The 117175-nt window shown below is 43.3% G+C and overlaps 1 protein-coding gene across 6 annotated transcripts; it reads left to right on the top strand.

Annotated features, from left to right (window-relative positions):
- The first annotated feature begins 17506 nt into the window (after positions 1-17506).
- Positions 17507-71649, top strand: OCRL (OCRL inositol polyphosphate-5-phosphatase). Of its 6 annotated transcripts, none has more exons than XM_074392041.1 (24): positions 17636-17755; positions 18023-18093; positions 23324-23403; positions 27374-27412; positions 37028-37138; positions 37560-37649; positions 38321-38441; positions 38524-38685; positions 41136-41237; positions 41773-41887; positions 43019-43135; positions 43234-43421; positions 45572-45683; positions 47049-47158; positions 48680-48815; positions 54439-54549; positions 55195-55360; positions 55613-55848; positions 65249-65272; positions 68201-68317; positions 69370-69454; positions 70069-70196; positions 71025-71136; positions 71336-71649. In XM_074392041.1, exons 1-24 carry the CDS (start codon positions 17717-17719, stop codon positions 71458-71460), a joined length of 2697 nt encoding a protein of 898 aa, XP_074248142.1. In that variant the 5' UTR covers positions 17636-17716; the 3' UTR covers positions 71461-71649. The 6 variants fall into 6 exon arrangements, with proteins under 6 accessions (XP_074248145.1, XP_074248142.1, XP_039320019.1 ...); XM_039464085.2 differs by having other exon boundaries at positions 18014-18093; positions 37584-37649; XM_074392040.1 differs by having other exon boundaries at positions 18014-18093.
- The last annotated feature ends 45526 nt before the right edge of the window (positions 71650-117175 follow it).

Here is a 117175-nt window from a genome sequence, read left to right as displayed (position 1 = left end):
TCTCAGGTGGCCAATGTGCAGGAACCCTTCTCTTGCCTTCACCACTAAATTTTTAAATTCCTAGGGGACAAGGTCAAGATCCCCCACAGAACCTGGGGCAACATGTGGTAGGCACGCAATATTAGTAATTGAAATGAATTACTGTGATTTTTTTGGCCCAGGTTCTATTTGCACCTCCATTATTATTTGGTAGTAATACAACACTGATGCTGTGAATGATCACGGATATAAAAGCATTTCATGATACGGAATCAATCAGCATCCATCAGCAGATGAAGGGTTAAGGAAAATGTGGTTTGTATACACAATGGAATACTATGTAGCCATAAAAAAACAATGAAATGTTATATGCAGAAACAGAAACTGAAGGACATTATGTTGCATTAAATAATCCAGGCACAGAAAGACAGATACCACATGTTCTCACTCATATGTGGGAGCTAAAAAGTTGATCTCGTAGAGGTAGAGAGTAGAATGATAGGTACCAGAAGTCTGGGGAGGATGTGTGGGGTTGCTGCGGATTGATGAAGAGAGGTTGGTTAATGAATATAAATATACAGTTAGATGGAAGTGGTAAATTCCAACGTTCAGAGTAGAGTAAGGTGACCCTCGTGAACAATTCAATGTATATTTCAAAATAGCTACAAGAGAGGACTTGAAATGTTCCCAACACATAGAAATGATAAATACTTGAGGCGATGTACGCTCTAAATACCCTGAATTGAGAAGCACCCTTAAGGACAGCAAGAGTGGAGGATTTCTTTTTCACCAAATTGCAGCTATGGGAAGATAGAATTCCTCTTTTGTTGCATGAGGCTGCAAAGGAGAAGAGCTCAAGAAATGTTTATCGTGTATTGGTGTGTTCCTGCTTTCAAGTCAGCTTTGTTCCACTGTATTTCTCATTGCCAGTGTACATTATTTCAGTTACATTGTGGGTTAAATGCACTTTGGCGAGGAAATCTGGAAAACTCACATCCCTTTATAACACCTTTTTTTGGTGGGGACATGTGTTCCAAGTTCCAAAAAAAAGAATTTAGAAATGTATTTGGGGGCAGAACATATTTGTACGTTGGCAATTTTCCATGCATGTATAATACAATGCTTCCTTTTTCAGATGGCGCGGCTGAAAGTGCTACCAAGTATATGAATTTGGCTGGAAAGGTCGATGCTTGGTCAACAGACCTTGCCACAGGATTCATGTAAATATTGCCCTTTGGCTTGTGGCAACAGCTGCTATTTACAGAGCATGTGCTATCCTTATTTGTAAATCTGCCTAAAATTCATGATCTGTAGACTTTGTTCAACAAGAGTCATCTCATTTCTGAGCCTACTCAACACCTTGCTCTATCTGCTACTACTATCCCCAATTATGTCTTTTCATTTGAAATGATCTTGGATTGCTCTATTCCATTGGGGTTGGAGAACAGACCAAACGTTTATAAATAACTGGGAACCTCAGAACTAATCCCAGTCTACTGGTCAATATGTCCATTTTGGTAGATTATAGAAGTGGTTCAACAATCGAATAGCCAATCTTGTTTAGCAGCTGCTAGAACATGACGTGCCCACTGGTGATATTAAATGTTTTATAAAGTTCATAAAGGCAAAGCTAAAGCCTTCGTATTCCTTCTCTTATTTTGTATCTGAAATTTGTGAATGGAACCACAGTATGACTTAAAAGCACATCGTGATCCCACTGATTAATGTTCTTTAGAAACTAGCACAAAAGATTCTAGACACGCTCTCTTGCTTACAGCTACAGCAACCATTCTGTTCATATCAGTAAGCTTTCTCACTATTTTTCTTAAAGACATTTATGATAGTGGCATTTTTGAAAATGTGGTATTTCCTTGGTGCTCTGTATTTTAAGGAAAACGTCATGGTAATAACTAGTATACGTCTTCCATTTCTTGACCATCCATTATTGTATTAGGCATGGTGCTAGATTCTTTATGTATGGTATTGCTAATCCTCCCAATAATCCTATGAAATAAATATTATTATCCCTATTTTACGGTGAGAAAATAGAGATTTAGGCTAAATAACTTATCTAAGGTTCCACAGCTACTAAGTGACAGTAGATAGATTCAAAACCCAGACTGTCTAGTCCAAACCTCATCTTTCCGCTTCATCTTTATTAAGTTATCTGGTCTTCACAGGGCTTCCTCCTTGAAAGTAGAAATCATATTGAGAAAATGACTGAAAAATATTTCCGCTGTCTGTCTCCATGGTGTTCCCTCTAAAGCAGCCATGTCCAACCCTCTGAATGTGAGAACTTTTCTGCCTATCTGTGGTGGCGGATATCATGAAAATGAAAATTATGCATGGACTTTTTTTTTTTTTTTTTTTGCTTATCAGCTATCATTAGCATTAGTATTTTATGTGTGGCCCCAGACAATTCTTCTTCCAGTATGGCGCAGGGAAGCCAATATGTCCAAAAGATTGGACACCTGGGCCAGGCACGGTGGCTCACACCTGTAATCCCAGCACTTTGGCAGACCGAGACGGGCAGATTACCTGAGATCAGGAGTTCGAGACCATCCTGACCAACATGAAGAAACACCGTCTCTACTAAAAACACAAAATTAGCCAGGCGTGGTACTCATGCCTGTAATCCCAGCTACTCGAGAGACTGAGGCAGGAGAATTGCTTGAACCCTCGAGGCAGGGGGTGCAGTGAGCTGAGATCACGCCACTGCACTCCAGCCTGGGCAACAAGAGTGAGACTCCATCTAAAAAAAAAAAAGGTTGGACACCCATGCTCTAAAGTAAAGTAAACTCTTAAAACAGTAATGGGACTCAGGACAGTTAGTGCAAAAAGAGGGAGAGCCTAATACAAACAACTGAGATGTCCAAGAAGAAAGGATTGGCAAAACATTTGTATAGTACATTAATAAATGGAATGCTATGCAAGCATTAAGAGTGATTATGTAGGGCTGGGTGCAGTGGCTCCTACCTGTAATCCCAGCACTTTGGGAGGCCTAGGCGGACAGATCACGAGGTCAAGAGATTGACACCAGCCTGGCCAGCATGATGAAACTCTGTCTTTATTAACAATACAAAAAATTAGCCAGGCATGGTGGCCTGCACCTGTAGTCCCAGCTACTCAGGAGGCTAAGGCAGGAGAATCGCTTGAACCTGGCAGACAGAAGTTGCAGTGAGCCGAGATTGCACCACTGCACTCCAGCCTGGGCGACACAGCAAGACTCCGTCTCACACATGCACACAAAAAGAATGATTATGTAAACAGGTATCTGTTGACATGAAAATATGTTCTTGTATACTGTTAAGTGAAAAAAATAGAGGCAAGCCGGGCGCGGTGGCTCAAGCCTGTAATCCCAGCACTTTGGGAGGCCGAGGCGGGTGGATCACGAGGTCAAGAGATCGAGACCATCCTGGTCAACATGGTGAAACCCCGTCTCTACTAAAAATACAAAAAATTGACTGGGCATGGTGGCGCGTGCCTGTAATCCCAGCTACTTGGGAGGCTGAGGCAGGAGAATTGCCTGAACCCAGGAGGCGGAGGTTGTGGTGAGCCGAGATCGCGCCATTGCACTCCAGCCTGGGTAACAAGAGTGAAACTCCATCTCAAAAAAAAAAAAAAAAAATAGAGGCAAAAAGATAGAATGATCCCATTTTTGCCACCCCACACACACACATAACACTATTTACCTAAATGTATTTCCACAAAGGAAAAACCCTGGAAGGTTCTACTCCAAATATTAAACCAGTGTTTGTAGCAAGGTGGTGAGATTGTGGGGGATTTTTTTTCTTATTTTAGTTTTGTATAATAATTTTCCTCAATGAACGTGTTTCCTTATATAATAAATACCATTTCATAGATGAATCAAAACATTACTCAAAACTGGACAAGTTGAAATTAATCCTTAACAGAAGAAATATGAGCTAGTAGATAGGGTGAGTCAAAAAAAGAACAGAAAGATCGGGTGCGGTGGCTCATGCCTGTAATCCCAGCACTTTGGGAGGCCCAGGCGGGTGGATCACGAGGTCAAGAGATCGAGACCATCCTGGTCAACATGGTGAAACCCCGTCTCTACTAAAAAAATACAAAAAATTAGCTGGGCATGGTGGCGCATGCCTGTAATCCCAGCTACTCGGGAGGCTGAAGCAGGAGAATTGCCTGAACCCAGAAGGCAGAGGTTGCGGTGAGCCGAGATCGCGCCATTGCACTCCAGCCTGGGTAAGAAGAGCGAAACTCCGTCTCAAAAAAAAGAAAAAAAAAAAAAAGAACAATAATTTCACACAGAAGAGACAAGGCAGTAGTAATGTGTAATCTAACAGAAACAATGTGATTATTATACTGTTCACAATAACATTACTTGATTGGGCCGGGCGTGGTGGCTCACGCCTGTAATCCAAGCACTTTGGAGGCCAAGGTGGGCGGATCACCTGAGGTCGGGAGTTCAAGACCAGCCTGACCAACATGGTGAAACCCCGTCTAAAAAAAAAAAAAGCCGGGCACGGTGGCTCAAGCCTGTAATCCCAGCACTTTGGGAGGCCGAGGCAGGTGGATCACGAGGCCGAGAGATCGAGACCATCCTGGTCAACATGGTGAAACCCCGTCTCTACTAAAAATACAAAAAATTAGCTGGGCATGGTGGCGCGTGCCTGTAATCCCAGCTACTCAGGAGGCTGAGGCAGGAGAATTGCCTGAACCCGGGAGGTGGAGGTTGCGGTGAGCCGAGATAGCGCCATTGCACTCCAGCCTGGGCAACAAGAGCGAAACTCTGTCTAAAAAAAAAAAAAACATTACTTGATTGAGGAATGATTTTTGACGTTGTTTTAAGCATTATATAAAATGATTTTTCTACTTTTAAACAGTTTTGCAAAACTAGCTCAGGAGAAAAATGAAATAAATTTTCTTTTTCTTTTTTTTTCTTTTCTTTTTTTTTTTTTTTTTTTTTTTTGAGACAGAGTCTCACTCCATTGCCAGGCGCCAGGCTGGAGTGCAATGGCGCTATCTCGGCTCACCGCAACCCCCACCTCCCAGGTTCAAGCAGTTCTTCTGCTTCAGGCTACCTAGTAGCTGGGACTACAGGCGCACACCACCACGCCCAGCTAATTTTTGTATTTTTAGTAGAGATGGGGTTTCACCACGTTGACCAGGATGGTCTCAATCTCTTGACCTCGTGATCCACCCGCCTCGGCCTCCCCAAGTACTGGGATTACAGGCGTGAGCCACCGGGTCCAGCCAAAGAGATTTTCTTAAATGCTCCCAACCTTGAAATTCTACCCACCGATATATGCCCTAACACATGAAACACATGCTCAATAATCTAAATTGGGTTTGCTAAAGGCACAATGTTTTTTTCACTATTTAATAAATTTTATTTCCATTTAAATAAGTCAGAGTTAGTTTCTTTTTTTTTTTTTTTTTTTTTTGAGACGGAGTTTTGCTCTTCTGACCCAGGCCGGAGTGCAATGGTGTGATCTCGGCTCACCGCAACCTCCGCCTTCTGGGTTCAGGCAATTCTCCTGCTTCAGCCTCCTGAGTAGCTGGGATTACAGGCACGCGCCACCACGCCCAGCTAATTTTTTGTATTTTTAGTAGAGACGGGGTTTCACCATGTTGACCAGGATGGTCTCGATCTCTTGACCTCGTGATCCACCCGCCTCGGCCTCCCAAAGTGCTGGGATTACAGGCTTGCGCCACCGCGCCCAGCCTCAGAGTTAGTTTCTATTACATGCAAGTAAAAATTCTGTTGGGTGCACAGGATACCATTGATTTCCGCGTATTTACTATGTAGGTAAAGGCACAATATTATCCATGGCGATATTATTAGAGGCAGAATAGTACAATTATTACCAGCTTTGGCTGTATAGTCAGAAAGACTTGGAGTTCAGATTCTACCGAATTGTTTAACCTTTCTATCCTCCGATTTGCATCTGTAAAATGGGTATAATAATACCTAATTCAACGTGATTTTATGAGGATTTAATTATATATATCATTATTAAATCCTCTAAATCCTCATAAAATCACGTTGAATATATATATATATATGCATTCAACCCACATAGATATATATATCTATATAGGTATGTCTATATAGATATAGATATCATTTGACATGGTCCCAGCATATAACAGATACTCAGTGGATGGTAGTTAACAAAAAGAAAAAGGCAGCGTGATGCTTTGAGCTTTACACCGAGGCAAGGAAAACACCAGAATATGAGAAAGTAAGTCTGAAAGTCAGTGCTAAAATAAAATAGGAATAAGGCGGAAGTGCTGTTTCCCAAATTCATTTTCTCTGTTCATTATCATTTATCAGGGTCAGCAATTTGCTGTAGTTATACTTCCCCAAAGGTAAGTTCCGAAGAAAGGCAGTAATGAGGGAAAAGAGGGCTAGGCTACTTCCCTCTTTAGACTGTGACTTCCTTGAGGACAGGAGCCATACTGTATTCATCTTTGTCTAAAAGGCAGTAGGAGGGAAGGCAGTTCAGGGACCTGCTCCCTAGCTACATGGTGCCCTCCCCACTCCACACATACCGTTCAGCTTCTATGTTGCCATCTTGTGGTTTCTCCCATTTTTCTTCCTTCAATCTTGCCCTGCATGTCCATTCCTGCCAGATTTCACGTGCATAATAATACATTTATGTAGCATTTTTCAGGGCTCTCCCCCAGCTTACTCGCTGCGTGTAGAACAAGATACCAAGAGACAAGGATGACTCCACAAAAAAAAAAAAAAAAAAAAAAAAAAAAAAAAAAAAGGATTCGGTCCTTGTCCTGGGCCTAGACCAGTGGTTTTCAAACTTTAGCACATCAGCATCATCTGGAGGGATTGTTAAAGCACAGATGGGGCCGGGCGCGGTGGCTCACACCTGTAAATCCCACCTCTTTGGGAGGCTGAGGCAGGCAGATCACTTGAGGTCAGGAGTTCAAGACCAGCCTGGCCAACATGGTGAAACCCCGTCTCTACTAAGGATACAAAAATTAGCCAGGTGTGGTGGCGCATGCCTGTAGTCCCAGCTACTCAGGAGGCTGAGGCACAAGAATCACTCGAACCTGGGAGGTGGAGGCTGCAGCAAGCCGAGATCACACCACTGCACTCCAGCCTGGGCAACAGAGAAAGGCTCTGTCTCAAAAAATAAATTAATTACTTAAATAAAATAAGCAGAGATGGTTGGTCCCCCTCCCAGAGTTTTTGAGTTGGTAAATTTGGAGTGGGACTAAGAATTTGTCTATCTCACAAGTTCCCTACTGATGCTGATGCTGATGCCATTGGTCCAGGGACCACACTTTGAGAACTAGTGACCTAGAACAGGGACCAGCAAACTTTTTCTTTAAAGGGCCAGGTAGGAAGTATTTGAGGCTTTACAGATTGTAAGGACTTTGTCACAACCACTAAACTCTGCTGTTGTAATATGAAAGCAGCCATAGACTATAGGTAACCACATGAGCATGGCTGGGTTCCAATAAAACTGTTTTCAGGCCAGGCGCGGTGGCTCAAGCCTGTAATCCCAGCACTTTGGGAGGCCGAGGCGGGTGGATCATGAGGTCGAGAGATCGAGACCATCCTGGTCAACATGGTGAAACCTCGTCTCTACTAAAAATACAAAAAATTAGCTGGGCATGGTGGCGCGTGCCTGTAATCCCAGCTACTCAGGAGGCTGAGGCAGGAGAATTGCTTGAACCCAGGAAGCGGAGGTTGCGGTGAGCCGAGATCACGCCATTGCACTCCAGCCTGGGTAACAAGAGTGAAACTCCGCCTCAAAACAAACAAACAAACAAACAAAAAAAAAACTGTTTTCATGGACACTGGAATTTGAATTTCTTTTTTTTTTTTTTTTTTTTTTTTTTTTTGAGATAAGAGTTTCGCTCTTGTTACCCAGGCTGGAGTGCAATGGCGCGATCTCGGCTCACCGCAACCTCCGCCTCCTGGGTTCAAGCAATTCTCCTGCCTCAGCCTCCTGAGTAGCTGGGATTACAGGCACGCGCCACCATGCCCAGCTAATTTTTTGTATTTTTAGTAGAGACGGGGTTTCACCATGTTGACGAGGATGTTCTCCATCTCTCGACCTCGTGATCCGCCCACCTCGGCCTCCCAAAGTGCTGGGATTACAGGCTTGAGCCACCGCGCCCGGCTGGAGGTTGAATTTCTTATAATTAAATTTTTTTTTTTTTTTTGAGACAGAGTCTTACTGTGTCACCCAGGCTGGAGTGCAGTGGTGCGATCTCGGTTCACTGCATCTTCTGCCTCCTGGGTTCAAGCAATTCTCCTGCCTCAGCCTCCCGAGTAGCTGGAACTACAGGCACGCACCACCACACTCAGCTAATTTTTGTATTTTTAGTAGAGACAGGGTTTCACCACGTTAACCAGGATGGTCTGGATCTCTTGACCTTGTGAGCCACCCACCTCGGCTTCCCAAAGTGCTGGGATTACAGGCGTGAGCCACCGCGCCCGGCTAATAGTATTCTTCTTCTTCTTCTTTTTTTTTTTTTAACCTCATAATCTCACTTTAATCTCACTTACTTGTAGAATTTTTAAAAGTTGAACTCATAGACATGTAGAGAGTAGAATTGTGGTTATCAGGAGCTAGGCAGCAGTGATGGTGTGGATGTTTGAGAAATGTTATTAAAAAGATACACAATTTCAGTTAGACAGGAGGAATATGTTCAAGAGATCATTCTCAGCAAACTGACACAACAGTATTATTCTTTTTAACAATCTAAAATGTAAAAACATTCTTAGTTCAAGGACCACACAAAAATGGGCTTCAGGCTGTGTTTGCTGAGCCTTGCCTGAAAGAGACTCATTCTCTGTGGAAGACAAACACAAGTGGGCTAAAGAAGACTTAACAAAGCAATTAATATATGAGAATGTGTTTAAACTCAATAGTCATCAGAGAAATGCAAATTAAAACCACAATGAGGCTGGGCATGGTGGCTCACGCCTGTATCCCCAGCACTTTGGGAGGCCAAGGCGAGTGTATTGCTTGAGTCCTGGAGTTCGAGACCAGCGTAGGCAACATGGCAAAATCCTGTCTCTACAAAAATAAAAAATAAATTACTCTGCATTGGTGGCATGCACCTCTAATCCCAGCTACTCAGGAGTCTGAGCCAGGAGGATCACAAAACCCTGGGAGGTTGAGGCTACAGTGATTCATGGTCATGCCACTGCACTCCAGCCTGGGGTGACAGAGCGAGACCCTGTCTCAAAACGAAAAACAATGAGCTACTGCTGCACATCCATTAGAATGGCTAGAAAATTTTTAAGACTGACGATAGCAAGAGTTTCTGAGGATGGGGAATATTATATAGTGCAAGTGAAAATGTAAATTATACAACCACTTTGGAAACCAGTTTGGCAGTATTCACTAGAGTTGAACTCATGTGTACCCTTTTGTGATAGCAATATGGAGATGTGCCACCTAGCTTCTGCTTCAAGGAAGAGCATTCTACCCAGGTATGCAGGGGAGGTACAGTCAGCAGATAGTCTCCAGCTTTCAGCTCCTTGAGACTCTGCCTTAGCTGCAGAGGGCCACTTCGCCCGAGGTCATACTCTTTCTAAGGTGACCATTTCAGCCTGTCACGGAACACACTAATGGGCTCTACTTGTTCCAAAGCTCAGTGCCAAGTTAGCTCAAGCTTTGTCAGCCTTGTATCATAGTTCATCTCTCCTGCCCAATACTACTACTGCCTCTACCTTCCTTCCACTGGTTTTGATCCCTAATAAGCATCTTGCACCCAACATTCCATCTGAGCTTTTGTTTCTAGAGAGCCCAACCTGTGACATCTTTCACCCAGTAATGACACTAGGATAATACACCCCAGAGGTAATCATTCATATGTGCTCCAAAAACCATGTACAAGAATGTTCTAGGCGGATGAAGTGGCTCAAGCCTGTAATCCTAGCACTCTGGGAAGCCAAGGTGGGTGGATCACCTGAGGTCAGGAGTTTGAGACCAGCCTGACCAACATGGTGAAAACCTGTCTCTGCCAAAAATACAAAAATTAGCTGAGTGTGAGGGCGCACGCCTATACTCTTAACTACTCAGGAGGCTGAGGCAGGAGAATTGCTTGAACCTGGGAGGCAGAGGTTGCAGTGAGCCGAGATTGAGCCAGTGCACTCCAGCCTGGGTGACAGAGGGAGACTTTGTCTCAAAAAAAAAAAAAAAAAGAATGCTCTTATCATCTTTTGTTTTTAATAGCCAAATGCTGGAAACCACCTAATGTTCATGAACAACAGAGTGAATGAATTCTTATATAGTTGCACAATAGAATATTGTACATCAGTGAAACCAAAGAGTGTCTATATATGACCACAAGCATGACATATTATTGTGTGAAATAAGCAAGATGTAAAGAGTACATACCATACAATGCCCATTCATATAAAGTTCAAAAGCAGGCAAACATTTTAATGACTGTATTCATAAATGATAAAACTATAAAGAAAAGCAAGGAAATGATTATCACAGAACTCAAGATAGTGGTTATGTCCAGGGATGACCTTCAAAAATTTTAATGACTACTATGGCATGGACTTTGACCACTTGAAACAGACAGAACCTTTTATACCTTGCCAGGGAATGCTGGCTCAATACTACCCTTGGTTTAATTCAGGGTGAAAGAATGAATGATCAGAGAAAGGGACCTGTTTTGGGTGCCCAGCCCAGAAGTGAATTTGGAAGCTGGAGTCCTGCATTGTTCGCACTTTCAAAGTGCTAACAATGTTCAATTTTTTAACCTGGGTAGAGATTACATGGACATTGACTTTATAATTATTTGTTAAACTGTGCATATATACTTTATGCACATTAAAATAAGAAAAATTAGACGCACCACAGAAAAACATAAAGAAGTACTTTATAAATGTTTCTTTCAAAACATGTGACTATAAAGCACTGAGGAGATGGTGCTGAGTAGCGATAAGAATGATCAGAGTTCATCATGTGCTTGTTCATTCTGTAACAATATTGCACAAAACAGACCTTGAAAAGTTTCAAGAACTTCCCTAAGACGTACAGAGACACTGTTATTCAGAAGACGGAGCATTCCTTTCCAGCTGAGAGGTAATGGGAAAAAAGCTTCAAAGGAGAAGGAAAAGCTTCATTTGAGGTGAGCATTGAAGAATAGAGGATTCCAGCAGGTACAGTTGCAGAGGAGGTTGGGGAAGAGTTGTAGCATTTAGCACTGAGATGGAGTGAAGAACAAGTGGCATGCGATCGAGAAATTAAATAGTTAAACTGGTTAGAGCAAAACTTTCCAATTTGTTTTGCTGCTTAGCACACTTAGGATAATTCTAAATCACTCATTATTTTCTGCAGGGGCCGGATACCTATCGAAATGCTACTTTGCTAAGTACTAGGTGCTAGGTATAGAGTCATAAGCAAGACAGACAAGGTTCTGAAGCTTACGCTGCTTATGTCTGGATTTAATGCCTTTCTAGAAGCATCATTCTTTCTGACAGCAGAAAACAATCCTCCACTTCAACTCAGTCAATTAATATTTAAACTCAATCAGATTTAGGATTCACCCCCTCCCTCCTTGACGGCCCACATGTTGATTTTGAACTCCAGAGTTTATGCAAGACTGAAATAACAGTGGTGGTGGGTAGGTGGAATCCATTTCTCCGGTTCTTGGTATATTCTGCACTGGCCTTCCCCGAGATGTGCAGTTATCCTGTCTTCCATCCCTGCTGCCATCCATTAAGGTAGCCAACTGCCCATCAGGCCTCTAATGACTTCGTCTCTACTTCTCCCAGTGGGGCTTCTTCTCATTATGACCACAAGATTCCAGCTTCCATATTCTCTTCTGGGCTGGGCGTGATGGCTGATACCTGTAATCCCAGCACTTTGGGAGGCCAAGGGAGGGTGGATCACTTGAGCCCAGAAGTTCAAGACTAGCCTGAGCAACATGGCAAGACTCTGTCTATTAATTTTTTTTTTAGTTAGCTAGACGTGGTGGTGCACATCGGTAGTACCAGCTACTCGGGAGGCTGAGGCAGGAGGATCACTTGAGCTCAGGAGTTCAAGGCTGCAGTGAGCTATGATTATGCTACTGCCTTCCAGCCTGGGCAACAAAGTGAGACTGCCTCTAAATAAACAAAAGCATTATCTTACTTTCCTGCTCTACTCCTTTCTCAGTTCTGAGGCTCTTGTCACCTCAGTTCTCAGGTGGAGGCATGGGTTGAGGAACGTAACACATCTTTCTCAACAGAGACTCTTTCCAAATCTTCCTGCCTTGCACCCTGGAATGAGACTTAAAATGATAACCTAAAAACCAAGGCTGTATTCTCCCCTTCCTTTGTGACACCTGTATTGGAGATGAGACCAGCCTCATGTCTCCCTGTCTGCATCCAGAAGGGTCACATGATTGAGAGTATCAGGGAGCTCAAGCGGTCTTCAGCAATCATCCCACTGTGCCCATCACAGTATGGTTAAATGTTACTAGGCCTTGCAGCATTCACAAATAGACAAAAACCCTTTTCAAGACCTGAAATTGAAATTATTGAATTTCGTGCTTTAAAAAATATCGACCTGCTTACTTTAATAATTTTTGCGTTTAGTTTCTAAATAATAATATTAAGAGATCTTGTCATTTCACTTTGCAGATGTGGATAATTTTTATTCCCAATAAGTGAGAAAACAAATTGAATTTAGCCATAACTCAATTTTCTTTTTAAGGATTTCTGGAGTGCTTGAGAAATTTTTATGAGCTATATAAGAATTTTGATCAGATAAATGCAGCTTATGGGTCTGATGAGTGCCATCTTGGGAATTTTTGGAATTGTAATCATTTTTATGCTCTGCATTTCAACATTAGCATCTCGTTGATGCTTTATGGATATATATTAAACAGCTTATGGATCATATTTTATAATTTAACACTCTATAAAGGTCAAGACCAAGATGGCATGCTAGCAGTGTTCAGCTAGATGATCGACTGAGTATTTGAGGCACGGACATCCATTTGATTGCCACCAACTGCTGCACATGTTCAAATCTGAAGGGAAATGATGAGCAGAGCATAAAGTTTATAAAGAGTTTTCTTGGGAGATAACTCTGGAATGACGCATTCAGGACAGATCCTTGGAGGTTTAATGCCAGGCTGACGCCATATTCTTTCATTTCAGCATCTCTAATTTCTGAGAGGAAGAGGCAAGCAGGCCTGGGCAATGCCAACCTGCCTCTGGGATTCACTAAGCAGAAACGAGAGCTTAGCCTTGGAGAATGAGATAGGGGTGAAGAATGAAGAGAATTAAGAAACTAGCCAGGATAGGAATAAAGTAGCAAAGGGAAAGTGGGATTTAAAGGGAAAGAAAGGCCTGGAGGGCATTGTGTGCCAAAGGAAGCCAGTTTCTCCTGCTTGCTGTGCCTGTCACCATCTCATCAAGAGTGTAGGTGATAGACTGTGGCCCCAAGTAATGAGCCTTTCTCACCCTAAACTCTGTAAGAAATGAAAATAGACATAAATACTGTAGAAATGCAAAACAGAAATATGTAAACAAAAATGAACGCTTTATGTTGCTCTGTATGGAAAGTCATACCCATAGCGGATTTGTGTATATGGAAAGGGAGGTTTTTCAACTAGTGTTGATTTAAAAATCAATGAATCATTTATGCCTCCACTGGGCCTGCCTTCCAGCCTCTGGCTGCTGACTCACCTATGCAAAATCTCCCTTCCCAGCCTCATCTATGTTAGGCAGGCCTGTTTTCGCCTTTGCAGGCCCTAAACACTGTCACTTGTGGAGGTTTTAGCCAGCATCATAATAAACATATTAAAATGCATCCACATCCTGCATTAAACATTTGTATTTTCACTATCAATTTTGAAAATGCTTTGGTTATTTTGCTTTTGAAATTATTTGTTTGTGTGTAACTAATTTAATTTACATGGTGGTGATTTCTTCTTCATAAGAATTATATGGCCGGGCGCGGTGGCTCAAGCCTGTAATCCCAGCACTTTGGGAGGCCGAGGCCGGTGGATCACAAGGTCAAGAGATCGAGACCATCCTGGTCAACATGGTGAAACCCCATCTCTACTAAAAATACAAAAAATTAGCTGGGCATGGTGGTGCGTGCCTGTAATCCCAGCTACTCAGGAGGCTGAGGCAGGAGAATTGCCAGAATCCAGGAGGCGGAGGTTGCGGTGAGCCGAGATCGCGCCATTGCACTCCAGCCTGGGTAACAAGAGCGAAACTCCGTCTCAAAAAAAAAAAAAAAAAAAGTCCTCCTCTTTGTTGGTTCCTTCCTCTTTGCTTTAAAGTGGCTTCAGACTTTGTCTGCAACCTCTGACCCTTCTAACTAATTTAATTAAAATTGTACTCTGCTCCTTTTTATTTCCAAACCTCTTCAATCTGTGGTGTCTTGTCTCCATTTTCTCACAATATAGCCTCTCCTCAATTCCCCATAATCTTGTTTCCATCCTCACCACTTAATGAAACCAAACAATTATTGGTCTCCAGTGAACTCCTTGACACATCCAAAGAAAGTTTCTTTGGTCCTCATTTTCTTGTCCTATTTTCAGCATTCGATACTGCTAACCCTCCCCTGCATATTCCTTCTTTATCTCTCATTTTCATTCACTGCAAATGATTTTCAGTGCAGGAAAGTAGATGGAATTACAGGACCAACATATGTACCCACCACCCAGTTCTATCAAATTTTGCAACATCACTTTTCAGATTCTGTTTTCAGAAATAAATATTACAGATATATTTGATATTCTCCATATGCCCCTCCCCAGTGTCAATCTTCTCCCTCCCTTAATTTGGTGATCATGCCCTTTCACGTTTTACATACTATTACAGTACTACTCATCTATGTAGCCATAAGCAATAGATGATATTTTCAGACTTTATATACAGAGTATACTATACCTGTTTTGCAATTTGCTTTTTGCTCAACATTATTATGTTTTTGAAATTTACCTGTAACTAACCGTAGCTCAGATTCACTCATCAAGAACACTATTATTTATTCATCCACCTGCTGACATTTACTCAGCTTTCATTGTCTGAGATTACAAATAATACTGCAAGTAACATTATTTTATATGTCTCTACACTGGTAGAGTTTTGCCAGTGTCTATACCTAGAAATAGAATTTCTAGATTGAGGGGTATTACCTTTATTAGATATCATCAAATTGTTCTTCACAGCAGTTCTACCAACTTAAACTCCTTCTAGCCATAAATCAGAGTTCTACTGCTAGAACCTCAACAACACTGGGGTTGTCTGATTTTTTAAATTTTCATAAAACTGATGGTTGTGAAATGGTATTTCATGGTTTTACTTTTCAATTTCCCTGAATAGTAATAAAGTTAGGCATCCTTTCATATCTTTATTGGCCATCTGGATTTCCTTGACTATGAATTACTTACTCACATATTTTGTCAATTTTTCTATTAGATTTCTTTATTTCTTATTTATAGGAGTTCTTATATATCCTGGATACTAAGTCATTCATTCATTTAATCAATATTTTTCTAGCATCTACTTTGCTCCAAGAATGGTTCTAAGCACTGAGAATGCAGCTATGAGCAAAACAGACAAAAAATCCTTGCACTCATGGAACTCAACATTCTAGTGGGTGAAGGTAAATGATCAATAATATGGATAAATAAAACAGAAATGGTGGAGAGTGATACATAAGCAGGGAAGAGGGATAGGGAACATGTATGTATAACAATGAAGAAGGGGATCGTTGAATTACGATTTTCAATAAAGTGGTCTAGGAAGGCTTCCGTGAGAAAGTAACATTTGATCAAAGACCTGAGGGAGGTGAGAGTGCAGGCAGAGTGAACAGCAGGTGCAAAGGCTCTGAGGCAAGAGTGTGCCTGGGAAGTCCTAGGAACAGCAAGGAGTCAGTGTGACTAAGCAAAGCTAGAGAGAGTGGTGGGAAATGATGGGAAGAGAAAAAGTCAGAAAGGTGATGACAGCTTGTCCTGTTTGTTTTTTGAGACAAGGTCTTGGTCTGTCACCCTGGCTGGAGCGCAGTGGCGCCATCACGGCTTACTACAGCCATGATCTTCCTGACTCAAAGGGAGGCTCCCACCTCAGCCTCTAGAGTAGTTGGGATTGCAGGCGCTTGCCACCAAACCTGGCTAATTTTTATATTTTTTGTAGAGCTACAGTTTTGCCATGTTGCCCAGGCTGGTCTTGAACTCCAGGGCTCAAGTAATCCCCCTGCCTCGGCCTCCCATAGTACTGGGATTACAGGCATGAACCACGGTGCAGACCAGTCTGTCTTTTAACTTGTTTATATTGCCTTGAGGTACAAATATTTTGAAATTTTATGTAGCTAAATATCTTATTCTTTGTAGCTATTTTATTTATGTAGCTATTTTATTTGGCTACATAAAATTAAATATCTCATTTCATATTCTAAGCTCATAAAGATACTGTTTTTTTCTGAAAGTTATAATTTTGCTTTTCACATTTAGATCTTTTTTTTTTTAAATTAAAAAAAATTTTATTTTTTATTTTTTAAAGGTAGGGTTTCACCATTATGGCCAGGCTGGTCTTGAACTCCTGACCTCAGGTAATCCACCCACCTCAGGCTCCCAAAGTGCTAGAATTACAGGCGTGAGCCACCGCGCCCAGCTCACATTTAGATCTTTTATCCACCTAGAATTGATTTTTCTTTTATGGTCTGAGGGAGGGGTCTAATTTTATAATTTTTCATATGGGTAAGCAGTAGTCTTAGTGGCACTTAGTGGCTAATCCATTCTTCCCCACTGATTTGAAATGTCACACACACTGCATATCAACTTTCCATATATGTGTGTGTCTGTTTGGGGGCTTTATATTCTGTTTCACTGGTTGTCTATCTCCACAGTATACTTTTAATTACTATAGACTTACAGTCTTGATATCTAGTTTATTTTTATAGATTCTGGAGCAAATGAATAACACAATTCAAAAATTACTTCGGGAAAATATTTTCATGGCTGTCAACAGAGTAAACAGGTCAAAGTAGAGAGTAAAGTCAACAGGATTTATCTAGAGCAAAATGCAATAACCTAGATAGGCTATCACAAGGGCTTCAATAAAGTTATGGCAGTTTAAATGGAGAGAAAATAAAGAATCTAAAAGCAATTCCAAGTAAAATATCAACAGGGTGTGTTGACTGATTGGATATAGAGATTAGGAGGGGGAAAAAATATATGGCTTTGAAGTGAAATGATAATGAGTTAGTTTTGTCACACAATGATGTGTTAATAATGGACTCTATTTGGTAAGAAGTCTGGGCCAGGGATATATATTTGGACATTGCCTAGTTAGAGGTGACCATGTAAATATACTGAATGATGTGGGTCGTACTGGACACAACACGTTTGAGATTCCCCCATAGGTATGGCTGTGTTTTGTTTCTGTGGCCATCTTCAAAGTCCTCAGAACAATTCTGATGTCACAGGTGGCATTTAGAACCCATTCCTTGCTGGACGTGGTAGAGAAGCCCCCAGTCCGTCGGGTCTCTCGCTGCAGTTCCGCAGGTTGGCCGCCGGGGGCGGAATCTGCGGCGGCCTGGAAAACTGGCGGGGGCGCGAGGCGCCGCTCTCTCTCGGGTCAGATTCTCAGCTCCCAGCTCCCCGCTCCCGGCTCCCGGCTCCGGCGCCCGGCGCCTGGCGCGGAGCTGTTCCTCAAACGACACGCAGCCGAGGCGGGTGGGTTTGGGGACGCGGGAGCCAGTGTCGTCGGATCCGCCCGCAGTCCGCAGTCCGGCTGAGCCCGGAGGCCGCCTGGATGGATCCACCGCTCCCGGTCGGAGCCCAGCCCCTTGCCGTATCCGCCGGAGAGAAGGGGGAGGGGAGGCCGCGCAGGGCCGGGGGTGGGGGTCGGGAGCCCTGCAGAACTTGGCGGGCCGGGGCTGCCAGGAGGCCCAGAGGCCGAGCAGAGCGGGGGAGGGGACCGGCGCTGGAGGTGCAGCAGGGCGGGGGAGGGCGGCCGGGGGGCGGGGCGGAAGATCCCCCCCGTCAGCCCCGCAGCTCACCACCCCTCCCCACCACGCTTCCAAAGGAGACCCTTGACTAGCGCCCGCATACTGTCGAGGGTATGGAGATGAAGGGTCCTCACCGGAAGCCCTGCGCCCTGACCCTAGCACAGAGGAACGGGCAATATGAGTAAGTAACCACCTGATTCCCACAGAGGAGGAGAGCCATACCTCTCAACCCCAAACTGCGACGGGTCACCCAGTCTCCTCGTACTGAGGCCACGAGGGCAACAGGTTCAGGTCCAGGTGTGAAATGCCAGTGCTCTCTAACCTCGGGGCTTCGTCCCCAACTTCCAAGCCTCTGGATTGTGCTTGGTAGTGTGGCTCGGTGGAAGGACTGAATGGGCGGGGAAGCAGGAGGCCTGGCTTTTTAGTTCCTGCCCCTGCAACTGACATGTGTTGTGTAATATCAGTCAAGTCAATAAAGCTTTCTGGGCCAAAGTTAACTCATCAGTTGAATAAAAATATTAACTGCCTTGCCTTATAAAGCCTTTGGAGTTTTAACTGGGGGAAAAATAAATGCGAGAGTGGTTTACAAAAAGTAAAACTGCTATGGAAACGCATCATTGTTAACATTACAGACTTGTCCGAACCCTATTCAGCTGGTTTCTCCAGTCTCCCCACCCTCTTATCCCACTTGCTTGAAGGCATATTCATTAGTTCACTAATGGTTTAGTGTCGGCCAGAAACTTCCTCACTTATTGACTTGACTGTTAGAAAGAAAAGGTGATGAAATGTGTAGAAACAGAAATGACAGTTGGTATTTTATCAGTGTGTCACCTTCTACTCTGTCTTAGACATAGGAGCTCAGTAAATACTGTTGACTGATTGATCAAAAGATTATTTTGATAAGCTATCACCATAGCTGCTAATTTCACTCTGTTGTGACTAATGCCTCATCTCAAAAGTATCCATGGTGACCATTACATATCATAGGCTCCTATCCTTGTGTGCCCAAGACACCTCCCTTGGTTATTCACTGGCTTCTTGACATCATGTTACTTCCCAGTTTACAGCTTGTTCACTTAAATCTTGCCATCTCCCAACATTGGGTTCTGCCTAAAACCAATTTTCTCAGTCCCCACTTTTAGATTCTCTATGTCTATGCTGTCTGATTTACGAGGAAGAAATTCCCACTGGCCAGACCTGCTCTTTACTGAGGCTATTGGTGCCATACTAACTGGATGTCAACTAGTTCTATGAAGTAGCTCTTTACTGGGTCCTGCTTAGTCAGCTCTATTGGGAAGTTCGTCAAACCCATATTGCATCAAACCCTGGAAGACTAGTTTAATGAAACTAAACTAAATTCAGCAGAAAAGTGAAATACCACTAACACTTCCAAAGGCTAGAATGGGGTAAAGAGGTGTGACCTTGGCAAACCAATAGAACTTTTGTGCCTTGGTCTCCTCTAATGTAGAAACAAAATTATGAAGACTGACTGGAATGGCTACATTGTTGAGATGACCACAGCCCAGGATCTGGTCCCTCGTATTAGCAGAGTTGGAATTCTATTGAGCTAATAAGGAAGTCTTGTGTTCCAATTCTGTATAAGTTATGGGGGTATAGTTGGTGGTAAATGTGGGGGCATGGGGGTATAGTTGTTGTATATAACTAACTAACACTCAGTAGCTGCTTATGTGCCAGTTACTGTTCTAAGCACTTTTCATTAATTAGTTCATTTAGTCCACATGTGAGGATTACTATAAAAGAGTGATATCATCACCCCCCTTTTGTAGATACAGAATTTGAGGCACTGACAGGTTAAGTCACTTGTTCACAATTAGGAAGTAGAATACCTGAGATCTGAACCTATGTAACATGTCTCAGATTTACACTGAAAAGTTCCTCCTGAAATCATTTACTGGCAATACCTAATACTGTAATACCATCTATAATCCTCATATTCTTTTTTTTTTTTTTTTTTGAGACGGAGTTTCGCTCTTGTTCACCAGGCTGGAGTGCAATGGCGCGATCTCGGCTCACCGCAACCTCCGCCTCCTGGGTTCAGGCAATTCTCCTGCCTCAGCCTCCTGAGTAGCTCGGATTACAGGCATGTGCCACCACGCCCAGCTACTTTTTTGTATTTTTAGTAGAGACGGGGTTTCACCATATTGACCAGGATGGTCTCGATCTCTTGACCTCGTGATCCACCCGCCTCGGCCTCCCAAAGTGCTGGGATTACAGGCTTGAGCCACCGTGCCCGGCCTTATAATCCTCATATTCTTATCTCTCTGGTGCCTTCTCTGATTTGAGTGTCCAGAACTTTTTACTTTTGGCCTTTGTGTTCTAGAACTAACTTTAACCCTGTCTTAAATCTTTAGGTCTATGGTTCCTATTCTCAACCATAGGAGATTTACTTGAAAGAACAAAATTACAATTAAAAATCAGGTTTTTTTTTTTTGGAAACGGAATCAAACACTAAGATTCATCTTTTTTTCAAGGATAATAGATTATGACAAAACCTGTTTGACCTTTAACCTTCCTTTGACAAATCAGTGTTTCCTAGGGATAAGGCAGAGTTGGCAGTCAGGATTTGTCACTCTTTTCTGTTTGATGTTTGACAACTACCAAATTCTGAATTCCATTGTTTTGCTGTATACCGATTATTTTTCTTTTTATTCTGAAATGAATAATTAAACTCAGGTCGAATATTTATGCTTATTCTTAGCCCCACTCTTTTGTTATAATTTAGTGACTAGCACTATTTAATTTAGTAAATAGTCAATAAATGTTGTGGAATTCACTTAAATGCTCAGTTTATTTCTGTTTTATAATGGTTTTTAACAGTCCAGTCCAGATCAAGCTTTATTGCTAATATTCAACACCCTTTCTTCTTTACATATTTTAGCATTCATTGTGATTTGTGTTTATCTTCCTGAAAGTAAGATCTTCCTCCATAACACCTTGATTTCTCAGCCTTTTATCTGGTTTCTGGTTTCCATCTGGGCTTATAGGACTCTCCACTCAACTCATGAACTTTCCATATTGAAAGGGGCCTAGGGCCGGGCACGGTGGCTCAAGCCTGTAATCCCAGCACTTTGGGAGGCCGAGGCGGGTGAATCACGAGGTCAAGAGATCGAGACCATCCCGGTCAACATGGTGAAACCCCGTCTCTACTAAAAATACAAAAAGTTAGCTGGGCATGGTGGCGCGTGCCTGTAATCCCAGCTACTCAGGAGGCTGAGACAGGAGAATTGCCTGAACCCAGGAGGCGGAGGTTGCGGTGAGCCGAGATCGCGCCATTGCACTCCAGCCTGGGTAACAGGAGCGAAACTCCGTCTCAAAAAAAAAAAAAAGAAAGAAAGAAAGGGGCCTGCCCCATATTCCTATAATCATCTTAAAATACAGACCCCTGCAAATTAGGCAAGAAGGATCAGAGCAGAAAAATAGCATTAATACTTTTATTTCCCTTAGTTCTTTTTTTTTTTTTTTTTTTTCTGAGACGGAGTTTCGCTCTTGTTGCCCAGGCTGGAGTGCAATGGCGTGATCTCGGCTCACCGCAACCTCCGCCTCCTGGGTTCGGGCAATTCTCCTGCCTCAGCCTCCTGAGTAGCTGGAATTACAGGCACGTGCCACCATGCCCAGCTAATTTTTTGTATTTTTGGTAGAGACGGGGTTTCACCAGGTTGACCAGGATGGTCTCGATCTCTTGACCTCGTGATCCACCCGCCTCGGCCTCCCAAAGTGCTGGGATTACAGGCTTGAGCCACCGCGCCCGGCCTTATTTCCCTTAGTTCTATCTAAGTAATTACTTATCCCAGGTTATCCTCTTCAAAGTTAACACATTTGAAAATGCAAAAAGCAAAAACGACAAGCACCCCAAAAAAGACAATAAAACAGAAATAAAACCCTTCAAAGCAATGACATTTTAATGTCCGAAGCTAAACAGTTACATTTTGAAATTCACCTCTGCTTATGGCGTAATTAAGCTACGTAATGTATTCAACCAGTATTTGTGGAGCATCTTTTAGGCTCCAGACAAAACAATATGATATGGTCCTTGCTTTCAAGGAGCTCAAATCAGTAAGGAGAAATAAATATAACCATATGGAGTGTATAAGTTCTCTGTTAGAGGGGCAAACAAAGGCAGTAAGGCTGCTGGTTTTGCTTGGGAGTATTGAGGAAGGCTTCATGGAGGAGGTGTTATTTGAGATGAAACTTGGAAAGAAACAGAGTGTTCCTGGCAAAAACAAAACTAAAAACAACACCTGAAGAGTGTTTGACTTTGGGAATGCTAGTTGACGTTCAGAATAGTTGTTTACCAATAGGTTGTACCTTGATTCTGGGCCATTAAGGATAAATAATAAATGAAAAATTAATATTTCAGAAGTACATATGGATTTAGAAGTATGGATTTCATACTGGGGAGCCAGGTTTACTCGTGTTTATGTAGAAATACCAGCATAAACTTGGAAACCAGAGGAAAAACACAAGGGATGTGAAGGCAGTCTGGTTGTGATATCTGGCACCTTGTTGGTCACTGATACTTTGGCTGATCCAGCTGGCTGGGTACCCCCTCTTACTCCTTTATGAATCTGCATGCTTGTTTGAAGAGATTGAACCATTCTTTGGTAAAAAGCCATGGGAATATAATTGGAAAGTTAATTTATAAATTTTCTTTTTTTTTTTTTTTTTTTTTGAGACGGAGTTTCGCTCTTCTTACCCAGGCTGGAGTGCAATGGCGCGATCTCGGCTCACCGTAACCTCCACCTCCTGGGTTCAAGCAATTCTCCTGCCTCAGCCTCCTGAGTAGCTGGAATTACAGGCACGCGCCACCATGCCCAGCTAATTTTTTGTATTTTTAGTAGAGACGGGGTTTCACCATGTTGACCAGGATGGTCTCGATCTCTTGACCTCATGATCCACCCGCCTCGGCCTCCCAAAGTGCTGCGATTACAGGCTTGAGCCACCGCGCCCGGCCAATTTATAAATTTTCTAATTCATTGATTCCACACACATGAGCAACTGCTGTGTGCCAGGCTCCATGCTAGGTACTAAAAATTCCATGGTGTAAAAACAGCTGTGGTCTCTGCCCTCATGGACTTCACATCTAGCTGTCATTTATTCACTCTGGTATGCATACTCTGAAGCTATAGACTCTGTAATTCATGCTCTTTAACTTGTACGCTGTTTTTAGGATGTATGGCATGGAGAACAGTGTGGGTATTCAGATATTGATCACCACTAGCATCCTTTTAAGCCTCAAGTAATATTTAGCTGTTCTGATGCCCAGATCCAGGGAACTAGATGCAGCAAGTCTAATAAATACAGACTAGATTTGTATAACAAGACAGCAAAGTATTTTGTTGCTAAATGAGTTTTTCAGTGGCTATTCTTTGATGCGTTCTTCTGTTTCCTAGGTTAATAATCCAGTTGCATGAAAAGGCACAGCATGTTCAAGATATCATTCCTATAAATAGCCACTTCAGATGTGTTCAAGGTACTAGCTTTAATTGCTTAGCAAGTTTTATGTTTTCTCGTGGTCATTACTGCATTATGTAATACCATACATATTTAAATTTGTCACTGCACGTAAAATGAAGTGTATTCCTCTTTGCATAAAAACGATGACATTGAGGAGATGATACTTTGTCTAAGTATGCTGAAGGGTTATATTGAAATATATTTGTATATATGTATGTGTATATAGTCTCGTCTGTTTCCTTGGCTTGAGTTAGAAATGTATGTAGATTGTTACCTGTGTAGGTAGTTTGTATGCTGACTGACCTATATACGGATTTAAATAACGTTCTTGGGCTTAACTGACACAGTGCTCATTGTAAGGTACCAAGGTCACTTGGATTCACACATATTTGGCACTTTCTCCATATGGTATTTGAAATGAAGACAATTGGCAACATACCTTGCCAGATTGTAATATCTTACACTCAGTTGTGCTGATTCTCAAACCTTGACTTTGGTGAATTGTAAGAAATTTGACTCTGGGGAGGAAATATTTGGCCTCTTGTCATCAAATTTGGGGACTGAGCACAGAAAATCTGTTGTTTCATCTGCTACGATGAAACTTAAAAATTGGGAGGTTTGTGTAGGAGGTGTTGCTTCTGTCATCTCACATTGCTCTGGAAAGGAAATTGATACTAGAGAACAAATGCATTCTGTTTCCAGTAGGACCAGTGGCTTTATCAGGCAGAAGCATTCTATATCAATTGTAGCTTCTTGGAAAACTTGTTTTTTTCCAAGACAAGGTCATTTCCCAAGCTCAAAAGATTCTCCCAAGTAGCTGGGACTACAGGAGCACCACCCCCAGGCTAATTTTTTTTGTATTTTTTGTAGAGGTGGGGTTTCGCCACGTTGCCCAGGCTGGTTTCAAACTCCTGAATTCAAGCAATCTGCCCGTCTCAGCCTCCCAAAGTGCTGGGATTACAGGCATGAGCCAGCATGCCTGGCCTTTCTTGAAAAACTTAAATCTTACCTTGTATGAAATCTTTCTTAAACTACATTGAACTTTTTTTTTGTTTAATCACAAAGTGGCATGTACATAACATAATGTGTTTGGAAAGAACAGAAAAGTATAAAGAAAATAGGTCACTTAAATTCCCATCCTTCAGAGATAGACACCAGCATTTTCCTTTTTTCTACACATGCATTGTAGGGTGAGTCATACTCATCTTACACAATTTTTTGTCAGTTCTACATGCCATCATATTATGAGCACTTTTCCATGCCATTAATGGCTATATACCATTCCAGTTTATGAATGACCCGTAATGTGATTATTCCCCTATGTTGACACTTGGGTTATTTTTCACTAGTATAAATAGTAATATGATGAACATAGTTCATTCACTAGTATAAATCATATTACTGTTTATACTAGTGAAAAATAACCCAAGTGTCAACATAGGGGAATAAAATAGTAATATTATGAACATTTATATGCACATAATAAGATGTGCAGGCCGGGCGTGGTGGCTCAAGCCTGTAATCCCAGCACTTTGGGAGGCCGAGGCAGGTGGATCACGAGGTCAAGAGATCGAGACCATCCTGGTCAACCTGGTGAAACCCTGTCTCTACTAAAAAAATACAAAAAATTAGCTGGGCATGATGGCACGTGCCTGTAATCCCAGCTACTCAGGAGGCTGAGGCAAGAAAATTACCTGAACCCAGGAGGCGAAGGTTGTGGTGAGCCGAAATCACGCCATTGCACTCCAGCCTGGGTAACAAGAGCGGAACTCCGTCTCAAAAAAAAAAATAAATAAATAAGATGTGCATATAAATATACCTGCACATCTCTTATTTCCTCAGGATTTATTCCTTTAAGTGAAAATACTAAGCTAGTGGGTATGGCTTTTTAAGAATGCATGTGTTAAGAATTAAAAATAGCTTCAATGAATAGTGCCCATATTGTATAGAAGAATTAAGTGACAGCTATTTAACCTGCCCCATGTGAGAGAGACGTACTAAACAAGGTAGCTGTGTGCCATAGTGTTACTGTGGTCACCTCAGTTTTCAAGGTGTGGCCCTTTACAGAGGGGAAGAGCCAAAGAACATGACTTTAAATTAATATCCTGTGAGCTTTGTACCTTTTTATTGTACCTCTAGGATCTCTTTTACCCTGTTTCTGATTGTTAGATCATAGTGCTGCTTCTTAGGATCTGGGAAAATATGTGCACACATGTGACGTATTTCCCCATGACTGAAGGAAGACTTATGTATGATTTTCATCTTTCTATTTCCTGACCTCTTCATTTATTTTGTAAACTGTGGCCAGGCACAGTGCATACCTGTAATCCCAGCATTTTGGGAAGCTGAGGCAGGAGTATTGCTTGAGCCCAGGAGTTCAGTACCAGCCTGGGCAACATAGCAAGACCCCATCTCTACAAAAATAAAATTTTAAAAACAACATTTGCCAAATGTGGTGGCACATACCTGTAGTCCCAGCTACTTGGGAGGCTGAAGCAGGAGGATTGCTTGAGCCCAGTAGTTTGAGGCTGCAGTGAGCTGTGATTGCGCCACTGCATGCTAACCTGGGTGAGAGAGTAAGGCCATTTCTAAAGAAAAAGAAAACCATCTGTGAACACTCAGGTTTTACAGAACTAAAAGTTAATGAAGATCAGTAGTAAACGTACAATATCTATGTTTTGATGCCCTAATTCCCCTTGTTTAATCATCTTTTTTTTTTTTTTTGAGACGGAGTTTCGCTCTTGTTACCCAGGCTGGAGTGCAATGGCGCTATCTAGGCTCACCGCAACCTCCGCCTCCTGGGTTCAGGCAATTCTCCTGTCTCAGCCTCCTGAGTAGCTGGGATTACAGGCACGCGCCACCATGCCCAGCTAATTTCTTGTATTTTTAGTAGAGACGGGGTTTCACCATGTTGACTAGGATGGTCTCGATCTCTTGACCTTGTGATCCACCCGCCTCGGCTTCCCAAAGTGCTGGGATTACAGGCTTGAGCCACCGCGCCCGGCCCTGAATCATCTTAATAATAATATCGAGACTGCTTTCTAGTATTAAGTGATGTCCTAATTCCCCTTGTTTAATCATCCTAATAATAATACCGAGATTGCTTTCTAGTATTAAATGACTTAGTTCCTTGCCAGTTGCTTCTGTTGTACCTGAGTAATAGAGCCAGATAAACAATTCAGTCTTGGGAGAGAGGTGGAAAACGTGAGATGACTACATTTGACCAAGGTAGATCCAGCCTAATCCCAAGGAGTCAGTACCCAGAGTTCAATTAGCTAGTAGGGTCTGGCAGGTACAGTTGGTCAAATCCAGAGAAGTCAGAGGGAAAGAGATAGGTTGGGTCTAGACACTAGTTGTAAAGGAAAGAAGTCCAGAAGAACCATCAAGAAATAAGAGAACTCTAAATTTGCAGACTGCTTTGTACCCTGTTGGGGATGGAGGGCCTTGGGCCCACAGGTAATAATTGTAACCTGAAGGTATATTCTACCCTGTGTGGGGCAGGGGCAGAGGTAATGAGATCACTGGGAAATTTTCAGAGAATAGATCTGAGTTAAGAAAGTAATTCACCTCTGGGCTTTCAGGGTCACTTCCTTTGCCTTCTAGCATCTAAAGGAGTATCTAAAGGGCACAGAGTTAAATCAGTATGTTATAGTTAAGTGGAGTTCAACTTGCTTTCACTTGAATTAGCATGTTGTTGTGTTCTGTACTATTAATTTCTTGTTCCTTGATTTGCTTTGAAGAGTTCCGTTTGGTTACTTCTTCAGTTCATTTTTATTTTAGTTGATTTGCTCATAGTCTTTAGAACCTAGTGCTATTAAAATCCCTTTTTAAAAAATATTAAGCAAAAAAAGGATTTGAAAAAATGTGTTCTAAGACCTAGGAGTAGTGACTGAGAGAAGCAGTTATTTAGTTAGGCATGTATTCTTTTGGTTGTAATGAGTAGTTTTCTCTTCCCTGATCCTATTCTCTTTTTTTTCCACTCTCAGAAGCAGAAGAAACTCTATTGATTCACATAGCTTCTAACAGTGAGTATCTTTCCAAATGTGCTTGATTTTTATTCAACAAATATTTACTTGAACGCTTATTACATTTAAGACACCTTTTGCGGCACATTTTTAAATTTCACCATCTTTTCCTGTGGTCTCTTGTAGCAGGCATACAAATTAGCATTGTTTCCCAAAAAGATGTAGGCTATGCCTAAGAAAAAGCGGGTAGCTGGTAAGAATCTTTTTTTTTTTTTTTTTTTTTTTTGTGAGATGGAGTTTCGCTCTTGTTACCCAGGCTGGAGTGCAATGACGCGATCTTGGCTCACCGCAACCTCCGCCTCCTGGGTTCAGGCAATTCTCCTGCCTCAGCCTCCTGAGTAGCTGGGATTACAGGCACACGCCACCATGCCCAGCTAATTTTTTTGTATTTTTAGTAGAGACGGAGTTTCACCATGTTGACCAGGATGGTCTCGATCTCTTGACCTCGTGATCCACCCGCCTCAGCCTCCCAAAGTGCTGGGATTACAGGCTTGAGCCACCGAGCCCGGCAAGAATCTTTATAAAAATTAAAAATAATGATCTACCTTTCTAATGCTGAACTTCCTTGAGCTACCAGTATTGTTGCTGTCAGTTAAATCATTGCTGTAAAATTGATAATTGTAGGAAGGGCTAATAAAATGTTTACAGCACATAAGGTTTATTGGTTGGGGTTTTTTGTCGTTTTTTAACTGCTATTACATTTTTTTTTGTTTATTTATTTATTTATTTTTATTTTATTTATTTTTATTTATTTATTTATTTTTTTTTGAGACGGAGTTTCGCTCTTGTTACCCAGGCTGGAGTGCAATAGTGCGATCTCGGCTCACCGCAACCTCCGCCTCCTGGGTTCAGGCAGTTCTCCTGCCTCAGCCTCCTGAGTAGCTGGGATTACAGGCATGTGCCACCATGCCCAGCTAATTTTTTGTATTTTTAGTAGAGACGGGGTTTCACCATGTTGACCAGGTTGGTCTCGATCTCTCGACCTTGTAATCCACCCGCCTCGGCCTCCCAAAGTGCTGGGAACTGCTATTACATTTTAAGGTTTTTTTCCCCATCCTCTTTTTCAACTTTGTTTGTTAAGTCATAATATTTTCCTTTATTTGTTATATTTTTTTTGAAGTCTGAAGAGTCCCTTAAATTGCTTGTCCAGGCAGTCCTTTAAAAAAAAATGTTTGGTCTTTTATTTAAGCCCCATGCCCTCAAGGCATTTCTTTATTAGAGGAAACATGATTTTCTCTTCAATATTTCCATTCTCTCATTTTTATCTGTTTGAAGCAAATCATCTTTGACTTTCTGTGCAAGCTGTTCTTTGTTTATCATTTAATCATACTATTTTATAGGGTGGAGAAAATGGCCACTCGATGCTACTGTGAGGTTGCTATGGAAAAGAGTATCTAACCACATGAATCTAAATCAAATTGGTTGCCTTATCTCTTGGTTGAGTCCTTGGATGAGTGGGAACTGGCACGGAGCTTGGCACTATGGGTTTACATAACTTTGTTTAGATAGAGTCCCTGCCCTTGGCACCATTAATTTGTATCGAACAGTTTAAGTAAGCTTTTTTTCTGGCTTGAGTTTTCTTTTTCTTTTTTTTCTTTTTTGGTCGTGGATTTTAGAAGTCTTAAGGGCTGTGTCTGAAAGGCCAGATAAACCCAGCTGCAAGTATCCAAGAGATAAAATAACTTAATGTCTATGGTCTTACTGTGCCTAGAAAGGAGAAGGCAAAAACAACACTTAAAAAATCAAAATTGCCGGGCACGGTGGCTCAAGCCTGTAATCCCAGCACTTTGGGAGGCCGAGGCGGGTGGATCACAAGGTCGAGAGATCGAGACCATCCTGGTCAACATGGTGAAACCCCGTCTCTACTAAAGATACAAAAAATTAGCTGGGCATGGTGGCACGTGCCTGTAATCCCAGCTACTCAGGAGGCTGAGGCAGGAGAATTGCTTGAACCCAGGAGGCGGAGGTTGCGGTGAGCCGAGATCGTGCCATTGCACTCCAGCCTGGGTAACAAGGGCGAAACTCCGTCTCAAAAAAAAAAAAAAAAAAAAAAAAAAAAAAAAATCAAAATTAAGGCCGGGCACGGTGGCTCAAGCCTGTAATCCCAGCACTTTGGGAGGCCGAGGCGGGTGGATCACGAGGTGAAGAGATCGAGACCATCCTGGTCAACATGGTGAAACCCCGTCTCTACCAAAAATACAAAAAAAAATCAGCTGGACATGGTGGTGCGTGCCTGTAATCCCAGCTACTTGGGAGGCTGAGGCAGGAGAATTGCCTGAACCCAGGAGGCGGAGGTTGCGGTGAGCCGAGATCGCGCCATTGCACTCCAGCCTGGGTAACAAGAGCGGAACTCCGTCTCAAAAAAAAAAAAAATCAAAATTAGAACAAAGGCAGTTCTGTAACAACTGACATTGCTGCTGAAATAAGAGATGGAAATGTCCTGTATTTGATGTGGAGAGGCATTTGGTTCAAAACTGAAAAGTTAAACTGAGCTGTGCCTTTTTTTTTTTTTTTTTTTGAGACGGAGTTCCGCTCTTGTTACCCAGGCTGGAGTGCAATGGCGCGATCTCGGCTCACCGCAACCTCCGCCTCCTGGGTTCAGGCAATTCTCCTGCCTCAGCCTCCCAAGTAGCTGGGATTACAGGCACGCACCACCATGCCCAGCTAATTTTTTGTATTTTTAGTAGAGACGGGTTTTCACCATGTTGACCAGGATGGTCTTGATCTCTTGACCTCGTGATCCACCCGCCTCGGCCTCCCAAAGTGCTGGGATTACAGGCTTGAGCCACCGCGCCTGGCGCCTTTTCTTTTATAAACACCTAATTTTCAGCATTAGTTTTTTTTGTTTTTTTTTTTTTTGAGACGGAGTTTCACTCTTGTTACCCAGGCTGGAGTGCAATGGCGCGATCTCGGCTTACCGCAACCTCCGCCTCCTGGGTTCAGGCAATTCTCCTGCCTCAGCCTCCTGAGTAGCTGGGATTACAGGCACGTGCCACCATGCCCAGCTAATTTTTTGTATCTTTAGTAGAGACGGGGTTTCACCAGGTTGACCAGGATGGTCTCGATCTCTCGACCTCGTGATCCACCCGCCTCAGCCTCCCAAAGTGCTGGGATTACAGGCTTGAGCCACCGCGCCCGGCTCAGCATTAGTTTTGTTGTAACTTCTTTTACATTAGCCATGTGTTGCTATGTCCAGAGTTGTAGCTCATAGGGGGAAAATAGGTAAGTGACCACTTGACTAAAATTCTTTGTCATTTCTATGCATTTAGTAATACTTGCACTGAAACCACATTTTATCTTCATCATTGGGCTTCATACATAAACTACAGTACACAGCGTGTTGCAGGAAGGAGATCTTTGGTTCGTTAAGTAGACCTGATTTTAATGTAAATATGCATTTTCCTATTTTCTGAATATTGGTGTTAAATGCTTTGTAAATAATTTTTTCTCATTATAGAAGTAATACATCTTCGTCATATGCCATTTACAAATTCAGGAAAGTTTAAAGTATCAAATTAAGATTATTTTCCTGCAATCTAGAGATCACCACTGTGGTTAACATTTTGATGTATTTCCTTCCAGTCTTTTATTTATATTTTTACGTAATTGGAATCCTCATATATAGTTTTTATCCTGCATCTTCATATAACATTATATTCTCACATTTTCCTATGCCATTTACAATTGTTTTATAATATGCTTTTTAAAGACCAATATTTCACCATAGGTATGTGCCAAATTTTACTAAATTAACTTCTTTATGCAAGTAAATCATTGTCAAGGAACATGATAAATCTATTTTTTTTTTCAGGTCCTCTTTTATATCTTCCAGTAAAATTTTATCCTTTCTTCATATATATAGTTTTTAGGTTAAGTATTTTGTGGTGGATTTTATTTGCTGCTATTATGAGTGGAACTTTTTTCTATTTCTTTCTAATTGTTTATTACTAGTATACAGAATAGCTATAGAGTTATGGATATTTATCTTTTATCCAGTCGCTTCATTGAAATTTATTTTTAATCTTTTTTGCTTTTTGGTTTTTTTTCATTTTGGTAGATAACCTTAATCATCTATAAATAATAATTTTGTCTCTTTTCTAGTAGCTACTATTGTTGTACACTATACCAGTGAGAATTTTGGGACCGGTGGTAAATAATGATGATGTTTGGCTCCTGATTTCAGTGAGAATGCCTCAAGTGGTATTTCACTGTTAATGACATTATTGCTTGTTGCTTTGATAGTTTTTTTTTAAATTAAGAAACTGTTTATTTCAAGCTTGTGTTTTTTAAAATCATGAATGTATGCTGAATTTTAGCACATGTCTTTTTGGTATTTATGGTGATGATTTTATTGTTCTTCCTTATTTGACCAATTGGTACACTGTATTGTACTAATATCCTAATATTAAACTGTCCCTTGTTTATTCATTATTCAACAAATATTTGTTGAGTGCCTTCTATTTGTCAGGCACTTTTGTAAGTTCTGCAGAATCAGTACAGAATGACAAAGATAAAGTTGCTGCTCCTACTTTGGTTCTTGCTTCTGCGCAATTCAGTACTAGTGTCACACAGATACCTATAACTCATTCATTCATTCTTTAAAAATATGAGTGTCTTTTATGTGCCAAGAACTATGCTAGGCTCTAAGGATATAGCAGAAAGCAGTACAGTCATGATACTTTAAGGATTTTAATGTAGGAAACAGACATTAAACTGATAAAATACAGATAATCGTAGTTTTAATAAATGTTCTTTTGGAAAAGTGCTAAGAGTTTATGAGAGGAGTAAGTATATTAGGAAGGTGGTCAAGGAAAATCTCTTTGAAGAAGTGACATTTAAATTGAGACCAGAGGGGCTAAGTAAGAGGCAGGTGAAGATGGGAGAGAGAAGAGTTTACCAGGTAAAGGAAATCACAAGGCTCCAGGTTGGAAAGTAGCTTGACACTGTCTTTGAAATGAAAGGAGACCAGGGTGCCTAAAACAAACAGGTCTTGGGTACCAAGGTAAGAAAAACAGGCTAGGGGACAGATCTGGCAGGATCTTGTAAGCCTTGGTATTAAATCTGAATTTTGAGATTTTAAAAATGAGAAGAATATGAAGGATTTTATGCTGGAGTGTCACCATTTGCATGGAAGCAGAGAGACTAGTTAGGAGGCTGTTTCAGTAGTATAAGCTAGAGAGTGTTGTGGCAGTAGTAATGAAGATAAGCGGACAGACTTGATAGATGTTTTTGGAGATAAAATCAATAGGAATTGGTTTGGGTGTAGGGGGTGAGAGGAAGTGTCAAGGATGAATCTTGGGTTTCTGACATGACTGTGGATGTGGATGATGGTACAATTTGCAAAAATAAGAACATTACAGAAAGAATGAGTTTTCCTCAAGGCGGAGGAGGTCAGGAATTCAGTTTTGGTCATGTTAGTTTGAGATTTTTTTTTTTTTTTTGAGATGGAGTCTCGCTGTACTCCAGGCTAGAGTGCAGTGGCACGATCTCAGCTCACTACAACCTCCGCCTGCCGGGTCCAAGCTATTCTCCTGCCTCAGCCTCCCGGGTAGCTGGAATTACAGGCACCTGCTGCCATGTCCAGCTAATTTTTGTACTTTTAGTAAAGACAGGGTTTCGCCATGTTGGCCAGCCTGATCTTGAACTCCTGACCTCAGGTGATCCACCTGCTTTGGCCTCCCAAAGTGCTGAGATTACAGGTGCGAGCCACTGCACCTGACCGAGATTTTTTTTTGAAACACTTGAGTGTAAATGATAAATTGGTATGTGAATGTATGCATCTGAATCTCAGAAGAAAGGTCTGGGTCACTAGCACATAGATAATATTCAGAACCATAAGAGATGATGTGATTGTGTGTGGACTCTGCTATGTAATACAGTAGCCACTAGCTACATGTGCCTATTTAAAATAATTGGAACCAAAATGAGAAATTCAGTCCCTCAGTTGCAGTAGCCACATCACAGAAAGTCCCATCGGACAATACTGGTATAGAATGAGCAAAAGATCTATGTTTGAACTTGAGGAACTCCATGTTTTAGAGGTTGGATAGAGGAAGGGATACTTCAAAGGGCACTCAAAATTAGTGATGAGAGAGAGAGAAACTAGATGAGTATGGTATCGTAGAAACCTTTGGAAGAGATTATATCAAGCCCTGATTAACTTGATTTCTGCTAATAGGTCTAATAAGATGATTAAAGAATATTCATGGGATGGAGGTTATTGGTGAACTTAAAGCAATTTCAGATAAGTGGTGGGTATGGAGGTCATATTGGAGTGGATTCAAGTGAGAAATGGGAGTTGAGAAAGCAGTGACTGTGTCTTTTAAAGAAACATGACTGGAGGGGAATATAGAGATGGACTGGAGTTGGAGGGAAATCTGAGATCCAGGAAGATTTTTGTTTTTCAAATGAGAAGGACTTAGAACACAGTTATATGCTAATGTGGAGGAGCCAGTGAAAGGGAAAGTTTAAAGACATGGGGGTGTGTCTGCGGAATAGTTGTGAGTGTAAGATTACCAAGAGAATCCGAGGGATTGTAATTTGAAGTGAAGAAGCCTTGATAGGAGGAATCTTCTTCCTTGTTTCAGTAGGGAAAGGATGAGATGAGTACAAATGCAGATAACGTTCCATGTGATAGCTTTATTTTTTCTCTGAAGTATGAGCTGACGCATTCTGCCTAGAATAAGAGGCCTCAAGAAGATGGGGGATCCAAATTTTGAGGATAAATTGGTATGGAACAGTTGTTTGAGATAGTAGTAGGAGACTGATCGTCTGTGGGAAATTAGGTTGCTTCCATGATAGAGGGTCCAGTTGAGATTGGCAATCAGGAATTTATAATGATAGCCCTCTGGGTGTGGGTGTGCATATTTACCCCCTCTGGTTGTTCAGGTATAAATACAGAAAGGCAATTAGTTGGATTTCTGAGGGTTGGTATTTAGCCAGATAGGTGCCATGGAAGAACAGAGAGGTAAGGCAGTTCTGGGTTTTTGCAACAGAGTGTAATCATGGCATCTGTTTGATTAAAAAAGGAAGTGAGAGCAGGAAGGGACTGACAGATAGTAAGAAAATGGAAGAATTAATGGGCTGGAGGTTCCCATGAGGTTAAAAAAAAAAAAAAAGTTACAGTGGGGATAATGAGCAAGTAAGTTGGAAGGAATAACAGATCAGGGTAGGATATTTGAATTGGAGGTTTATGAAGTGGTAGTATTTTTATGATGACCAAATCCAGGGTATAACTGAGAGAGTCCCAGTAGCAACTGAGGGAGTGGTGGCTGAGATGGAGGGGGAGTGTCACTGGATGAGGAAGTTGAAGGTGTTGACTGGGTTTTCTGTGCTAATTTTAAAGGGACCCAAAGTCAATGGCAGGAGATTGAGTGGCAACAAAGTTTTATGAGCCAGGTATTGTATCTTGGATTCTGAAGTTTCCGGGAGGATGGTGGATGATGATGTAGAGGAAAGGGAGGAAATGGTGGAAATGGTAGGGCCCAATGGATGAGCCTCAAAGGAGAAAGGATTTTGCCTGAGGGAAGAGAAAGAATAGTCTGGTTGTGGTATTAGGACAAGTAAAGACACCAATACAAAATTACTTCAGGTGTGAGAGAATATAAACAGCCTCCATTAAGAGGGTTGTAACAGAAGTACTCCTAGGGACAAGCCAGTTTTGCAGTTGACTCTGAGTTTTAATGTGGATACAAGGTCAAATCACTCGGAAACTACCAGAGCCTGGGCTTCACCTCCAGAGATTCTATTTTAATTGTCCTGGAGTGGGGCCTGGGTTCAATATTGTTTTTAAAGTGCCTCCTGTAATGTTAATGCATGCACAGTTGAGAACTACTGAGAAACGCAGAGAATATTCAGATGAAGTTGAGGATGTAGGAGTGTTTGCGTATCACAGAGCTCCAGAGGGTTCTAGGCTGGACAAGAAGAGTAGAAAGTTGAGGCTTGAGGTAATTTGTTCTTTCCCAAGCAACATGGTAAGGGAGTATCCAGTGTTATTTTGTAAGCAATTTCTGGAATCTTCTGGCCCATTACATAGGTCAGTTATATATTTGGAAAAATATGTCTTTCAAGAATTGTGTGTTTATGCGTGTAACAGAGAGAGAATATGGGTTCTTGTTCTAAATTTATGTCAGATAGAAACTATTCTTCTATAACTACATTTAATATAAATTATCTGAGAAAGGAAGGACTTGTTAGGCCCTGAAGGAGTTTTCCCTGTATCTTCATGGCTACTGTAATTGACAGTTTATTCCTTCCCTCTCTTTTTTCCTCTCTACAGTGGCACCCTCATTAATTTTCTTATCTCTGGTCTATTTAGGTGCCTTCCTTCACATTTTTTCTCCATTTTTATATCTTTTCGTCTAGTTAATCATTTTATTTTTCTTTTTGTAACTCATTCTCCAGAGATAGAAATAAGAAATGCAGGGGACAAAAACCCAAAGGTTCAGAAGTGGATTTCCACCATAGAAATCTAGGATTTTCGTTTCATTTTCTCATGTATTTGTTCTTTACAAGTGTGAGAGACTCCAGTTCATCAGTCATTATTAAATACCTTCTGTCTTTGAAGTCTGATGTTACTGTCATCAGTAGAGTGACCAGGAAGCCTTGTTTGCTTGGGACTTTCCCAGTCTTAGCATTGAAGTCCTGAGTCCTAGGAATCCTCTCAGTCCCATACAGTGCTGGGACAGTTGGTCACTCTAGACTGCTGAAAGTGCTGGGCTCCCTGTATGTGCACCCTGCATGTGTACCCTGCCTCTTGCCCTGAAAGAGCTTGTAGTTTCCAGGGGCATGAGAAAACAACGTATGTAATAAATCAGTTACGATAAGAATAGAAACAAGTACATAGGTTTCCTGGATCACTGCATCCAAACAGATGATACAGATGATAACTATAGGGTATCAGAAAAGGGGAGACAATATGTTCTACACATAAGAAATTAAAGTCCTAGCTAACTTTGCTTCTAACTCTCCTAGTTTCCAATTGGCTATACTTGAACCAAACCACTTCTGAGCATAGGTCATAATATTGCTTTGTATGTTTATTCAAGACATACATTTTAAACTTGAGATAATGAGTTGTAGATGCTTCTTTTCAGAATACTTCAAACCAAATCACTATTTTAAAATTATTTGGTAAATTTAATCTGTACTTATGGACAAACCGTCCTACTACTTTTATTCCCTTCATGCTTCAGATACTCTGACAATACGATCTGGACCTGAAGTGGTAGGAATTTCCAGCTAAGGGATAGGAGGAGGGTGATTGAGGAATTTACATTTTGCTAGAATTTGAAGGTCCCTGCTTTGACTTCTGAGAGATAGATAAGAAAGCAGGAAAGTATGATTTTAGTATGTGTCATATCCCTAGATTGTGTTGCTCATTGACACAGTTCATCAACCCTAGGAGTTCTTACTTCCCTTGGGGTTCCCTCTCTGCATCACCCCCTCCACCACTGTCATACTGACTCTCTTGATCTTGTACACGTGCTTCCTATATTGGAAGTCTGAATATTTATGATCTGGACCTTCTGCTATTAACCTGATAAGTTAAGAATGTGATCCCAGTAAAACATTTTATCCCATAGCAGTCTATGTATGGATTTCAATTCTTTTTAGGTGGCTGCAAAATTCGGGTTCAGGGGAACTGGACCAGAGAGCGCCGCTTTGAAATCCCTGATGAGGAACACGGTTTGAAGTTCCTCTCAGAGGTCCTCCTTGCTCAGAAAGGTAACTCAAGACTCAGCAATTTTCTTTCTTCTATTTGAAGGGGAATGAAATTCTGACATGCTGATACAGAGGGAAATGGCCATTGGCAAAATACCTCACGCTTAAGCCCTGATAGCTGATTTTTTTTCTTCAGGAGTGAACACAGGGATAGGTTAGGGAACAAATCTGCCTGGCTGTAAGGACACCAAGCCACTTTCCAGAATCTTCAGTGTCATGGCAAGCATAGTTTACCATAGACTGTAATTCTCCTTCTGCCCCCTGATGACCCCAGAGCTGCCCTCATTTCCTTCGTTTCTTCTATATCCAAAAATGGTGCTGGCCCCTGCATGTAAGGAATGTTGAAAAGAATGGCTTTTCGCTATGGTAAATTCTATTCAATGAAAGACTTCCCAGCTTCTGACCATGAACCATATCTCTTCAGCTCAGTCACAACTTCTTGTTCCAGAGCAAAAGGATTCATCCAGCTGGTACCAGAAATTAGACACTAAGGACAAACCTTCTGTTTTTTCAGGTACTAAAAAGTTTCTGGTTCCCTGGTTGCTATGTTCATTGCAGAGTCAGTAGATTTTGTCAGGCCAAATATGATGATGTAGATTAAAGCCAGTGTTAGACACATTCTCCTGCTGAATAGTTTTATCGAGTCCAGGCCCACTGACCAGTGTTTACTCCTCATCCGTTCTGTAGCCTGGTGGCTTTTCAGGAGCCAGCTTAGCAGGGTGGTAGAAAGTACAAGCTCCAGAGCCAGGCGGCCTGGGTTTGAATCCCACCCAAGTCAAGGCCTTACTAGTTATACGACTTTCATCAAGTTACTGAATAACTCTGAACTTCCATTTTCTTTTCGGTAACATGGTAAGAAGTTTAATAGTACTTACCTCATAGAGTTTTTGTGATAATTAAGTGAGATAATGATATAATCACTTACTGTTCAACCAGGCATTGTACTAAGTCTTCAGTAAATGTTAGCTATTATTAGTCTGTAAACTATTGTTCTAGTTACTGTATCAGTGCTTCAGGGATGGGTGTGCTTCTTCGAACCCCAATCCAAGTAACTTCTACCCTTATGGTAGCTTTCTGTTTAATAATGCCACTGATCAAATTGTGATCAAATCAAAGCCCTGTTACCCTGGATATGTTGGATGTTAGCTTTTTTTCCCCTTTGACTCTGGGGTCTGTGTCTTTCAGGGATTCTTGGATTTGAAGACAATTTTTCTTCTATGAATTTGGACAAAAAAATAAATTCACAAAATCAGCCTACTGGGATTCATCGGGAACCCCCACCTCCACCCCCTTCAGTGAATAAAATGTAAGTCCTATGTGAAAACATATTTCCCCTATAGGAGAATTATAGTTTAAACAGTTTTACTTTTGAATCTTTTATTTGCTAGGCTTCCACGTGAAAAAGAAGCTTCTAACAAGGAGCAGCCCAAAGTGACCAATACTATGCGGAAGCTCTTTGTACCAAATACCCAATCTGGACAGCGGGAGGGTCTCATTAAACATATCCTGGCAAAGCGAGAGAAAGAATATGTCAACATTCAGACTTTCAGGTTAGTGTCTCTTTTGCTTCCTGAGTCCAAAAAGTAAGTAGGTATAACAGACAGTGGCCTGTTGATATTTAAGACATTAGCCTAATTAAGAATCAAAATATGATAAAAAGGAATGGTCACCTGTTTCAAGCTCCTGTCTCTATGCTGGCCAGTAACATGCATATCAGAAATAATGCAGATGCTACGGTTTTCCTTGGATTTTCTTTTTTTGTGTGTGAGTCAAGCTCTCTTTGTCAACCAAGCTGGAAAGCAGATCATGGCTCACTGTAGCCTTGACCTCCCAGTCCCAAGCAATCCTCCCACCTCAGCCCCCGCAAGTAGCTGGGACTACGGACGCATGCCACCACACCCAGCTAATTTTTTTTTTTTTTTTTTTTTTTTTTTTGAGACAGAGTTTCACTCTTGTTACCCAGGCTGGAGTGCAATGGCGCGATCTTGGCTCACTGCAACCTCCGCCTCCTGGGTTCAGGCAATTCTCCTGCCTCAGCCTCCTGAGTAGCTGGGATTACAGGCACGTGCCACCATGCCCAGCTAATTTTTTGTATCTTTAGTAGAGACGGGGTTTCACCATGTTGACCAGGATGGTCTCGATCTCTTGATCTCGTGATCCACCCGCCTCGGCCTCCCAAAGTGCTGGGATTACAGGCTTGAGTTTTTTTTTTTTTTTTTTTTTTTTTTTTTTTGAGATGGAGTTTTGCTCTTGTTACCCAGGCTGGAGTGCAATGGCGCGATCTCGGTTCACCGCAACCTCTGCCTCCCGGGTTCAGGCAATTCTCCTGCCTCAGCCTCCTGAGTAGCTGGGATTACAGGCATGCGCCACCATGCCCAGCTAATTTTTTGTATTTTTAGTAGAGACAGGGTTTCACCATGTTGACCAGGATGGTCTCGATCTCTTGACCTCGTGATCCACCTGCCTTGGCCTCCCAAAGTTCTGGGATTACAGGCGTGAGCCACTGCGCCTGGCCAATTTTTGTATTTTTTACAGAGACTGGGTTTCGCCATGTTGCCCAGGCTGGTCTCAAATTCCTGAGGTCAGGCAAAAAAGTGTTAGGATTATAGGTGTGAGCTACCATGGTGGGCCTTCCCTTGGATTTTCTAACTACTAATAATGCCATGTCTACTAATGTCTCTATTGAGTCTTTTTTTTTTTTTTTGGTTTGAGACAGAGTCTCACTCTGCTGCCAGGTGCCAGGCTGGAGTGCGGTGGCGCAATCTCGGCTCACTGCAATCTCAGCCTCCTGAGTTCAAGCAATTCTCCTGCCTCAGCCTCCGTAGTAGCTTAGACTGCAGGCGCATGCCACCACACCCAGCTATTTTTTGTATTTTTTTATTAGAGACGGGGTTTCACCATGTAGGCTAGGATGTTCTCAATCTCTTGACCTCCTGATCGCCTGCCTCGACCTCCCAAAGTGTGGGATTACAGGCGTGAGCCACTGCGCCTGGCCTCTATTGAGTCTTAAAGCATCAAATCAAGCTCACATCTACTAGAGAATTTTCCCCTAGCACATTCCATAAACAAGCCTGTTTATATATCTGGCCTGCTAAGTTTTTTTTTTTCCTCACCAATATCAGAAAATTAAAGTTCATCATTACCACTAGCTCTTAACTTACTTTGGTAGGTAAAGTAAGTTTCACCCAGTCCTCTTGATCAGGAGGTCTGTCTTGGATTCTTTCATCTGTATTATTTTTTGTTTCATCTTTACTTGTTGACATCTTCTTTTCTGGACCTGTGTTTTTGCTGCATGTGAGGTACCATGTGGTGTGTATCACCAATTCATGAAGCATCACCACCTTTCTTTGTTACTTATGAGCAGAATGTACCCTTCTAGTCCAAGATTCTGGTCCCATCTGCTATCCTGTCATGCCTCTTTTATTCTAATTCAATCATAACTATCTCCCTATGCTAAAACCTCCAGTTCCTGATATTCCCCACTATGCTTATGTTTGTGTGTAAACAGCTAACACAGTCATGAGTTTTCCCTTCTGCTTTCCCCCTTAATACTATGTCTGCCTCCTCAGAATTTGCTACACAGATGTCCTTGTAATCCTTCAGGAAGTGAGTTTCTGGAGTCAGCTACAGCCCTGTATAGAACATTTATCCATATTTGACTAGCTTACAGCATGAAGATACCTCTTTCCCATCCATAAGCTATGAGTTTAGATGGAGTTTAATTGAAAGGAAATGTGGTATAGCAATTACCTTTGCATTTTTTAAAAATAGAGACTTGGTTTCCTTCTGTAGTTTTACTTAATGTAAAATTTAGAGAAAATAAGCCCACTGCCTTTGTGTTCTAGGTGCAAAAGATTTTTCTTACATGTGTGGCAAAACATTTTGAGGAATTATGTTAGCATATTGTGAACATACCTTTGTATAGAAGTTAAAAGAAAAACCTTCTGTTGGTTTATACTTGATCTTTGTTTTCAAATTATCTTTTCATATTATGTATTAGATTTTTTGTTGGAACTTGGAATGTGAATGGCCAGTCTCCAGATAGCGAGTTAGGACCTTGGCTGAACTGTGATCCCAATCCTCCTGATATCTACTGCATTGGGTAAAGAACACTTCTGGAATTTCCTTTTGGCTATATGTTTGGTGTTAGTTTACATGATGTTTTGCCTTTAAAAAAAACTATTTGGTAAAACCTACTGTAGACTATATTCTTGAGTTAACTTGTGGGTCAAATTTGTGAGATCAGAAAGGAACAGATACCTAAAATGGTGCGAGGAAGCATCTAATTTTCTTGAAACCCGTAGGAATCTATGTATTCTGCATAGAAACTAAGACTCGAGGTCAGTTCTAACAGTGATAATTCCTAGGATATAAGAGCAAAGCTCTACTGTTATCCTCTGTGAGAGGATAACAGTTTATTGGTTTATTTTTTGCATAGTTTATGAATGTACTTGTGGGAATTCTTTAGAAAAGAAAGCTACTTGTCCTTACTGATAACCTGGGTGAACAGAGCAGCTCTGTAAAATTTATCTCTCTCCCATCTTTTTTTCATCTAAAGTTTCAACATATGGGACAGGAAGTAGCCAGAAATAATTATGGGATATGTATAGATCTCACATCATCCCTTTTTTCCTCAGATTCCAAGAACTGGACTTGAGCACAGAAGCCTTTTTCTACTTTGAATCTGTAAAGGAACAAGAATGGTCCATGGCTGTAGAGAGGGGTTTGCATTCCGAAGCCAAGTATAAGAAAGTAAGGCACATTTAATTATCTTTCTAAGTATATGACTAACGAGGGCTCACCGGGAGTTATTCCATTATCTACAACTTGTTCCAAAAGAATAGTTTAATTGAATTATTCTCTATGTGTAATACTGGGATAGGGCAGACTGATCATTTATCCTTACTTCCTAGAAAAAAAATTCCCTATGCTTTCTGATATTATATTTTCATTGCTTAGATAGCTTGTAAGGGAAAAACAGAATTTTATTATTCTTATATCAATAATTAGTTTGAAATAATTACGTATATAAAATTTCTGATTTGCGCAATGAAACTTGAAGATTGAGATTGCTCACTGACATGGTTGAACTGAATGCTTTCCAGAAAAGCAGTATAAAATGTGGGCACTTGGTGCATGTGTTGCAATCAGAGCAAGAACAGAAGTGGTGTGGAATTTGAATGAGTTCTAAACTTGCTTTTAAGTTAAGAAGAGAGTTGACTTTAGCAAGATGGGCCAATTTGGTTGTCTTTAGAAGGTATGTGGTAGAGGCATTGAGCTACCAGAAGAGTTATTTTAATTACAGGGCTATCATACCAAGTTCTCTAGAAGAAGTAATGTGAGTAATTTTTCTCTGCATCTTCTAACAGTTTATATAGATAATAAAATTCCTGGGGATGGTATTCCTCTTATATAGGTCCCTGACTAATGCATATCTCAGACTTATTTCTAGCTGGAGTTCACAAGTTAAAAATAAGTGAAGTAAAAAGGGTTGCTGTTTGGCTGATTTCAATTTCTTGGAAAATTAAACATCAGAAACTAGAAAGGAAAGGTGGAAGGAACAAGCTGGGATAGTGGCTTTATTATTTGAACTTTTAATTCTGCTTACTCCTGGTAGGCTAAGAAGTGATTAAAAGAATGGATCTAGAGCTGAATGTACTGATTGTCCCTTTAGGCTTTTAACTTTTATTGGCCAGAGCCAGATTAGGGCCTCCCCATAAAATATTGGTATCCACTTGGTGGGGTCCACTGAGAAATTAGAGAATATGTATTCAGATTTGGGCATCGGTATATCATCTTGATGGAAAATTAGTTGTGGGGAGTTAGATATGTGGCAAAGATTGGTGTTAACATTAACCTTTTGTAACTCCCTGGAACTCATAGGTTCAACTGGTGCGCCTTGTTGGGATGATGCTCCTTATATTTGCCAGAAAGGATCAGTGTCGATATATTCGTGATATTGCTACAGAAACAGTTGGAACTGGAATCATGGGGAAAATGGTGTGTTACTTTGGAAATGAGCTTGATTAGTATTTCTGTTCACGTGAAGTTCAATTGCTAGTTCTGTATACTAACTGAATAATTACTCTTGCTAACAGGGAAACAAAGGTGGGGTAGCTGTGAGATTTGTATTTCACAACACCACCTTTTGCATTGTCAATTCCCATCTGGCTGCCCATGTGGAGGACTTTGAGAGAAGGAATCAAGATTATAAGGACATTTGTGCAAGAATTAGTTTTGTGGTCCCAAACCAGACCCTCCCGCAACTGAACATCATGAAACATGAGTAAGTGGTTAACTCAACTGTAGCCTTTGAGTAGTGGCTACAGGAGAGTTTGGATAGTGAAGAGATTAAATGTGGTGAGATACTGTAGAGCTGTGAAGAGTGAAGATTGCTAGTGAGGGATTAGGGTCACAAAGAAAAGAGGGTTTTTGAGGAATAACAGATTCATTGAGGCAGAGAAATTAGACTTGATATCAGAGGAAAGGATAGTTCTATTAGTGGAGCATCTAGAATAATGCTGGAGGGTCTGTAGTTGGGGTCAGTTTTTTTTTTTTTTTTTCCCCCGAGACGGAGTTTTTGCTCTTGTTACCCAGGCTGGAGTGCAATGGCGCGATCTCGGCTCACCGCAACCTCCGCCTCCCGGGTTCAGGCAATTCTCCTGCCTCAGCCTCCTGAGTAGCTGGGATTACAGGCACGCGCCACCATGCCCAGCTGATTTTTTGTATTTTTAGTAGAGACGGGGTTTCACCATGTTGACCAGGCTGGTCTCGATCTCTTGACCTCGTGATCCACCCGCCTCGGCCTCCCAAAGTGCTGGGATTACAGGCTTGAGCCACCGCGCCCGGCGGGGTCAGTTTTTATTGTTTTTATGATAAAATAGAAGTATTCATTGTAAATGTAATAAAAGATAAAAGTAAAATTTCCTCATTTCTTATTCTCTACCTAGCCAGTCCCTCTCTCCAAAGGAAACTTCTTAATAGTTGGGTGTGTATCCCTTTAGATCTGTACTGTTCAATATGACAACCAGTAGCCATATAGAGCTGTTAGGTACTTGAAAGTGACTGGTCCAAATTAAGATTTGCTGAATGCATAAACCAGATATTGGATTTTAAAGACTTAGGAAAAAAATGTACAGTATCTTGATTTCTAAAATACTGATCACATGTTGAAATGATAATCTGGATATATTGAGTGAAATGAAATTTATTGATATTTTCATTTTTTTTTCTTTTTAAATGCAGCCACTAGAAAATTTTAAATTATATTGTGAGGTGCATTATGATTCTATTAAACGGCGCTATCCTAGCCTGTATTCACATACAAACATACATATGTACTTGGTGTATATGACTGTATTTGTCCTATTTATTATGGATCCCTTTCCAAGCCAGTATATATAGATCTACACTATTCTTTTTAATGGCTGTGCTTATTAAAAATAGGGGCAGCAGAAAGAAGTCAGTGAAGAATGGGATTTAATAAGCATAGAAGCAGAGATGTGTTGAGGAGTAGATATGGTGGTGGTAGAAAATGATTAGTTTTAAAGAAATGAATATGGGGAAAAGAGTAATTGGGAAAGAGTAGGATTCAGCTGTTTTCCATAATGTCTCAATAATTAGGAAATTAGGATCATGTGGAATTCTGTTTCACAGTGGTAAGGTCAAGACCTTAAAATTTGTGGTCATGAAGTTGCCATGAAATTCCATAAATAAATTTATTTCCCCAGATTCCGTAAAGTTCATGTTGCATTTGAGATTGTCAGAATGACCTGTTGGGAACTTGAGATCACTCAACAGGGGAATCCATTCTGACGTGGTAATTGCATTGTCTCCTTTTGCGGGGCTCTCAGCACATCTAAGGGCCTGTTGCTGTTATTGGGAGCTGAGGATCCCATGGAATGCCAGTCTCCTTTCTGCCTGTGACTTGGGCAATGGTAGACAGATTAGGCTACACTAGAGAGCCCTAGACCTACTTTTCTTAGTGGGTCCTGTCTGGGAGAGCTGTCACTCAAACCATTCAGACCTTAGTGGAGAGCCTACAGAACTTCAGGAGTCTGAGAGGCAGAAAATGTTCAAATTCTCTTCCCCTAAAGACCTGGCTAGCAGCCAGGCAAAATTTTGAAACTACTCCAGCAAATAAACTGCGTGCTTCTCAGTACATTAACTCCTTGGCTTCTGAATCCCATACATAAGATTTCCCATTTTCATTCTTCATGTATAGAGTGCCTGTTCTCCCACCTATTTGATAATGCATTGTCTCTCTCAGGTGTTGATAGTAGTTGCCCTCAAAGGATTAGTTACAACTTAAGCCCCTTGTAAGATAGTGGTGAGTGAGCCCTCACCAGTAATTTACCCATTTTTCTTCTCTCCTTCCTTCTCTGATTTTTTATGCTAATTGCTGCTACTTCTGTTCGTGTATTTTATGATCCTCAGTGTTGTCATATGGTTGGGAGATTTAAATTATAGACTCTGCTTGCCTGATGCCAGTGAGGTGAAAAGTCTTATTAATAAGAATGACCTTCAGAGACTCTTGAAATTTGACCAGGTAAGTAAAGTTTCATGTTATAGGAACTTTCCTAATGGGAGATGAGATTGCTGGTTATGGGAGGTGTATCTTACTCTTGGAAGGGATGCAAAGGTCTTACTGTCTTGTGAAAACAGTGTGACTGGTGATGCGTTGACCACATATGAGATTTGTAGTGCTTTTGTTAAACGCTTGGATGGGAGGAGGGAAGATAACATTAGGGATAAAAAGTAAGTATAACATTTATTTCAAACGTCTTTATCAAGAAGAGATTTCAGAGATGGTATAAATGAGTTGGTGAATGGGTGGGGTTAATTGGAGAACACTTCCTGGAGGAAGTGAGCCTTCAGCTATGTTGATGTGGTTTGGCAGATGGAACAGGGAAAACTGTTCTATGATTACTTGGCAGGCTGAGGAACAGCTTGGAGGTAAAAGAGGGAGGCCCCGTGAGGGCTTTGGGAAGCACAGCAAAGAAGTTTGTCTGGGATGAGCAGCATAGGCTATGGGCTTATGGGAACTAGATGATAAGTTGAAGCTAGCTGGTATTTAAAACCTGCAGAAAAAGCATTGATTCTGTAACATTTATATAAAACTTCATACTCAAGAACCTGGTTTCCATGTATTTGAGGCAGTAAATTTGACTCAGAACCTGGCATGTGACTTGAATTTTTACTTCAACATATGGATATTGGCTGCTAAAAGTGAATGCTGCTTATTGAGGGAAGAAAATGTTTTGACTTCATTCAAATGTCTAAATCTTTATGAGAGCCTTTTCAACCTTCAGGTGTAACCAACATTCAGGTGTTTTGCAGTAGAATGGTTTTTGTCATGAGCCATTCTTGTCTGTGTCTACCTTCACATTGTGGTTGGCTGGCTAATTTATTTGCATTTTCTTTCTCTATTCTGCCTCCAAAAGGGGTACATTTAGGATAAAGTCTGAGTTATATAACTCGGGTAAAAATATTTGAGTGAGGCTCTTTCCAAACAATTTGTAACTATTCACTGAATTTGGTTTGTGGAATTATTCATTCAACATTTTTATGCTTTTTCTTTACATTAAAATTGTGCTGGTTGGTTCCCGCCCAGCTCCAAGGAACTTACAATTATTCAGATTGCATTTTTCCATTTTACCCTTTGCTACTATTAGCAATAAAAGAATAGTGATATGCTGATAACAAGCATCCTATCTGTGGATGAGTTTAGATGCTGTGGTAATGCTGAGATTTAATTAATAAGTTACAGAAATTCCATTTGTGTACACTTACCACAGTTGTAAAGGCTGTGTAACTAGTTACTTAGAAATGGGAACAGTGGTTTATCAACCTGATTATCTCATATATTAAGATAGTGTTAACCTACTTATTTGATATTTCTTTCTACCTGTAGCTAAATATTCAGCGCACACAGAAAAAAGCTTTTGTTGACTTCAACGAAGGGGAAATCAAGTTCATCCCCACTTATAAGTACGACTCTAAAACAGACCAGTGGGATTCCAGGTAAAGTAATAAGAACCTTCTCACAGAAAAGGTTGAGGCTTGATTTATTTCTGATTCTCCATATTGGTAAGGGGCTAGGAATTTTTTAGACCATACCATAAGCAGATGTAAAAACCTAATGGCTCAGTGCCTCCATGCTATTGTAGAACAATAAGAGTATTTCTTTCATCTATACTCAAAGGTGAGCCTATCGTAGGGAAGTTATTACTTATATGTCAAGTTATTATTTACATGAGCTGCCTACAGTGTTTTATTTCTCTCACCTCAGCAGACTTGCTTAAATTTTTGCCTTCCTGATCTTGCCTTTATTTCTTACCTATTACCTATTCTGGCTCTTTTGTTTCCTAACTACTCAGCTATTTAACTCAGGATACCAGAAGGCAAAGAGCCTTGAAAGGTTCTTCTAGCACAGTAGCTCTTAATCCTTAAAAGACCTTAGAATCTCTTAGGGAACTTCAAAAAATATTGATACTTGGACCTAACATCTGCCACTGCTGGAGAACACTGAGAACCACTGTTTAGTAGACTCTTGATTTCCTAATCACCCTAGTAAAGTGCAGCCAGTAAGTTCTTAGTAACTATTTGTCCTCTACCTACTGTCTCTTTCTTTCTTATGGTTTCCTAGGTGGCTGAGCACAGAAACTTGAGAAAGAATCCACAGGCATGTTCAGCTGTTTCGAACTCTGAGAGTACTGGGGTGGGGAGGAGTTGATATTGCTATGCTCCTAGGGAACAGGCCAGCAAATGACACTGTTAGATCTTGTACAGTTTGCTCTGTTATCTTTCACTCACCTGACTTGAGAGTCAACTGAAGAGCTACTGATGAGAAATATCTGTGTCACTTTCTGGATCAGGTGTACAAGGTGTTGATTGTTTTAGTAGAATGATGAGTAGGTTCTTTTTCCCTACCCTTGGTATTCTGTGGACTGATACTTGCTCAGACTTGCATGGTTTGGTTTTATTTCTTCTCTATTAGAAGAAGCTAGACTTGTCCATAAATGTCTGAGTTTAAAGGAGAAATCAATACTGTTATCCCTCTCCAAATATTAAGCTCAGTCTAGGAAGAGAAGATTGGAGTTTTAGTCTTGATTAGCTATCTGTTGTGAAGTGTCGTTGATGCTCATAGAGTAAAGGAAAAGGAAGTGTTCAAAATATAATCTAAATCTTCTGAGGGTATTTTAAGAATGTGCTATTATATTTTCTCCTATGGTGATATTGTTGAAGATGTACTCCCAATCTGAACAGAACCATTCATTCATTAGATAGCTATACGTTGAGCAATGACTTTGCATCAGATACCATGGTAGGTTCTAAGATTTCAGTGGCAAACAAGCAAATACAGTCCCTTCACAGCTTGTAAAATAGTAGGGAGGATGATAGGTAGAGATCACTAGGGAAGGAGAAGTACACCTTTCTTTGGGAGCATATAACAAGAGAGCCTAACCCTGGTCTAAACCAGTATGGTAGGTATTATGTTCTTATGTGGTATACTTTCTTTATAACTCATTTCTTTACTTACAGTGGGAAATGCCGGGTTCCAGCCTGGTGTGACCGAATTCTTTGGAGAGGAACAAATGTTAATCAGCTTAATTATCGGAGTCACATGGAACTGAAAACCAGTGACCACAAGCCTGTTAGCGCCCTCTTCCATATTGGGGTAAACTCTTGTTCATACATTCATTTATTTGTGTGTTAAGTATCAATTACTTGAGGATTATTTAGACTCAGAACAGATCAGTAATTGAGTGAGCCATAAATGTTCCGTAATCAAATAACTATTTCCAGCATTGAGAGGTTAGTGCCCCCAACCCTTTCAAATGCTGTCTGTTTAGCTCTTAATGCGCCAGGCCTTTTAGTGACACAGATGTTTCTCATGCTATGTAGTGGTTAGGTGGTAACCTGAGCTTCCTAAAGTAAGTATGTATAATGAAGAGTTAACTAGGTTTTTTCAGACAGATAGGAAGGAAAACACCAGGAGAGAGATTCTGGGTGGAAGGGTAGTGACAGCAGGAGCAAAGGCACAGACTGATCAGAATACAACAAATCTGTATATTGCCTTAAGAGATGTAGTGTCATCCCTATTGTAGTGAGGTCGTCTTGTCCAGAAGCATAGGTTTTAATTTTTTCTTCGACTCTGTTCCATCCTGGGCTGCATTAATGGCCAGTTACTTAATTTTCTGTCTCTATTGCGAGTAAAATTTTTTTCCCATTGTATTTTTAAACTGTGTGTTATTGGCATGCAGGTTATATCTTGTAATCATGCTGATTTGTTACAGACAGTACATTTGGTTCTTTCTTGTGCATTTTCCGGCTCTACAGTCATATAATTTGTCAGAATGTATATAGTAGAGTGCTTAATAGAATGGACTTCGTAGTAGACTTCCAGGATTTGCATCCCAGTTCAACCACTTTCTAACTGTAACCACGGACAGTTTATGTAACGTATTTATGCCTCAGTTTCCTCCTCTATTAAGTGTGGTTAATGTTGGTACATACTCATGAAGATTAATGAGTAAAGAGCATAATGAGATAGATTTCTGTCCTCTGTGTGTGTGTTAATTTAGGGGGCGTCTGAGATAGATGTCACCAACCTGTTTTATCCTGCTCCTGTTTTAAGGAAGAAAGACTTTGGGGCTTTTCATTTACGATCAAAATTAGTTATTGATCTTAGAATAGATTTTAAATTTTATTAAGACAAACATCACTTTACTTTTGTCCATTTTGAAAGTTTAAAATAATAATCATCAATAATAGTAACTGTTCCTCAGATAGCAGCTAGTAGCTGTGTGCCACGGACTGTGAGGCAATTTGCACGCATCTCATTTACTCCTCACAACAACGCTTTAAATACAGTTGATCCTTGAACAACCTGGGTTTGAACTGCACAGATCCACTTATACCCAGATTTTTTTCAACCAAATGCAGATGGAAAATACAGTATTCACAGGATGTGAAACCCACGTATAAGGAGGGCCAACTGTGGGATGTGAGTATGCATGAATTTGGTTATACACAGGCAGTGCCAGAACCAATCTCCCACAGATATCAAGGGACAACTGACTGTATTTCCCATTTAACAGATAAGCAGATGGAGAACAGCAAGTTTAAATGATTTATCTAAGAGCATTCAACTAGGAGGAGAGCTGAGATTCCAATCTTAAGTCGGCTTAACTCCCAACTCTATGCTCTTTCTGCTACCCCACAATGCCTCTATAATTCTGTAGAACCTGATGAAATATACCTTTAGATAACTTCTTTTGGCCCATCTAATGTCTGGTTTGTACCTGAAGTCTGCCCCCTTATCTTCATTTGAATTCTGTTAATCCATTTTGAGAGGATATCTTTCCTTAGACACTAACCTCTTTGGTTTGATCAGCTATGCTTGGCTTTTTTGTTTGTATTTCTTTTCAAAACCTTGCGATGTTTTTAATGCTTCCTAGACATTAATGCAGAGTTTCTGGTGGGATATTTATATTTTTTTCAGGCTTCCTGTGTATTTTTGTGTATCTTAAATAAAGATCTGCCTTTTGACTTTTTAGTGATTTTTAAGTTGTAATTCAAGTGCTTTTAAAAAAAATTAAAAGGAAATTTAAGCGGAATTAACAGATAAATCAGAAGTTCTTCAATCCCTGTTCTGTCTCCTACTCCCAACTTTGCCTAACCCCCAATTCCCCAGCCAGGCCACTACTCTTATGAGTTTATGTCTTTCTAGACCAGTGCTGTCCAATAGAGCTTTCTGTGATGATGGAAATGTCCTGTATCTGTGCTGTCCAGTCCAGTGGCTACTAGCCGCAGAGGGCTATTGAGTACTTGAAATGTGGCTAGTGCAACTGAGAACTGAACTTTTTACTCTATTTAATTTGAAGTAATTTAAATTAAAATTCCCTATGTAGCTAATCACTGTTGTACTGGACAGTGCAGTTCTAGACCTTTGTATGTGCTTTTTTGTTCACCCATAGACAAAATACTGTTTTGTGTATAGGTGTCTGTATATCATAAGCGGTCTCATATGTATATATTGGTCTACAACTTGATTTTTTTAAATCAGCAGTGTGTCTTGGAGAGCTGTCCATCTTATTACATAAAGACCTAGCTCATTGTACTTTTTTTCAAATTCCTAATTTTGTCAGTAATTTCCTTTACTAAAATGGATGTATCAGGTTGTGAAATTCTTTGGGGTTCCCCCACCATTATCCTTGATTTGCCATTAAGTGCGGTGATCATGATAACCCGCTGAGAAAAGGTTTGATTTTACTGAGTGACCACTCAGTGTTTTGGATTCTTGGGCATGCTACGATTAGAGGCTTTAAAAACCACACAACATTTTCACCACCATTGGCACCAGTGACTTAACAAAGGAGCCAAGTGCACCTTGGCCAGTTAATTTCAGAAGACTTGATGTGGGCTGGCTGAGATAAAGCTGGGATAGGGTTCCACCCCTGTACTTGGTACTGTGATCTGTTGCATTGGTTCTCAGACTTCGGGGGATATAAAAATTCTTTAGCTTTAAAAAAAAGTGTGAATACGTGGGCCCCCACCCCTGGAGATTGTGATTAGTAGGTCCAGGCAGCTGTGCTTTTAAGACATACTCAAGTTGATTCTGTCACATATCTGGTATATTGGAAAGAGTCTTACACTAGTCCAGATGTCACCTTTGATATTAACTATGGCAGTGAGCAAATTTGTTGATCGTTTTGTATCTTAATGTTCTCAAGTATCAGAACAAAAATATTCCTTGCTTTGGTAGCCTTCCAGGTTGTGAAAGTAAAAAGGCATGTGCAAAATACTTTTGGAAATTAAAAGTTGCAAAGTTTTGTAAAAGTATAAAATTTATCAAAAAAAAATTTATCTTAACCTAATGCTATAATATGGACCCTGGTGATGGTAAAGTGGTTGTTATTGATCCTCAGTTCTCTAAGAGTTACAGTTCAAGTATGTGAAATAGCCGGGCGCGGTGGCTCAAGCCTGTAATCCCAGCACTTTGGGAGGCCGAGGCGGGTGGATCACGAGGTCAAGAGATCGAGACCATCCTGGTCAACATGGCGAAACCCCGTCTCTACTAAAAATACAAAAAATTAGCTGGGCGTGGTGGCGCGTGCCTGTAATCCCAGCTACTCAGGAGGCTGAGGCAGGAGAATTGCCTGAACCCGGGAGGCGGAGGTTGCAGTGAGCCGAGATCGCGCCATTGCACTCCAGCCTGGGTAACAAGAGCGAAACTCCGTCTCAAAAAAAAAAAAAAAAACCAAGTATGTGAAATAACTCCACATTCTGAGATATTTGACTCAGCTTTGATGTTCTTATTTCCCACATCTTTTTAAAATTTTTATTTTAAGTTCCAGGATACAAGTGCAGAACATAGGTTTCTTACATAGGTATATGTGTGCCATGGTGGTTGGCTGCACCCATCAACTCATCATCTAGGTTTTAAGTCCAGCATGCATTAGCTATTTGTCCTTACGCTCTCCCTCCCCTCACCCCGCTACCCACTGACTGGCCCTGTGTGTGTTGTTCCTCTCCCTGTGGCCATGTGTTCTCATTGTTCAGCTCCCACTTATGAGTGAGAACATGCAGTGTTTGGTTTTCTGTTCCTGTGTTAGTTTGCTGAGGATGATGGCTTCCAGCTGCATCCATGTCCCTGCAAAGGACATGATTTTTTATTTTTTATTTTTTGAGACAGAGTCTCGGTCTTTTGCCCAGGCTGGAGTGCACTGGCACAATTTTGGCTCACTTCAAACTCTGCCTCCCAGACTCAGGTGATTCTCCTGCCTCAGCCTCCTGAGTAGCTGGTATTTACAGGCACCCACCACCATGCCCAGCTAATTTTTTTGTATTTTTAGTGGAGACAGGGTTTCACCATGTTGGCCAGGTTGGTTTTGAACTCCTGACCTCAAGTGACCCACCCGCCTCAGCCTCCCATAGTGCTAGGATTACAGGCGTGAGCCACCGTGCCCAGCCGGATCTCATTCCTTTTTGTGGCTGCATAATATTCCATGCTATGTATATACCACATTTTCTTTATCCAGTCTATCATTAGTGGGCATTTGGGTTGGTTACACGTCTTTGCTATTGTAAGTAGTGCTGCAATAAACATAACGTGTGCACGTGTCTTTATAGTAGAATGATTTAGATTCCTTTGGGTATGTACCCAGTAATGGGATTGCTGGGTCAAATGGTATTTCTGGTTCTAGATCCTTGAGGAATTGCCACACTGTCTTTCACAATGGTTGAATTAATTTACACTCCTACCAACAGTGTAAAAACATTCCTATTTCCCAACAGTCTCACCAGCATCTCTTTTCACATCTTTTTAGAACCTTTGCTGCATGTATCACTTTTTTTGACATGGATTTTTGTGAAATGTCCTAGTCTAAAAAAGAAACCAATTTCTCAATTTAAAATCTGTGTTAATTAAATTAATTTTGGCATTGGTTTGGATGAAGCTTTAATATTTAGAAAAACACAGCTATATCAGGAAGCTGAAAGTGCTGTGTCAGGTGGGAAATTTTTTTATCTATCGGTCGAGATGTGTTTATCCGTTGTCATGGTTTTACTCTAGGACATTTTGTTTCAGCCGTTTTCTAAAATGGCTGTAGGTTCCATTTATTAATATATCTCTGCTATTACATAATCTGAGCAGTGATATTATAATTCTTGGTATTGTACATAGAATCTAATAGAATTAAAAGCTTTTTAATAATATTTTCTGCCACCTCGCTAAGTTAGGATTGTTAGAAACAGTAATTGCCGTGTTTTGACACTGTCATTTTCTACAGTGCAAGAAATCATTTTTACCATAATCATCACATTTTCTCCACTACCAAATAACAATGAAGCAAGAAAATATTCTTCCCAAGTATTTATTATTGCCAAGCTTCTTAACATAGGGGTTTAACTTTTACAAGAGGTTAGCCAGGTAATCTTACCTTTACCTTGAAGTGTGTGCTTCCATAATGCTTTGTTCAATTTATAATCTTACCTTTACCTTAAAGTGTGTGCTTCTGGAATGCTTTGTTGAATTTATGTTTGCTTTAGTGGCCTCTTAAAAATTGTTAGAGATGCTTGGAGATATAAAAATCGAGAGCAAATAAAACTAAAGCAAGATCTGTTTTCTTTCAGGTGAAAGTTGTGGGTGAAACAAGATACAGAAAGTGAGGATATTGTTTGCACCACAGTTTATTTTAAATGGTTGCTGTAATGACCAGTTTTAAATAGTGAGATAATCTCCAAGGGAGATGAGCTAGAAACATAAAAGACTGAAAACAGAATACATTTTCTTTCAGGTGAAGGTTGTAGATGAACGAAGGTACCGGAAAGTCTTTGAAGATATTGTACGCATCATGGACAGAATGGAAAATGACTTCCTTCCTTCCTTAGAACTCAGCAGGAGGGAGGTGAGCAAAAATACATGATCTCCCTATCTACTGCCCACTGTGGTTAGCACAGAAGAAACTGTTACTTAGAAAAGGCAACATAGCAAAGTGGTTAAGCCCATGTCGTGGCATCAAACTTTCTCCATTCCAGTCCTATCACTGCCATTTATTAGATGTATGACCTCAGGCAAGAGTCTTACCCGCTCAGAGCCACAGTTTCCTTTTCTGGATTAAGGGGTAGTTGTAAGGATTATATGAGTTAATACATGTGAAGCTCTCAGAAGAGCACCCAGCACGTAGTAAGTCCTCTGTTGTTAGCTGCTCTTGTTTAATGTTTCAGACTTGCTAGTTAATTCATATCTCAGAAACCAGGACTTGGTCACAGGATGAATGCTCTGAACCAAGGTTGGGTTACCCTCTTAGGATCCTAGGAATGATCAGAGTAGCCTGGAGAAGTAGCAAGAGCCACCTAACTCCTTCTCTGCTGGTGTGAGTATAATAATATATGCAAGTGGATGCTGTGAAATTGGTGCAGTTGGTGAATGTCTATGGCATCTGCACACCTGTTTAACAATTACCTTATTCCTCATATCCTCCATGGAATAATCCAACTGACTTACTTCCCCTACTAGTGATGCATGTTTGTGTCTGTCTGTTATTCCCCAGTTTGTGTTTGAAAATGTGAAGTTTCGGCAACTACAAAAGGAGAAGTTCCAGATCAGCAACAATGGACAGGTTCCCTGCCATTTTTCTTTCATCCCTAAGCTTAATGACAGCCAGTACTGCAAGCCATGGCTTCGGGCTGAACCCTTTGAGGGCTACTTGGAGCCAAGTGAGTTTTCCCTTTACCATTGTCTCTGCTTGATGTCCTCATGACTCCCATCCTTGGTATAACTTCCTGTTTTCTAACCACATGTCTCTTACCTTTACTGTCATATTGGTTGTACCTCTATTGTGTGTCCTATCTCTTCCCCATCATTGCTTAATGATTTTTTTAGAGGACACTTTTCTGTTGGTTCTTATACTCTTTTTGCTTTCCCACTGGAAGTTTTTCTATTACCATGTGTCATCTCTTACATTTCAGATGAGACAGTGGACATTTCTCTTGATGTGTATGTCAGCAAAGACTCTGTAACCATCTTGAACTCAGGGGAAGATAAGATTGAAGATATTCTTGTCCTTCACCTGGATCGAGGCAAAGATTACTTCTTGACAATCAGTGGAAATTACCTCCCAAGCTGTTTTGGTACATCTTTAGAGGCTTTGTGCCGCATGAAAAGACCAATCCGAGAAGTTCCTGTTACCAAACTCATAGACTTGGTAAGAACTGTCCCAAGACATACACCTCTTTTACATTTAATTTTCATAATACTTAAGTGATGTCTTCACTATCTTTGTGCTTGCTGTCTTCTTTTGGCTGTGGGGGATGTCAAATGATAAGAATGTCACTTTACTCTAGCACTGTTTTGATTAGGTTAAGCCTAAGGAAAGAGGGGGGACTAATCTGCAGTTGGCTCTTGTTGGGAGTACAATAGATAATACTAAGCTCACCAAATAAGATTAAAGAATCCCCTCTCAAAGACAGAATACTTATTTGTTAAGCTCTTCATACTCTTCAGTCACTTTTGTATAAATTAGCATGTACGTGAGGGATGCTAAGTGGGGCAGGCAGAATTATCCTCCTAGAGCATATGAGACAACTGAGGCACAGAGACATTGACTTGCTTAAAGTCGAATACCATCAGTTAGTAACAAATCCCAGATTTCCTGACTCCCAGTTTAGTATTCCTTACTAACACCACATTATATCTAATCAGAGTCAAACTTCGCTGCTTATGGAAGCATAGAACTCTACCGGAACCCTGGAGTACCTAAATCAGAATCCCTGGGGAGCTTATTACAGGCATCCTCATGTCTGGCAAGAGAATCAGAATCTCAGGATGTGGAGCTTACAAATCTGCATTTTATCCGCATTCCAGATACTTATATTGTACATTGAAATTTGATACTTATTTAATGTGACGTGCTTAAGAAAGGAAAGGAGGTTGATTTTCCCATCTCTCCCCAAGCCAAGCTGTAATATTAATAATTTTATGAAGGAAGTACTTAACTATCTTCAGTAACATAAATTGATTTAGCAATAAAGTTCACTGTGTTAAGAAATTTCCTTTTAAATGAAAATATTGTTGGATTGTATGCAGATCTCTTTGGGCTACAAAAATATATTCTTGGTCTTTTACCAAAGAAAATTAGGTGAGGTGACAGCATACGTTGTCCTTACTGTTAGTATTCACATGGCCTTTAGGCCAGAGCGAGTGATCGTATCTAGCACGGAGGTCTAGACCAGTGGGCAGGCTTCTCTGGCTTGTCTGAGTCCGATCTGTTCTGTTGCCATGGAATTGTTTCAGCTGTGACTCAGATAGCAGATTAAAACACTGAGTCCAGCCCTGGCATTCTTTCTTGGAATTATACTTATTTCCCCAGGGCCCTTGTGACTGAGTATATTACCTCTGTTTGAGAGAGAACCATTTTCTTCAGAAATTCATATCCTACCATTCTGCTGTTTTTCATAATTGTTTCTCTCCTAACATTATATTTCTGTCTTTCAAATTTTAGTATTTCACCTCTTAAAATACATTGTGGATGAAGTTACTTTTCCTTATTTCTCCTGCCCCCTTTCCTTCATCTCAAACATCATTTCCCAGCTTTCTTTGTCCCAGCTTTTTCTTAAGAAAAATGTCAAATGTGCAGAAAAATGGAAAGAACAGTACAACACACCCCCACATGCCTTCTGTACGTATATACACACAGATTTTTTTGCTGTGTCATGAAAATTAAGTGGTAATATGTCAGTTTACTACTAAATACTTCAGACTGCATCTCTTAACAGAAAGGAGAAACTTAAGCACAATACCATTATTATGTATAAGAAAACTAATAGTAATCCATAGTATCATTTAACATTCGGTCCATATTCAGATTTCTTCAGCTGTCCCAAGAATTTCTGTTACACCTTTTTTTAAACCAAAATCCAGTTGGGTTCATGTAGTATTTGGTGAGGTCTCTGAAGTCTCTATTGGAGTAGTACAGTTCCCACTTACTTTCTTTAGTGACATTGACTTTTTTAAGAGTCCAGTACAAATGTCCAGTCAAGGCTCCACCATGTCCTACATTCGTCTGGTTTCTTCTTTTTTTTCTTTTTAGACTTATCCCTTTTATACTCTCTTCTTCCCCCTTACCTCGTGTAAACTGGAACCTATCCTTATTTTTGGTCGAAGTCAGTGAAGGTATTAGAATATCTTTGCCATTAATATGAAAAACTTTGCAGTTTTTCATATTAATTCTGGGATTGGCCAGAAGAGGCTCAACCGGCATAAAGTTTTTATTTTATGTAAAGTATAGTATCAGGTAATTCTACCATGTTTGCCCATGAATAGAAAGTAACCAAAATCATTAAAGGAATGAATAGCTCTTTGGGAAGCCTTCTTTTTTTTTTTTTTTTTGAGATGGAGTGTCGCTCTGTCACCCAGGCTGGAGTGCAGTGGTGCGATCTCGGCTGACTGCAACCTCTGCCTCCCGGGTTCAAGTGATTCTCCTTCCTCAACCTCCCAAGTTGCTGAGATTACAGGTACCTGCCACCTTTCCGGGCTAATTTTTTTGTATTTTTAGTGAGGCGCGGTTTTGCCATCTTGGTCAGGCTGGTCTTAAACACCTGACCTCAGGTGATCCGCCTGCATCGGCCTCCCCTGGATCACAGGCATGAGCCACCACGCCCGGCGGGAAGCCTTTTTCCTTTTTGTGTACGAGTGATTCAGGGTTAAAATAATAGAACCCTGGTCATTTTTAATTACATAATTTCTGAGTTTTTATTAAATTGTATGTCATTTTTCCTTTAAAGCTTTTATTTTATAGGATTTAGGGTTCTGATTTCTTTTCACAGTCTGTTGCATTTCAGTGTTATTAATTCCTATATCTCATTGATGAGGAAATTATCTATACAGGTTGATTATCCATTATCCAAAATGCTTGGGACGAAAAGTGTTTCAGATTTCAATCTTTTTCAGATTTCAGATGTATGCATTATATACTTACCAGTTCAGCTTCCCTAATCTGGAAATCTGAAATGCTCCAATGAGCATTTCCTTTGATCATCATGACAGTATTCAAAAAGGTTAGAGTTTGGAGCATTTTGGATTTCCGGATTAGGGGTACTCAACCTGCATTAGTGTAGAAGAATAAGCAAGAAATCGAAAGTAATTAGTACCCCATCTTTAATACCTTCCCACTCTGTTGTGACTTGATTTTAACCTTCGGAAATGATTCCTCAGGTATAATTTTCATGTTTTTTCCCCTAAAACGCAATATCATATTTCAAATCTCGTGAGATGATGCTATCAGTAATGGTACCTGCCCTCTGTTGTATTTACTCGAAAATGTTGGTGAAGCCAGAAATGAGTTTAATGTATGTGTTGTCTATGTCCTGTTTTAGAAAGATCCTTTTCCCACCAAATGCAGAGTGAAATAACTGACATAATTATTTTTCATCCTTCCTGCCCTTTTCATGACAGTGACTTTGCCACTCCTAGAATAGTTGGGATTAGCAAAGGTAGGAAACAGATGAAAGTCTACCATTTGTAATCATCTTTATTCTTTTTCAGAATTAAGATAGATTTTTCTGTTGTGTTAACTAGAATATTAAGTAGCAAATAATCATCAATATTGATTCATTACACACTGGACACAAAGTATTATGGGGTTTATGTGAGTTCCTATAATTTAGTGGTGATGAAAGTATACTTGCATGTACAATATGGCTAAATTTTAAGTCATGGTTAACAGGGAGTTTGGTTAAAGATAATCTGAACGTTAACCACCTTTACTGGCTAATGTCTAGTGTGCTTGGTAAGTCAGTATTTTGGAAAGTCATTTAAAGTTAGTATTATGCAGGCTATAGTTTGTATTAACAATAGATTCCTTCCCTATGTTGTTTATTCAAGCCCTTATATGCTATAAAAGCTTACTGATGACCAGCTCATCCCTGTAGAGATGAGAATCAGCCTGTTTTCATTTTAATGAATATTTGATACATGTAACATTAACATGACTGAGAAATAAATTTAGCAAATAAGAATAAAGTGATCTAGGGAGGTGGTTTGGGATTAGTTACAGAATTATTTTCAGTCAAATCCAAGTACTTAGGAAACATGTTGTTTTTTTTTTTTTTTGAGATGGAGTTTCGCTCTTGTTACCCAAGCTGGAGTGCAATGGCGCAATCTCGGCTCACTGCAACCTCTGCCTCCTGGGTTCAGGCAGTTCTCCTGCCTCAGCCTCCTGAGTAGCTGGGATTACAGGCACGAGCCACTATGCCCAGCTAATGTTTTTTTTTGTATTTTTAGTAGAGACAGGGTTTCACCATGTTGACCAGGATGGTCTCGATCTCTCTACCTGGTGATCCACCCGCCTCGGCCTCCCAAAGTGCTGGGATTACAGGCTTGAGCCACCGCGCCCGGCGGAAACATGTTTTAATATATTGAGTGAGCAGGCTCTTCCAGGCATAAGGGACATCTTGAATAAAGGGTAGAAGGTGAAAGTGAAAAGACCATGTATGAAAAGTTGTAAGATTTCCCTGGGACAAGAGAAGAATAAGGATAAGAATGTATGAAGCTGGTTAGGGAGAATGGGGCAGGTGGTAGAGAGTCCTGAAGTCCTTAGGTAGCTTATACTTGAGCCAGAGGGTATCTAGAACCATCAGAAGAGTTTGCTGATTAGTATGAGGTTGCAAATTGATATAGTTGAAACAACATTCTGATGTTCCTTGTAGAATAGACTAATTGAAAAGAGACAAGATTTGAACTTGCCAGATCTGGCTAAGTTGTAAATACAGAGATGAAAAAAGTTGAAGGGTGGGTAGAGAAACTATATTTGCTTGGGGATATGTCTGTTGGGAGAACAGTACCAAAAATTTGAAATAACAGGAATAACTTGTTAATTTGTCCATAGTGTTTTTTTCACTATGTGTTTACTTTGTCTTACTGATCTGACCATCCATTTCTTACTCTGTTAAGTATATGGCTTGTGTTTCTTCTCTATTTCATATGATCTAATCCTTTTTAGAACTTCATTTTCCATTCAGTTTTCTGCTTTTTATTTTTAAATTTGGATCTTCCACCTCTAATTGACTCTTTTATTATATTTTAGCTGCATTTACCACAGAGAACATTTTTCTGAGGGTGAATGGTGGGGCGAAGAATGATTTGCATTACATTTGCTATGTGCCAGTGTTGTCCCACTGGGAAAATCTTGAACTAAGTTCCCCCTTTAAAAAAAAAAAAAAAAATATATATATATATATATATATATATATATATATATATATATATATATATTTTATTGCATTTTAGGTTTTGGGGTACATATGAAGAACATGCAAGATTGTTGCATAGGTACATACATGGCAATGTGGTTTACTGCCTTCCTCCTCATCACCTACATCTGACATTTCTCCCAATGTTATCCCTCCCCAACTCCCCACCCCCTGCTGTCCCTCCCCTATTTCCCCCCCGACAGACCCCAGTGTGTGATGCTCCCCTCCCTGCGTCCATGTGTTCTCATTGTTTGACACCTGCCTCAGTGAGAACATGTGGTGTTTGATTTTCTGTTCTTGTGTCAGTTTGCTGAGAATGATGGTTTCCAGGTTCATCCATGTCCCTACAAAGGACACAAATTCATCATTTTTTATGGCTGCATAGTATTCAGTGGTGTATATGTGCCACATTTTCCCTGTCCAGTCTATCATCGATGGGCATTTGGGTTGGTTCCAAGTCTTTGCTATTGTAAACAGTGCTGCAGTGAACATTCGTGTGCATGTGTCCTTATAATAGAAAGATTTATAATCCTTTGGATATATACCCAGTAATGGGATTGCTGGGTCAAATGGAATTTCTATTTCTAGTTCCTTGAGGAATCGCCACACTGTCTTCCCCAATGGTTGAACTAATTTTAAATGTAACCCTTGTATAGCCTTTTGCAGAGAGTGGACATCTCTGCTCTTTAAAATTGGTTGAACTAAGTGATTCATAGTAGAAACCTTAGGATTACCATAGGAGTAAGCTGTTTACTAATAAAGGTTAAGTGATATTTCTATTTTCAAAATTGAGACTAGGGTTGAATTCAATGTAATTTCTATGTTCTTTCTTTATGCTTATGCCTAGAGAAGTAAATCTCTTAACCCTCCATCAGTATTTAATCAAAGTCCTTTTGATTCTTCTTTCCGTTTTCTCTTGTATTCGTTCATTTGAATGAATATTATATTACATATAATATATATAATAAAAGGTATATACATATATACTTTGTAAGTATATTAAAGGTTATATGTAATACATATGATAACCTTTTATTATATGTATTATATATAATATAACCTTTAATATACTTACAAATTGTATATGTATATACTTACAAATTTTACGCATATACACACACAGACACACAGACACACAGACACACACACATTTTCCTTTATTAGTTGTTTACCTTCTTCTGCTTGCCCTACCTCGGTAGCCTTTGCATGATCCCTTTGTCTGTCTGTCTGTCTGTCTGTCTGTCTGTCTCTCTCTCTCTCTCTCTCTCTCCGTCCCTCCCTCCCCTCCTGCCCCCCCACCCCCTTCAATTTTTCCTATTCAGAGCTGTCAGATTGATCTTTGTGCACTACTGCTTTGGGGCCTATCCCTTCCTTGCTTAAAGGTAGTCAGTGGCTCCCCCATGCTTGCTGAATACAGTCCAAATTTCTTAATCTGTTATGCAAGGTCCCCCCAAGTCTGGCTTCAACATACCTTTTCAGATTTATTTCCCACTGTTTTTCTCGGCATTCTCCATGCCTCCCACAAAGAGATGACTAACTTCTTCCTAATCATAATTTGTGATTTACCATCTCTGTGCCTTTTGTTTATTTCTGCCTGTTCCACTTGTAATATTATCTCTCCATCTCTAAAATTCTGTGAGTCTTTTAAAGGGCTAGTAGTGATTTATTGAGAACTCATATTCATAAGTTATAACAATAGCAGTCTGTAAACTCTAGAACTCCTCAGCCCAACTCAGTTGCAAACCAGAGTCAGGGACAAACCAGGTCTTTCTCCTTTATGTATCCATTTCTCATGCCTTCCCCTGCAAAGGCATTTTAGCACAATGCCTTGTACCAGAGAATGGCTGCTGTGCAAAGAAAAGTGTTTTTGAGAGCCTAGTTTGATAGGTTAGTATACACAGTCTCTGTCTAGTTTTATTCATATCATGTATCACATATTCATGGGAGGAAAATATAAAGTGTGTCAGGTGGACTGTCTATTTGATAACAAGTCCTAAATTTTACAAGAGGTTCTAGTCCAAAATTGCATCAAATTGGACGTTTGGCACTCAGAATTAACTTGACATTAAAAGGTATTATAATCACAATACTATAAATACCTTATAAAGCACTTATTCTAATTACTTTATTTCATGTGATATTTAAGAGTCTGGGTAAACCCACCACGGCATGTTTAATTTGTAAAGTATCTACCTATACTGAAACACCTAATCACCATGGATAACATTAGTTTGAGGGAAATGCATTCAGTATTACCACTTGGAATCCCAAGGAGCACATACTTTTCCTCTTCCCCCTTCCTACTCCCAGCCCCCATGCATCTCAGACAGTAAGATTGGTATTTCTCCTTTTACCTATCAGAACTGAGACATGTAATTTAGACTTGAGTGCTTTAGTGATCCATGGTCAGATTGGAAACAATCCAGGTTGGGAGTCACTTGGGGGGTATGCGGAACTTTGAGGGCCTCAGACCTTCTGCTGGCCTACTGCCCCGTTGCTCCTTGTTTTATGCTGCTTCAAGGTAAATATCCCTGTTTTAGAGATGAAAAAACTGAGGCTCTATAAAGTTTGGTAACTTGGGTGAGGGCTACACAAAATTGCTAAGAGGTATAACAAAGACTTGTACCCAAGCCTATCTAACACCAGTGCCTATACTCTTTCCATTAGTCATGCTGTCTTTTAAGTGGGGTTTCTCCGCACTTAACTGTCCTTAGCCTGTTATGGAGAATATATTCTCACAGTTTTCCCCTACCTCTCTGTCCAGGAAGCATTCACATTGTCCTTTTTGAATTGTCTAAGGGAACATAGTGATAGTGACTGTCAAATTGGTCAGACCTGGGATCCAATCCTGATTTAGCCACTTACTACCTAATAGTAAGTGTGGCCTTGGACAAATAATTTAAGCTTTCAGAGCTTCTGTTTCTTCATCTGTAAGTTGGGAATAATACCTGCTTTGCACATGTGTACGGATTAAATGACTGTATATAAGCACTTTGCACAGTTCCTGGTATATGACAGATGCTCCGTAAGCAGTGGTGGTAGTTATCATTGCTGCTGTTATTATTCGATTATAATAACAGCATAAAAGACAGGAAGATTAGGGCTGGGCGGGGTGGCTCAAGCCTGTAATCCCAGCACTTTGGGAGGCCGAGGCGGGTGGATCACGAGGTCAAGAGATCGAGACCATCCTGGTCAACATGGTGAAACCCCGTCTCTACTAAAAATACAAAAAATTGGCTGGGCATGGTGGCGCGTGCCTGTAATCCCAGCTACTCAGGAGGCTGAGGCAGGAGAATTGCCTGAACCCAGGAGGCGGAGGTTGCGGTGAGCCGAGATCGTGCCATTGCACTCCAGCCTGGGTAACAAGAGTGAAACTCCATCTCAAAAAAAAAAAAAAAAGGAAGATTAAAAAGATAGGCTGCTGGGCGTGGTGGCTCACAGCTGTAATTACACCACTTTGGGAGGCCAAAGTGGGTAGATCACGAGGTCACAAGTTTAAGACCAGCCTGGCCACGCTGGTGAACCCTTGTCTCTACTCAAAGTACAAAAATTAGTCTGGTGTGATGGTGGGTTTCTGCAATCCCAGCTACTTGGGAGGCTGAGGCAGAGAATTGCTTGAACCTGGGAGGCAGAGGTAGCAGTGAACCGAGATCGGGCCACTGCACTCCAGCCTGGGAGACAGAGTGAGACTCTGTCTCAAAAAAAAAAAAAAGATACCTTCTTACCTATCCCCTGCTTCTCTTTTTTCTCTTATACCCAACAGGAAAATAAAAATAGGGGATAATGATGGATCTTTGGATCCACTAAGGTCTGAAGTGAAATTCATTTATAGTTCAGAAGAACCTTCAAATCTGGGCACTCTGGGGGCCTTTGAGGAGGGGAGTGGGTACGGGGATATAGAAAGGAATCTGGAATGGTGCTTAGGAGGCTGGCTGCGGTGAGAAGAATGAAAAAGGAAAGTAGAGTGATAACCACATTCTTCCATTGAGGTATATACCTCAATGCATCTGCCTCCAAGCAGCAGACAAATAACAAGAGACAAATAAGAGACATCAGGGGCATTTGGTTGGGTCAGTTGGTAGCTGCCAAAGTGCACAGAAGTCTAGAACTACACGTTTCTTGAGTGATATTCTCAATAAACTGCACAAAAATTTAAAATGTATTGTAGAGAATTTTGCATGTGAAGAATGTATTTCATTTTCAACAATCATAATTTATTTGAAGAATTCAAAGCTGTTTAAAGCATGTATATCTGGTAAGATAGTGAGTTCTAATACTGATCTGTTTCTAATTCTGTAAATTAATTCTAATCATATTCTGTCTGTCAATGGCTTTCTTTTCCTGCTCCGCTCTCAGGAAGAAGACAGCTTCCTAGAAAAGGTAATGCAATCCATTGGTGGTTATGAGAGTTTCCTTGTGCACTTAACTGTGTCCCTGGAATTTGTCCCTAGGCGTTCCCTTATCAGAGGCCTCTGACTTGGTGAGACTTCTCTAAAGTCATGCCAGCTGTATTTAAGTGTGTTTGAAGTACAGGAAAGGTATTTACTCTATGAGTCAAGTCAGTGAGACTCGGTACATAAAAGCAGTAGGACTCAAGATTCCAGATTTGTATTTTTGAATTGAGAACTACAGAGTCGTCTTGATGTATCTGAACATGAATTGGAGTAGGGTACCAGTTAGTTGTTCTCCATTTCCAGTGACAATAAAACCAGAAGAAGTAGCTTTCTGTTGCATTAAGAATGATTTGAAATGAATGATTATAGCAGTTAATTTCAGAAAAATACACAGATATGATCAAGAAAGCGAGCATAGCGTAGAATCGTAGACCTGATCAAGATCATCAAAGATCATCTGGTTCAGCCCTCTACCTTGAGACAGATATTTTCTCCATTCTAATAGATGAGATAACCAAGTCCCAGAAAGATTGAAAAACTTGCTGAGGTCATGTAACCTCCCCACTTGGTGGAATTTAATGCATTTTGATGATGGGGATGGTATACTGTTCATGCTTTAGTTATTAACAGTAAATAGCCGGGCACGGTGGCTCAAGCCTGTAATCCCAGCACTTTGGGAGGCTGAGACGGGGGATCACGAGGTCAAAAGATCGAGACCATCCTGGTCAACATGGTGAAACCCCGTCTCTACTAAAAAATACAAAAAATTAGCTGGGCATGGTGGCGCGTGCCTGTAATCCCAGCTACTCAGGAGGCTGAGGCAGGAGAATCGCCTGAACCCAGGAGGCGGAGGTTGCGGTGAGCCGAGATCACGCCATTGCACTCCAGCCTGGGTAACAAGAGTGAAACTCCATCTCAAAAAAAAAACAAAAAAACAGTAAATAAGGTGACGAGGTGTGTGCTTATCAGGCGCTGAATGTGTCTTCTTGAAAGAAGACAAAGTACCTTGGTTTTCCTTTGAAAATTTAGAGTTCAAGATAATTTGTGAACTTTTTCAAGTATTGTTTCTTGTGCACGATCTTTCTCTAGACTTCGGAGACACAACTGTGGCATTTCACATTATCATACAGGTATTTGAAAATGAATAGTAGATGCTGTATATAATCTACTGACATTTTATTAACCTTTTTAAACCACCAAGGTTTGAGACAGCTGTGCTTCCTAGCTCTTCCCTGTTAAGAGCAGTCCATGTTCTGTCTTTTTATCTTAGACGGTGCTTTGTGTTGCCTTAATGCCTTAGTACGGGATAAGCTCCAGTTGGATGTCAGACTTTTTAAAAAGTACATGAATCAGTGCAGCATAATTTCTATATGGCAAGTTTGGAGGTATCTGCTAAAGAGTCAGTACATGTGCTGCATTTGGTCCAGAGAGTTAGCAGAGTGTGTGATGGACAGTGTTTTGGCTCAAATATCATGTGGATGCTTGGATTTGATACTTGCAACTGGAAAGAAATAAATGGATGAGCCACTGATAGACGTTCTGGCAACTGTTAGGAACATGAATATCAAGTGATAGAATCCCAGGGAAAGAAAGGAAGCAAACTGAATGTGAAAAAAAAAAAAAAAAAGATTTTAAATGGTAACCAACTGTCACACTCCCTTCTCTTTCTTATTCCCTTAGAAAGACACAGCAGCTTTTAAAGGTCATCAGTGCTTGTTAAAGAACACAATGTTAAGAAGAGACCTCAGCTCGGCTGTAGTGCAATGTGGTCTCTGGGAAAGTAGTGACATGCTCGTTTTTTTTTTCTTTTGAAGCTGCGTGACTGGGGGTTGTGGATGGAATTTACAAGTTGCACAATGTTGAGCAAGAATTTCTTAGTTAAACATACAGAATATATATGACCTCTAGCCGGAGGCAGGGGAGGGAGGAGAATGCAAAAACATCGGTCAGGGTTCTCTCCACTGGGATTTTTCTGAAGGCTGCCTTCAGATGCCTTTACTATTTCAAACATTTTTTCGTGTAATTTATATTTGACTACATGAACATAAGATAACTGAGTTTATTTCCTGGCCATTTCCAATTCACATATAGCGATTGGTTTAATTTATGTCACTTCTTTTATGTCACTTCTGGGTTTTTCTCTTACATTCTTTCAGAAGAATGTAACAGATAGTAGAAAGATAGATTAAAGGAGTAAAAGCTCGTAGAATCTTTGCTGAGTTATTCCTAGAAACCGCAACTTCTGGACTCAGACCTTAGACTTTTCATGGTATTTCTGCCTCTTGGTTAGCTGTATTCAGTTTACTATTTTTGGACCTTAAGGCTTATGAGTTTTAGTGTCTGAAGATTAGAAGTTCCATCAAGCCTGAAGTATTCACATATGTGGGTCTAATGTTGGGGAGAGTTGTCTTTAATTCCTGAGGACCAAAGAAGCTCATTTAAATCAGCATTGAAAACAACAGTATCTGTGGTAAGACCCAAAGGAAGAGTAAGTTAGAAATCAACAAAAATCTAAGTGTAGACCCTGGTCTCTCAAAGTACTATATGGACAGTTGTAATGGTCCCCAAGTCACCAGTGCTGTATGGACTCCACTGTGACTGTATCACTGGAGCACTGGTTCTCAGTGTCACCTTCAAAGGGATTTAAACACAAGGCATCCATGTAATAAACATTATAAACTCAAATGAAATGCAGAACAATTAAGTGAAGCATTTAGGAAAGGAGATCCTTTAACTGTGGGACCCACTATCAAGTGCCTTCTGACCAGGGGTGTCCCCAGTGAAAAGAAATGGAAAATCTTAAGAGATGAAGATCACATTGTACCTGCATGACCAGAATTTGAAAGGCTTTAAGTTACACACCAAAGTCTTTATTCTGAGACCCCTTTGATTCTTATCCCTTTTCATCTATTAGGAGAAATCCCTTCTGCAAAAGGTTCCTTTGGATGAAGGTGCCAGCGAGAGACCCCTTCAGGTCCCCAAAGAGATCTGGCTTCTAGTAGATCACCTATTCAAATACGCCTGTCACCAGGTAAGTGAGAGTAGACCTTCCCTACAACTTCAGAAGGTGTGTAAATACTATAGGAAATTATAACACCTCACATCAGCATAGTGCTTTTAACTTTCCCAAGCTACCTGCACACAGTGGCACTGTCAAATCAGCTGGGGGAGTGGAAGTGTCCCTAATCACAGATGTCACAGCTGAAGCATGCAAAGCTAAGTTATTAACTAAGACCAAGGCCGAAGTTTAGTTATGGCAGAGCCAAGGCCAAATTAAGAGCACCTGTCTCTTGGCTGCTCTTTTTCCTTGGCAGCTGCACACCTGAGTCTATAATGTCTACTTTGGCTGTCATGTAGGCATTAGAGATCTTAAAATCCAAAGCAGGTTTTAAACCCATTTTCTTAATTTGGTCCTAATTTTTCTTTTAAATCCTATCTAAAATGCCACCCCAACTCACTTGCCACCAAAAGAGACAATTCTTGGGACTAAATTGAAAGGTAATGTTTTCTTAACCTACTGAAGAGTAATATAACTTGAAAGCAAGGTTTAGTATGAGCATGTGATTTCCTTCTTTCCCAGCATTCAGTAGTACTAGCATTTGAATGTGGTTATTCTGTTTGGACTCTGCCTTCTACTTCTTGTCAAGAGGCTCCAAGTAGGCCAGGCATGGTGGCTCATGCCTATAATCCCAGCACTTTGGGAGGCCGAGATGGGCGCATTGCTTGAGCTGAGGAGTTCAAGACTAGCCTGGGCAACATGGTGAAACCCCGCCTCTATAAAAAAATTTAAAAAGAGGCTAGAAGTAGAATACCTGGTTTCCTGATCTAGCCATATAGTCCCCTGCCTGATAAGGTATAGGCTACAACTTTTGAAATGATCATTTTCTTATTTGAAATAATGTTTCACATGGATTAGAGAGATGATATAGGAAAAATGTGCAATTTTCACACCCCCATTTGTAATTACTAACACACATACCACCCTTCCCTTTTGCTTCCTGCTGCTCTTCTGATCATTGGGTATAATCATAATCTCAGGAGTGATTACCATGCCTGTTCCCTTCATTCTGACTTCTTTGGTAGGAGGACCTGTTCCAGACCCCTGGAATGCAGGAGGAGCTCCAGCAGATCATTGATTGTCTGGATACCAGCATTCCTGAGACAATCCGTATCCTTTGCAACCAAAGCTGAAAAAGCTGGATGAGTACTTGGTCAAACTCTTCTTCACACCTACATTTGATTTTTGTGGTTCTATATTTACTGTCTTTGTAATTTATTATAAGATAACCACTGACTATCCAGTTGTTTCTCGTTTCCTTTCAGGAACTTTTGACCTCTTTCCATATCTAGCTCTTACTAAAAGGAAGCAAGGGGTAGATAACAGTGATTTTTAAAAAGCATGGGGCATAGAAGCCACAACACTGGTACTGTTCTCCTTGAGGTGATCAGTTACTCCTGCCACCACCCGTACTGTTGACAAGGCAGGGAGAGACATGGGAAACATGGGTAGCTGGTTTATAGGACTGGTCCAGTGTGAACTGTCATTCTGCAGGCTATATTCCCCTGACTCTGAAGCTGGGCCAGAGCTGCCAAGAGTCTTTGACCAATTCCATAACAACTCAGCAGCAGGGCGCTTGAACCAATGAAATATCAAACCCCCATTAGGATCCAGTGTGCCCTAAATAAGAGGAAGTCCCTGCAGGAGCTTGAGGAAAGGAGCCAGTTGGATCTCTGTGTGGCCTGTCTCCTGGAGCCCCTTTCCCTTGACTGAAGTTGATTCAGCTGGCAGCAACCACTCTGTGGCTGAAGCACTGCTCATTTTCTTGGAAGCCCTACCAGAGCCAGTCATCTGTTACGAACTGTATCAGCGATGCCTTGACTCTGCTCATGATCCCCGGATCTGCCGACAGGTGGGTTCTACTGATCTGAGGATACGTTTGACGCAGGTTCCCTCATAAAGAAGTCGTCAGTTTTACAGAGCCAGATAGGCAGCCAGCTGTCTGGTAGGATGGGTCTGGATTTGTTATTAATGGCAGGACACCAACATTGAGAGTTGCCACTTTTATATTATAGGTTATTTCCCATGATATTTGCCATCTTTTTTCCATTGGCCTATTTCTGTTTACAGAAACGATAGTGGGGTGGATCCCTCTACTCTGGGGTAAATTGGTGAAGCTAATTGTACATGGAATTCTGGCTGACATTACCAGGAAGGATGGGTGACACTTGGGAGCCTTTCTTCTTTGTCTCTTCTTGGTGTGTGTTTTTAATCCTGAAATAATTTTGATGCACAATAGCTGAGAGTACCTGCGAAATGGACTAGTGAGTATTGGGAGGAGTCCCCATCCATGCTAAGTGACATTGTCAAGAAAACCATTCAAAAAAAAGGAAAAGAAAACCAATCAGCTTGGTAGGTGCCATGGCTATACATGCCTGTGGAAATGGGAAAAGAGCAGATGAACACCAACCTGCTTGTGAAGCAGGGTGTGTGTGTGTGAATGTGTAGTGACCACATGGCCTGGTCATTGAGTGGCCGGGAATCAAACAGTACAGCCGTTCTTTCTTTGAAGTTATAATTTGGAAGGTATCGTGTTGGCCATGAGGAGACAACAGAAGTTTAGACAGATGAAATGGGTCCTGCAAGGGTTGCATTATAGACTATTATGGCAGCTGTAAATTCTTCTTACTCCCATCTTCCACCTGTTTTTCTCACGGCCTACCCCTGTTTTTTAAAACAGGTGATCTCCCAGCTTCCGAGATGCCATAGAAATGTTTTCCGTTACCTGATGGCATTCCTTCGAGAACTCTTAAAATTCTCTGAATACAATAGCGTCAATCCCAACATGATCGGTAAGAGTGCTTCACGCTGCATGGGGTGTTCGTTAAGAATACTCTGTGTGCATTGCATACAGTGTATACCTTACTGCATGTGCAGGCACATGGCAGTCACCTCCCAACTACAGTCCTTGTCCCCAGGCCCTCCAGCCATGAGGTTTTGCTTAGGTTATGTCTGACAAAAGTTTCCGCTTGTCTTTCTCTCGCCTTCTAGCTACTCTCTTCTCTAGTCTTCTCCTGAGGCCTCCACCCAACCTTATGGCAAGACAGGCTCCAAGTGACCGCAAGCGTGCTATTCAGTTCCTTCTGGGCTTTCTGCTTGGGAGCGAAGAAGACTAAGGCTTTTACTGTTCTCTGAGATTCTAGAAGCAGACGATATCGGGCTCCAAGTATTTCAGAATGATTTAAAAAGTCATGCCACGGGAAGGGTCTATTGCAGAATTTCAAGTTCTGTTTATAGTAAAAAGGAAGAGCATTTCCTAACCCCTCCTTTACCATATCCTGCATAGTAAAATACTTTTAGACTTATATTGCCAAGCCAAAGTTACCGTATTTTGGTGTTTTTGTGTTTTCTCTTTATAAGGCAAAAAGATCTGTAATTACACTCCTTTACTAGGGATGTGTTTGTTGCCCTCCTACCCAATTGTCACGATCGTCCTTAGTACCCTAGGCCTAGATTCTGAGATGTTCCCATTCTAGGCCTACAAGCACTACTTGCTGTAGCTGAGACTTGTCTAGAGTCCTTTGGATAATGCACTTTTGACCCACCCCTTCCCGGATCACTCCCTTGCACTCCACTCCCCTCGTTCTGTCACTTTGAACGAAGTCTGAGTGAGGCTAGTGACTCCTTGGGTGTCCTCAACAGTGAACTCACTGTCTGCGTGCAGATGTTCCATGCGTGTGTGCATTTCTACTACAATGGCGTCTTTATGTCTCTGTAATATTGGCCTTTTCTTGGCTCTGCACTGGGTGGAACCATATTCTCTTATCTCAGATCACACTTAGAAGCATAACTCTAGGAACTATTAGAGATGGCATCCCATCGATGTGAGAGAATCACAATCAGAATGGAAGCACTTTGAGTATCTGAAGAGTGAGAGCATTCATGTTTGATAGGTCCTGCTTCCCACTATCCTTTTCCCATTATTATTCAAATTTTACACAAGGACTAATCCTGGGTGTCTGTGAGACCCATATCCTGCCTAGACATCTATCTCCAGAGCAACACTGGCCCCATAGTAGAGGGAGTCTTGCATCTCAGCCAGGCCCATCTAGAGCTATTGTTCCTTCCCACAGCAAAGGTATTGCGGATGACCCTTAGAATTCATTCTCTGGTCTTCTGAAGTAGTAAGGGCAGATGTCACCTCCTCCCTTAGCAGGACTGACTCTGGGCTCCACAACCAGCTCCTGCACGTAAAAGGTTTAGAGATTCCTCTTGGCTCTCAGTCACCATATCCAGTGTTCTGTAAAGAGACTGGCCAACAGGACCAACCAGGCACCTTACCTCTCCCATCCAAGATGATTATCTGAGCTTGTCATTTATTCAAGCTCTGTGGTACAGCCTTTTAAAAAAAATTAATCTATTTTGGTTGACAAACAAGCCACCAACCACTGACTGCAAAACTGCCTGATGCAGTTGGCTTCCTCCTGGTTTTCTTTTGTTACAACCACCTTTGCCTGTTAACATTAAATGCAAGGAGCATAACCTACAGGCTCTCTGTGCGATCCTGGGCATTGACTCCGTGATGTTTTAGCATATCCAAGGCACCACCAGTGAATTATTTCCCCCACCTCTTCAAAGTCAAGTTTTGTAGCAAAAAAAAAAAAAAGGTACAGATTCTGCAATATGGCTAAACCCTTTCCTGATTGAGAGTTAAAGCAATAGGAGTCAAAGTACTGTTGCCACAGAGCTGGAGATACGATAGGTCAGGGGCTGGGTGTTGAACTTAGTTAATGGATGACTGAGAGCAGAACAGATTAGTCATCTCCGCAAGGCCAGAAAGTGATCCCAAAAAGAGGCAGATTATAGACACTGGGGTCAGGTCATACCCCAGGGAAATACCTTTCCTGGGCTTGTTTTCCAGCATATTGCTGACCTGGGATCTTTGGGTGATCAAGGGTGTGGTTAGTGGAGGCTCTGCTACACATGTGCAGTATCTGATCTGTTTCTCCATCAGGTCAAAACACTAAGTTGATGTACTGCCTCAGCGTTTTTTTCAGCTCATCCTGGAGCATATACAGGGTTGAGAGTTTTTGACAATCTCTAGGTAGAGGAGACAAGACACAGACCCAGACAGAAGAATCTGCATCCCTGCCATGCCTATTCCAGCACCCAACCTGTAATTCCCAAGTCCTCTAACGTATTAATTTGTAGCTGCTCTGAAGTAAGGATTTCAGATTCACCTGGTAGGGAAAAACTCTGCACCTGCTGTCTAGGGAAGAAACGGTTCAAATCCATGTGGTGACATTGCATTAGTTTCCCTTTCACTGTTTTCTTATTCTGTAATTGTTGTTATATTTCACAAAAACGTCTTGATCACTAAGCAAAGCTGCTAGTGGGATTCTATATTTCATGTCATCTTTTTTATTATAATTTATTGCAAATTTTTTTCTGAATAAATATATGTTGTGTGAAAAAGCGAAGTGTGATTTTGGTGAGGAAGCACTCAGGAGGGAGGGCTTATGTGTCACTGGGTTCCATTCGACTTGACTGCAGTCCCCATCATCTGTGCCTGTACTGTCATCACCTGTCTTACAGGGAAACACAATTTAGAAAGATTCTTGGTACATTCGCCCTCAGAGATAAGAAGAAACTATGCATTTTCAGAGGCTGCTAAAGGCGTCCTATACTTTCAGAGGCCAGCCAAGTACCCTTACTTTAACCCTATGGATTCAGACAACAAAACAACTCAATTAGAGGAAAGGATGTTGATTCTTAATGCATGTAAATGTCACACTAGGTGAGATCTGTGATCCCTCCAGCCCCAGAAACCTGACAAACCCTAACGTACCCTCACATACCCATTCGGGGAGAACCCAGCTACGCCTGCTCACATAGTCTCAGTGGTATAGACGTGCTCCCCTAAAGAGCCTGTTTTCACATAATCCCATCTTGCAGCTTTTGAAAACCAGTTTTGAACTTTTATGACCTCTTGGGGTAATGAAGTCCATAAACTTAGTACTTTTTTTGTTCTAATCTGAACTGTCTAACACTTTGGGAGGAAACCCCTGATTTGAGCATGGTGCCAGTGCTTACCTGCCAATCTCCATTATGAATTTGTGGGTTCTGATTCCATTCCCTTTGAGACTGAGGAGGCCTTAGCTGGAGGTTTCCTCTCTACTAAGGCCCTCTTCCAGTTCTCTCCAACTGTGAGCTTGACCCTGATGAATGTGCTGACTCAGTGTTGTCATCAACAACTTTCGGAGCCCCACCCAAAGCCTTGGCAGGAGAGGGTGTTTCTTTCTGAGAGTGATTTTCCCCCCAGCAGATGAAGACTGACACCAGAACTTTTTATATAGCAGCAGGCAATATGAATCGCAGGCATGGTGGTCAGTCTTTCCAGAGATTAGAGAGGAAAGGGTATCCCCAGCTGCTGGGCTTCTGTCATAGGACAACCAGTAGGGCCTTTCTGATTGCAGGACAAGTTGAACAACTGGCTCTTGGTGTAGCCTCATGATGTTAAAGCCACACACTGCAACAGTGGCATCACTAAATGTTAGGGAGAGAACCTTAGTGGTGATCTAATCCAATCCCAAAGTTTGGATAGAGGGGGCAATGACTAACCTAAGGTTACTTAGGTTAGTGACACCACATGGCATAGTGGCTTTTTTTTTTTTTTTCAAACAGTTCTTTTCTGTTTGCCTATTAATTCTTTTGGCAGCATCTTACCAATTTCCATGGCTGTAAATATCTGTAATCCCCCGATTCCAAATGTTAATGTCTCCACCTCATACCTCTCTTCCGAGTTTCTGCCCAGTATATCCAGTTAGTTAGCTGGCATCTCCCTTCAGATGTCTCACAGGCATGTCAGGCTTCACACATCCAAAGTGGAATTCTTTTACTTCTGGTTCTTTTACTACCACCCAACCTAGATCCTCTACCTGTCTTCCCTCAGCTCAGAGAATGTCAACACCATCCCCCTAGTTGCTGGGGCTAAGCATCTCAGAGTTAGCCTTGATTTCTCTCTTTCCTGCTGACCACCCCAACAACGTGCCCCACACATCTACTTTTCATCATCTCCACTGCCCATTTTATTGATCGAGGCCACCACCATCGTCCCTTCCTAGGGTGTCATGATGGCCTCCTGCCTGGTCTTCTTTTTCTCTCTTTTTTTTTCTTTTTTGAGATAGGGTCTGACTCTGTTGCCTGGGCTGGAGTGCCATGGCATGATCGGCTCACTGCAACCTGACTTCCCAGGTTCAAGTGATTCTCCCACCTCAGCCTCCAAGTAGCTGGGACTATAGGCACATGCTACCAAGCCTGGCTAATTTTTTAAAAAAAATTTTTGTAGAAGTGGGGTCTCCCTGTGTTGCCCAGGCTTGTCTCAAACTTCTGGGCCCAAGCAGTCCTCCCACCTTGGCTTCACAAAGTGCTGGGATTAGAGGCATGAGTCACTATGCCCTGTCTGGTCTTTTTTTTTTTTTTTTTTTTTTTTTTGAGACGGAGTTTCACTCTTGTTACTCAGGCTGGAGTGCAATGGCACGGTCTCGGCTCACTGCAACCTCCGCCTCCTGGGTTCAAGCAATTCTTCCTCAGCCTCCCGGGTTCAAGCAATTCTTCCTCAGCCTCCTGAGTAGCTGGGACTACAGGCACGCGCCACCATGCCCAGCTAATTTTTGTACTTTTAGTAGAGATGGGGTTTCACCATGTTGACCAACATGATCTCGATCTCTTGACCTCGTGATCCACCCGCCTTGGCCTCCCAAAGTGCTGGGATTATAGGCGTGAGCCACCGCACCTGGCCCCGGTCTTCTCTTTAACTTTGTTGCCCTCCAGTCCATTCTCCACACAGCAGGCAACATGACTTAATTACATCAGTCTCATCCTTCCCCTGTTGATAGCCCTTCAGTGACATTTACAATGAAACCTAAGCTTCCTCATAACCCACCAGGCTCTGCATCAGTGGGTCTCAAATCTTCATGTGCAGAAGAATCACCTGTAGACGTTGTTAAAAAGCAGATTCCTGGGCTCCAGAAATTCTGAGTCAGTTGGTCTCAGATGAGGCACAGGAGTCTACATTCTACTTTGGGGGACTCTTTTTTTTTTTTTTTTTTTTTTTTTTGAGACAGAGTTTCGCTCTTGTTACCCAGGCTGGAGTGCAATGGCGCGATCTCGGCTCACCGCAACCTCCGCCTCCTGGGCTCAGGCAATTCTCCTGCCTCAGCCTCCTGAGTAGCTGGGATTACAGGCACGTGCCACCATGCCCAGCTAATTTTTTGTATCTTTAGTAGAGACGGGGTTTCACCATGTTGACCGGGATGGTCTCGATCTCTCGACCTCGTGATCTACCCGCCTCGGCCTCCCAAAGTGCTGGGATTACAGGCTTGAGCCACCGCGCCCGGCTAGGAGTCTACATTCTAAATCAGCACTCAAGAGCCTTTGAGGCAGAGGTGCTTGGGCCACACTTTGAGGAATACCACCCTAAAGAATCTGACCTCTGCCTACCATAACCCTTCCCCACCCCATCACTATACTCTGATACTGTCTTTTTACTCCTCCCAGCCAACTAAACTCTTTCTAACCTCCAGGCGTTTGCATGTGCTGTTTACCCAGAAAACTCTTTCCTCTCTCTTTATTGCCTCAGTCCCCATCTTGGCTGTGCCTAACCCTAAATCATCCACCCTGTCCCATTGACTCTCTGCTCTCATTCCTGGGCTTCCTGGTACAGTATGCTGGCTGAAGTCCCCTGGGCTTGCCATGTCCTCTTCCACATCTTCCTCTTTCCCTCTTACTGACCTCACGTACCTGTTCCACGGGGCCTGTGGAGGCAGGAAACTATAGTTGTTCTTCACACAGGCTCCAATGACCAGACTGCCTGAGTTCAAATCCCAGCTCTGCCACTTCCTAGATGTGTGACCCAGATCAAAAGTTAATTGACCTCTATGTGCCTTGGTTTCTATGTCTTTTCTCCCCAGCTTGATTGTGTATAATTGAGAAGAAAAATTGTATGTATTGAAGGTGTATCCATATCTTTTTTTTTTTTTTTTTTTTTTTTTTGAGATGGAGTCTTGCTCTGTCGCCAGGCTGGAGTGCAGTGGCACGATCCCGGCTCACTGCAACCTCCTCCTCCTGGATTCAAGCAATTCCCCTGCCACAGCCTCCTAAGTAGCTCGGACTACAAGCGCATGCCACCACACCTGGCTAATTTTTTGTATTTTAGTAGAGATGGGGTTTCACCAGTTGGCCAGGATGGTCTCAGTCTCTTGACGTGATCTGTCTGCCTCAGCCTCCCAAAGTGCTGGGATTACAGGCGTGAGCCACCGCACCCGGCTAATATCCACATCTTAAAAGTAATGATAGAAAAAAAAAAGTAATGATAGCACCTTTCCTCATAGTATCTTCATGAGGATAAAAGCAATTACTACATCTCCAGGGCTTAGAACAGTGCCTGATGTCTAAGTGCTAAATAAATGGCAGCTAGTGCAGTTATTCCCAAGCCCTCCATTGACCTCTTGGCCCAGAACCCGCTTCTGCTGCCCTTCGGCTCTCGGCAGGTGACTGCACCCATGACTTTGTGAAAATCTCAAAACAGTCTTGCCCCCTCCACATCAAAACATCTCCAGCTTCACCTCATTCCTCCCTCTTCCCATCCATGTGATAAATAAGTGATCCTCCTCACCAAGACGAGCTCCTCCAACTGCGCTTTTGAGCCCTTCTCCGCCCTCTCTGGACTTTTCCCCTTCAACCGTCACCCCTCCTCTTGCATCTCAGTGTGGGTTATTCACTGGACAAGTATGTGTTGAGTGCCTCCTGTGTGACCTGTGTTGTTGATGGTGCTGGGGATCTGGAAGTAAACCAAATACAGTTGCCGATCTCATGGTGCTTTCATCAAGAGGGCAGGACAGGGATGAGGGTGGGCAGATGTAAAATTAACATTGCCCAAGGTCACTACAGATCCTGACAAGTACTGTGGAGAGTATCAAGCAGGGGAAGGCTCTCAAGGGTACAGCCAGGGGGGCCTTGGTCAGGAAAGGTTGCTTTGACAAGGTGATGTTTGAGCTGAGACTTAAACCTCAAGAAGCCAAGACACTATATCTTGATTTGAATACCCCCCCAAAAAAGCCACACATGCAAGATCTGGCAAAGGACATTCCAGGCAAAGGAAAAGACAAATGCAAAGGCCCCAAGGCAGCAAAACAGCTAGTCATGCTCAGGGGACAGCCAGGCAGAACTTCGAGAGGGACAGGACGTGCTGGACGACAGGTGAGCAGCGATGTGATCACAGAGGGCCTAAGGAACCCCAGGCAGGAGCTTGCATTTCCTTCGACGCCACAGGGAGCCATGGCTGGCTTTACTCAGGGAAGTGACGTGATGTGACAGTTCTCCTGTATACTCCTTCTCCTAACCTTAGGAATAGTAATAATAACTAATAACTCTAGCTGTCATTTATCCCAGGTACTAATACATTTCGCATGACTTTAGCTTTTACAATAGCCTAATAAAGTACTACATTATCCCGCTTTTATAGGCGGGAAAACAGGCTCAGAGAGACAAGGTAACTTGGTACTTGGCTAGTGGCTGACCAGAAAACGTGTGCCCTTAAACACAGCTGTTGTCTCCCCAGATGGAGTGGGCATGAAGATGAGTGTGCTCCTCAAAACCCCTATCCCTTCTAGCTACATCCCAAGATTTTATGTCAACTAGATTGCCTGCTGGCAGGTCAAATTCAACTTTTCTTTGACCCTGGCCAGCTTCTCCTGGCATCACCCAGGCATAAGCTTTTGGTTATTTTTGGCCCCCGCCCCACTTTCTAATCAGTTACCAATTGCAATTCAACCAATATTTATCCAGCACCTGCCAAGTGCAGGCTGCCACGCAAGGTTCTGAAGGAAACCAAAATGGGTGAGACTGATCATCAAAAGACAAGATAGACATGATAATTTTTTAAAAGAAGGAAAGAAACGAAAGTGGATGGAAGAAGGGCAGGAAGGAAGAAAGGGAGGAAGGATGAGAAAAAGGAAAGAAAGCAAGAAAGAAGGAGCGAGGAAGGAAGGACCTCCGTGGAAAAGGGGCCGAGATCAGCTCAACCGCAGTCTCCAGCCGGGCCCTCCTTTCCACCGCCCATTTCTCAGCCCCTCCCACCCCTGCTCCCCATCAAATTCAAACACTCATTGCCTCAGGCCTGGTGTATTGAACTCACTTCTAATTTCTCAGTGGCGAGTTTCTCACTGTACACATCACCACACTGTTTTGATGTCTCTCCCCTATTCTAGACCCCTCCTGGCCCCCCAGCCCACTTACCACGGAAGTTTCTTTCTTTCTTTCTTCCTTTTTTTTTTTTTTTTTTTTTTTTTAATAAGAAAAAGAATAAAGAAGAGGAAGAAAGAGAAAGAGGAAGAGAGAGAGAGGATGAGGGTATTGCTTTATTGCCCGGGCTAGAATGCAATCTAAATATGGGTATGCCTATAATTGTCCTTAATAATGGAGATATACCACGAAAGTTTCAATCCTCCCGCCTGGCATGCAATGCTCTCATTAGTCTCTTCCACCCACTTCTTGGGCCAAGTCTCCCACTCGACCTTCTCATGCCGTCCCCTTCCCTAAACTCATGCACTCTCTGCTGTGGCTCAGTCGGTACCAGCCACCTGGAACCTTCCAGCCCCTACCTCTCCACCTGCCCAAACCCCATCAAACTCAAATGTCACCTCCTCCAGGAAGCCTTTTTCCACAACCTCTGCCACCCCTGAATTCCTACAACCTGCCCTCTCTACCACTATTTTCACACACTACATACCAAAGGATGTTGTTGCCTTTTTGGGACTGGAAGCTTCAAGGGAGTAGGAACAAAGCTGGACGTATTTTGGGTTTCCCACAATGCCTTCCAGAGAGTAAGTGTTCAATGATATTTGTTTAATAAAGATTGTCCCTCAAAGCGTAAGTGTATCCAATAAGTGTTCCTGAACTGTATATACATTTAATTATTCATTCTGAGCTCTATTAGCTTTAGAGGAGTTCATGTGGTGGAGGGGGGGGCTTACTGAATTATATTAATGTAATCCAAGAAGATAATAGTTTTTAGCAATCATATATACCCTTATTTTCTATTGTTTTGTAGGCAACAAAATCAGCCTTGTTGAATTTGCTTTTAAAATTGATTCTGAAAGTTTCTAAAAAAAAAATTAGAAATAGAACTACCATATGATTCAACAGTCCCTCTTCTGGAGATATATCCAAAAGAATTGAAAGCGCGGTCTCAAAGATATATTTGCACACTTAATGTTCATAGCATCATTATTCACAATAGCCAAAAGATGGATGCACCCCAAATGTCCACGGATAGAAAAACAAAATGTGGTCTCTACATGCAATGGAATATGATTCAGCCTTGAGAAGGAAGGGATTCTGACACATGCTACTACATGGATGAACCTTGAGGACATTATGCTAAAATAAGCCAGTCCCAAAAAGCACATATACTGTATGATTCTACTTCTGTGAGGTTCCTAGAGTAGTCACATCCATAGAGAAAAGTGGCATGGTGTTACCAGGGGCTGGGGAGAGCGGACATGGGCAGTTGTTTAATGGGTATAGACTTTCAGCTTTGCAAGATGAAATGTTCTGGAGATTCACTGCACAGCATTGTGAATACTCCTAACACTACTGAACTTTACACTTAAATAAAGCTAAGATGATCAATTTTATGTTTTGTGTGTGTTTTTTTTTTTTTTTTTTTTTTTTTTTTTTTTTTTTTTTACCATGATTAACATTGTTTTAAATCTTAAGTGATTCTCCAAAGGCAAGTCTGATCACATCACCCCTCTCTGGGTCCCAGAATTATTACCCGGACCCGCAAGCCTTGGCTGGTCTGCTTGTCATGGACTCAAGCCTCCTCCCACATCCTGCCATCCCCCATTCATTCAGAGGAGATGGGGCGCATTCAGGGTGGTATGGCCGTAGGCCCATCCCCCATGCTTTCAGACTGGACTTCTGTCCTTGTCTGCTCCCTGCTTCCCTCTCACCACAGAGCCAACTCCTCCCAAGGCCTTAGTCTCTCCAGAAACATCGCTTTCTCTGAGGAGCTTTCCCTAGCCACCCCCTAGCCCAGACTGTATCGTGTCCTTGTGACATGCTCTCCTTGCACCCTCTCTCTCCTTCACTTTGTAATTACACATTTATTACTTGATCAAGCTCACTCTCTCCCACCGGCTCAGGAACGCTGCTGAGGCAGAGACCACATCTTTTCCTCACCTTGCTATCGTATCTCCAGCAGCTGGCCTCGTGCCTGGCATCCAGTAATCTTCATCATTGATTACTTCAGTGTTGGCAAGGCAAGGAAAAACAAACCCGCCTGCTGCTTGGACAAGAGTAAATGAGTGTCACCTTTCTAAAAGCAATGTGGCAACATGCATTAAGAGCATGGAAGCATTCACACCTATAATTTCACTTCTAGGAAATCACCTTAGAGGAGCGCAATGGCATAAGTTCACCACTGTTCATCTCAACATATTCATTAGCACAAAAAACTGGAAGCAATTTACATAACTTCTAACACCAGAAGATGGGTAAACACATTATAGATGCTTATGGATATAATGTTATGAGGCCTTTTCAAATGTTTTTGAGGAATTGTGACGAGGAAAGAGGCAGGATATGAGTAGGTATATACCTAATGTTCCTAAATTTAAAAAATTAGATATAAAGATAATACATAGGCACAAAACAGTGGAGGTCCATTCTCCAGACTGTTAATAGCAGTCACCCCTAGATGGTGCATCATAGGCAGTCATGGCTTCAGAATAATAGGAGGGTTTAGAAACCATTGAAAGGCAGGCTAGGGGATTTGTCCTGAAGCTGCAAGATGCGTTTGCATAGCAAGCATGGTTTTGCCTAACACTGCATCTAGATTCAGAGTGACTATTGACTATGAGGGTGCTGATGGAGATTAGGATAAAGTCCACAAGCCACTCTCCGGAGCCAACCTCAATGATTTTTTTTTCACTCTTTGTCTGGCTTTCCAAATGCTCTATAATGAAGATGTATGACTTTTGTAATCAGAAAAAGATTAAAGAAAACATTATTTCATGAAAGAAAGGAATTTCTGTGTGTTGGGATGAATGAACACAGTGTCCTGCTTAGGCACGTAGGCGACTGGACAGGACCTTGCCAGCACAGAGCCGGCCACTCGCTGTAATTCCCTCATGTCACAAGCCTGCCCTCTCCCTCACACCCGCAGGCATCTGTCCTCCAGCTGCTGACACGGCTGGCCAGCAAATCTTGACTGTGCACCACGGAGGCAGTGCCGTAGAGCATGGAGCTCTAAGGTATGTCTGTGGGCCAAACACACTTGCAAAGGCCATTTGACAACAATGGGCTATACCCCTTTACCTCTAACGATGGCCCTGGCTTTGAAGAGCAAGGATCATTTTCTGATTGCAGCTGTGGCCACTAGATGGCAGAGGAGAATGTCGGTCTCCAGTTGTATAATAAAACTGGTATTTAAAGCTGCAGTTACTTTTCTTATTTCATGATCATTTCTATTTTGGGAAATTCAGTTGACTTTTCTCCTTACAGTCTCTTATGGCCTTAAAAGTCCACAAAAACACCGAGCATGGTGGCTCACGCCTGTAATCCCAACACTTTGGGAGGCCGAAGTGGGCGGATCACTCGAGTCCAAGAGTTCAAGACCAGCCTGATCAATATGACGAAACTCCCATCTCTACTAAAAATAAAAATAAAAAAAAAGCTGGGTGTGGTGGTGCATGCCTGTAGTCCCAGCTACTCAGGAGGCTGAGGCAAGAGAATCACTTGAACCCGGGAGGTGGAGATTGCAGTGAGCTGAGATTGCACCATTGCACTCCAGCCTGGGCAACGGAGCAAGACTCTATCCAAAAAAAAAAAAAAAAAAAAAGGATGAGACAACTCGGCCGGGCACGGTACCTCACGCCTGTAATCTCAGCACTTTGGGAAGCCGAGGCAGGTGGATCATGAGATCAGGAGTTCAAGATCAGCCTGACCAATGTGGTGAAACCCCATCTCTACTAAAAAAAATTAGCTGGGCATGATGGTGAGTGCCTGTAATCCCAGCTACTCAGGAGGCTGAGGCAGGAGAATCGCTTGAACCTGGGAGGCAGAGGTTGCAGTGAGCCAAGATTGTGCCATTGCAGTTCAGCCTGGGTGACAGAGCGAGACTCCCTCAAAAAAACAAACAAACAAACAAAACACACACACACACACACACACACACAATTTTTTTTTTTCCCAGAACTAGGTTGAAAGTGTCTAAAGGTCATGGAAGTTGCAGCCCCATCTTTCTTTTCAGTGAACACAGGCAGAATTAAATCACATTTTCCTCTCTTGCCTCTTTCACTGTCCATCAATGTTTCCAGTTATTTTGAAGGTGTCAACGATGGGAGGTGATCTCACTGCTGGAAGCTAATGACTTTGATCTGCTCCAGACAGGGGTCAGCTGGGAAGGAAGGATGGAGGCACTCGAGGCAGCTCTGGAGAGTCAGGGAGAAGCACAGATGTGACCTGGGAAGAAACAGACTAATCCCTAGCCAGAAGATGGCATAGCAAAGTGGAGAGGAAGGAAACCAAAAGGGAATGGGGCTTGTTACAGGTTCAGGTGCATCCCCCCAAAATCAGTATGTTGAAGTCGTAACCCCCAGCACCTGTGAATGGGACCTTATTTGGAAATAGACTTGTCACAGATATAAGTAAGATGAGGTCACACTGGAGTAGGGTGGACCCTAATCCCATATAACTGGTTTCCTTATTAAAGAGGGAAATTGAGACAGAAACGCACACACAGGGAGAAGACTGTAAAAGGCAGGGATCAGGGTGTGATCTCTAAGCCAAAGAACGCCAATAATTGCCAGCAAACCATCAGAAGTTCAGGATGGGCATGGGACAGATTTCACAGCCCTCAGAAGGAGCCAACCCTGCCGACCTCGATTTCACACTTGCGGCCCCCAGATCTGTGAGACAACATGCTTCTAAGCCACCCACTCTGGGGTGCTTCGTTACCGTAGCCCTGGGGAACGAATACAAGGCTTTTGGAGCCATGAAATAGTGGTAAGATTGAAATCGAATTTCTTCACTCACTTTCAGGACTATTGGACTTGATACGAGGGGGTGATGGCTGAAGATTATAACTTTCCTCCTCCACCATTCTATCACTCCCTCCGCAATCACAGTTTTTTTTCCTTTTTTTTTTTTTCTGAGACAGAGTTTTGCTCTTGTTTCCCAGACTGGAGTGCAGTGATGCGATCTCGGCTCACTGCAACCTCCACCTCCTGGGTTTAAGCGATTCTCCTGCCTCAGCCTCCCAAGTAGCTGGGATTACAGGCGCTCGCCCCCACACCCAGCTAATTTTTTGTATTTTTAGTAGAAATGTGGTTTCATCACGTTGGCCAGGCTGGTCTCGAACTCCTGAGCTCAGGTGATCCACCCTCCTCAGCCCCCCAAAGCGCTGGAATTACAGGCGTGAGCCACATTTCTTGAAAGACTTGTCTCCACTTGTCCCCACTTTCTTACTCCACTCCTCAACCCTTTCTAGCCCATTCCTCTGACATGACTCACCGAGGTCACCAGCAACGTCATGCTGCCAAAGCCAAAGGTTGTTTCTCAGTCCTCACCTAACCCAACCTCTCAGCAGCATTCCACCCCTTCAGCAGCCGCAGGAACTCCGCACTCTTCCCAGTGTTCCTCCTACCTCACTGACCGCTCCGTCTCCATCACCACTGCAGACTCCTCTACTTTCTTGGGCCTGCCACTAGATGATGGCATGTGCTGAGGCTTGGGTTGTGTCACTTCTCTTCTTACTCTACAGTGTAGAGTCTACACTCTCTCTCCATAAACCCCACTCACTCCTCTGTCTGCAGCTGTCTCCAAACTCTATCTGAAGCAGTCTGTTGCTGCCACGACACACTTCAGACCTGTCGACAGCAGCATTGCATCCTATTCAGGTTTGCATACTTTAAAAAAAAATTTGAGACAGGGTCTTGTTCTGTCACCCAGGCTGGAGTGCAGAGGCACAATCATGGCTCACTACGGCCTCAACCTCCTGGGCTCAACTGATCCTCCTGGCTCAGCCCCCCAGATAGCTGGGACCACAAGTGTGTGCCACCACACCTGGCTATTTTTATTCTGTATTTTTTGTGGAGACAGGGTCTCACTATGTTGACCCAGACTGGTCTCGAACTCCTGGGCTCAAGTGATCCACCTGCCTCGGCCTCCCAAAGTGCTGGGATTACAGTTGTGAGCCACTGTGCCCAGCCCAGCTTTAGGTTCTAAAGTCAAAAATTGGATACGCCAGGCCGGGCGCGGTGGCTCACGCCTGTAATCGCAGCACTTTGGGAGGCCGAGACGGGTGGATCACGAGGTCAAGAGATCGAGACCATCCTGGTCAACATGGTGAAACGCCGTCTCTACTAAAAATACAAAAAATTAGCTAGGCGTGGTGGCATGTGCCTGTAATCCCAGCTACTCAGGAGGCTGAGGCAGGAGAATTGCCTGAACCGGGAGGCGGAGGTTGCAGTGAGCCGAGATCGCGCCATTGCATCCCAGCCTGGGTAACAAGCGCAAAACTCCGTCTCAAAAAAAAAAAAAAATTTGCATATGCCCCCCAAAAAAATCCCTTAACTAGCCCAAAAGTGAAATAATGCAATGCTCCCAGGAAGACACGCACTCTCACTCTCTCCTCTCTCTCTCCTCTCTCTCTCTCTCTCTCTCTCTCTCTCTCCTCTCTCCTCTCTCTCATATATACACCCCTCCCACACACACACACACCTCAGCATCTTTAAGTAGAACCATACTCAGCCCAGGGAGATGGTCATACCTTGAAAGGCATGTTAGGAACTGAGACCCGCTGAAGGGGCAGCAAATCTACTTCTCCCATCTTGCATTCATTTCAAAGAACATGCCTACTTGGCTGAAGGGCAAGGGGCATTGCTAGAATACTTTCCATTGAAAGTGTGGTTACAGTTGAGTTTAGAGAAGCTGGATGCTAGTATAGTTCTACCTGCTGGAGATCTCCAACTGGGATGTACCACGGACATCTTAAACTCAACATATCACAAAGTGAACTCATCGTACCCCATCAGCCTTCTTCCCTTCCTGCGTTTTTGGTGAATGGCAGCACCATCCCACTCTGACAATCCGCATGCCCCTTCTCTCCTTAGGCAGGATGAGGGGTCAGCCAGCGTTGGCTGCTGGTATACTCGGTATCAACCAGTGAGCTAACAAATGGTTTGGCACAGAGGGGATGCATCCGTGTGTGATGGCCCTAGCTGAGATTTAGACTTAATCCAGGGACAGCCTAGGAGACCTGGAATGCCAAGATGCCTACTCTGTGGGGGTGGGCACAGGATATACTGTTCAGGGACCTAAGTCAGAAGCCCCACCCACCTACTTAGCCGGAAAAGCCCATTTAACATGTCCATGAGGACTCTTGATGACCCTGTATTTGATAGGACACTCTCTTGAGTGGCATATATAATCTACCTCTGGACAAGTCCTGTACAATTATGTTTCAGTTGCCCCCAGAAGTTGGCAAACCATGGCCTGTGGGCCCAATCCAACCCATGATCTGTTCTTATAGAGAAATTTTATTGGACCACAACCATGCTCATTTCTCTTTTCTTTCTTTTTTTTTTTTTTTATTTTTTGAGATAGAATTTTGTTCTTGTTGCCCAAGCTGGAGTGCAATGGTGCAATCTCGGCTCACTGCAACCTCCGCCTCCTGGGTTCAACCAATTCTCCTGCCTCAGCCAACCAAGTAGCTGGGATTACAGGCATGTGCCACCATGCCGAGCTAGTTTTTGTATTTTTAGTAGAGATGGGAGTTCGCCATTTTGGTCAGGCTGGTCTTGAACTCCTGACCTCAGGTGATCCACTCCCCTTGGCCTCCCAAAGTGCTGGGATTACAGGGGTGAGCCACCACGCCCAGGCAACCATGCTCGTTTCTTTATATGTTGTTTATACTTGCTTTGAGGCTGCAACAGCAGAGTTGAGAGGTTGCTACAGAGACCGTATGGTCTGCAGAGTCTAAAATATTTACTATCTGGCCCTTTACAGAATGTTTGCCAAACTTTAATCTAGACCAAGCTTGTCCAACCAGTGGCCCGTGGGCTGCATGCGGCTTAAGACAGTCTGAAGGCAGCCCAACAAAAATTCATAAAGTTTCTTAAAACGTTATGAGAAGTTTTTGTGATTTTTAGCTTATCAGCTATCGTTAATGTATTTTACACATGGCTCAGGGAAGACAAAAGATTGGACAGCCCTGATCTAGACTGTGGTCTCAGCCTGCACCACTGAAGGCTGGGGCCCCTTAACACAGTGAGACAGCCAGGTAGGACGGGCTCCCTGGCAGAACCTCACGCAGCCTGCGCACTGGGAGGAATGCGACGTGGGGTGGAGCCACAGATGTTCGTGCCATCTGCAGCCAGGGGGAGCCTGGCCCTTCCTCTTCCTGGGTGGAACCTGAGATTCAGTCTGCCGGGCGGGAAGCCCACAGGCAGGCAACACGCTCTTTCACTTCACTAAGAATCTCTGTTTCCCCTTTTTTTTTCCTTTTTGTCCAGTAAATCCCATTTTTCTCTTCAGATCGTCTGCGAGCCTAAATTTTTGTGGCCATGTAATAAGGACCCCCGTCTTTAGCTGAACTAAGGAAAAATTCTGCAACAATAGCACCTACAAGCCTGGAATTTGGCCGTGATAGTGAGTGCATCTAATACAGCATTTAACTCATAGGAACTCATATATAGGTACTCAGAACAAAAAAACAGAGAGAGAAATCATGATTTAGTACAGCAATTTCACCCTCCCCACCCCTCCCCAGTGAGTGCATACCTACAGTGAGCATGGGATAAATGGAAATTGGGAATCTGCTCTTCCCTTTAATCTGTCTCAGTCCCAGCGTGCTGCTCACTGTGCATGCTGAATGGATCCTAGAGTTTACTATTCAACAAGCAATGTTGGGACAACCGAATAACCATTTTGAAGAAAGTGACGTTGGATCCATAGTTCACAACGAAACCAGATAAGTTCCCATCATCAGGGACCAAGGAATTCCCCCTCCTGAGGAGCTCATTGGCAGGATGGTGGCGGGGGGTAGGGATGGGGGAACAGGAAAGATGACCGATGCCTTGTGGGACCCAGTGACTGCCGGGAATTGGGGTTTGATGGAACTGGTCCTGGAACTCCACCTTAGGCCTCTGAAATGTGTATCTCTCTGAGCTGGTCAGGTAGAGGGGCTAAAGTAGACAGTAGGATGGAGCAGGCCAGTGGCTCAAATAAGGAGTACATCTTGATGGCACAGGGAGACCCCAGCGCCCAGCCCAGGAGATTGGGCAAATGGCTGTTTATTAGTTACTGGAAGATAGCTGGGGTATTGCACAACCCAATGACCATGACCATGGTGCCTCCCACTCATTATCAAGGCCAACTTCCAGGCTTGTAGGTGATATTGTTGCAGGACTTTTCCTTAGTTCAGCTAAAGATGGGGTCCTTCTTACACGGCCACGAAAATTTAGGCTCGCAGACTATTCGAAGAGTGAGAAAAATGGGATTTATTTGACAAGAAGAGAAAAAGGGGGAAACAGAGACTCTTGACCCACAGAACCCCTAGAGGTCTGTTTCAGGATGACTCGCAGCCCATGGAGCTGGTCCAGGAGCTGAGGTCGTTCTGGAAAAAAAAAAAAAAAAAAAAAGTGATTCTTGTTTCATTTTTCAAGTACACAAAGAGAGATCCCGAGGGGAAGGGGAATGAAGACAGTGGGATGACATTCAGACCCAAGTTGTTGTCTAGATCCTTGTATAGACTCAATCTCAGACTCTGAGAAGTATTAGTAATAAAAATAACAACAAAATTAAAACACTTTGCACATATTAACTCATTTAGCCTGGAAGACCACTGTATGAGATCCTTTTATTAATCCCATTTTATAGACAAAGCAGATGATAAGCTGTATATTTCTTGAAAGTCCGAGACACAGGAAAAGAGGGGACAGGGCCCCAGGGGGTATAGTAAAGACTAATGGCCAAAACTCAATAGAAAGCAGGGGGCCTGCCATTCCTAGGGCGTGGCTCACCAACTGCAACCAGAGGGCCTTGGAAGTCAAAGGAGGCACTAGTGGTGGGCCGGTGACAGCTCCCGCCTTTGCATCACATCCTGAGGTGTCGCCAGTCCTCATAGCACATGCCTGCAGTCTGAAGGCAAGAGGGGGAGCTGAGTTTCCTGAGCCGGGCTCCTGTTCAGTCACCCCAGACCGGCCTCGAGCTCCAGCCTACAAAGTCATCTGAGGCCTGGCTGTCTCTCACCCCCTCCCTGGGACATAGATCCTCGTCTCTTGCCACTCCCAGGCTCCAGTGTGGAAGGGATATAGGATGGGGCATTCAGCGGTTCTCTCTGACTGGCTGTGACGCCAGAGAGGGAGGTGTCATGCTGGAGAGTTGGGTAGCCACCCTCCATGGTGACCAGCCCCACTGCCCGGCCTGCAACATGCCCACTGTGGGGAACCCAATTGTGAGATGCCCGTCTGCCTCACCCCAGTTTTCTGGGCGGAGATGTCCACAGGCAGGTGTGGGCAGGTCCTCAGGCACATCACGCTTTATCTGTAGGCTGGTACCTATGAAATCTCAAAGGCTAGGGATTTTGGAGACTCTGACTCATTCAACCTGAAGCATCTTCCTGAGTCCCCCCAAGAATGGTGACCTTAGGGCCTAGTTGTTTGATTCTCGAAATGTCGTTTTAGCCACCTCCTTACCAGCGGATCCACTGCGCAAATGTGTTGCTCAGATCCTTAAGAGCTGAGGAGTGCCAACAGCACTCCTGATGGTTGGGTGGCCAGCAGCAGAGGCAGGAGTCCTATGCCTGCCCGGGGAGAATCAGGAATGAAAAGCTTTCCCTGTGCTTACCAATCCGTCTTCCATCTCACTTCGGCCTGCAGTGTGCTGTGTGACCACTGAGAGGCACTGTGGGGTCACAAGAAGCTCGGAGAAGCGCAGCCACCATTTCAGTCCCAGCCTCCGGGAAGTGAGAAAGCCCCTAGAAAGCGTGCGGGATTCTGGGACTCTTTGGGACATCCCTCCCTGGCAGAAAGGATCTGTTCTATTCAGCTGTGGGGACCTGGCCTGGGCACCTCATGCTGGCCATTGCGAAGGGTGGTGCAAAGAGGAAAAAAAACAACAACAAAAAACAGAGACCTAAAGGGGCCCTAATTCATGCCAGGTACTGGCCACTGGCGGATGACCTGACCCAAACCAGCGGGGAGGGCCGCACTGCAGAACCAAGCGGGAGGCGGAGCCGAGCAGGGAAGGCGGGACCCTGGAGGACGTCTTGTCTCCTGGCTTCGCGGGTTCTTTGGGATGTTTTAGGAAGGACTCTTGACCTCCAGGTGTGTGGTGGTTGGGGGTCTGGGGTTCAGTGGAGGACCTAACACGGAACAAACGGGAGACTGGGTGTCATTTTGACACCTCCGTCTCTTTCATGTTCTCACGTCCATGTCATCGCCAAGTTCTTTCATTTCTACCTCGTGCAATATCTCTGGAATTTTTCTCCTTTGACCCAGTTCTGCTCCCTCCACCCTTGTCTAAGCCACCATCACCTCTCCTTGATGTCTCCAAGATAGGGTTGCCACATAAAATACAGGACACCCAGTTAAATTTGAATTTCACATAAACAAAGAATAATTGTTAGTACATCTTGTACAATACTTGGGATGTACTTATACTAAAAAATCAGTCTCTATTATCTGAAACTCACATTTAACTGGATATCCTGGGTTGGGTTTGGTTTCTAAATCTGGCAACCCGACCAAGAGTTTTCCCGGCCCTGTGCCTCCTCAAGCCTTTCTCTACAGAGCAGCCAGAATGAACATACAGAAATTCAAACCTACCCAGGTCACTGCCTTGCTTAAAAACCTTTCATACGCCGGGCGCAGTGGCTCACGCCTGTAATCTCAGCACTTTGGGAAGCTGAGGTGGGCAGATAACGAGGTCAGCAGTTCAAGACCAGACTGGCCAACATGGTGAAACCCCATCTGTACTAAAAAATACAAAAATTAGCTGGGCATAGCGGCCCGTGCCTATAATCCCAGCTACTTGGGAGACTGAGGTAGGAGAATTGCTTGAACCGGGACCTGGGAGGCAGAGGTTGCAGTGAGCCGAGATCGCGCCTCTGTACTCTAGCCTGGGCTACAGACCGAGACTCCCTCTTAAAACAAAAGAAAAACAACAACAACAAAAAAATTTCATAGGCCAGGCGTGGTGGCTCACACCTGTAATCCCAGCACTTTGGGAAGTGGAGATGGGGGGGATCATGAAATCAGGACGTTAGAGACCAGCCTGGCCAACATAGTGAAACCCTATCTCTATTAAAAATATAAAAATTAGCCAGGTGTGGTGGCATGCGCCTGTAGTCCCAGCTACTCGGGAGGCTGATGCAGGAGAATCGCTTGAACCCGGGAGGCGGAGGTTGCAGTGAGCTGAGACCATGCCATTGCACTCCAGCCTGGGTGGCAGAGTGAGAGAGACTGTGTCTCAAAAACAAAACAAAACAAAAAAGCCTTTCATGATACCCAGGAATCAAGTCCAAGCCCGCCACACCCTGACCACCTCCCAGCTCTCAACTTCCTCTTCCATTCTTTCCCTAGACCCACAGCATGCCCCCAGCAAGCCAAATACAACGTAGCCTCTTGAATGTGCCCCATATCCTTCTACACACACCCATAGCTGTCCAGCCACCAAAAGAATTCAAACATGGTCATCAAACTCAGCCACCACCTGTTTTTGTCAAGCTCTTCCAGACATGTCGCCAGTCTCTCCCAAGCCAAGCACGCCCTCTTTGCCTTTTGCAGAGCACTTGTTTAGCTGTATCAAAATGATTTGTTTAGCCGTCTGTCTTCCCCACTAGACTGTGGCCTCCTTTAAGGAGGGATCCCAGTGTTATTCATCTTTGCAACCACAGTGCACAGCACAGTGCCTGGCTCAGGGTAGAGGCGTTCAATGAATCTGCGAAGCATGAATCAATGAATGAAAATATCTGATTCCAAATCTGAAGCCTAGATGGGCCACTGGAAGTGACTGCAATGACAGTACAGGACACCAGAGGGCAGAATAACTTCAGTTTTCTTTAAGGGAGAGGGGCGTGGTACAGAAAGTCGACTTCTTGGCTCTGGGTTCCCTTCTACAGTTCCAAAGAGAAGAGTTTTTATTGTTTTGTTTTGTTTTGAAACCACGGAAGCATAAAACAGGAACGGATCTTAAGAAACCATGGGGACCAGTCCTCTGCTTTTTCGTAGTTATAAAATTCTTTCCATTTCCACTTAACTACCTGCTTTCAGGCAGTGAAAAACATCCTTTGGTTTGTTGCAGAGAAATCACAGAGGTTAAGGGATTTGCTCCAAATTACACAGCAAGTGAGCAGTACAAGGAGGCCTGGAGCCCAGTGTTCCACAGACATGGTCCCTTTTCATCCTCACTGCAGCCCCATGAGCGAGGCACTATCGTTATCTTACAGGCGGGGAACAGACACAGAGAGGTTGTCACCTGACTGGATCACACCGTGGTAGAGCAGGGACTTGGATGGACGCAGGCAGGTCTCCAATCTTCCTTTCTAGTGCCCGTACCTCTCTTACACCCACAAATCTTTGCTTGGCTTTTTTGGGGGGTGGGCAGTGCTAACTCCAGATCCCTGCATCCTTAGCACTCAAGTGCAGAATGTCCTCATGGGCCTGACAGGTTCCGTGGATCCCATGGGGAACCGCTGTGTGCCCTGGGGGCCTCGCTTGCCTCCCTCTAACCTCAGCTCTGGGTGAGTATTTAAAACAGAAACCCTCGGCCGAGCGCAGTGGCTCACGCCTGTAATCCCAGCACTTTGGAAGGCCGAGATGGATGGATCACCTGAGGTCAGGAGTTTGAGACCAGTCTGACCAACATGGTGAAACCCCGTCTCAAAAAAACAAAAACAAAAAAACCAGAAACCCTCTTCTCCCTTCCTCCAATTGCTAGGCCAGCCTGACCATGGAGGGGTCCCAAGGAAGCAGGAGCCACCTGAGCTGTTTAAGGAGGGTGAGCTGGATGGCAAGTGACCAGAGACTGTGTTCTGCCCTGGGTAACTGCTTCATTGTGAAGCCTCAACTCAATAGGGTACAAACACACGATGCTTTTCTCTTGCCACAGTCACGAGCCATCTTGGCAGGGTTCTGGAGGCTTCCCCACTTCAGAGTTCCCGGATGTGGGAGAAGCTATTTGGCCACTACTTCTTCCAACCAACCCAACCCCCCCCCACACCTACGCATGCACCTGTCCCCAGCAGTATCTCCAAAGAGACCTTGGTGGTTGAGGTCCCCTTGCTCCAAACCCTGTCCTCTTGAGCAGGACAAGGTAAGACAATTCAAACGTGCGACCTTTGGAGGTGTCCATCTGACCTGAGGAACGTGCACACGGCCGGCTACACCACTGCTGCCCCCCTTTGTCGTCTCTACACTCCCCTTTAGTTGTGCTCACAGGCTCGGGGCAGAGAGCCTTGAGAGCCACAAGGCTGCCACCCAAGGAGATGTCCAGCCAGGAATGATATAACATGTCCCCATTTCACAGCCTGATCTCCCCGTCCCAATATTGATAGCATTCTCTTGGAAACTTGCACTCGGCCACGACACTGGGCCAAAGTCTTCTGATCATGCCAGTGGTGCCCCCACCACCTGCTGCTTATCTAGACGGGGTGGGAGCAGTAGAACCTGTTTGGTCAGCTCTCAATAAGCTCTCAAGGAAGGCTTGGTTCCCTATGGTTTGAATTTCCTTGGCAGTTCTTATTGGAACTAGTCCTCAGCTTTGGGCCCTTGTTGCCAGTTTTCGGGTCTATAGAAGTCCCACTCACATCCTGTTGAACGTCAATTGCATAATTTTGTATGCCTCTGTTCCAGCTCCTAAGGACTGGAGGGAAAATGAGTGTCCCTTCTTCACCTCAGCTATTTTACATTGGATGGAAGTGAGGCACAGAGGTGCCAAGAATGGAGGACAGGATTAGCTGGGAGCCGTTCTCAAGTAAAAGGGACCTTGGAGTAGTGGAAAGAGGAACTCATTGTCGCTCGTTGGATGCATGCCTTGTGCAAGTCACGGAACTGCCTGAGACTCAGTTTCTTCGTTTGTAAACCGCAGATAACACAGATGTCCCAGGAATGTAGTAAAGATTAGACGAGATCATGTATGTAGAATCCTTCTATAAACTGTAAAGCACTGATCAAAGCAGTGAAGCTAATTATTAATTAGTTTGAAAGAAGCCAGCCCTAGCCTTCAAAGATCTTGCAAAGGATTGGGTAGCAATTCATGAGATTACGACAGAGGACTGAGCTATGGGAGGCAATAGAGAGTTGTTGTTAAGAGAAGGGACCTTGGTTTCCAGCTCTGGCACATCCTAGCTGTGTGACTTTGAGTAAGTCACTTCCCCTCTCTGAATGTCAGTTTCCTCAGATGTAAAGTGAGGATGATAACCCCTACCTTAGGATCTGGGAGGATCTGATGAGACAGGGCACAAGAAGAATGAGCCAGCACAGGGCTTCATACTCAGTGGTACCCAATACATGTTGGCTGTGGCTGGGGTTATGAAGTGATCAGCAGGCATTACAAAGGGAAGGAGGTGTCAGGGAAAATCTCCTCCGGAGAGACGAGGCTTACATTTGGCCTTGAAAACAGGAGACGAATTTGGAATGTCAGAAAAAGATGTTTATAAGTAAGTCTTGCCAAGCATTGAAGGAACAAAAGAATAAGGCCCCAAAGTTTACTTCCAGCCTCTCTCCTAGATGGTCTAAAGAGAGGGTCATGCAGGTGGCTTGGCCCAAGAGGGGCATAGCAGTGAGAAGTCGTAGAGAAACTGAAGTAGTGAAACGGCCCTCTTACTCCTGTTGAAACTCCAACCTCCTCACAGGCGGTGGAGGCAAAACTCTGGGCCGAGCTGTGCCGTCTACCTCCTACTTCGCGACCAGGTTCGCCCTGTGGCCCTGGGCCTGTCCCTCCAGCCCTCCCCTGAGAAATCAGTCCCTGAGTGTGCCTCTTGGCTGTCAGTGGATAAATGCGTGACCCCCTTCCAGGGAACTGGTATGCATTGCAATGGGGGCTTTCTAGAAACAACGCCTTACCTCCCAGGGTTTCCCAACTTTTCAGCAGCTGGAGCTCTTGTTTTCTTACTTGAAACCTCAATGGATTCTTCGAGCAGTTAAAATCTTCATTGTTGGCCGGGCGCGGTGGCTCAAGCCTGTAATCCCAGCACTTTGGGAGGCCGAGGCGGGTGGATCACAAGGTCAAGAGATCGAGACCATCCTGGTCAACATGGTGAAACTCCGTCTCTACTAAAAATACAAAAAATTAGCTGGGCATGGTGGCGCGTGCCTGTAATCTCAGCTACTCAGGAGGCTGAGGCAGGAGAATTGCCTGAACCCAGGAGGCGGAGGTTGCGGTGAGCCGAGATGGTGCCATTGCACTCCAGCCTGGGTAACAAGAGTGAAACTCCGTCTCAAAAAAAAAAAAAAAAAAAAAAAAAAAAAAAAAAAAAAAAAAAATCTTCATTGTTTGCTGAATCCCAGGACCCAGGAAGCACAGTTTGCATCTGTCTTAATACCCAGGACTCACTGGGGCCACTTTGAGCCTTGGGGACAAGCTGGGCCAGAGGGAGAACAGCTGTGGCCTACATCTGCTTTTGCTTTTGTTTTGACAAAGACGGTGTGCCATGTCCTTTTCTCTGTCACTGCATTGGTCAGAATATGTGGGCTGAAAGATACACACAATAACACAGAAACCCTGAACGCTCAGCGGTTTAACACAAGCAAGGCTTCTTTCTGGTTCTCACAAAAGTCCAGTGCAGGTTGGACGACAGGTAGTGAGGTCAACCTGAAACTTGTGGCCTCCTAGAACTCCACAGCAGGGGAAGAGAGAGATGGAGAAGCATGTAGTCTTAGTCAGCGTGGGCTGGTGTAACAAACTAGCATAGACTTGGTAGCTCAAAGAAGAGGAATGTATTTCTCACAGTTCCAGAGCTGGGATGCCCATAGTGAAGACACTGGCAGATTCGGTGTCAGGTAAGGGCCCTCTTTCTGGTTTGCAGATGACTGACTTCTTGCTGTGTCTTCTGAGAGAGAGCTAGCTCTCTGGTATTTCCTCTTATGAGGGCACTAATCCTGTCGGATCAGGGCCCCATTCTTGTTTAACCTTAATTATTTCCTAATACCAAATACAGCCACACTGGGGGCTAGGGTTTCCATACATGGATTTGGGGGACACAATTCAGCCCATAAGAGCACATCAACTGTTAACTGTCCTGGACCAGAAATGATGCATATTACGTTCACTGACTCTCTTGGTCAGAATTAGTCATGTGGCCCAAGCTTAATTGCAAGAAAGGCTGGGAAATGTAGGGGAGCAAATATTTTCTGAGTGCAGTCTGTGCCACACACTGCCTTCTAGGCTGAGCCTTGAGCAAGAAGGAAAGTCTTGAAGGTCAGAACAATGGCTTGGATGTAAAGTGTAGGGAGACACACTCACCTGGGACTGTCTGCCAGGCAGGTTCAAGGAACCAAGACCTGGAACCTGGTTCTCAATAGAAATAGTGGGGGAAGTGCAGAGAGGAGGGAACTTGTCCCTGTGTCTGGTATATTTTGAGGTTAACTGTCTCCTGCCCAGGATGTGAACACAAATGCTTCATCACAGATATATCAATAGACACTCAGGAAATTCCAATGAATTGGGCTGAGATCAGAGTTTTTATTCCATTTTTAAAAACTAACATATCGAATGTTTGCCCCAAAACCATGTGCTTCATTTTTTTAACAATCACTTTCCACTACATAGCAATAGGAAGAGAATTAACAACATTATGTCAAATAGGAATCTTCGGGAGTGGGCTTTAGTGAATAGATAAGCTTGATGTGTAAGCAGCACAGCCATTGTTGATTTCTAACTTGCTGGTGGGTCTGTTCTTTTAAGCAGATGATCCTGGCTTTCTTTGGTGGCTACTGGGCGGCAGTGCATCAAACCCACTGTCTCATAGCCCAACCCCTATATGAACTAGCTCAAAGTTTGAATTGGTGAAATCTGAAAGAGAGAAGCTTTGGTTTTCCAACATGTTTGTAACTGTGATGGGAAAATGGTTGATTAAGTGCCACATCTTTGCTCTGATAGAATGGAGATCACTGAGCCATGTGTTTTGGGGAAAGATCTCAGTGCTATGAATTGTTCTTGTCCTTGTGCTCACGATCCTCCCTTACGATTGCTTAAACTCCCTGGCATGATCAGCCCACACCTGCCTCTTCAACCTTATCTCTCTGCCTAAACCCACAGGCACACCAGCCTCCATTCTAGTCCAAGAGGCCCCAAGTCCTTCGCTGTCCTGGGGCTTTTGCACTTCCTGTTCTCTCTCTGCCTGGAATGTTCTACCTCTAGATTTTTGTGGGCTGCTTCCTTTTCATCTTTCAGGCCTCAGCTCAAAAGCCACTAGCTCATACAGGTCTGACAACCCATATAAAGTCAGTCTCTCTTTTGGTTCTTCACATACAAATAGACTCTTTGTCGACAATTACCCAGTTTATTTCTTTGTTAATAACAACCACAATCAGCCCCTATCTTGTTCATCAATTACTTACTTCTGAATGTCTTTGGAGAGATTTCTTAGGCCTGCCTACTAGACTGTGAGTTTCCCAAGGGAAAATAGGGACTGAGGTCTCTATAGCCTTTGTCTCCCACAAGGTAGGGAAGAGGCAGTGCTGACCAGTGTTTAGGATTACTTGAGTCCTGGCCAGGCATGGTGGCTCACCCCTGTAATCCCAGCACTTTGGGAGGCCGAGGCAGGTGGATTGCTTGAGATCAGGAGTTTGTGAGCAGCCTGGCCAACATGGTAAAACCCCGTCTTTACTAAAAATACAAAAATTAGCTGGGCATGGTGGTGGGTGCCTGTAATCCCAGCTACTTGGGAGTCCAAGGCAGGAGAATTGCTTGAACCCGGGAGGCAGAGGTTGCAGTGAGCTGAGATCATACCACTACACTCTCAGCCTGGGTGACACAGTGAGACTCCATCTCAAAAAAAAAAAGAATACTTGAGTCCTAAAATAGTAGTAGAGTTTTCAAATTCCTGGGTGAAAGACATTCCTGAGGGTCCCATTGAACACCTGCTTTGTATAAGTTTAGCATCCACGATGTTCTATTTATTTATTTATTTATTTATTTGTTTGTTTATTTGAGACAGAGTCTTGCTCTGTCACCAGGCTGCAGTGCTGTGGTGGGATCTCGGCTCACAGCAACCTCTGCCTCCCAGGTTCAAGCAATTCCCCTGCCCCAGTCTCCCGATTAGCTGCGACTACAGGCGTGTGCCACCATGCCCGGCTATTTTTTTGTATTTTTAGTAGAGACTGGGTTTCACCACGTTGGCCAGGATGATCTCGATCTCCTGACTTCAGGTGATCTGCCCATCTCAGCCTCCCAAAGTGCTGAGATTACAGGCGTGAGCCACCATGCCTGGCCTCATCCACTATGTTCTAGGGCTCTAGGCTGACATGGCACTTGCCTGGCTCCACGGAACTTGCAGTCCCAATGGAGAAAACATAAATCAAGTAATTACTACTTTTAATTATCATCATTTAATAATAATGTACGGATAGTAGTAGTAATGGCTATCACATATTATGTTTATGTGTCTTGTGCTGGGCACAGGGAGGAGGGTTATAGGTCCTCTCTGAAGACATGCAATGCCCAGCACAAAACAAGACAAATAATAAGTGATACATACATAGTGCTTATTACATACCTTGCATTGTTCCAAACACTGCATTTATTAACTCATTTAATTCCCACAGGGGCTCTCTGAGGTAGATACCGTTACTATTCCCAGTTTTACAGATGAGGACATTGAGGCTCAGAAAGGTCAAATAAGCTGCTCAAGGTCACACAGCCAGGGAAGGTGAAATGAGCTATTATTAGGCACTACCTGGGAATTCCCCTGTTTGTGTTGTGGTAGTTGTTGATCTGGGTTGCTTAGGAAGTGCTCCATCAACTCCTTACAGCAGTTTAGATCCTGTCTGCTGATAGCTGTGGTAAACAAACTATATACCCTAGTAGATGCTGCTGACTTTCCTCATTGATTTTGTATGTGATTTAGTAGTTGTGAACCTCAGTCAAGAGCGAAGATTACCTCTCAGACACTATGCTCACAACCTGGGTGACGGGATCATGTGTGCACCAAACCTGAGTGACACTCGATTTACCCATGTAACAAACCTGCACATGTACCCTGAACCTAAAATAAAAGTTGAGAGGAAAAACAAGAAAAAAAAAAAAAAAAAAAAGAGTAAAGATTTCAGAAAGTCTCTTGGCAGGGAAGTCATGTTGACAAGAATTTTCTTTGTTCTATGTTAGGATCTCGCACTACCCAGTTTAATGAATTCTATGTAGAAATGTTTCCAAACAGCGTGCTTCCCCCAAGGAATGGCTGAAAATGCAGTACGACGTAAATATCGTGTTTTGTAGACTGCTCACGGATCATCGATATCAGTGAATTTATTCATCCAGGAAATTACTGTTGAGCTCCAACTATGTGCAAGGTACTATTCTTGGTACTGGAATTATAGCAGTGATTAAAACAGCCTAAAGCCCCCTATTTTCACGGTACATATGATGTAATAGAGAGAGCAGAAAATAAAGAAAGTAAATAATTAAAATGTCATTTGATGATAAATGCTATTGGAGAGAAATAAAGCATAGAAGGGGAATAGGTAGAGCCCGGGGGCTGGGTGCAACTTTCGATAGGGTGACCAGGGCAGGCCTCACCGAGGAAGTAACTCATGAGCAAAACTCTGAAGGGAGCAGGGGCACTTCCAGTAACCCAGCTTGGGGCCCTAGTATAAGCGAGACCTTAAGCATTGGCTTGGCTTGCCCAAACTGCCCTGTTCTTTTTGAGCCTGCTCGTGTTTGTCAGCTATTGGGTGGGGCTTGGCAGTTCGGCCCACGGGCACCCATCCATCCCTCCTGGGCTTGGAAAGTGGCTGTGCTGAAATGACCCCTCTCCCATGCCCCTCCTGGGAACAAGAGACAAAGAGCCACTCACTAGAGGCCCTCAAAAGTCTCAAAGGGGCAAACCCCTCCCCAGCACCTTCTCAGTTTCCTGGTGCAGGCACTGCCGGGGACCTCAGCTGTCTGTCCTTCCAGGTGCGTGTTTTTAGTGTGAAGGCTCCCCGGCTGGGGCTCGCAACGTTTGCACTAAAACGATGGCTTTCAAAGCCCAGGGGGTGTGTGTGTGTGTGTGTGTGTGTGCGTGTATGAGTGTGTGTGTGTGTGTGTGTGTGGTGGGAGGGTTATGTGCACACACACAATGGAAGGGGGTTTGTATCTCAGACCCTCACATTTCATAGATTCCTATGTCTTTTGTACTGAGCCTCAGGCTATTGAAGCCATTGGCATGGATTCCAGTTCTTCTGTTTATTCAACATTGTAGCATGGGGTTACCAGCCTGACTCTAGCATCACATAGACTTGACCTTGAATATTAGTCCAACCATCTGCTTGCTGTACGACCTTAGACAAGTCACCTTTAACCTCTCTGAGCGTTATTCTCATCTGTAAAATGGGGCTCAAATACACTACCTTCCTTGTAAGGTTGTCAAGATTAAATGAGATCATCTTTGAAAGGCATTCAGCACTGTGCCTGGCACATAGTAGGTGTCTCATAAATGACAGCTGTTATGACCATTAATTACCCAGGGCTTACTGCACACCTGCTGCATGCCAGGCACAGTGATAGGTACTGGCAGAGTTAGCGAGAGGAACTCAAAGATGAGTCAGACAAGGCCCAGCTTGGCTCCATTCCTCACCCAGATGTGGCTGCCCCAAGGCAGCCACCTCATCCAAGGGATCTTGCAGCTGAGTGTGCAAGCACCTGGGGCCTGGTGTGGAACCCATGGGGTTCAGGCCAGGGAGTGTCACCAGCTGGGTGCAACACCCATATCCTTACCCTCACAAACACCCCCGCCCACACTGCCAGAATGTCACCTGAGCACTGAGTGCCAGGCCTGCCCCATGGGGCATTGGGATGGAGGGCTCAGTGCCAAGGCAAGGAGCTGCTCTGTGGGCCTGTCTGGACACAGTGGACATCTGGGTCAGCGTTTCTCTGAGTGAATTTCTTCTTCTTCTTCAAGACAGAGTCTCCCTCTGTTACCCAGGCTGGAGTGCAGTGGTGCAATCTGGGCTCACAGATTGCAGCTTTTGCCTCGCCGGTTCAAGCGATTCTCCTGCCTCAGCCCCCTGAGTAGCTGGGATTACAGGCATGTGCCACCACGCCCAGCTAATTTTTGTATTTTTAGTAGAGATGGGATGTCGCCATGTTGGCCAGGCTGATCTTGAACTCCTGACCTCAGGTGATCCACTGGCCTCGGCCTCCCAAAGTGCTGGGATTACAAGCACGAGCCACGATGTCCAGCCTTGGGTCAGTGTTTTTCTGTTTACTCTTTTCAGCGTCTTGGCTGTTGGTAGGGCACCATCACTCTCTACCTTTTCTTGGGAAGTGGATTCCCTTTCCTGTCAGAGACTCTTCCTATTATTTTTTGGCCCCTTTCTTTTTGACATCCACCCACTCCCCAGTCCACGTCCTCAGTCACTGCTAGCTTTAGTGGTCAGTGCATCCCCATGGTGAAGGCGAAGCTCATGGGATCATAGCAATGTAGCTCACTGGCCTACAGGGCATGGCCCACCGGAATAAGAGGAGAGGGTAGGGCAGGACTTGGCATCTGCCCTGCCTGATGGATTGTGTTATCTTATGCGGGAGGGAGTGGGGAAATCCATGTGGCATTCGGTACACAGGCCAGTGCTGAACTATGCAGCCTAAACTTTGTGCTGTCTAAGAAGTGGGCGAGGGGCAGTGAGGGCCATGGCAGAGGAAGGGAGACTTGGGCTGAATCTCGAAGGAGAAGAAGGATCGGGATGGAGTCGCAGACTCCAATCTGGGGCCGCGGGATGTGCTAAGCTGTCTGAAAGCTGGAGGCAGGGACCCAGGGGCCATGAGGAGTGAAGATGTCTACGAGGCCCAGGCAAGAAGTAGAGCCTGCAGGGTGGGGGTCAGGGCTGGGGGCAGAGGAAAGACATAGAGGGACCGCTGGGCGGAATGTTGCAGGGAGCGTGGGGGTAGCCTTTTTCCTCCAATTCCCATTCTGTTCGCTTTTGAGCCTTTCTTTTCTGTACCACTCCCCTCCTCTACTCCCTTTCCCTTTATTGGGGCTCTTTGTCTTCCTCCTCTCTTTTTTTCTGAGTCTCAGTTATTTTATCTGCAAGATAAATGTGCTCATTCCTGGAATCTTGTGGTGTTGCCTCTCCTGCTTTTCATCCCAATTCTGAGATCTCATTCAGCAAGAACTGCTGTCGTAGGGCTGCTCTCCCAGGCTTGGGCGCCGCTGGCTCCTGTGAATGTACATCCACCAGCAGAAAAGCCTGAGGGTCCAGGCCTTGGGATCAGTGCTACTGCTTGCTGGCGGTTGTGAGACAGGCCTGTGTTGCTTCTCACTCAGGCTGAAGATGGGTGAGGATGTCAAGTCCAGAAATGGCTTTGCTTCCAGGATCAAATGGCTTCCTCTCAGCACCACAGACCCTTTAATATGAGAGGGAAGCTAGAAGAAGATCTTTGATGTTGTTCAATTGAGAAATCCATCAGGTGGGAGCAAGCCCGGAAATGCCGGAGTGAAGGGCTCCGTGGTTGGCTGCATTGGCGGGTCCACTGCCTGGACTTTGTTTTCTGATGGTAAACATTCCCCGACATAAACACAGGCAGAGCAGGGAATAACAACATCCAGTCCACAAACAAACAAAACAGGAATGGGACCTGTCTTGGACAGGGAATGGCTCTTGGTGCAATGATACAGCTCAAGAGGCCGTCACTGTGGAATTTCCTGCCTTGATCATGATGAATTTTCCATTCTTGTCCTCGAATGAACGGTTGCCTTACAGCTTAGTGGCTGGCCAGTGAAGCTCAGCAAGCAAGGCCCTCTGGGAAGTGGGTAGCGTCACCTGGGCTGAGTCTGATCTAAGAGGCATGCCTGCCTTTCCTTGAGTCAGGCCTGTGTGAGTATTGCCACTATACCCCTTAAAGTGCCACGAGACCCATCATCCTCAAGTGCTTAAAGACTGAGCTTGAAGCCATCTTCCTTTTCTACCTCATCTTATTATTATGATGATGATTTTGAGACAAAGTCTCACTCCATCACCCAGGCTAGCGTGCAGTGGTGGGCTCTCAGCTCACTGCAACCTCATCTTCCCAGGTTCAAGTGATTCTCCTGGTTCAGCCTCCTGAATAGCTGGGATTATAGGCATGCACCACCATGCCTGGCTAATTTTTGTTTTAGTAGAGACAGTGTCTCATCATGTCGCCAGGCTGGTCTCAAACTTGTGACCTCAAGGGACCTGCCCACCTCAGCCTCCCAAAGTGCTGGGATTACAGGCGTGAGTCACTGCGCCACCTTTTTTTCTACCCCATCTTATTTGACTCCCTTTCATGCAACAGATGCATCCCTGCCTTCCACGAGTAGGCCGTATTCTTGCATTCCTGACTTTGCTTATTCCATTTCTATTGCTTGGACCGCTCTGCCCCCATCCCCATTGCTGTCCATCCAAGACGCAGTATGCACAGTGGTGATGAGCATGGCATCTGTCTAGGTTTGATTCTGGGCTTACCATCCACATGGCCTTGGGCAAGTCATTTAACCTCTCTGTGTCTCCATTTCCATGTCTGTTAAATAATGGCATTTACTTTGTAGGACTGTGGTAAGCCCCTAAGTGAGTCACTATTTGCAAGGCACTTAGAAGAATATCTGGTACGTGGTAAGCACTCTGCGAAGCATTAGGAATTAATATTGAAATCCTACCCTCTTTCAAGGTTCAGCGCAAATGCTACCTCCCCAGTGAATCCCTTCTGATCCACCCCAGTGGAAATGTTCTCTCCCTCTAATTTTCCATAGCCTTTTAACTGGATCTCTCCTGGGGAACAACCTACCTGGTGTCATGACAATGTATGCGCGTGTGTCTGCTACCTGAGGGTTGGAACCCTTCGATAACTTCCACAGGGCCTTACACCCAGTAGTTGCTCAATGGATCCTTGGAGAAGGATTGAATGGAGTTGAAAAAGTGTTAACATGACCCAGGAGGACAGCACAGTTGCTTGTTAAGCCTGGCTGGCCTCCTCACCAGAAAGTGAGGTGCTTGACCCATCGCCAGCAAGTTATGTGAGCCAGCGAGTTATGCTGACTCATGTGGATCTGTCACTTCTCCCTTATCAGGCCTTCCTTGAGAGCACTGGCAAGGCTTGGGGCAAAGTCAACAGGGAACACAGTGAAGGGATATGCCAAGCAGCCTCTACCATGTTGTCCCTTGATGGTAACCATGAGACATCCTGGACCAGATCTGGGCTGCCTTATGCCCACCTGAATCCCAGGATTCTGGCTCTACAGTAGAGCCAGATCAATTTTGAACTCAGAAGCAAAGCCTACACATTTCCTTCCCTCAAAATGCAACTGGCTGGTCCGCTTCTCATAGGACTAACCCAGTTGCTGCTAAACTTGGGCCTCCAGATGCTGCCCTCTTGCCTTCCTTTCCTTCCTTCCTGGCCAAAGACTCTAGACATATCCAGCACCGCCTGGAGTCAGAGCCACTGTCCACTGAGCTGGGACTCAGCACCCCCATATACCCTTAACTACTGTATTATCTGATTTTTGTCCTTTGCCAGTGCTACCTCTTGCTGAAATGACTTCTCCGTGGGCTGCAAGTGACCATGGCTTTTTTGTATACATCATAGCACATAGCATGGAGGTAGAGGTTGGTGTCGCCTGTAGTAGAAGCTTCCTTGATTCTTTTTGGTTGGATCAAAGGGTGGGAGGTGGGAGATAAAGCTACAGTCACTCTGATTATATTTTTCTTAATTTTTACAACTCTGATCATGCGACTGGATCTCTGAGTCACCAGGGCCCTCTATGCCCCTTGAGATCTAAATGGCATTGCTCTGAGCCCCCTTCTACCCCTCTGCCATGACCAGTGCAAGTCAAGAGCCAAGCCCAAGATAGTTGTGAATTTCTAAGTGAGTTACTATTTGCAAGGCCCTTAGAAGAGTATGTGGTACATAGTAAGCACTTTCCCAAGCATTAAGAATTGATATTGAAATCGTCGAATGAAAAGTCACCTTAGAGCTTAGTGGTTGGCCAGTAAACATCAGCAAGGCCCTCTGAGAAATGGGCATCATCATATGGGCTGGGCCTGGTCAGAGGAGCAGGCCCACTTTTTCTTGAGTCAGGTTCGAGGTGAGTGTTGCCACTGCACCCCTTAAAGTGCCGTGAGACCCATTGTCTTCAAGTTCTTAAAACACTGAGCTTGAAGCCATACTTTTCCCACTCTAAGCCACTTTCCCTTAGAGTGGAGGAGAGAGAAGATTTATATCCTCATGGCCTTCTTACCACCCATGTTCTGCAGCTTTGGGCTTGATCTCTGCATTCACCCTGTTGACCAAGGCACCAAACTTAGACCCTTTCTCAGTTCCCACCGAGAAGATGTGAGTAGTAGAATCTTTTTTTTTTTTTTATTGCATTTTAGGTTTTGGGGTACATGTGATGAACATGCAAGATTCTTGCATAGGTACACACATGGCAGTGTGGTTTGCTGCCTTCCGTCCCCTCACCTGTAGTAGAATCTTAAAGATCTTTGGTGGGATAAAATCCTGGGAGGTGGATGTGGTCACTTCACGAAGTGGACAGCCTTCCTCCCTCTGCCCGACTCCTCTCTCCCCTTTCCTCTCTGCTCCTCTCCCTTTCCCTCTACGGTTTCTGAAGTTGCTCCAAATTCTTCCCCTGCCCTCTGAGGCCTTGGAACCTATAAAGGGTATGAAATCAAGGATAGATATCACTCTGTACTCTTAAGAGCTTATCTAAGTATGTTTACCAACATAGCAAGTCTTGCCCTGTGCATTCTGGTGCTAGCCCTTAAGCAAAAAAAAAAAAAAAAAAAAAAAAAAAAAAAAAAAAAAAAAATAAAGAAAGAAAGAAAAAGAAAGAAAAGAATATATATACATATATATATATTCTCCACCTTATTACATGAGCAAGGCCCTTCCTATCTCTGGACCTCAGTTTCATGATCTATGAAATGGAATGGAATCAGTAGACCAGCCCTGGCCAATAGATACATAATGAAAGCTACATGTGTAATTTTAAATTTTCTAGTAGCCACATTGGAAAAAAAAAGAAACTGAAGAAGTGAGTTCTTTTTTTTGAATGTATCAAGGATGTATTTGGAGTGGAATTTGTCAGCAAGTATCAGTAACTTATTGCTACTTATATTGTACAATGTTAAACTTCAATTCCAGTAACTTTGGTTAGTATTAATGTCAGTAACTAAAAACCTTAGAGTTAGTTTTAGGGCCCTTTTTATTTTGAGAGCATGAAGTGTGGAATGTGTCACTGAGCTTGCTGATGACGCTAAGGCTACTTGTAACTTGATTTTTTAAATGAAGTAGTCTTTTTGAATAATATAGTATGCACTGCTATTTGCTTGATTATGTCATGTCAAAAGTTTAACTATATTCCAAGTACAAAAACATACTGGATTACATTGAGGATCTTGAATAGCATTCAAGATGGCTTTGTTTTGGTTTGGGGCAGCTGTCACCAGCTAAAGCAATGTTGTTAAAATTAGCTCAATAAAAATGATTTTAAAATGTAAAAAAAAAAAAAAGTGAGTTCTTTTTATCCTTTAGAGGAATTTTAAAAACAGTGTTATTGAGATATAATTGACATATTATAAGGTGAACATATTTAAAGTGTGTAATTTGACATGTTTTGATATATATAGACCTCCCTGAAACGATCACCGCAATCAAGAGAGTGAACACATTCAACATTCCCAGAAGATTTCTCATACCACTTTGTAATTATGTATATTTAATAGTATGTTTTTAATTTAATTTGGTTTATCCAAAATATTATCATTTTAACATGTAACCAATATAAACGTGTTAGTGAGATCTTTTACGTATTTTTTTCATAGAAAGTCTTCAGATTCCATTGTGTGTTTTACCCTATGGAGCCACGTTTCAAGTGCTCCATAGCCACGTGTGGCTGGTGCTGACGGTTCTGGACAGCAGGACCTTTCCCTCTCTCACATTGAAGTGCTCCACGTGTCTGTATCTCCTGAAGCGTGTCCTTACCATTGGCAACTGCTGCTGTTGCTGCTGTGTGCACAGCCCAGGAGCTAGCCTTGCTGCCTGCCATCTAGACCCATAGTCCCCAGCACCCCACCCTGGCTGAGGCAGCTGCAGGAAAACCGCTTGTTGGAAACCCTCTTATACCATCGAATTCCTGAGTAGGCTCTGGATGGGGCCATCTCTGTTAACAGTAGTGTAGAGGTAGCTCAGTTGTCAGGTGTGTTACTAATATAAAGTATCAAAGTTTGCAAATAAGTAACTTTGCATCATAAAAAAGGTTAGATTCAAGATTATTATTATTTTTATTATTGAGACCGAATCTTGCTTTGTCGCTCAGGCTGGAGTGCAGTGGCACGATCTTGGCTCAATGCAACCTCTGCCTCCCTGGTTCAAGCAATTCTCCTGCCTCAGCCTCCTGAGTAGCTGGGATTACAGACGCACGCCACTATGCCCAGTTAATTTTTGTATTTTTTTTTTTTTTTTCCTAGAGATGAGGTTTCACCATGTTGGCCAGGCTGGTCTTAACTCCTGACCTCATGATCCACCTGCCTCGGCCTCCCAAAGTGCTGGGATTACAGGGGTGAGCCACCATGCCCGCCAGATTATTCTTATCACAAATAAGGGAGGAGTTATCTCTAGAATAAAGTCACTTTCCCTCTGACCCACCTTCTTAAATGGGAGAACAAAGTGGGCAGAGGATGCTATTGCTTCTGTCCTGGGAACCTTAGGCTGTCTTTCCTATGCTAAAACCTTGAGTGACATGAAGGTTCACTAAGGGAATGGCCATGATGACTAGAAATTTGGACGACAGGTTGTTATCACAACCTATGTCAATGGGAGCATGCTTAGAGTGCGTTGCACTGCAAAAAAATATAGAGGAATCCTGGAACAGGGGAGTAAAGTGAGACAGGTTCTCCAGAGAGGCCTCAAATTGCCTGGGGCTTGGTGCTATTCACTGAAGCAGCTATAGAAGACTTGGAGGCTAAACAATGCCCAGTCAGCCTGCCCTGGTGTGGGCCCCAGTGAACCAGTAAGAGGGTAAGTACACTTTCCAGGACGCCCTCAGGACCAGCCCTGCTTTTGGCAAAGGAAGTATAAGCCTGGGTTCAGGCAGGGAAAGAGCTACAGACAATCACCTTTGGCTGGCACAGTAGCTCACATTTATATTCGCAGCAATTTGGAAGGTCGAGGCAGGAAGATTACTTGAGACGAGGAGTTCAAGACCAGCCTGGGCAACATAGCAAGACCCCATCTTTACAAAAAATAAATCAGCCGGGTATGGTGGCACAGCCGGTAGTCCCAGCTACTCGGGAGGCTGAGGCAGGAGGGTTGCTTGACCCAGGAGTTTGAGGCTGCACTGAGCCATGATCGCACTACTGCACTCCAGTCTGGGTGACAGAGCGAGACCCTGTCTCTAAAAACAAAAGCAGAAAAAGGACAATCGTCTTAATCTCCCCCTGCTTTCCCTAGGCCTAAAAGGCACCCTGTTGCGAGTTGAGTGAGGGGCTGCCTGCCTTCCGCAAAGAGAGGGAAGGAGGCAAGGAGTGGGGGGCCTGGGGTCCTACAGCTCCCAACCTCAAGACCAGCCATCTGAGGCCAGAGGGAAGCTGTAGCTTTGCTTTTGCAGCTGCAGCGGCAGTGAAGAAAGCAGGAGGGCATCCTGAGGCAGGAAATGCCTGTCAGTGTCATCCCCAGCTGCTTCCGGCTTCCTCCTTCAAGGATTCCAGGGGCTCCTCTGTATCCTCGCCAACCCCTCTCCCCTGCCCCAGGTCCTGGCAGGCAGCTGTGAGGCCCCCCTCAGGGCCCACGTCACAAGTCCTCAGAGGGGCTGTCAACTCCCCATTGTTCTCCGGGCTTCTGGGGCTTCTCCGGCATTCCTTTGGCTCCTGAGGGGAAATGCCTGAAGCTTCATCCTCATCCCTTTCAGATGCTTGGCCTAATAGTCACCGGCACTCCTGGCCCCTCAAGGGACACTGTGCTGCGTGGGAGAGTCTGGCTAAGCTAGCACTACCAGTACACCTGCTTGGGGTCAAAGATGAAATATGAGGGGCTGCCTAGGTCTCTGGGCCTTGAACTCACCTTGAAGGCCCCAGCCAAGTATTTCCCCCCTCCCGACTGAGTACTGCACACAGCTACCCCTGAGTTACACGAACACAGCCATGCCCCTTCATTCCAAATTCTACCCCTTCTACACAGTTCTGTACGTCCTCTCACATGCCCATTCCCACCCAACCCATCCTTCCAGGGAAGCCATAGGGCGTGTCGGGGCCAGAAGCTACATTTGCTGTGGGTACAGGACTGACGTATTTCCAGGAAGCCTCCCCTAACTGACAGGCAAAACCTCTTGGGTAGACGCTGCCCCCAGTCCCTGTCTGCTGTTTTAAATATGGTGGGTTGGGAAGGTTTTACTGGAGAAGGTAATATTTAAAGCAAATACTGAATGATATGAAGGAGTAAATGATGCTGATATTCAAAAGAACATTCAGGGCCAAGGGAGAAACAAATGCAAAGTTCCTGAGGTAGGAATGTGCTTGGTGTGAGCAAAGAATAACAAGGAGGCCAGTGTATTGGAAGTGGAGGGCTTGAAGGAGGTGAGTCTGGGGAAAGGGCTGGAGACCAGATCCGGTAGGGCCTCATTTGCCACTGTAACAAGAGAGATGGGAGGGAGTTACCAGAGGGTTCTGAGCACAAGTCTGATATGATCTGACTTCAGTTGTAAACGATTATTTTAGCTGCTGTGTTGAGAATAGACTGTAGAGGGACAAGGGTGGAAACGGAGAATGGTTGCAATAATTTCTTGATCTCTTGCCATCATCCATGTGAAAGGTGATGGTGTCTTAGGCCATGGTGGTAATGCTGAGTGTGGTGATACATGAGCAAAATCTAGATATATTCCGAAGGTAGTGGATTTGTCAATGGATTAGATGGAGGGCTACATGTAAAAGAACAACCAGAGATGACTCAAAATGTTTCTGCCTAACAAGAGAAAGGCATAAAAGGCACCCAAATAAAAAAGAGAACATTGAATTATCTCTATTCATTGACAATATGATTCTATACCTAGAAAATTCTAACGATTTCATCTAAAGACTCCTAGATCAGATAAACAACTTCAGTAAGGTTTTAGGATACAAATCAGTGTACAAAAATCAGTAGCATTTCTATACAACAATTATGTTCTAGCTGAAAACCAAATCGTGAATACAACCCCATTTGTAATAGCCACAAAAAGAATAAAACACCCAGGAAAGCAGCTAACCAAAGAGGTAAAAGGTGTCTGCAAAGTGAACTACAAAACACTGCTCAATGAAATCAAAGACACAAACAAATGGAAAAATATTCCATGCTCATGGATTGGAAGAACCAATATCATGAAAATGACCATACTGCCCAAAGCAATCTACAGATTCAATGCAATTCCTATCAAAATGCCAACATCATTTTTCAAATAATTAGAAAAAACAATCCTAAAATTCGTATGTGTATTAGTCTGTTCTCACTCGGCTAATGAAGACATACCCAAGACTGGGTAATTTATAAAGGAAAAGAGGTTCTCATGATATTGGTTCTTCCAATCCAGTTGGTTCCACATGGCTGGGGAGGCCTCACAATCATGGCGGAAGGTAAAGGAGGAGCAAAGGGATGTCTCACATGGTGGCAGGCAAGAGAGCGTGTGTGCAGGGGAACTCCCCTTTATAAAACCATCAGATCTCATGAGACTTCCTATCACGAGAACAGCTTGGAAAAAACCCACCCCCATGATTCAATTACCTCCCATCGGGTCCCTCCTATGACATGTGGTGATTACGGCAACTATAATTCAAGGTGAGATCTGGGTGGAAACACAGCCCGACCACATCAATATGGAACCAAAAAAGGTCCAGAATAGCCAAAGCAATCCTAGGGAAAAAGAACAAAGCCGGAGGTGTCACATTACCTGACATCAAATTATACTACAAGGACACAGTAACCAAAACAGCACGGTGCTGGTACAAAAATAGATACAGACACATAGACCAATGGAACAGAATAGAGGCCACTGAAATAAAGCCGCACGCAACTGATCTTCAGCAAAGTCAACAAAAATAAACAATGTGAAACACCCAATAGGACACCCTACTCAATAAATGGTGCTGGGAAAACTGGCTAACCATATGCAGAAGAATGAAATTCAACCCCTACCTGTTACCACATACAAAAATTAACTCGAGATGGAATAAAGACTCAATGTAAGACCTCAAACTATAAAAATCCTAGAATCAAACCTAAGAAATACTCTTCTGACCATTGACCAAAGTAAAGAATTTATAACTAAGTCCTCAAGAGCAAATGCAACAAAAACAAAAATTGACAAGTAGGACCTGATTAAACTAAAGGGCTTCTGCACAACAACGGAAACTCCAACGGAGTAAACAGCCAACCTACAGAATGGGAAAAAAACTGTTTCAAAGTATGCATCCAACAAAGAACTAATTAGTATCTAGAATCTATTAGGAACTTAAATCAACAAGAGAGAAACAAACAACCCCATTAAAAACTAGACAAAGGACATAAACAGACATTTCTCAAAAGAAGACGTATAAGTGGCCAACAAACATATGAAAAAATACTCAACATCACTTATCAGAGAAATGCAAATCAAAGCCACAATGAGATACCATCTTACACCAGTCAGAATGGTTCCTATTAAAAAGTCAAAAATAACAGATGTTGGCAAGGTTGCAGAGAAAAAAGAATGCTCATACACTGTTGGTGGGATTGTAACTTAGCTCACCTCCTGTAGAAAGAAGTTTGGAGGTTTCTCAAAGAACTGAAAATAGAATTACCACTCGATCCAGCACTCCCATTACTGGGTATGTATTGAGAAGAAAATAAATCGTTTTACCAAAAAGACACATGCAGTCGCACTGTTCACAATAGCAAAGACATGGAATCACATCAGCCTAGGTGCCCGTCAATGTGACTGGATAAAGAAAACGTGGTATATTTATACCATGGAATACTACACAGCCATAAAATAAATGAAATTTTGTCCTTTGCAGCAACATGGATACAGCTGGAGGCCACTATCGTGAGTGAATTAACACAGAAACAGAAAGCCAAATACCACATGTTCTCACTTATAAGCAGCAGCTAAATATTGGGTACACACAGACATAAGGATGGGAGCAATAGACACTGGGGACTCCAAAAGCAGGAAGGAAAGCAGGAGGGCAAGAGTTGAAAAACTACCTATCAGGTGCTATGTTCACTGTTTGGGTGATGAAATCAATAGAAACCCAAACCTCTGCATCATGCAATTTATCCATGTAACAAATCTGCACATACATGCCCTGAAGCTAATGTTTTCTGAAAAAAGGTTTCTGCCTCAGCCACAAGGGAATTGTCATGTACTGCCATTTACTTCAAAAGAACCAGGTATGCAGGAGGAGAGGATCAGGTAGTCAGAGGTGGTTACGTTATGTTTTAGAAGCCTATTAGACATCCAAAGGGAGATGGCAAATAGGTAGTTTAGTACCTGAGTCTGGAGCTCAAGGGAGACACCTATACTTTTCCTGTGTGTTTTTTATACTTGTCCAGTGCATCTACAAACAATTTAGAGGACTGCTTTATGAGTGTTAGAACTTTCCATCAATGATTTCCTGTACATAACATTTTGCAACTTGCTCTTTTGGCTCAACATCAAGTTTTTGAGACTTTTCACATTGAAACATCTAGCTCTTCCCATTTAACTCCATAGTATTCCATCATATAAATATGTCCCAATTTATGTACTTATTGCCCTGTTATTAGGATAATTGGGGTTGTTTGGATTTCTGAATGCTTTTTTGTACTCCTCAGAGTGTGATGTAATGCTTTGCAGTGCTGGGCACACAGTAAATGATGAGTATTTCTGTTCACCTGCATCTGCGTGTCTGGGATCATTAATTCCCAGGCAAGAGGGAACACGTCATATCTGTTGATTTCACAGGGCCTTATTTAGTAATCCGGGCCCATCTAGATTTCTCCCTAGTGATATTTGGTTAGCCATATTGTCCAAGGTGCTGGAAAGTAACAGCAATAGGCTGGGTGTGGTGGCTCGCACCTGTAATCCCAGCACTTTGGGAGGCTGAGGTTGGTAGATCACTTGAGGTCAAGAGTACAAGACCAGCCTGTTCAACATGACAAAACCCCGTCTCTACTAAAAACACAAAAATTAGCCAGGTGTGGTGGCGCTCACCTGTTGTCCCAGCTACTCGGGAGGCTGACGTGGGAGAATCGCTTGATCCCAGGAGGCGGATGTTACAGTGAGCCGAGATCACACCACTGCACTCTAGCCTGGGCTACACAGACTCTGTAAAAAGAAAAAAGAAAAGAAAGGAAAGGAAAGTAGCTGCAATGATTTTTACTTTGTTAATTATCTCAAACCTTAGTGGCTTAAAACAATGAGTTTATTATTTCACAGTTTCTGTGGGTCAGGGATCTGAGTGTAGCTTAGCTGGACCCTCCCTCTCGGGCTCTCTCACAAGCTGCAGTCAAGGTGTTGGCCAGGGCTGCAGTCACCTCAATGCTCAATGGGGAAAGAATGCACTTCCAAGCTCACTCCCATCGTTGTCGAGCCTTCAGGTGCTCACTGGCTATTGGACCGAGAGACTCAGTTTCTTGCTGGCTATTGGCTGCCCTCAGTTCCTTTCGACACAAAACTCTCCAGAGGGCAGTTCACAACATCGCAGCTGGGTTTCCTCAGAGCAAGCGAGTGAGAGATGGTAAGTGTGTGAGAAAGGCAGGCGTCAGTCTCACAATCTAATCTTGGAAATGGCAGCCCATCATCTTTGTCATATTCTATTTGTTAGAAGCGAGTCACTTAGTCCAGCCCACATCCAAGGGGACGGGGTTAGACAAGGGCAGGGATACCAGGATGGGGGACCAGTGGGGACTATCAAAGAAGCTGCCAAGCATGGAAACCAAAAGACTGAGGTGGGGCCGGGATCAATGAGCTGAAACGCCTGCAGAGACATCCAGGAGGATGAAAAGTGAGACGGGCATGGAGTGAAAGCCAGAGAGCAGGAGTAGGAAGATGGAAAATGAAAGTGTCTGGTAGAATCTATTGGTCTCAGAACTTTAGTGGGGAAAGTAAAGTGTAAGATAGAAGTGTCAGTTGGGGGACAGGAGAGCTCTGAGCACATTTTAAGGTCAAGGGGAAGGAGCCAATGCAGATGGTGGAGGGGAAGGTGTGGACGCCACGTTCCTAGGAGAAGGACGATGGCATCTTGTCACCTACCGCTGGACATTTCTACAGTGCACTGCAGGTAGAAAAGTACTTTTACACTTACAGTTTACCCTTGAACAGTGTGGATTTGAACGGCACTGGTCCACTGATCTGTGGATTTCTTTTTCAACCAAACACGGTTTGAAAATAGAGTATTAGCAGATTGTGAAACCTGTGTGCATGGAGGGGGGACTTTGCGTGTAGGTGTCTCAAAGGGCTGACTGTGGGACTTGAGTATACACGAATTTTGGTATACACCCCCACGGATACCAAAAGATGACTATCTAGGCTTATTTGAGCCTCGTATCAACCCGGTGAGGTCAGCAGATCAGGAATAGCATTGTCCCTATGTTACAGATGGAGAAACAGATACAGAGAGGTGACACGGCTTTCCCTGGGTCGTACAGGCAATAAACGTCCAAGCCGGGACTAGAATTCAGGTATCCAGTCTCTACGTGTTTCAAATCCAGTGCTGGCTTCTCATTAGGCCTCAGCACTTTCAGCGGGCTCCTCCTCTGCCCCAGTCCGCTCCCTTGTGTCTGTAAGGTTGAGAACTCTCTCACCCCACTGAATGAGAGTTTGCTTCCTGTCCAAGCAGAGCAGACAACGGCTGGAAATGAGTGAGAATTCCTTGACCCTCGATCAAGGGGCTGTAACCCAAATTAAGAGTGAAGTTGTGAGGGTGGTATGGGGAAGCCCCCGCGTAGTGGGCTAGTGACATGCACGCCACGGGGCGGTGGGACTCTAATTAGGCCCAGTGACGGAGTGCTGGGGGGAGCGGCCATGTGGGCCAAGTAAGGGCTCGCACAGAAGGCAGGCAGGCTGGGAGCCCGGCCCTCACTGCGAATGAGCTGGCCCCATTACTTCCTCTTCCAGCCACTCAGCCCTGCTGGCTCTCCAAGCAGCTGACAAGCCCAGTGAAAGAGTTTCCATCCAGGCCTGGAAGGCCCCAGCGAGAACCGGGCAGCTGCTTTTATCCAGCCTTGGCAAGGCCTTTCAGCTGGAGTCCAGCCCGCTTTGGGCAACATTTGGAAACTCACTGAAGAAATAGAGGTCTCTCTTTTAGGAATCCTGCCCCACCCCTGCTCCCACCATGGGCCTTAGGTTTTCACCAGGAAACCTGGAGCACCTTGAGACTGGGGATTGTGTCTGCCCCAGCAGGCAGGAAACCAGGGCTCAAGCTTCTAAGCCCTGCCCTTTGTGAGCTTCTAGGATACACACACTTCATTCTGACCCTGGGACAAGGAGCCAGTGAACCAGACATCTATAACCACCTGAGCTATACAGGGCCCCAGAGAGACCTGCCAGACCCTCATTTATCAGCTAAAGAAACTGAGGTACAGAATGGGGAGGGATTTGGTCCAGGATCACACAGCCATTGAGTGGCAGAACGGGAGGGCCATAGTTTGGAGCAGACTCGATGCTTAAGAAAAAGGGACTGTCAAGCAGCCAAGACAGGAGTTCCTCTAAGCAGAGTTTAGAGAGTCCATCCAAGCAACACTTGAAGCGTGCGAGTGGCATAGACTAGGTGCTCAACAAACACAGCATAAATAAATAAATGAAACTGATTGTTACTGCAGCGGTGCTGGGAACGACTGGGCCACGGGAATAGAAAACTCTGCCCTGGTCTGGGTCTTGCTGGGTCCAGATCAGTGACATGAGAATAGCCAGCCTGGGCTTTTTTCCCATGGGAAAGTGGGACAACTCTGACCAGAAACTGGGGTAATGGCAATGGGGAAAGGGGTTAGATTAGAGGGAGGGATGCCCCACTCTTACTTGGGATAAAGAGCTCCCCTCTTGCTTCCCCCTTCATTTTTACTGATTGCTTACTTGGTGGCAAGCGTTATGAGACACACACACACACACACACACACACACGAGCATTCATACACATGATCCCTATGAGGCAGGCACTATCATCGCCTCCATCTTTTAGATAAGGAAACTGACCCTGAGAAGTTCAGTGCCTTGCCCATAGTCTCCCAGCTGATAAGAAGTAAGCTGGGCTCTGAACCCAGGCCGTCTAACTTCAATACCCATGCTTCTAACCACCAGGTTATACTGCCTTTTTGCTGAGAAAGGCAGCTTATAGTGGAGCTGCTGCCCCCGCGGATCGAAGGCCCACTCACTTACACATTCACAGCTGCCCCTGCTTTGAGGTGGCATAGTATGGCACAAGTTGGGGTTGCCAGAGGCTCCAATACCTCCATACCACCTGTATCATGGGGCCTGAGGTGTCTCCCTCCTGGCCTCCTTTAGGAATGCTAGGGCCATTAGCCTAATGAAGGCTTTGCCATGAGTTTCTCAGGCTTTCCCAGGGGTAGCAGAGCCCTGAGGAGACTTAATCAGGGTGGAAAAATCTGAATAGGAATGGAGAAGGGAGGTACAGAGGAGCCCATTATTATCTCTGGGCATTTAACACATATTAAACACTTACTATG

The sequence above is a fragment of the Saimiri boliviensis genome, chromosome X, assembly GCF_048565385.1.
Source record: "Saimiri boliviensis isolate mSaiBol1 chromosome X, mSaiBol1.pri, whole genome shotgun sequence".
Lineage (NCBI taxonomy): Eukaryota > Metazoa > Chordata > Mammalia > Primates > Cebidae > Saimiri > Saimiri boliviensis.
The sequence above is the reverse complement of the archived record's forward strand: the minus strand, read 5'-3'. Positions and strand labels throughout refer to the sequence as shown.

Coding starts and splice junctions, on each gene's coding strand:
- OCRL (XM_074392040.1), top strand. CDS start 17,717: ATGGATCCACCGCTCCCGGTCGGAGCCCAGCCCCTTGCC. Junction 38,442..38,523: donor CCCCCTTCAGTGAATAAAAT/GTAAGTCCTATG, acceptor TTTATTTGCTAG/GCTTCCACGTGAAAAAGAAG. Junction 45,684..47,048: donor GACTCTTGAAATTTGACCAG/GTAAGTAAAGTT, acceptor TTCTACCTGTAG/CTAAATATTCAGCGCACACA.